The sequence below is a fragment of the Oncorhynchus kisutch genome, linkage group LG20 (genome assembly GCF_002021735.2).
Source record: "Oncorhynchus kisutch isolate 150728-3 linkage group LG20, Okis_V2, whole genome shotgun sequence".
Lineage (NCBI taxonomy): Eukaryota > Metazoa > Chordata > Actinopteri > Salmoniformes > Salmonidae > Oncorhynchus > Oncorhynchus kisutch.
Genome location: NC_034193.2, coordinates 29,481,827 through 29,608,869, shown reverse-complemented (window position 1 = coordinate 29,608,869; position 127,043 = coordinate 29,481,827). Strand labels below are relative to the sequence as shown.

The window sequence follows — 127,043 nt, the reverse complement described above, 5'->3', positions numbered from 1 at the left end:
AGACCATTGGTAGATGGGTAAAAAAACAACAGACATTGAATAATCCCTTTGAGCATGGTGCAGTTATTCATTACACTTTGGATGATGTATCAATACACCCAGTCACTACAAAGAGGCCCTTCCTAACTCAGTTGCCAGAGAGGAAGGAAACCACTCAGGGATATCACCATGAGGCCAATGGTAATTTTAAAACAGTTATAGGGTTTAATAGCTGTTATAGGAGATAACTGCGGATGGATCAACAACATTGTAGTTACTCCACAACACTAACATAAACACCATAGTACCCTCCAAGCTCATCATCAAGCTTGGGGCCCTGGGTCTGAACCCCGCCCTGTGCAACTGGATCCTGGACTTTCTGACGGGTTGCCTACAGGTGGTGAAGGTAGGCATCAACACCTCCACTACGCTGATCCTCAACACAGGGGCCCCCACAAGGGTGCATGCTCAGCTCCCTCCTGCACTCCCTGTTTACCCACGCACGCCTCCAACTCAATCATCAAGTTTGCAGAAGACACAACAGTGGTAGGCCTGATAACCAACAACGGCGAGACAACGTACAGTTGAGGGCCCTGGCATAGTTGTGCCAGGAAAATAACCTCTCCTTCAACGTGAACAAACCGAAGGAGCTGATTGTGGACTTCATGAGACAGCAGAGGGAGCACGCCCACATCTAAGTTCCTTGGAGTACACATCACTGACAATCTGAAATGGTCCATCCACACAGACAGTATGGTGAAGAAGGCGCAACAGCTCCTCTTCAAACTCAGGAGGCTGAAGAAATTTGGCCTGGCCCCTAAGACCTTCACAAACTTTTACAGGCCTGTCGGGCTGTATCACCGTCTGATACGGCAACTGCTGTTGAGAGTGAAAAACCCAGCATCATTGCAGTTCTGCCTAAAAAAATAAATGTACATTATCTAGCCAAAACGTTTGACCTGATGCATGTTTTGGCACGTAAGTTTGGCCTCGGTCCAGTGGTGTGTATTCATGGCTTCCAAATGAAGTTGCCAGGCTTCATGGATGCCAAAGGAAGTTGCTAGGCTACCCCAAAACATTTACCCAAAAAATTATATATATATATATATATATACATACAGTATATCACAAAAGTGAGTACACCCCTCACATTTTTGTAAATATTTGAGTATATCTTTTCATGTATGAGTGCTGTCAGCATTGCTGCAGAGTTTGAAGGGGTGGGGGGTCAGCCTGTCAGTGCTCAGACCATACGCCGTACACTGCATCAAATTGGTCTGCATGGCTGTCATCCCAGAAGGAACCCTCTTCTAAAGATGATGCACAAGAAAGCCCGCAAACAGTTTGCTGAAGACAAGCAGACTAAGGACATGGATTACTGGAACCATGTACTGTGGTCTGATGAGACCAAGATAAACCTATTTGGATCAGATGGTGTCAAGCGTGTGTGGTGGCAACCAGGTGAGGAGTACAAAGACAAGTGTGTCTTGCCTACAGTCAAGCATGGTGGTGGGAGTGTCATGGTCTGGGGCTGCATGAGTGCTGCCGGCACTGGGGAGCTACAGTTAATTGAGGGAACGTGAACGTCAACATGTACTGTGACATACTGAAGCAGAGCATGATCCCCCTCCCTTCGGAGACTGGGCCGCAGGGCAGTATTCCAACATGATAACGACCCCAAACACACCTCCAAGATGACCACTGCCTTGCTAAAGAAGCTGAGGGTAAAGGTGATGGACTGGCCAAGCATGTCTCCAGACCTAAACCCCATTGAGCATCTGTGGGGCATCCTCAAACGGAAGGTGGAGGAGTGCAAGGTCTCTAACATCCACCAGCTCCGTGATGCTGTGGAGGAGTGGAAGAGGACTCCAGTGGCAACCTGTGAAGCTCTGGTGAACTCCATGCCCAAGAGGGTTAAGGGAGTGCTGGAAAATGATGGTGGCCACACAAAATATTGACACTTTGGGCCCAATTTGGACATTTTCACTTAGGGGTCTACTCACTTTTGTTGTCAGCGGTTTAGACATCAATGGCTGTGTGTTGAGTTATTTTGAGGGGACAGCAAATGTACACTGTTATACAAGCGGTACACTCACTACTTTACATTGTAGCAAAGTGTCATTTCTTCAGTGTTGTCACATGAAAAGATATACTCAAATATTTACAAAAATGTGAGGGGTGTACTCACTTTTATGATATACTGTATATAACAAAAAATATTTTGTCTCTTTGTGTTTCATAATTTTCCTTCAAATCACAAGAGGCTGAATGTATGTAACAGGAGAAAGCATCCGAGCAAGCAAAACAGTGCCCCACTGTCTCTCTGTGTGTTGGCCATCTACCTGATGCTGTCTGGTCCAAACGAGTATGACATTGTTGGCACCAGTAGCATTGAAGGCAAGGGAAGCCAGCGAGCATTTGGCCTACCTTTACAAAATAAATCGTAAAAATGTGCCAGTTTTGAGCTAAACTGAGCAAGCTCAACTGTGAATGGTCCGGATGCACCAAAACAAGGTGTCAAGGGGAGCCAGAAAAACTGGAATTGTTGCATCTCATTATGTTGTTGTCCTCAAGTGGCTTGGCTTCCCCAGTGATTTTACCCACACACCGCTACTGCCTTGGGCTGATTTACATGAGTAAAGTCTGCAACCTGCTCATCATCATTAGGATAATGTAGGTCATTTATAGGTATGCAAATCAGTTAACACTCCATTTACTGATCAGATTGTCTCCATTGTTTCACTTTAGCAGTTAGCTTCTCACCTAATCACCCACAAATAGTCGGATTTGGGCACCTCCATTTTAAGGGCAAGCCAAGAGTCTGGTGTGGAATGGCATTTTTAATTCACACTGGAAGCAAACAGAGAGTAAGTTAAAATAATTAATGTATTCCTTTATAATTAAGTTATATCCCTGCATTAGTCAGTCAGCAGAGTTAAAGTGTCAGTACAAAGTCCAGAATGGACCTTGGTTTTATGAACATAATCTATAGTTTTTCCTGCACAGCGCTGGACAGTATTTGTACCATATAGTGTTTAGGGGGCCCACGCAAACTTTTTGTTCAAACTAATCTGTTTGGTTTGCTCGGGACTCTAGTGAGTAGGCTGGACCCTGGTTTTATGGACACACAATCAATTATGTTCGGAGTAAAATGTATGTCCAATAAGATTTTTTTTGACTGCATTTAAGTTGATTGGCCACTCTTTAAGGGCCGCAAGATGACGCTCCTCGGTGTGTAAACTATGTGGATTTGGAAAATAAAAGTGTTCCTGAGTAGAATGGACATCCCTATTACTGCAACACAATGTACAGGCAATAATGTACAGTCCAATAAATGATAGGAGTGCACAAACAGCATTGTTGACCAATTAAGCTTAAAATAAATACAAATATATTTATAGAAATACTTTTAATTATTATTTGTATAATATCTAATATAAAACATATTGCTAATTGTGCAAATGTATCATAATTTCCGCCCTACTTATTCATTTAACAAGTATACAGGACGGGACTCTTATTCTGAAGGATTACGCTGGGCTCAAACACAAACTCCAGTGCTAGTGCGCATTCGTAACCCGGAAGTGCTTAGTTATTCTTGCCTGTTTCACATCGTTGGTGGCCTGTACATTACATCATAAAGGGGCAATGGTTCCGGTATAGAATGGTTTCAACTGTTCGGTTTCGACTGCTCTTCCAGTTTTGCTTCGGTACTGCAGTTTAACCAGAGCTTTTATGTACCCAAAGACAGTACAGTATAAAGCTAGGCAAAATGCTTCTCCAATATAAATCCCGGCAATGTCATGTTGACGCCTAGATCAAACCAGTTTCAGGTTGGATATTCGCACTTTCAAACCTCAATAGCTTTTAAACCACTTGAGCCACAGACTCCAAATAAGTGTCATGATGTTGGAAATATTGCGCACAACATTGCACAGGTCTTTTTCACGATTTGGACAATAATACACGTTGCAAAGCTAATAAACATGTGGAAATGTAAGCAGTATTTTGTATTCCTAGTTGAATTAGTTAGTACAAAGTACAAACTTTTTTAAACATTTGAATTTCAATAGCTCTTTGGTCATGTGACCTAACTTCAAACAAGGTTCAGAATGTACACTCAGTGGGCACACCCTCAGTGGGCACACCCTTTAGTTTGTCAATTTTCATCTCACACGCTTTTACATACATTTTCAAACATTCTAATTTCAAAAGCTCCTTGGTTATGTGACCTGCTGACTTCAAACAAGATTCAGAATGTACATTCATTGGGCCTACATATTGCACACCCTTTAGTTTGTCCATTTTCATCTCACACAATTTTACATGAATTTCTCCAACTTTAGAATTTCAATAGCTCCTTGGTCATGTTACCTACGGACCTCAAACAAGGTTCAGAATGTACGTTCAGTGGGCCTACACATTGCACACCCTTTTTTGGTCCATTTCCATCTCACATGATTTTACATGAATATGCCTGCTCTGCCCCCTGAAGGACAGTGACCCCATTGACCTGGTGACCTCTGACTCCTGGCCTCTAGGCCTACAATCCCTGCCCACCTGCCTGCTCTCTCACTGGGCCTGAGAGTATATAGCTTACTCCCTGGAACTGCAGACCTCCAGTCCTTATTATAATCATAATACTGAATATAATGTGTGCAGTTTTAGTCAAGAATTAGAACAAGGACTTCCTGTTCCTTGTTAGAAACTAATGGAGCTATTGTCAGACCGGCTGGAATACTGTGTTCCTTACAGGACATTCTGTCCCTACCCAGGGAGGGGAGAGACCTTGGGCTTGTAGTAATTGTTTTAACAGGTGGCAGACAATGTGAGAAGGCTTATGAACTATATTTCCATTGTATCTGAGAGGAGGGACATTTATTACAAAATGTGAGGTATATAAACCAATGTACATGGTATTATGACCAGAGCTCTCGGGAATAAACGCTATTGATTAATTTTGAGACTGATCTTTGTCTATTTTATGCAAATAAGAACCTTACATATTCTTAGAAACAGACAGTGTTTTGCTTTGTTATAATTGAATTGGTTAACCTCACATAGGAATTCAATTCCTCTAACATAGAGACAGTGGGAATCTCGTTCATCCATTCATGCGTGTCACTAATTAGATGACGAGGCATTTGGCAACCTCAAGGGACTCTTACTTATGTCCCGCCATTTACCCCCGCTTCATAGAATTTCCTCACTTTGACATGAGGGAGTCACAGCCACCCGTGGTATCATCAGAGGCTTTTCTGTCTTACAAACTGGACATCAGTTGCCGCTATTCAGAACCTCGCTTGAGTCCAGTAGGTCACATGACCAAATAGCTATTGAAATTAGAATGATTACAAAATTCATGTAAACTCGTGTGAGATGAAAATGGACAAACTAAAGCGTGAGCAATATTGAAGGGTAGTCATTCGTTGCTCTAGAGGAGATCTGCATGGAGGAATGGGCCAAAATACCAGCAACAGTGTGTGAAAACCTTGTGAAGACTTACAGAAAACGTTTGACCTCTGTCATTGCCAACAATGGGTATGTAACAAAGTATTGAGATAAACTTTTGTTATTGACCAGAAAGTATTCACACCCCTTGACTTTTTCCACATTTTGTTATATTACAGCCTGAATTGAAAATGGATTAAATTGAGATTTTGTGTCACTGATCTAAACACAATACCCCATAATGTCAAAGTGGAATTATGATTTTTGACATTTTTGCAAATGAATTAAAAATGAAAAGCTGAAATGTCTTGAGTCAATAAGTATTCAACCTTTTGTTATGGCAAGCCTAAATATGTTCAGGAGTAAAAATGTGCTTAACAAGTCACATAATAAGTTGCCTGGACTCACTCTTTGTGCAATAATAGTGTTTAACATGATTTTTGAACGACTACACACATACAGATAATTGTAAGGTCCCCCAGTTGAGCAGAGAATATCAAGCACAGATTCAATCACAAAGACCATTGGTAGATGGGTAAAAAACAACAGACATTGAATAATCCCTTTGAGCATGGTGCAGTTATTCATTACACTTTGGATGATGTATCAATACACCCAGTCACTACAAAGAGGCCCTTCCTAACTCAGTTGCCAGAGAGCAAGGAAACCACTCAGGGATATCACCATGAGGCCAATGGTAATTTTAAAAACAGTTATAGGGTTTAATAGCTGTTATAGGAGATAACTGCGGATGGATCAACAACATTGTAGTTACTCCACAACACTAACATAAACACCATAGTACCCTCCAAGCTCATCATCAAGCTTGGGGCCCTGGGTCTAAACCCCGCCCTGTGCAACTGGATCCTGGACTTTCTGACGGGTTGCCTACAGGTGGTGAAGGTAGGCATCAACACCTCCACTACGCTGATCCTCAACACAGGGGCCCCCACAAGGGTGCATGCTCAGCTCCCTCCTGCACTCCCTGTTTACCCACGCATGCCTCCAACTCAATCATCAAGTTTGCAGAAGACACAATAGTGGTAGGCCTGATTACCAACAACGGCGAGACAGCGTACAGTTGAGGGCCCTGGCATAGTTGTGCCAGAAAAATAACCTCTCCTTCAACGTGAACAAACCGAAGGAGCTGATTGTGGACTTCATGAGACAGCAGAGGGAGCACGCCCACATCTAAGTTCCTTGGAGTACACATCACTGACAATCTGAAATGGTCCATCCACACAGACAGTATGGTGAAGAAGGCGCAACAGCTCCTCTTCAAACTCAGGAGGCTGAAGAAATTCGGCCTGGCCCCTAAGACCTTCACAAACTTTTACAGGCCTGTCGGGCTGTATCACCGTCTGATACGGCAACTGCTTTTGAGAGTGAAAAACCCAGCATCATTGCAGTTCTGCCTAAAAAAATAAATGTACTTTATCTTGCCAAAACGTTTGACATGATGCATGTTTTGGCACGTAAGTTTGGCCTCGGTCCAGTGGTGTGTATTCATGGCTGCCAAATGAAGTTGCCAGGCTTCATGGATGCCAAAGGAAGTTACTAGGCTACCCCAAAACATTTACCCAAAAAATTATATATATATATATATATATATACATACAGTATATCACAAAAGTGAGTACACCCCTCACATTTTTGTAAATATTTGAGTATATCTTTTCATGTATGAGTGCTGTCAGCATTGCTGCAGAGTTTGAAGGGGTGGGGGGTCAGCCTGTCAGTGCTCAGACCATACGCCGTACACTGCATCAAATTGGTCTGCATGGCTGTCATCCCAGAAGGAACCCTCTTCTAAAGATGATGCACAAGAAAGCCCGCAAACAGTTTGCTGAAGACAAGCAGACTAAGGACATGGATTACTGGAACCATGTACTGTGGTCTGATGAGACCAAGATAAACCTATTTGGATCAGATGGTGTCAAGCGTGTGTGGTGGCAACCAGGTGAGGAGTACAAAGACAAGTGTGTCTTGCCTACAGTCAAGCATGGTGGTGGGAGTGTCATGGTCTGGGGCTGCATGAGTGCTGCCGGCACTGGGAAGCTACAGTTAATTGAGGGAACGTGAACGTCAACATGTACTGTGACATACTGAAGCAGAGCATGATCCCCCTCCCTTCGGAGACTGGGCCGCAGGGCAGTATTCCAACATGATAACGACCCCAAACACACCTCCAAGACGACCACTGCCTTGCTAAAGAAGCTGAGGGTAAAGGTGATGGACTGGCCAAGCATGTCTCCAGACCTAAACCCCATTGAGCATCTGTGCGGCATCCTCAAACGGAAGGTGGAGGAGTGCAAGGTCTCGAACATCCACCAGCTCCGTGATGCTGTCATGTAGGAGTGGAAGAGGACTCCAGTGGCAACCTGTGAAGCTCTGGTGAACTCCATGCCCAAGAGGGTTAAGGCAGTGCTGGAAAATGATGGTGGCCACACAAAATATTGACACTTTGGGCCCCATTTGGACATTTTCACTTAGGGGTCTACTCACTTTTGTTGTGTCATTTCTTCAGTGTTGTCACATGAATAGATATACTCAAATATTTACAAAAATGTGAGGGGTGTACTCACTTTTGTGATATACTGTATATAACAAAAAATATTTTGTCTCTTTGTGTTTCATAATTTTCCTTCAATTCACAAGAGGCTGAATGTATGTAACAGGAGAAAGCATCCGAGCAAGCAAAACAGTGCCCCACTGTCTCTCTGTGTGTTGGCCATCTACCTGATGCTGTCTGGTCGAAATGAGTATGACATTGTTGGCGCCCGTAGCATTGAAGGCAAGGGAAGCCAGCGAGCATTTGGCCTACCTTTACAAAAAAAATCGTAAAAATGTGCCAGTTTTGAGCTAAACTGAGCGAGCTCAACTGTGAATGGTCCTGACGCACCAAAACAAGGTGTCAAGGGGAGCCAGAAAAACTGGAATTGTTGCATCTCATTATGTTGTTGTCCTCAAGTGGCTTGGCTTCCCCAGTGATTTTACCCACACACAGCTACTGCCTTGGGCTGATTTACATGTGTAAATTCTGCAGCCTGCTCATCATCATTAGGATAATGTAGGTCATTTATAGGTATGCAAATCAGTTAACACTCCATTTACTGATCAGATTGTCTCCATTGTTTCGCTTTAGCAGTTAGCTTCTCACCTAATCACCCACAAATAGTCGGATTTGGGCACCTCCATTTTAAGGGCAAGCCAAGAGTCTGGTGTGGAATGGCATTTTTAATTCACACTGGAAGCAAACAGAGAGTAAGTTAAAAATAATTCATGTATTCGTTTATAATTAAAATATATCCCTGCATTAGTCAGTCAGCAGAGTTAAAGTGTCAGTACAAAGTCCAGAATGGACCTTGGTTTTATGAACATAATCTATAGTTTTTCCTGCACAGCGCTGGACAGTATTTTGTACCATATAGTGTTTAGGGGGCCCACGCAAACTTTTTGTTCAAACTAATCTGTTTGGTTTGCTCGGGACTCTAGTGAGTAGGCTGGCACCTGGTTTTATGGACACACAATCAATTATGTTCGGTGTAAAATGTATGTCCAATAAGATTTTTTTTTACTGCATTTAAGCTGATTGGCCACTCTTTAAGGGCCGCAAGATGACGCTCCTCGGTGTGTAAACTATGTGGATTTGGAAAATAAAAGTGTTCCTGAGTAGAATAGACATCCCTATTACTGCAACACAATTTACAGGCAATAATGTACAGTCCAATATATGATAGGAGTGCACAAACAGCATTGTTGACCATTTAAGCTTAAAATAAATACAAATATATTTATAGAAATACAGACCTCCAGTCCTTATTATAATCATAATACTGAATATAATGTGTGCAGTTTTAGTCAAGAATTAGAACAAGGACTTCCTGTTCCTTGTTAGAAACTAATGGAGCTATTGTCAGACCGGCTGGAATACTGTGTTCCTTACAGGACATTCTGTCCCTACCCAGGGAGGGGAGAGACCTTGGGCTTGTAGTAATTGTTTTAACAGGTGGCAGACAATGTGAGAAGGCTTATGAACTATATTTCCATTGTATCTGAGAGGAGGGACATTTATGACAAAATGTGAGGTATATAAACCAATGTACATGGTATTATGACCAGAGCTCTCGGGAATAAACGCTATTGATTAATTTTGAGACTGATCTTTGTCTATTTTATGCAAATAAGAACCTTACAAATTCTTAGAAACAGACAGTGTTTTGCTTTGTTATAATTGAATTGGTTAACCTCACATAGGAATTCAATTCCTCTAACATAGAGACAGTGGGAATCTCGTTCATCCATTCATGCGCGTCACTAATTAGATGACGAGGCATTTGGCAACCTCAAGGGACTCTTACTTATGTCCCGCCATTTACCCCCGCTTCATAGAATTTCCTCACTTTGACATGAGGGAGTCACAGCCACCCGTGGTATCATCAGAGGCTTTTCTGTCTTACAAACTGGACATCAGTTGCCGCTATTCAGAACCTCGCTTGAGTCCAGTAGGTCACATGACCAAATAGCTATTGAAATTAGAATGATTACAAAATTCATGTAAACTCGTGTGAGATGAAAATGGACAAACTAAAGCGTGAGCAATATTGAAGGGTAGTCATTCGTTGCTCTAGAGGAGATCTGCATGGAGGAATGGGCCAAAATACCAGCAACAGTGTGTGAAAACCTTGTGAAGACTTACAGAAAACGTTTGACCTCTGTCATTGCCAACAATGGGTATGTAACAAAGTATTGAGATAAACTTTTGTTATTGACCAGAAAGTATTCACACCCCTTGACTTTTTCCACATTTTGTTATATTACAGCCTGAATTGAAAATGGATTAAATTGAGATTTTGTGTCACTGATCTAAACACAATACCCCATAATGTCAAAGTGGAATTATGATTTTTGACATTTTTGCAAATGAATTAAAAATGAAAAGCTGAAATGTCTTGAGTCAATAAGTATTCAACCTTTTGTTATGGCAAGCCTAAATATGTTCAGGAGTAAAAATGTGCTTAACAAGTTACATAATAAGTTGCCTGGACTCACTCTTTGTGCAATAATAGTGTTTAACATGATTTTTGAACGACTACACACATACAGATAATTGTAAGGTCCCCCAGTTGAGCAGAGAATATCAAGCACAGATTCAATCACAAAGACCATTGGTAGATGGGTAAAAAACAACAGACATTGAATAATCCCTTTGAGCATGGTGCAGTTATTCATTACACTTTGGATGATGTATCAATACACCCAGTCACTACAAAGAGGCCCTTCCTAACTCAGTTGCCAGAGAGGAAGGAAACCACTCAGGGATATCACCATGAGGCCAATGGTAATTTTAAAAACAGTTATAGGGTTTAATAGCTGTTATAGGAGATAACTGCGGATGGATCAACAACATTGTAGTTACTCCACAACACTAACATAAACACCATAGTACCCTCCAAGCTCATCATCAAGCTTGGGGCCCTGGATCTGAACCCCGCCCTGTGCAACTGGATCCTGGACTTTCTGACGGGTTGCCTACAGGTGGTGAAGGTAGGCATCAACACCTCCACTACGCTGATCCTCAACACAGGGGCCCCCACAAGGGTGCATGCTCAGCTACCTCCTGCACTCCCTGTTTACCCACGCACGCCTCCAACTCAATCATCAAGTTTGCAGAAGACACAACAGTGGTAGGCCTGATTACCAACAACGGCGAGACAGCGTACAGTTGAGGGCCCTGGCATAGTTGTGCCAGAAAAATAACCTCTCCTTCAACGTGAACAAACCGAAGGAGCTGATTGTGGACTTCATGAGACAGCAGAGGGAGCACGCCCACATCTAAGTTCCTTGGAGTACACATCACTGACAATCTGAAATGGTCCATCCACACAGACAGTATGGTGAAGAAGGCGCAACAGCTCCTCTTCAAACTCAGGAGGCTGAAGAAATTCGGCCTGGCCCCTAAGACCTTCACAAACTTTTACAGGCCTGTCGGGCTGTATCACCGTCTGATACGGCAACTGCTTTTGAGAGTGAAAAACCCAGCATCATTGCAGTTCTGCCTAAAAAAATAAATGTACTTTATCTTGCCAAAACGTTTGACATGATGCATGTTTTGGCACGTAAGTTTGGCCTCGGTCCAGTGGTGTGTATTCATGGCTGCCAAATGAAGTTGCCATGCTTCATGGATGCCAAAGGAAGTTACTAGGCTACCCCAAAACATTTACCCAAAAATATATATATATATATATATATACATACAGTATATCACAAAAGTGAGTACACCCCTCACATTTTTGTAAATATTTGAGTATATCTTTTCATGTATGAGTGCTGTCAGCATTGCTGCAGAGTTTGAAGGGGTGGGGGGTCAGCCTGTCAGTGCTCAGACCATACGCCGTACACTGCATCAAATTGGTCTGCATGGCTGTCATCCCAGAAGGAACCCTCTTCTAAAGATGATGCACAAGAAAGCCCGCAAACAGTTTGCTGAAGACAAGCAGACTAAGGACATGGATTACTGGAACCATGTACTGTGGTCTGATGAGACCAAGATAAACCTATTTGGATCAGATGGTGTCAAGCGTGTGTGGTGGCAACCAGGTGAGGAGTACAAAGACAAGTGTGTCTTGCCTACAGTCAAGCATGGTGGTGGGAGTGTCATGGTCTGGGGCTGCATGAGTGCTGCCGGCACTGGGGAGCTACAGTTAATTGAGGGAACGTGAACGTCAACATGTACTGTGACATACTGAAGCAGAGCATGATCCCCCTCCCTTCGGAGACTGGGCCGCAGGGCAGTATTCCAACATGATAACGACCCCAAACACACCTCCAAGACGACCACTGCCTTGCTAAAGAAGCTGAGGGTAAAGGTGATGGACTGGCCAAGCATGTCTCCAGACCTAAACCCCATTGAGCATCTGTGCGGCATCCTCAAACGGAAGGTGGAGGAGTGCAAGGTCTCGAACATCCACCAGCTCCGTGATGCTGTCATGTAGGAGTGGAAGAGGACTCCAGTGGCAACCTGTGAAGCTCTGGTGAACTCCATGCCCAAGAGGGTTAAGGCAGTGCTGGAAAATGATGGTGGCCACACAAAATATTGACACTTTGGGCCCCATTTGGACATTTTCACTTAGGGGTCTACTCACTTTTGTTGCCAGCGGTTTAGACATTAATGGCTGTGTGTTGAGTTATTTTGAGGGGACAGCAAATTTACACTGTTATACAAGCTGTACACTCACTACTTTACATTGTAGCAAAGTATAATTTCTTCAGTGTTGTCACATGAATAGATATACTCAAATATTTACAAAAATGTGAGGGGTGTACTCACTTTTGTGATATACTGTATATAACAAAAAATATTTTGTCTCTTTGTGTTTCATAATTTTCCTTCAATTCACAAGAGGCTGAATGTATGTAACAGGAGAAAGCATCCGAGCAAGCAAAACAGTGCCCCACTGTCTCTCTGTGTGTTGGCCATCTACCTGATGCTGTCTGGTCGAAATGAGTATGACATTGTTGGCGCCCGTAGCATTGAAGGCAAGGGAAGCCAGCGAGCATTTGGCCTACCTTTACAAAAAAAATCGTAAAAATGTGCCAGTTTTGAGCTAAACTGAGCGAGCTCAACTGTGAATGGTCCTGACGCACCAAAACAAGGTGTCAAGGGGAGCCAGAAAAACTGGAATTGTTGCATCTCATTATGTTGTTGTCCTCAAGTGGCTTGGCTTCCCCAGTGATTTTACCCACACACAGCTACTGCCTTGGGCTGATTTACATGTGTAAAGTCTGCAGCCTGCTCATCATCATTAGGATAATGTAGGTCATTTATAGGTATGCAAATCAGTTAACACTCCATTTACTGATCAGATTGTCTCCATTGTTTCGCTTTAGCAGTTAGCTTCTCACCTAATCACCCACAAATAGTCGGATTTGGGCACCTCCATTTTAAGGGCAAGCCAAGAGTCTGGTGTGGAATGGCATTTTTAATTCACACTGGAAGCAAACAGAGAGTAAGTTAAAAATAATTCATGTATTCGTTTATAATTAAAATATATCCCTGCATTAGTCAGTCAGCAGAGTTAAAGTGTCAGTACAAAGTCCAGAATGGACCTTGGTTTTATGAACATAATCTATAGTTTTTCCTGCACAGCGCTGGACAGTATTTTGTACCATATAGTGTTTAGGGGGCCCACGCAAACTTTTTGTTCAAACTAATCTGTTTGGTTTGCTCGGGACTCTAGTGAGTAGGCTGGACCCTGGTTTTATGGACACACAATCAATTATGTTCGGTGTAAAATGTATGTCCAATAAGATTTTTTTTTACTGCATTTAAGCTGATTGGCCACTCTTTAAGGGCCGCAAGATGACGCTCCTCGGTGTGTAAACTATGTGGATTTGGAAAATAAAAGTGTTCCTGAGTAGAATAGACATCCCTATTACTGCAACACAATGTACAGGCAATAATGTACAGTCCAATATATGATAGGAGTGCACAAACAGCATTGTTGACCATTTAAGCTTAAAATAAATACAAATATATTTATAGAAATACAGACCTCCAGTCCTTATTATAATCATAATACTGAATATAATGTGTGCAGTTTTAGTCAAGAATTAGAACAAGGACTTCCTGTTCCTTGTTAGAAACTAATGGAGCTATTGTCAGACCGGCTGGAATACTGTGTTCCTTACAGGACATTCTGTCCCTACCCAGGGAGGGGAGAGACCTTGGGCTTGTAGTAATTGTTTTAACAGGTGGCAGACAATGTGAGAAGGCTTATGAACTATATTTCCATTGTATCTGAGAGGAGGGACATTTATGACAAAATGTGAGGTATATAAACCAATGTACATGGTATTATGACCAGAGCTCTCGGGAATAAACGCTATTGATTAATTTTGAGACTGATCTTTGTCTATTTTATGCAAATAAGAACCTTACAAATTCTTAGAAACAGACAGTGTTTTGCTTTGTTATAATTGAATTGGTTAACCTCACATAGGAATTCAATTCCTCTAACATAGAGACAGTGGGAATCTCGTTCATCCATTCATGCGCGTCACTAATTAGATGACGAGGCATTTGGCAACCTCAAGGGACTCTTACTTATGTCCCGCCATTTACCCCCGCTTCATAGAATTTCCTCACTTTGACATGAGGGAGTCACAGCCACCCGTGGTATCATCAGAGGCTTTTCTGTCTTACAAACTGGACATCAGTTGCCGCTATTCAGAACCTCGCTTGAGTCCAGTAGGTCACATGACCAAATAGCTATTGAAATTAGAATGATTACAAAATTCATGTAAACTCGTGTGAGATGAAAATGGACAAACTAAAGCGTGAGCAATATTGAAGGGTAGTCATTCGTTGCTCTAGAGGAGATCTGCATGGAGGAATGGGCCAAAATACCAGCAACAGTGTGTGAAAACCTTGTGAAGACTTACAGAAAACGTTTGACCTCTGTCATTGCCAACAATGGGTATGTAACAAAGTATTGAGATAAACTTTTGTTATTGACCAGAAAGTATTCACACCCCTTGACTTTTTCCACATTTTGTTATATTACAGCCTGAATTGAAAATGGATTAAATTTAGATTTTGTGTCACTGATCTAAACACAATACCCCATAATGTCAAAGTGGAATTATGATTTTTGACATTTTTGTAAATGAATTAAAAATGAAAAGCTGAAATGTCTTGAGTCAATAAGTATTCAACCTTTTGTTATGGCAAGCCTAAATATGTTCAGGAGTAAAAATGTGCTTAACAAGTCACATAATAAGTTGCCTGGACTCACTCTTTGTGCAATAATAGTGTTTAACATGATTTTTGAACGACTACACACATACAGATAATTGTAAGGTCCCCCAGTTGAGCAGAGAATATCAAGCACAGATTCAATCACAAAGACCATTGGTAGATGGGTAAAAAACAACAGACATTGAATAATCCCTTTGAGCATGGTGCAGTTATTCATTACACTTTGGATGATGTATCAATACACCCAGTCACTACAAAGAGGCCCTTCCTAACTCAGTTGCCAGAGAGGAAGGAAACCACTCAGGGATATCACCATGAGGCCAATGGTAATTTTAAAAACAGTTATAGGGTTTAATAGCTGTTATAGGAGATAACTGCGGATGGATCAACAACATTGTAGTTACTCCACAACACTAACATAAACACCATAGTACCCTCCAAGCTCATCATCAAGCTTGGGGCCCTGGGTCTGAACCCCGCCCTGTGCAACTGGATCCTGGACTTTCTGACGGGTTGCCTACAGGTGGTGAAGGTAGGCATCAACACCTCCACTACGCTGATCCTCAACACAGGAGCCCCCACAAGGGTGCATGCTCAGCTACCTCCTGCACTCCCTGTTTACCCACGCACGCCTCCAACTCAATCATCAAGTTTGCAGAAGACACAACAGTGGTAGGCCTGATTACCAACAACGGCGAGACAGCGTACAGTTGAGGGCCCTGGCATAGTTGTGCCAGAAAAATAACCTCTCCTTCAACGTGAACAAACCGAAGGAGCTGATTGTGGACTTCATGAGACAGCAGAGGGAGCACGCCCACATCTAAGTTCCTTGGAGTACACATCACTGACAATCTGAAATGGTCCATCCACACAGACAGTATGGTGAAGAAGGCGCAACAGCTCCTCTTCAAACTCAGGAGGCTGAAGAAATTCGGCCTGGCCCCTAAGACCTTCACAAACTTTTACAGGCCTGTCGGGCTGTATCACCGTCTGATACGGCAACTGCTTTTGAGAGTGAAAAACCCAGCATCATTGCAGTTCTGCCTAAAAAAATAAATGTACTTTATCTTGCCAAAACGTTTGACATGATGCATGTTTTGGCACGTAAGTTTGGCCTCGGTCCAGTGGTGTGTATTCATGGCTGCCAAATGAAGTTGCCAGGCTTCATGGATGCCAAAGGAAGTTACTAGGCTACCCCAAAACATTTACCCAAAAAATTATATATATATATATATATATATATACATACAGTATATCACAAAAGTGAGTACACCCCTCACATTTTTGTAAATATTTGAGTATATCTTTTCATGTATGAGTGCTGTCAGCATTGCTGCAGAGTTTGAAGGGGTGGGGGGTCAGCCTGTCAGTGCTCAGACCATACGCCGTACACTGCATCAAATTGGTCTGCATGGCTGTCATCCCAGAAGGAACCCTCTTCTAAAGATGATGCACAAGAAAGCCCGCAAACAGTTTGCTGAAGACAAGCAGACTAAGGACATGGATTACTGGAACCATGTACTGTGGTCTGATGAGACCAAGATAAACCTATTTGGATCAGATGGTGTCAAGCGTGTGTGGTGGCAACCAGGTGAGGAGTACAAAGACAAGTGTGTCTTGCCTACAGTCAAGCATGGTAGTGGGAGTGTCATGGTCTGGGGCTGCATGAGTGCTGCCGGCACTGGGGAGCTACAGTTAATTGAGGGAACGTGAACGTCAACATGTACTGTGACATACTGAAGCAGAGCATGATCCCCCTCCCTTCGGAGACTGGGCCGCAGGGCAGTATTCCAACATGATAACGACCCCAAACACACCTCCAAGACGACCACTGCCTTGCTAAAGAAGCTGAGGGTAAAGGTGATGGACTGGCCAAGCATGTCTCCAGACCTAAACCCCATTGAGCATCTGTGCGGCATCCTCAAACGGAAGGTGGAGGAGTGCAAGGTCTCGAACATCCACCAGCTCCGTGATGCTGTCATGTAGGAGTGGAAGAGGACTCCAGTGGCAACCTGTGAAGCTCTGGTGAACTCCATGCCCAAGAGGGTTAAGGCAGTGCTGGAAAATGATGGTGGCCACACAAAATATTGACACTTTGGGCCCAATTTGGACATTTTCACTTAGGGGTCTACTCACTTTTGTTGCCAGCGGTTTAGACATTAATGGCTGTGTGTTGAGTTATTTTGAGGGGACAGCAAATTTACACTGTTATACAAGCTGTACACTCACTACTTTACATTGTAGCAAAGTATAATTTCTTCAGTGTTGTCACATGAATAGATATACTCAAATATTTACAAAAATGTGAGGGGTGTACTCACTTTTGTGATATACTGTATATAACAAAAAATATTTTGTCTCTTTGTGTTTCATAATTTTCCTTCAATTCACAAGAGGCTGAATGTATGTAACAGGAGAAAGCATCCGAGCAAGCAAAACAGTGCCCCACTGTCTCTCTGTGTGTTGGCCATCTACCTGATGCTGTCTGGTCGAAATGAGTATGACATTGTTGGCGCCCGTAGCATTGAAGGCAAGGGAAGCCAGCGAGCATTTGGCCTACCTTTACAAAAAAAATCGTAAAAATTTGCCAGTTTTGAGCTAAACTGAGCGAGCTCAACTGTGAATGGTCCTGACGCACCAAAACAAGGTGTCAAGGGGAGCCAGAAAAACTGGAATTGTTGCATCACATTATGTTGTTGTCCTCAAGTGGCTTGGCTTCCCCAGTGATTTTACCCACACACAGCTACTGCATTGGGCTGATTTACATGTGTAAAGTCTGCAGCCTGCTCATCATCATTAGGATAATGTAGGTCATTTATAGGTATGCAAATCAGTTAACACTCCATTTACTGATCAGATTGTCTCCATTGTTTCGCTTTAGCAGTTAGCTTCTCACCTAATCACCCACAAATAGTCGGATTTGGGCACCTCCATTTTAAGGGCAAGCCAAGAGTCTGGTGTGGAATGGCATTTTTAATTCACACTGGAAGCAAACAGAGAGTAAGTTAAAAATAATTCATGTATTCGTTTATAATTAAAATATATCCCTGCATTAGTCAGTCAGCAGAGTTAAAGTGTCAGTACAAAGTCCAGAATGGACCTTGGTTTTATGAACATAATCTATAGTTTTTCCTGCACAGCGCTGGACAGTATTTTGTACCATATAGTGTTTAGGGGGCCCACGCAAACTTTTTGTTCAAACTAATCTGTTTGGTTTGCTCGGGACTCTAGTGAGTAGGCTGGACCCTGGTTTTATGGACACACAATCAATTATGTTCGGTGTAAAATGTATGTCCAATAAGATTTTTTTTTACTGCATTTAAGCTGATTGGCCACTCTTTAAGGGCCGCAAGATGACGCTCCTCGGTGTGTAAACTATGTGGATTTGGAAAATAAAAGTGTTCCTGAGTAGAATAGACATCCCTATTACTGCAACACAATGTACAGGCAATAATGTACAGTCCAATATATGATAGGAGTGCACAAACAGCATTGTTGACCATTTAAGCTTAAAATAAATACAAATATATTTATAGAAATACAGACCTCCAGTCCTTATTATAATCATAATACTGAATATAATGTGTGCAGTTTCAGTCAAGAATTAGAACAAGGACTTCCTGTTCCTTGTTAGAAACTAATGGAGCTATTGTCAGACCGGCTGGAATACTGTGTTCCTTACAGGACATTCTGTCCCTACCCAGGGAGGGGAGAGACCTTGGGCTTGTAGTAATTGTTTTAACAGGTGGCAGACAATGTGAGAAGGCTTATGAACTATATTTCCATTGTATCTGAGAGGAGGGACATTTATGACAAAATGTGAGGTATATAAACCAATGTACATGGTATTATGACCAGAGCTCTCGGGAATAAACGCTATTGATTAATTTTGAGACTGATCTTTGTCTATTTTATGCAAATAAGAACCTTACAAATTCTTAGAAACAGACAGTGTTTTGCTTTGTTATAATTGAATTGGTTAACCTCACATAGGAATTCAATTCCTCTAACATAGAGACAGTGGGAATCTCGTTCATCCATTCATGCGCGTCACTAATTAGATGACGAGGCATTTGGCAACCTCAAGGGACTCTTACTTATGTCCCGCCATTTACCCCCGCTTCATAGAATTTCCTCACTTTGACATGAGGGAGTCACAGCCACCCGTGGTATCATCAGAGGCTTTTCTGTCTTACAAACTGGACATCAGTTGCCGCTATTCAGAACCTCGCTTGAGTCCAGTAGGTCACATGACCAAATAGCTATTGAAATTAGAATGATTACAAAATTCATGTAAACTCGTGTGAGATGAAAATGGACAAACTAAAGCGTGAGCAATATTGAAGGGTAGTCATTCGTTGCTCTAGAGGAGATCTGCATGGAGGAATGGGCCAAAATACCAGCAACAGTGTGTGAAAACCTTGTGAAGACTTACAGAAAACGTTTGACCTCTGTCATTGCCAACAATGGGTATGTAACAAAGTATTGAGATAAACTTTTGTTATTGACCAGAAAGTATTCACACCCCTTGACTTTTTCCACATTTTGTTATATTACAGCCTGAATTGAAAATGGATTAAATTGAGATTTTGTGTCACTGATCTAAACACAATACCCCATAATGTCAAAGTGGAATTATGATTTTTGACATTTTTGCAAATGAATTAAAAATGAAAAGCTGAAATGTCTTGAGTCAATAAGTATTCAACCTTTTGTTATGGCAAGCCTAAATATGTTCAGGAGTAAAAATGTGCTTAACAAGTCACATAATAAGTTGCCTGGACTCACTCTTTGTGCAATAATAGTGTTTAACATGATTTTTGAACGACTACACACATACAGATAATTGTAAGGTCCCCCAGTTGAGCAGAGAATATCAAGCACAGATTCAATCACAAAGACCATTGGTAGATGGGTAAAAAACAACAGACATTGAATAATCCCTTTGAGCATGGTGCAGTTATTCATTACACTTTGGATGATGTATCAATACACCCAGTCACTACAAAGAGGCCCTTCCTAACTCAGTTGCCAGAGAGGAAGGAAACCACTCAGGGATATCACCATGAGGCCAATGGTAATTTTAAAAACAGTTATAGGGTTTAATAGCTGTTATAGGAGATAACTGCGGATGGATCAACAACATTGTAGTTACTCCACAACACTAACATAAACACCATAGTACCCTCCAAGCTCATCATCAAGCTTGGGGCCCTGGGTCTGAACCCCGCCCTGTGCAACTGGATCCTGGACTTTCTGACGGGTTGCCTACAGGTGGTGAAGGTAGGCATCAACACCTCCACTACGCTGATCCTCAACACAGGAGCCCCCACAAGGGTGCATGCTCAGCTACCTCCTGCACTCCCTGTTTACCCACGCACGCCTCCAACTCAATCATCAAGTTTGCAGAAGACACAACAGTGGTAGGCCTGATTACCAACAACGGCGAGACAGCGTACAGTTGAGGGCCCTGGCATAGTTGTGCCAGAAAAATAACCTCTCCTTCAACGTGAACAAACCGAAGGAGCTGATTGTGGACTTCATGAGACAGCAGAGGGAGCACGCCCACATCTAAGTTCCTTGGAGTACACATCACTGACAATCTGAAATGGTCCATCCACACAGACAGTATGGTGAAGAAGGCGCAACAGCTCCTCTTCAAACTCAGGAGGCTGAAGAAATTCGGCCTGGCCCCTAAGACCTTCACAAACTTTTACAGGCCTGTCGGGCTGTATCACCGTCTGATACGGCAACTGCTTTTGAGAGTGAAAAACCCAGCATCATTGCAGTTCTGCCTAAAAAAATAAATGTACTTTATCTTGCCAAAACGTTTGACATGATGCATGTTTTGGCACGTAAGTTTGGCCTCGGTCCAGTGGTGTGTATTCATGGCTGCCAAATGAAGTTGCCAGGCTTCATGGATGCCAAAGGAAGTTACTAGGCTACCCCAAAACATTTACCCAAAAAATTATATATATATATATATATATATATATATATATATACATACAGTATATCACAAAGGTGAGTACACCCCTCACATTTTTGTAAATATTTGAGTATATCTTTTCATGTATGAGTGCTGTCAGCATTGCTGCAGAGTTTGAAGGGGTGGGGGGTCAGCCTGTCAGTGCTCAGACCATACGCCGTACACTGCATCAAATTGGTCTGCATGGCTGTCATCCCAGAAGGAACCCTCTTCTAAAGATGATGCACAAGAAAGCCCGCAAACAGTTTGCTGAAGACAAGCAGACTAAGGACATGGATTACTGGAACCATGTACTGTGGTCTGATGAGACCAAGATAAACCTATTTGGATCAGATGGTGTCAAGCGTGTGTGGTGGCAACCAGGTGAGGAGTACAAAGACAAGTGCCGGCTGCATGAGTGCTGCCGGCACTGGGGAGCTACAGTTAATTGAGGGAACGTGAACGTCAACATGTACTGTGACATACTGAAGCAGAGCATGATCCCCCTCCCTTCGGAGACTGGGCCGCAGGGCAGTATTCCAACATGATAACGACCCCAAACACACCTCCAAGACGACCACTGCCTTGCTAAAGAAGCTGAGGGTAAAGGTGATGGACTGGCCAAGCATGTCTCCAGACCTAAACCCCATTGAGCATCTGTGCGGCATCCTCAAACGGAAGGTGGAGGAGTGCAAGGTCTCGAACATCCACCAGCTCCGTGATGCTGTCATGTAGGAGTGGAAGAGGATTCCAGTGGCAACCTGTGAAGCTCTGGTGAACTCCATGCCCAAGAGGGTTAAGGCAGTGCTGGAAAATGATGGTGGCCACACAAAATATTGACACTTTGGGCCCAATTTGGACATTTTCACTTAGGGGTCTACTCACTTTTGTTGCCAGCGGTTTAGACATTAATGGCTGTGTGTTGAGTTATTTTGAGGGGACAGCAAATTTACACTGTTATACAAGCTGTACACTCACTACTTTACATTGTAGCAAAGTATAATTTCTTCAGTGTTGTCACATGAATAGATATACTCAAATATTTACAAAAATGTGAGGGGTGTACTCACTTTTGTGATATACTGTATATAACAAAAAATATTTTGTCTCTTTGTGTTTCATAATTTTCCTTCAATTCACAAGAGGCTGAATGTATGTAACAGGAGAAAGCATCCGAGCAAGCAAAACAGTGCCCCACTGTCTCTCTGTGTGTTGGCCATCTACCTGATGCTGTCTGGTCGAAATGAGTATGACATTGTTGGCGCCCGTAGCATTGAAGGCAAGGGAAGCCAGCGAGCATTTGGCCTACCTTTACAAAAAAATCGTAAAAATTTGCCAGTTTTGAGCTAAACTGAGCGAGCTCAACTGTGAATGGTCCTGACGCACCAAAACAAGGTGTCAAGGGGAGCCAGAAAAACTGGAATTGTTGCATCTCATTATGTTGTTGTCCTCAAGTGGCTTGGCTTCCCCAGTGATTTTACCCACACACAGCTACTGCCTTGGGCTGATTTACATGTGTAAAGTCTGCAGCCTGCTCATCATCATTAGGATAATGTAGGTCATTTATAGGTATGCAAATCAGTTAACACTCCATTTACTGATCAGATTGTCTCCATTGTTTCGCTTTAGCAGTTAGCTTCTCACCTAATCACCCACAAATAGTCGGATTTGGGCACCTCCATTTTAAGGGCAAGCCAAGAGTCTGGTGTGGAATGGCATTTTTAATTCACACTGGAAGCAAACAGAGAGTAAGTTAAAAATAATTCATGTATTCGTTTATAATTAAAATATATCCCTGCATTAGTCAGTCAGCAGAGTTAAAGTGTCAGTACAAAGTCCAGAATGGACCTTGGTTTTATGAACATAATCTATAGTTTTTCCTGCACAGCGCTGGACAGTATTTTGTACCATATAGTGTTTAGGGGGCCCACGCAAACTTTTTGTTCAAACTAATCTGTTTGGTTTGCTCGGGACTCTAGTGAGTAGGCTGGACCCTGGTTTTATGGACACACAATCAATTATGTTCGGTGTAAAATGTATGTCCAATAAGATTTTTTTTTACTGCATTTAAGCTGATTGGCCACTCTTTAAGGGCCGCAAGATGACGCTCCTCGGTGTGTAAACTATGTGGATTTGGAAAATAAAAGTGTTCCTGAGTAGAATAGACATCCCTATTACTGCAACACAATGTACAGGCAATAATGTACAGTCCAATATATGATAGGAGTGCACAAACAGCATTGTTGACCATTTAAGCTTAAAATAAATACAAATATATTTATAGAAATACAGACCTCCAGTCCTTATTATAATCATAATACTGAATATAATGTGTGCAGTTTTAGTCAAGAATTAGAACAAGGACTTCCTGTTCCTTGTTAGAAACTAATGGAGCTATTGTCAGACCGGCTGGAATACTGTGTTCCTTACAGGACATTCTGTCCCTACCCAGGGAGGGGAGAGACCTTGGGCTTGTAGTAATTGTTTTAACAGGTGGCAGACAATGTGAGAAGGCTTATGAACTATATTTCCATTGTATCTGAGAGGAGGGACATTTATGACAAAATGTGAGGTATATAAACCAATGTACATGGTATTATGACCAGAGCTCTCGGGAATAAACGCTATTGATTAATTTTGAGACTGATCTTTGTCTATTTTATGCAAATAAGAACCTTACAAATTCTTAGAAACAGACAGTGTTTTGCTTTGTTATAATTGAATTGGTTAACCTCACATAGGAATTCAATTCCTCTAACATAGAGACAGTGGGAATCTCGTTCATCCATTCATGCGCGTCACTAATTAGATGACGAGGCATTTGGCAACCTCAAGGGACTCTTACTTATGTCCCGCCATTTACCCCCGCTTCATAGAATTTCCTCACTTTGACATGAGGGAGTCACAGCCACCCGTGGTATCATCAGAGGCTTTTCTGTCTTACAAACTGGACATCAGTTGCCGCTATTCAGAACCTCGCTTGAGTCCAGTAGGTCACATGACCAAATAGCTATTGAAATTAGAATGATTACAAAATTCATGTAAACTCGTGTGAGATGAAAATGGACAAACTAAAGCGTGAGCAATATTGAAGGGTAGTCATTCGTTGCTCTAGAGGAGATCTGCATGGAGGAATGGGCCAAAATACCAGCAACAGTGTGTGAAAACCTTGTGAAGACTTACAGAAAACGTTTGACCTCTGTCATTGCCAACAATGGGTATGTAACAAAGTATTGAGATAAACTTTTGTTATTGACCAGAAAGTATTCACACCCCTTGACTTTTTCCACATTTTGTTATATTACAGCCTGAATTGAAAATGGATTAAATTGAGATTTTGTGTCACTGATCTAAACACAATACCCCATAATGTCAAAGTGGAATTATGATTTTTGACATTTTTGCAAATGAATTAAAAATGAAAAGCTGAAATGTCTTGAGTCAATAAGTATTCAACCTTTTGTTATGGCAAGCCTAAATATGTTCAGGAGTAAAAATGTGCTTAACAAGTCACATAATAAGTTGCCTGGACTCACTCTTTGTGCAATAATAGTGTTTAACATGATTTTTGAACGACTACACACATACAGATAATTGTAAGGTCCCCCAGTTGAGCAGAGAATATCAAGCACAGATTCAATCACAAAGACCATTGGTAGATGGGTAAAAAACAACAGACATTGAATAATCCCTTTGAGCATGGTGCAGTTATTCATTACACTTTGGATGATGTATCAATACACCCAGTCACTACAAAGAGGCCCTTCCTAACTCAGTTGCCAGAGAGGAAGGAAACCACTCAGGGATATCACCATGAGGCCAATGGTAATTTTAAAAACAGTTATAGGGTTTAATAGCTGTTATAGGAGATAACTGCGGATGGATCAACAACATTGTAGTTACTCCACAACACTAACATAAACACCATAGTACCCTCCAAGCTCATCATCAAGCTTGGGGCCCTGGGTCTAAACCCCGCCCTGTGCAACTGGATCCTGGACTTTCTGACGGGTTGCCTACAGGTGGTGAAGGTAGGCATCAACACCTCCACTACGCTGATCCTCAACACAGGGGCCCCCACAAGGGTGCATGCTCAGCTCCCTCCTGCACTCCCTGTTTACCCACGCACGCCTCCAACTCAATCATCAAGTTTGCAGAAGACACAATAGTGGTAGGCCTGATTACCAACAACGGCGAGACAGCGTACAGTTGAGGGCCCTGGCATAGTTGTGCCAGAAAAATAACCTCTCCTTCAACGTGAACAAACCGAAGGAGATGATTGTGGACTTCATGAGACAGCAGAGGGAGCACGCCCACATCTAAGTTCCTTGGAGTACACATCACTGACAATCTGAAATGGTCCATCCACACAGACAGTATGGTGAAGAAGGCGCAACAGCTCCTCTTCAAACTCAGGAGGCTGAAGAAATTCGGCCTGGCCCCTAAGACCTTCACAAACTTTTACAGGCCTGTCGGGCTGTATCACCGTCTGATACGGCAACTGCTTTTGAGAGTGAAAAACCCAGCATCATTGCAGTTCTGCCTAAAAAAATAAATGTACTTTATCTTGCCAAAACGTTTGACATGATGCATGTTTTGGCACGTAAGTTTGGCCTCGGTCCAGTGGTGTGTATTCATGGCTGCCAAATGAAGTTGCCAGGCTTCATGGATGCCAAAGGAAGTTACTAGGCTACCCCAAAACATTTACCAAAAAAATTATATATATATATATACATACAGTATATCACAAAGGTGAGTACACCCCTCACATATTTGTAAATATTTGAGTATATCTTTTCATGTATGAGTGCTGTCAGCATTGCTGCAGAGTTTGAAGGGGTGGGGGGTCAGCCTGTCAGTGCTCAGACCATACGCCATACACTGCATCAAATTGGTCTGCATGGCTGTCATCCCAGAAGGAACCCTCTTCTAAAGATGATGCACAAGAAAGCCCGCAAACAGTTTGCTGAAGACAAGCAGACTAAGGACATGGATTACTGGAACCATGTACTGTGGTCTGATGAGACCAAGATAAACCTATTTGGATCAGATGGTGTCACGCGTGTGTGGTGGCAATCAGGTGAGGAGTACAAAGACAAGTGTGTCTTGCCTACAGTCAAGCATGGTGGTGGGAGTGTCATGGTCTGGGGCTGAATGAGTGCTGCCGGCACTGGGGAGCTACAGTTAATTGAGGGAACGTGAACGTCAACATGTACTGTGACATACTGAAGCAGAGCATGATCCCCCTCCCTTCGGAGACTGGGCCGCAGGGCAGTATTCCAACATGATAACGACCCCAAACACACCTCCAAGACGACCACTGCCTTGCTAAAGAAGCTGAGGGTAAAGGTGATGGACTGGCCAAGCATGTCTCCAGACCTAAACCCCATTGAGCATCTGTGCGGCATCCTCAAAAGGAAGGTGGAGGAGTGCAAGGTCTCGAACATCCACCAGCTCCGTGATGCTGTCATGTAGGAGTGGAAGAGGACTCCAGTGGCAACCTGTGAAGCTCTGGTGAACTCCATGCCCAAGAGGGTTAAGGCAGTGCTGGAAAATGATGGTGGCCACACAAAATATTGACACTTTGGGCCCAATTTGGACATTTTCACTTAGGGGTCTACTCACTTTTGTTGCCAGCGGTTTAGACATTAATGGCTGTGTGTTGAGTTATTTTGAGGGGACAGCAAATTTACACTGTTATACAAGCTGTACACTCACTACTTTACATTGTAGCAAAGTATAATTTCTTCAGTGTTGTCACATGAATAGATATACTCAAATATTTACAAAAATGTGAGGGGTGTACTCACTTTTGTGATATACTGTATATAACAAAAAATATTTTGTCTCTTTGTGTTTCATAATTTTCCTTCAATTCACAAGAGGCTGAATGTATGTAACAGGAGAAAGCATCCGAGCAAGCAAAACAGTGCCCCACTGTCTCTCTGTGTGTTGGCCATCTACCTGATGCTGTCTGGTCGAAATGAGTATGACATTGTTGGCGCCCGTAGCATTGAAGGCAAGGGAAGCCAGCGAGCATTTGGCCTACCTTTACAAAAAAAATCGTAAAAATGTGCCAGTTTTGAGCTAAACTGAGCGAGCTCAACTGTGAATGGTCCTGACGCACCAAAACAAGGTGTCAAGGGGAGCCAGAAAAACTGGAATTGTTGCATCTCATTATGTTGTTGTCCTCAAGTGGCTTGGCTTCCCCAGTGATTTTACCCACACACAGCTACTGCCTTGGGCTGATTTACATGTGTAAAGTCTGCAGCCTGCTCATCATCATTAGGATAATGTAGGTCATTTATAGGTATGCAAATCAGTTAACACTCCATTTACTGATCAGATTGTCTCCATTGTTTCGCTTTAGCAGTTAGCTTCTCACCTAATCACCCACAAATAGTCGGATTTGGGCACCTCCATTTTAAGGGCAAGCCAAGAGTCTGGTGTGGAATGGCATTTTTAATTCACGTCTACAAAAGGATTGGAAAACAGCTGGAGCATTCTTTAACCCATACGGCATGACGCAGTACTCATAGTGGCCCGATGTGGTACTAAATGCGGTTTTCCACTCGTCTCCCTTCCGAATACGCACCAGACTATACGCGCTCCTGAGATCCAATTTTGTGAAGAATTGCGCTCCCTGAAATTATTCCACTGCCGTAGCAATGAGAGGTAGAGTTCAATAAAGTGCTTTTTCTTTAATGCACACACGGTGAACTACGGTCACCCCACTTACGAGTGCTCAAACCAAATGCCCCAGACACAGGGAAACGAAAACAGTCTAGCACTAAATACATGAACATGTACATCTAATGCAAACACCAGGGTTACAATAACCGCCTTCGGTCTGAGTCGTGACAGCGTCACTCAGTTATGTGAGTTCCAAACTGCCTCTGGAAGCAACGTCAGCACAAGGACTGTTCGCCTGGAGCTTCATGAAATGGGTTTCCATGGCCGAGTAGCCGCACACAAGCCTAGGATCACAATGCGCAATGCCAAGCGTCGACTGGAGTGGTGTAAAGCTCACCGCCATTGGACTCCGGAGCAGTGGAAATGCGTTCGCTGGAGTGATGAATCACGCTTCACCATCTGGCAGTCTGACTGACGAATCTGGATTTGGCGAATGCCAGGAGAACGCAACCTACCCGAATGCATAGTCCTACTGTAAAGTTTGGAGCAGGAGGAATAATGGTCTATGGCTTATTTTCATGGTTCGAGCTAGGCCCCTTTGTTCCAGTGAAAGGAAATCTTAAAGTTACTGCTTACAATTATATTCTATACAATTGTGTGCTTCTAACTTTGTGGGAAGGCCCTTTCCTGTTTCAGCATGACACTCAGCAATGTTCCAACATCTAGTGGAAAACCTTCCCAGAAGAGTGGAGGCAAAGGGGGACCAACTCCATATTAATGCCCATGATTTTGGAATGAGATGTTTGATGAGCAGGTGTCCACATACTTTTTCATTCATTACATGTTCATCAAAAACAACTTTATATCTAAGATGCCTTTGAATTGACAGCCTGCACATGCACAGTTTGCCTACTCAATGACGTGAATCAGCACATGAGTTTAGCTCATATAATTAGGAATTAGAATACTAGAAAGGGCATGAACCTTCTTATGATTTGATAAAGCGCAGCCATTTTGATCAGGGAGATGGTCCGTGGTTTGCCAGTGCTGTGATAAGATATTGTGTAAAATAATGATTTTGAAGAATTTATCTGCACTGTATGTTTGCTAGCTAACTAGCCAGACAGTTTTAGAGGAATGATTCCATAAATGTTTTAAAATGAACTGCCAATATGTCTACATTCCATTCAAACAATGCAGTCAATCCACAGCCATACACTGACTGAAATCAGTTGATGATAGGACTTAGACAAGTTGTAAATGCAACAATTTCTGATATTGTGTCATATATAGCACTCACAGCTTTTCAAGAAAACACAAAATTGAGATCTGATTACATTTATATTACATGAAATGTGTATAAAACCTGTATGGTATTTATAATTCTATGACAATAGTTGAGGTATTATACAATTTGTGATATATCAAATGCCTTACTTTTATTTTCCTGCATAAGTAAAATCAGGATTGCGCCTCTAGTGCCATTCATTCCAATTAGACTGGTTTGGATTTCTCCCTGACCCATCCATTTTCATCCCATTCTGGAAGTTTGAGATTTGTTTTACCTTTCCCCTCTAGTAATTGAATAGGATATCTATGGTTTAGCTAGCCAATTTCGCCATGACATCACCTATAAGCCTGATCAGGGATTTGTATTAGACAAGCAGTTCCTGCTTATCTTCATTCTGTACTGTTTTAGCTTTAGCCCTATGCTTTTGCCCTGACACTCAAACGTGCCCATAGGTTCACCCTAACATAAAACCCACAATATACATTTATGTTTCAACATAACTCATCCTATTATCTCATATACTGCGTTTATTGTGCAAACATTTATTACAAGGTAGCTTTTATAGATGTTGTAGTGCGTGATAATAATCATATGTCCCCTCAATTTGGCACCTCTTGTTTTTGCCTTTACAATTGCGTCATGGGTCATGACATCTCCATGAGCGGAGGGGGTTTAAAATGAGGTTGGTTGCTAAGCAACGATGTTAGTTGTCACCTCGATTCATTCTGGAGGAGAGGCGAGAGCTAGCGTTGAAAACATATGTTGGTGTTCAAATACAACATAACATAACATAACAGTCAACCAGAAAAAAGAAACAAGGATTACTCAAAAAAGGATAAGGTGGGATGATTCCGTTTTGGGTTTTGCCTTTTTTATTGATCCAAAGTATGTTGGTTTGATCATGACAGCCAGCCACAGGGCAAGTGTATTGCCAACTAGATAGCTAGCTAGATGAATCTAGTTAGCTAGCTAAAGGTATACCCAGCGATGTGAAGTAGGTGCACAAAGGAAACAGCATAGTGGGTCAATTACCGCAACAACTACGAGCGTTAAAACTTCTCTACCAAACGTCTCTGCTGTGTTGGTCCTGTTGCTACCACGGTGTAACAGCGTGAAGCAACACGTGCACATGCGCAGATACTGTATGTGACCGTTGCCGCATTAAAAACAACTGGGAACTCCGGAAATCTCTGCCTCGGGAAAAAACTAGCTCAGACTGGGAAAATTCGTTTAGTACAGTCATCCAACTTTGACCAATTTTTTTCCCGAGTTCCCAGTTGTCTTGAAAGCACCATTAGCGAGGTCATTGAACTATAAAATAACTGGAGACAGCGTCCAAGACGGCCAACCGTTATTTTCAATGTAATCTACTCACTTTCACCGTATCTGCCATTTTCGAGATCTGGGTTTACTGGGATAATTAATGGAAAAATATGTTTTTATTGTCACATTCACCGGAAAGATGCAGTGAAATGTGTTGTTTTACAGCGTCAGCCATGGTAATATGGCGTTACTGGAGCAAATTAGGGTTAAGTGTCTTACTCAAGGCCACATGACAGACTTTTCGGTTGTCTGCTCCGGGATTCTTTATACAGCTACGGAAGTTACACATAAATCGACATTTTGAGTCATTTCGGGGAGCATTTTAACCAGTGGCGTGCCTGGGGGCTGGGCCTTCATTCAGTGAGGTCCTACACAGTCCCACCCGAATTAATCCACCTCTTATTACCATCACTATGATGCCATGGCTAGACACTATACATTTAGACAGAAACGCAGTATAAAACCAGGCGTTGCGTCACCTTGAAATTGACCTTTTTATTCATAGAACTGCAGGGGAAGAGTACAATACCTGTTCATTGTACAGCTCCTGTTGCCCTGCGCGCTTGTTCGTTGAGCTGTAGATCCACTCGGGTGTCCCCAAAAGTTTTCAAAAGCACCATTGCTTGTAAGTGCCCAGCCGTGTCTCATTGCTGCCTTGGTTAGACAACTCAAGTTGCAAAGCCAGTGTGGCTCCAAACACCAAATCTATCACTTGCAAATAATAGGCATTCCCAGCAGTACAGTTTGCAGTGCTTCTCGGAGCCTGTGAGCCATTGATAGCGCTCGTAGTTGGAACTTTGAAAGTGGCGAACGAACCCCTTTCCCGCCTGTGACAGGCTTTGTAGTGTCGGGCGACCTCTCCTGACAATGTCTAACTTTTCTTGAAAAGTTTGTCTTGAGAATGGCGTTATAATTATATCCTCGACCAAATCGATATCTTCTCCTCCTTCCGCCATTGTGGGTTAAAAAAACAGCTTAGTAGTACGCAAATTAATTAGTTTATCAAATTCAGTTTCCTAGTACTGAGGTTTGCATATACCTGCCCATATAGGACCTGCCTCTCAATATTGGTAATCCAATCAAAAGACGTGCACGCACTACGCCTGCTAGCTGGCTCCTGTGTAACACTGGAGCCAGCCAGCAGGCGTACAATAGCCAACTCTAAAGCTGATTGGTTGACACTAAATTTTTATTTCCATTCACTTTAAGCTACAAGCGCCCGCACTGTTGATTCTGAAGGCCTGAGGGCAGATTTTAGACCCCTGGCAACACATGATGGCTGAATATGATTGGATAAAAGATCTAACATAAAGACCAGCTTCCAAATCTCAACCTGGGGCTGGAAGCAGTGCAACCAAGAGGAAGGCTATGAAATGAAGAGTATAACTCTTACTCTGGGGAATAATTTAATACATATTTGTGGGAAAATATATTTAAAAAAATATATATATTCTGATGATGTTTAGGCCAGCAGAGAAGGCCTTGCTGGCCCTGACGGCCCACCACTGATTTTAACTAACCCTAACATAACATAATGTTTATAACCTGGTACGTTAATTAATAAAATTCTGATCCGTACTGCAAATCATCTATTTTCTGTAATACATGTTTTTTATAGGTTAAATTGGGTTTATTTTATCTGTGTTTTCATAGTTTGCGGAGTTCCTTACACTTCGATCACACCGACAGTCTCATTGTATTTTGGTACAGCAAATTACATTACATTAATTTCCAATGAAACGCTCTGTTTTCCTTGCAACATTGCGTTGCAGAGCGTACGGTGTGGTGCATACCCCGGATTTATCAGACGTATGCGTCAGACTGTATGCGTAGATAGTTTGACAGAAATGGTATAAGAAGGTGAATGTTGATCTTTTGTTGCATACATATCCAGAGGATGCTGCATACTATTTTGCACAATAACACTGTCGGTGTGTTCGAAGCGTTACTCATGATGATTCATTTTCGTGTGCCACTTTTTAAGAGTGTACAGCAATCCACTGCCAGAAAGAAACTCGAGTAAAATAGGTCTTGATTTTTTTAACGGGTTGAGCTAGAGACAAGCGATTTTCTGCATTGTAAAGCTGCAACCACTGAGACAGAGCCATGCTCCGTTTGTTTCTATGACAGAGCCCCATTAGACTTGCCTCTGCTAGTAGTTCTCCCAACAAAATAAAATTATACAAATGACTTTGCTCGTGATGCACTCCTCTCAAATGATACAAATGAAATAACAGACTGAGCACACTTGACTTGAAACAACGATACAGATGTAACCATTTGCCATTCAATGTATCATCTGAGAGGCACTGGTGCTCCCAAGTCAAAATTCCACGTGCATTCCACAGGTAATGTTTATAAGTGAGTGTTCCAAAAAATGATCATGATTAGGAAAAGAGTTGAGAGTTTTTCAAGGCACACCAGTCCTCCCGTATCTCCAAAGGGGTCTAGGGGGTATGGCTTAAGGTTCAATTAGGGACTGGGATAAATACATACTCAAGCTAAGTCTATTATGTCATTGATTGTCCATTTAACATTTTCACACAATCACCACTGAACATTTGAGTCTGAAAACCATGATCTGAGAGCATTATGTGGACAATCAAAATATGTGAGAGTTCAACTTGTGAAAATCATCTCTATCGTAAAAGGTTCTAGAAAGTTCAGAACTGGTGTGTTGAGCAATATAAGTATATCAGATTCTTTAGTAGAGGGGCAGCACTCAAAATAGATTTTTCAATGTTACTTGATGTTTTTTTGTATTCATTGAGGCAACAAAAAGATTGTCAGTGTGTCTGATATTGTTTCTCCACAGTGTTCTTTTCCTGGGTGTGACCAAAGGTCAGGTCGTATTGTACAAACCTGCAGTTTTACAGAAACCACAATAATATACAATAATACAATAATGTGATGATCAGTGCATTACAGTGAGAAAACACAAACAACAAAATGATTGCCATTATAGTTAATCAAGTCATTCCCATTTAATTGCCAACTACATAAGATCAGTTATTTGACAAAAGTGATTTCACACACAACAGTGTGTGAAAGAAATGCACAAATCATTTGTAGTCTCCCAGCAGTAGTTGGGGTACCATGAGGATGAGGTGTTTCTGTGATTATGCAGCCAAAGAGTTGCGCACTTGCCAGACATCAAATCAAATCAAAGTTTATTTGTCACGTGCGCCGAATACAACAGACCTTGAAATGTGAAATGTGAAATGCTTACTTACAGGCTCTAACCAATAGTGCAAAAAAGGTATTAGGTGAACAATAGGGTAAGTAAAGAAATAAAACAACAGTAAAAAGACAGGCTATGTACAGTAGCGAGGCTATAAAAGTAGCGAGGCTAAATACAGACAACGGTTAGTCAGGCTGATTGAGGTACGATGTACATGTAGATATGGTTAAAGTGACTATGCATATATGATGAACAGAGAGTAGCAGTAGCGTAAAAGAGGGGATGGCAGGACACAATGCAGATAGCCCGGTTAGCCAATGTGCGGGAGCACTGGTTGGTCGGCCCAATTGAGGTAGTATGTACATTAATGTATAGGTAAAGTGACTATGCATATATGATAACAGACAGTAGCAGCAGCGTAAAAAGAGGGGTTGTGGGGGGGCACACAATGCAAATAGTCTGGGTAGCCATTTGATTACCTGTTCAGGAGTTGTCTTGTTTTGCACACTTTGTGCTAAATAAGAAAATGCAGTACTACAGGATATTTATTAACGTAGCTCTTTATTAGCTAGCTACAACTGGCATGTTGACGTATCTCCAACCATGATCAACTGACCATGACCTAACCATCTGGGTGGTCTTAACCAATCATAGCACAGTATGATACGGCAGTAAAATGCATCCAATTACAATTCAGTATGTTTACACATATTAATATTACATCCCCCTTCTTTTAAAACAAAAGAAAAATGTTTACATATTCTAAGCGTTTCTTTTGAATACATGCTCTGTAGTTTGGACTCAAGGTAAGTAACCATTTATATTGCATACTACACCAACTGAATCAACATAGACTCTGAAACAAGGATCCAACATACTGTTATTTTCAGAGTAAAAGCCTGAAACAATGCCTAAAGACTGGACACATGTAGAAGAAGCCATAGAGATCGTGAACTGGGTCCTAAGTCTTTGTATGGTGGAGACGCTTTCAATGGAAAAACAGCCTTTCAAAATAATAGTACTTCCTGGATGGATTTTCCTCAGGTTTTCTCCTGCCATATCAGTTATGTTATACTCACAGACATTATTTTAACAGTTTTGGAAACTTTAGAGTGTTTTCTATCCAAATCTACTAATTATATGCATATCCTAGGTTATGGGCCTGAGTAGCAGGCAGTTTAATTTGGACATGCTTTTCATCCAAAATTCCGAATGCTGCCCCCTACCCTAGTGAAGTTGATTGAAAGAAAACAGAAAAAAAACCTGCAGAAACTAGGCCCTCCACGGAATGAGTTTTACACCCCTGGTCTAAAGGCTTGATTCTGTTTACCTGGTTTGTTCAGATCAAATGGTCACACCGCACATCACCCACCTTGAATCTGAGCGGAGGAGTTAGCAATTTGAAACTATTTAACCATGAACTTAATTGTTTAAAACCTGGATGTTTTATGTCATTTATGTCATTCCTTGTTTGGGTCTGTTGTCACCTCCTTCTTTGCCCATAGATGGCTATTATCAGCTCATTGTCCTCTACGGTCCCGGGGTAATATCGCTCCTTTCCCCTTTTTTTCGTTTTTATTTTAAGGGAGTATGCGAGCACACTCATTCGGTTCACCTAGCCGAGTTCTGCTAGGCACCAGCCAAACCTATGTATGCGGGCGGTTTAAGTGTTTAATGCTGTTTGTTCACAGGTCCAGCTGCACTGGCAAGGCTGCGGGGCCAGACGGATTACCAGGACGTGTGCTCTGGGCATGTGCTGACCAACTGGCAGGTGTCTTCACTGACATTTTCAACATGTCCCTGATTGAGTCTGTAATACCAACATGTTTCAAGCAGACCACCATAATCCCTGTCCCCAAGAACACAAAGGCAACCTGCCTAAATTTCTACAGACCCGTAGCACTCACGTTCATAGCCATGAAGTTCTTTGAAAGGTTGTTAATGGCTCACATCAACACCATTATCCCAGAAACCTGCAATGCTGAAATGCTGAAAGGTCCCGCGAGAGAGGAGTCCGGCTCAACCCTGAGAAGAACACAGTCGGCGCTACAGAGGTCAGCTACTTCGGACATTTTCTCACAGCGAATGGAATCAAGCCAGACCCACAGAAGATCTCAGACATAAAAGAAATGGAGCCACCAAAGAACCGTGCAGAGCTGAAACAGTGCTTGGCATGGTCAACTACTTAGTCAAGTTTTCACCCAGCCTCTCCGATGCTAATGCACCCATGCGTCAACTGCTAAAGCAGTCCCGTAAGTTTCTCTGGGACAAGCAACACGACATTGCTTTCCAGAGTGTGAAAGACTTGATCACAAGAGAACCAGGACCAATCCTTGCCTACTACGACCCCAACAAAGAGCTTAGACTCCAAGTGGACATGTCAAAGTATGGACTAGATGCAGTGCTACTGCAAGAAGGAAAACCCATCGGCTACGCTTCCAAATCTTTCATAGACTGTGAAATCAACTAAGCTCAAATCGAAAAAGAGCTCTACGCCATTCTGTTCGGATGTAAACGTTTCCATCAGTATGTATATGGACGACAAGTCATTGTGGAATCCGACCACAAGCCCCTTGAGTCAATCATGAGGAAACCACTAGCCGCAGCCCCGCCAAGGCTACAGAGAATGATCCTTCAACTACAAAAATACGACTTCACAATCACTCACCGTCCAGGCAAAGACATCCCTGTCGCAGACACACTCTCCAGGAGGTTTCTTACCTACAAGGACAGCAGCCTCTGTGAAGGCATGGACATGCAAGTGCACACTGTGTACAGCAACTTACCAGTTAGTGACACAAAACTGAAGGGGATCCGAGTAGAAACAGAAAAGGACTCACAACTCACACAGCTGAGGAAAGTCATACAGGATGGATGGCCTGAGGAGAGGAGAAAATGCCCTCAGAGCGTCTCAGAATTCTGGAACCATCGTGATGAACTATCCCAGATCAACGGAATAATTTTCAAAGGAGAGAAAATAATTATTCCTACCAGTCTCAGACTGCTGGACACATGGGCATGGAAAAGTGCAAACAGAGAGCACAGGACATTTTGTTTTGGCCCGGATTGTACAAACAAATAGAGGACATTGTTGGTAAATGCGCCATCTGTCTTGAACGACGCCCCTCAAACACGAAAGAGCCAATGTTACCTCACTGTATCCCAGACCGACCCTGGCAGGTTGTGGCAACAGATCTGTTCACCTCGAACAACGAGGACTACATCGTAACAGTGGACTACTACAGCAGATACTTCGAACTCGACAACCTTAACAGCACCACATCTGCAGCTGTGATACACAAGCTGAAAGCAGCCTTTGCCAGGCATGGCATTGTAGAGACTTTAATATCTGACAATGGGCCCTGTTACAAATCAAATGAGTTTGAATACTTCACAAAAGCATGGGAGTTCACACGTCACCACAAGACCACATTACCCTCAAAGTAATGGCCTTGCTGAAAATTCTGTGCAGATTGCTAAATTACTCATGGACAAAGCAATATCAGACAAGCGAGACCCCTACCTCAGTCTCCTTGAATACCGCAACACTCCAGTTGACACTTCAAATCACCAGCCCAGCTGTTGATGAGCCGCAGACTTCACTCAATCCTTCCCAGCACCAACCAGCAGCTGCAACAACAACAAAAGCGATACTACTACGACAGGTCAGCTAGACCACTGCCACCACTGATCGACAGAGAGTCCGTTACAATCCAGGATCATGGCCTCTGGAAGCCAGCAGTCGTCATCCAGCCAGCTGACACTGAACGTTCATATCACATCCATACCGCAGAAGGAGCGGTGTACCGCCGCAATCGTCGTCACCTACTGAACACAAAAGAACAATACACTGATGAGATTAACTGTTCCCCTGAAAGAGAACGTGATGGACTAAACACACACACAGCACAACATACACCATACTTACCTGCAACACCACAAGAACTGTTGACTGACACAGAAGCATGCTCAGCATCATATTGCACAAGGTCAGGAAGAGAGGTCAAGCCCAGAGCTGCCATAGACATGTGAAATGTCAAAGGGTGTAGGCGGATCGCTGCCCTAAGAGTTCCAGACTGTAAACTTGTTATTGAAAGTTTACTTGAAATGCTTTGGTATTGTAGTTGTTTGAAATGTTAAGATGACATTTCTACAGTGAAAGCTGAGTAGCTTTTTTTCCATTGAAAGCCTATCCACCATACAAAGACTTAGGACCCAGTTCACGATCTCTATGGCTTCTTCTCCATGTGGCCAGTCTTTACGCATTGTTTCAGGCTTTTACTCTGAAAAATGAGTGAGATACAGCACTTTCAATGAGTGGACAGTGGAAATTTCCAGACATGATTTCAGCGCGTGATCGGGAGTGCGCCTTTCTTGTTTCTCTTTTTCTATTGACAAAGCTTTTGTCCGGTTGAAATATTATTGATTATTTATAACAAAAACAACCTGAGGATTGATTTTAAACATCATTTGACATGTTATGTTTCTACAAACTTTTATTGTACTTTAAAAAAACTTTTCGTCTGGATGTTGTGAGTGCGCATTGTGCCTTTGGATTACTGAACTAAACGCACCAACAAAACGGAGGTTTTTGGACATAAAGAGGGACATTATCGAACAAAACGAACATTTATTGTCTAACATGGAGACCTGGGAGTGCCATCTGATGAAGATCATCAAAGGTTAGTGATTAATTTAAATCGCTATTTCTGAATTTTGTGAGCCCTCTCCTTGGCTGGAAAATGGCTTTATGGTTTTCTTTGACTAGGCTCTGACGTAACATAATCGTTTGGTGTGCTTTCGCCGTAAGGCCTTTTTGAAATTGAACACTGTGGTTGGATTTACAAGAAGTTTATCTTTAAAATGGTGTATAATACTTGTATGTTTGAGGAATTTTAATTATGGGATTTCTGTTGTTTTGAATTTGGCGCCCTGCAATTTCACTTGCTGTTGTCGAGGTGGGACGCTACCATCCCACTGGTACCAGAGAGGTTTTAAGACCCAGCCAACCAGGTTTGGGGAGTACCTTACTAATTAATCAGTGACCTTAATTCATCAATCAAGTACAAGGGAGGAGCAAAAAGCCGCAGACACTGTGTCCTCCGTGGAACGAGTTTGACACCTGCTTTAGATTTTAATGTTAATTATCCGTTGTCAAACATGACTGGCGTTTTGGCCTATATTTATGTTCTCATTAAAGTTTGGCTACATTTTCTGGCGCCTCCCTCATGTCAGCATCATTTTGGATATGAGGCTGTAGCCAATATGTATATCACTTACACTTAAAAAAAAAAAATGTATGTACATGAAAAATAGATTTGGAATATTATCTGATCCAATTCTAATCGGAGTAATTGTTTGATATTATCTTTTGTGCTTTTTTAAACCTTTTACTATATTCTTCTTGTCCGACTATTTATTTTAGTTGAGCGGACAAGAGGACAAGCGTAAATGTCGAGTCCTGAACCTCAAACATGAGATGGTCAGAGATGTAGGGTTGTCTGGTTTGCACTGCCTGCGATGTAAAGGTATGCCACTGGTTGAAGGACCGACCACAAGCGCATTGGTGGTTCTTCAGCACAGGGTGGGAACAGTGGAAGAAAAAACACAAGTATTATTGGGCATTGGGGATATCATTACACAGATCAAGACACAGTCTGCCATGTAACAAAGTAACTGAGTCGAGGAAGATTGAGTGTAGTATTGAGAATAGCATGGAGTGTAATTGAGAAGCTCAAGTCGTTATTAGATAGAACATAGAACGTCATGGCCCCGCCCGCCTGTGGGGAAACCTCCTGTGGTTACCTAGGTTACCCCATTGGCTCACAGAAAAAGTCAACTTTTTCAAATGCAATTTTATTATTGTCTGCTTAATTTCGTAAATTACAAAACAACATTTAAGAAAATTACAACATGTCTAAAGATGACTTTTCAACATTGCCTGCTTCCGAGCATTCTCACTGGCTCGATTTGGTCTTATGTAGCAACATTTCAAATTGTGTTTTTTACATTGGATTATAGTAAAGAGCTAGAAAATGGTATATCATACACTGCAGTTTGAGGAACAATGGGAAAGTAATTCTGCTTTAAAAGTTGAAAAACTTGTAAAACCACTTTTGAGAAAATGGCCCTTGAAATTTTCGGTACACCTACTGGAGAGCTCATTCTTTGTCTAGACCCATTCAGCATTGTTCATATTCATTGTTAGCACCACCCATCTCTTTAAGGATTTACATGTGAGGCCATGTGCTAAACTGAGTGAGTACTTTATATTACTAAACCAGTTTTCAAGACTAAAGGCTGGTTTATACTACGTCTATCGACAGGTCTATACAGTTGTCACAGTGACATCATGAACATTCTATTGTCGCAGACATCAAACTTGCCGTTTTGTCGTTATGAAAAAGTATAAACACAAAAATGACAGGCTGCATGACATCAACAGCGTGATCCAAAATAGCATAACTGGTGTATTTTAACCGGAACATTAAGCTAGCCAAGACCAACACAACAAACAAACAGACTATACAGCTACAACTAGTGAGTGGAATTACAAACCGACTATACTAAACAAATTAAATGTCTTACATGTGCCTACTTGGACACCTGGTCCATACTAGGCCGAAACATAGAAATCCCCAAATCATAGAAAAACAAACATAGACTGCCCACCCCAACTCACGCCCTGACCATACTAAAATAATGACAAAACAAAGGAAATAAAGGTCAGAACGTGACAGTACCCCCCCCCCCCCCCCCAAAGGTGCGGACTCCGGCCGCAAAACCTTAACCTATAGGGGAGGGTCTGGGTGGGCGTCTGTCCGCGGTGGCGGCTCTGGAGCGGGACGCGGACCCCACGTCACCATTGTCTTAGTCCGCCTTATTGTCCACCTCCGTGGCTTTCTAACCATGGCAACCCTTCTCAATGACCCCACTGGACAGAGGGGCAGCTCGGGACAGAGGGGCGGAAGCTCGGGACAGAGGGGCGGAAGCTCGGGACAGAGGGGCGGCAGCTCGGGACAGAGGGGCGGAAGCTCTGGCGCCTCAGGGCTGAGGGGCTCTGGCGCCTCAGACTCCGGCAGCGCCGGACAGGCGGGAGACTCCGGGTTGAACCGGGCTGTGGGTAAGCACGGGAGAACTAGTGCTTACTACGCGCACCTCTCCCTTAGGCTCCACTCCCACATGTGCCCGGCACGAGGGTAGCGCAGGCATAGGACGCACTGCACCCTCCCAGCGCCCCGGAGACACAGCACGCAGAGCCGGCGCAGGATACCCTGGCCCGAAACGGCGTACCGGCGACCAGACACGCTGAGCAGGCACCATACGCCCTGGCTCGATGCCCGCACTCGCATGACACTCTCTGGGGGCTGCCCTATAGCGCACCGGGCTATGGGCACGTACTTGCGACACCGTGCGCTTTACCGCATAACACGGTGCCTGACCAGTAACGCGCTGCTTATAATAAGCACGAGGAGTGAGCTCAGGTCTGCTACCTGGCTTAGCCCCCCGTCTGTCCCCCCCCCCAAAAAAAATTGGGGGGCTGCCTCTCGTACCTGTCGCGCTGCCGTGCTGGCTTCGCCAACCTCATTCTCCTGTAACCTTCCTCGCACTGCTCCATCGAATCCCAGGCGGGCTCTGGCACTCTCACTGGGTCGACCGCCCACCTGTCTATCTCCTCCCAAGTTGTGTAGTCCTGTGATGCTGGCCGCTGTTGTTGCTGCTGCTGCTGCTGTCGTCGCTGTCTTTTACCACGCCGCTTGGTCCTTGGTTGGTGGGTGATTCTGTCACGGTCGTCCTCCTCTTCATCTGAAGAGGAGAGGCGAGATAGATCGGAGGACCAAAATGCGGCGTGGTATGTGTTCATCATTAATTTTAATAAAGAAAACACTTAACACTGAAACCCTATACAAAAACAATAAACGAAATAACAACCATGAAGCTAATGCGAACTGCGCTGAAACAAGCAATCAACATAGACAATCACCCACAAACAAACAGTGCAACCCAGGCTACCTAAGTATGATTCTCAATCAGAGACAACTAATGCCTCTGATTGAGAACCATACTAGGCCGAAACATAGAAATCCCCAAATCATAGAAAAACAAGCATAGACTGCCCACCCCAACTCACGCCCTGACCATACTAAAATAATGACAAAACAAAGGAAATAAAGGTCAGAACGTGACACCCACACCGAAAAGCCTGAAGCCCTGAAGCCTCATTGTCTTCTTCCAAACTATGTTTTCCTGCAATGAAATTGGGGGTTGAGGAGAGATATTAAAATATATGATTATTTTCTATTAGTTTACAATTCTAGACTTGGCGAACGGGAACAATATCAAATGAGGAAGATGGCATTTTCTCGCACTTGACTTGCAGGCCTGCTCCTGCTAATTGTAAAAAATGTAGGCTTATAAACTAGTCCACTAGTTTAGCTCTTTTCTCTGGAATGGCTCGCATAGTTTTCCATGGTCCTGAAAACATGTATTTTTGTGCTCAGTTTTATTAGCCTCAATCTTGTCTTTACTAATTTAGTTTCAACACCCCTCTCACACACAAAAACCCATTATAATTATGCACTAGCCTACGAAGAAATGCACGCTGTTCACAACAAGCTTTTTTGCTAACAGACATGAGTTAAATTAACTTAAGGTCTCTGCATGCATCCCAGCTGAAACAGTTTTGAACAGTATGTTTACATATTATGACAACGTTTTGTGAAAATTTTGTTCGTTTTGGTTTTCGGCAAGGGTTTTTTCGGGTTGTTTGTGCACACCATATTTTTTATAGAGGCAAGTTGGAGTAGGCAGCCGAACTCTACGCCAGTCAACAGTAGCGATTCTTCTTCGGTGATAGTTAACGGCAGTTGGCATCCAATATGTTGCATTACCGCCCCCAACTGAATTATAGTATAAATCCATTACACTTTATTATACAAAATGGGACAGGGGAACTCCCCCAAAAATATATAAAATAATGATATACAGTACCAGTCAAAAGTCTGGACACAGTGTGGACTCATTCAAGGCATTTTCTTTATTTGTACTATTTCTACATTGCAGAATCATAGCGAAGACATCAAAACTATGAAATAACACATACGTAATCATGTAGTAACCAAAAAAAGTGTTAAACAGATCAAAATATATTTTATATTTGAGATTCGTCAAAGTAACCACCCTTTGCATTGAAGACAGCTTTGCACACTCTTGGCATTCTCTCAACCAGCTTCATGAGGTAGTCACCTAGAATGCATTTCAATTAACAGGTGTGCTTTGTTAAAAGTACATTTGTGGAATTTCTTTCCTTCTTAAGCCAATCAGTTGTGTTGTGACAAGGAAGGGGGGGTATACAGAAGATTGCCCTATTTGGTAAAAGACCAAGTCCATATTATGACAAGAACAGCTCAAATAAGCAAAGAGAAACGACAGTCCATCATTACTTTAAGACATGAAGGTCAGTCAATCTGGAATATTTCAAGATCTTAGAAAGTTTCTTCAAATGCAGTCGCAAAAACCATCAAGCGTTATGATGACACTGGCTCTTATGAGGACCGCCACAGGAATGGACCCAGAGTTACCTCTGCTGCAGAGGATAAGTTCATTAGAGTTACCAGCCTTAGAAATTGCAGCCCAAATAAATGCTTCACCCTCATTAAAGTAACAGACACATCTCAACATCAACTGTTCTGAGGAGACAGCGTGAATCAGGCCTTCATGGTCGAATTGCTGCAAAGAAACCACTAGTAAAGAGTACCAATAAGGAGAAGAGACTTGTTTGGGGCAAAAAACACAAGCAATGGACATTAGACCGATGCACCTCTGTCCTTTGGTCTGATGAGTCCAAATTAGAGATTTTTGGTTCCAAACGCTGTGTCTTTGTGAGATGCAGACGCAGGAGGATCTCCGCATGTGTGGTTCCCATTGTGAAGCATGAAGGAGGAGGTGTGATGATGTGGAGGTACTTTTCTGGTGAACACTGTCAGTGATTTATTTACAATTCAAGGCACACGTAACCAGCATGGCTACCAAAGCATTCTGCAGCAATATGCCATCCCATCTGGTTTGCGCTTAGTGGGACTATCATTTGTTGTTCAACCATTTCAATTTGACAATGACCCAATGGAGCTCCATGCTGTGTAAAGGTTATTTGACCAAGAAGGAGAGTGATGGAGTGCTGCATCAGATGACCTGGCCTCAGTTGGACACAGAGTGAAGGAATGGCAGCCAACAAGTGCTCAGCTTTTGTGGGAACACCTTCAAGACTGTTGAAAAAGCATTCCAGGTAAAGTTGGTTGAGAGAATGCCAAGAGTGTGCAAAGCTGTCATCAAGGCAAAGGGTGGCTTCCTTCATGACCTGGCCTCTGTAGATTGGTATAGAATCTGCTTGATCCCCTCTGTCAAAGAAGCTTGGACCTTCTTTTTTGATATTTTCAGTGGTTTTGTTAACAAACCCAGCCCCCAAAAGAAAATGAGAATTAAAAACAGCCCCTGGTATGGCCTTGATCTGGCAGAGTTACTCCACCTCAAGAATTCCATTTGGCAAAATGCTCTAACCTCAAGAAGTTCTGGAAAACGGAGAACAAACTCCCCTCCTCACAGCTGCCCGTGTCCCTTAATGTTGATAATGTGGTTGTTACTGACAAGGAGCACATGGCTGAGCTCTTTAATCAACACTTTATTAAGTCAGCATTCATATTTGACTCAGCCATGCCTCCTTGCCTGTCCAACATTTCCTCATCTCCCACCCCTTCTAATGCGACTAGCCCCGATGCGCCTCCCTTTTTTCCCATTTTGCGCCTCCCTTTTTCCCGACGACAAAACAGTGGTAGACCTGATCACCGACAGCAATGAGACAGCCTATAGGAAGGAGGTCAGAGACATGGCAGTGTGGTGCCAGGGTAACAATTTATCCCTCAACATGATCAAGACAAAGGAGATGATCGTGGACCACAGGAAAAGGAGGGCCGAGTATGCCCCCATTCTCATCGACAAGGCTGTAGTGGAGCAGGTTGAGCGCTTCAAGTTCCTTGGTGTCCACATCACCAACAAACTATCATGGTCCAAACACACCAAGACAGTTGTGAAGAGGGCACAACAAAACCTATTCCCCCTCAGGAGACTGAAAAGATTTGGTATGGGTCCCCAGATCCTCAAAAAGTTATACAGCTGCACCATCGAGAGCCTCCTGGTTGCATCACCACCTGGTATGGCAACTGCTCGGCCTCCGACCACAAGACACTACAGATGGTAGTGCGTACAGCCAAGTACATCATTGTGGCCAAGCTTCCTGCCATCCAGGACCTCTATACTGGGCAGTGTCAGGAAGGAAGGCCCTAAAAATGGTCAAAAACTCCAGCCACCCTAGTCATAGACTCTCTGCTACCGCACGGCAAGTGGTATCGGAGGGCAGTCTAGGTACAAAAGGCTTCTTAACAGCTTCTACTTCCAAGCCATTGAACCCCCCCCCCCCCCTCCCATTTTTACTCTGCTGATACTTTCTGTTTATTATCTATACATAGTCACTTTATCTCTACCTACATGTACATATTACCTCAATTACCTCGACTAACCTGTGCCCCCACACATTGACTCTGTACCGGTACCCCCTGTATATAGAGTCGTTACTGTTATTGTATTGTTGCTCTTGAATTTTTATTTATTTATTTTTTATGATTTTTTACTTCAGTTTATTTTTTAAATACTTTCTTAATACTTATTCATCTTAAAACGGCATTGTTGGTTAAGGGCTTGTAAGTAAGTATTTCACTGTAAGGTCTACACCTGTTGTGTTCGGCGCATGTGACAACTATAATTTATTTTAATCTACTCACTTTCGCTCGCCGATTCATGGACTGTCTATATCCGGGTTGCATCCAGTTTCCACACCCAACTTCACACACACATTAGCACTCAGTGCCCACAGGGTGCAGCGTGAGCTGCAACAACATCATCACGGGGCGGCAGGGTAGCCTAGTGGTTAGAGCGTTGGACTAGTAACCTGAAGGTTGCAAGTTCAAACCCCCGAGCTCACAAGGTACAAATCTGTCATTCTGTACTTGAACAGGCAGTTAACCCACTGTTCCTAGGCTGTCATTGAAAATAAGAATTTGTTCTTAACTGACTTGCCTAGTCAAATAAAGGTAAAATATTTAAAAAATCACATCATCCAAAAACATGGCAGACATTAGATGAATATAAAATGTTCATATCTTTGACTGTGTGTGATGTTTGCACAAAGTGATAACCAAAGTGTCTTATTACGAAAAGCTTGAAATCTAACTTCTCTATGTTCAATACCGGGACCCTGGCCCCTTGCTCGCTCATCGCAATGGTGTGTTCGAGCAGTAAGGATAGCGAAGCTGACTGTAGATCTCATGTTCTCCTATCCAGATGTCTAACAATGCCACTGCAGCCTCCAGGAGAGGAGTCTTTCAAGCTCATGGTGATGGTGAAGAAGAGTCTAAACAACCCAGTCATAGCTATATGCTGAGTGACTTTGACTCAGACCCCAGCACAGACCCTGGATCTGAGACTGACCCTGACAGTGAAGAAGCAGAGAGTGAAGCAGAGTTAGACAGAGCACCAGACACACATAAAGAGAGTGCCACAACTGGTCTAGATCTCACTGAATTGAGAGATGTAGGTAAAGGCCCACAGACCAATGTCTATAAAGAAGAGGCATACATAAGTACTACACACACCCAGCCTAAAACCAAAGGAGAGCTCCACATTCACTCTGTGTTGTAAGTAGATTAAGCCTTGTGTGTCTGTGTGTGTGTGTGCAGAGATACCCATCCAAACAAATTATTAAAGTAAACTACAAAGTACTGTTGCTAAAAATGTGTTTGTATTTTAAAACACAGAAAATACAAAATTCGATTTTACTTTTGTACCTAATTCACTCCATTGTCCTTGCTCTGGAAGTGCTTTCTTTCAAGCTCCTCCACCAACACCTCTCGTGGCCTCACACGATAGTGCCATAAGACTTCTGATACCAATGCATTACATTTGGGATTGTAGGGCCCAATAAATTGTGAACAGCTCATTTTAGAGACGTTTTTCAGTATTTTGAAGATTTTCTGAAGTATCTTGTTACAAATTACATGGTGATTTTTTTCAGGTCTTTCATATACAGTGCATTCAGAATGTATTCAGACCCCTTGACTTAATCCACATTGTGTTAGGTTACAGCCTTATTCTAAAATGGATTAAATACAAAAAAATGAACGGAGCAAGGTACAGAGAGATCCTTCATGAAAATTTGCTCCAGAGCGCTCAGGACCTTCAACCTGGGCGAAGGTTCACCTTCCAACACTACAACAACCCTAAGCACACAGCCAAGACAATGCAGGAGTGGCTTTGGGACAAGTTTGAATGTCCTTGAGTGGCCCAGACAGAGCCCGTACTTGAACCCAATCGAACATCTCTGGAGAGACCTTAAAATAGCTGTGCAGCGACGCTCCTCATCCAACCTGACAGAGCTTGAGATGATCTGCAGAGAAGAATGGGAGAAACTCCCCAAATACAAGTGTGCCAAACTTTAGCGTCGTACCCAAGAAGACTCAAGGCTGTAATCGCTGCCAAAGGGACTTCAACAATGTAATGAGTAAAGGGTCTGAATACTTATGTAAATGTGATGTTTAAGTTTTTATTTTGAATGCATTTGCAAAAAATACTAAAAACCTGTTTTTGCTTTGTCATTATGGAGTATTGTGTGTAGATTGATGAGGGGAGAAAACTATTGAATCCATTTTAGAATAAGGCTGTAATGTGACAAAATGTGGAAAAAGTAAAGTGCTCTGAATACTTTCCGAATGCACTGTACAAATGACAAAATACTCTGTGTGTAAGTGTGTGTGTGTCTGCATCTAAAATTTCACAATATGCACTGACAGTTGACAAATATCCAGAGGTGTGAAGGCCTTCTCCACCTCCATCTCTCTGTCTATGTCTCAGGGAGTGTGGGAGTGAGGTGATGACGTGCCAGTTCAACAATGAAGGGACTCTGTTGGCTGTTGGTCTGAGTGACGGAGCCATCAAGGTATTGGACTTGAACACCTTTTCTGGATTTATGTTCATTAAGGCACACTGTAGCAAAACGTTTTGCACCAGACAATGAAAACAAATGTTTCTTATTGGACAAGTGCAGATAGTATCTCCCCACAATATAATTTTCCTTTTCCTTCCTAATGAACACAACCCCGTTGATATGTGGCCGACCAATTGACGTGTAGGAGAATGATAAATTATAGATCCGTCCTTATAGATCTGTCCTTGGGACGTCTGAATTCATTTAACTACATCTGTCTTTTTCAGCTCTACAGTATGGACAATGGGAATTTTTTACAGACACTAAGGGACAGCAGCAGCATTCTGTCCTCTCTACCAGTTACTGCACTACGATTCACTCTGAGCTCCCAGTCACGTTGTCTCCTGCTGGCTACCTGTGAGTAATACATCTTACTCCCATAGAAATAGAATGACTAGAATGGACATTCAAATTCAAGTCAATGGGTGGACCTGGCTATGAGTGACACATGTTAGCCCTCTCTGAGGGCCCCTCTCCTGAACAAACATAACTTGTCCTAAAGGGTCACACACTCATAGAAATAGAATGACTAAAATGGGAGAAGCCCCTCAGACCAAGGCAATTAAGTGTGCTCAATGGTACAATCAATATGTCTGCCATTGTAGACCTGTATTTTCTAATAAGTTGACTTGGCAGGAGAGAGAGACGATTTTAGGCCATGGTGTGGTTTAAGTAATAAACATCTTAGATGCAAGGGCATGGTACTAAATCATGTTTCTTCAATCTCAAGTTAGACATTCTCAATGATGTATACATGCATCATTACAAACGTTGATTGATATGAAGCTGATACAACTTTCAGTTAAACAATGAGAACGATGAGAGTTCTGCTACTTTGTCATGTTTCTGGTACAGTGATGTTCCGCATTTTGAGCCAGTAGAAGATTCAACTGTCACGAGTTTCTAGGGCCTCTGACAATTCTGCATCCTGTATGATTTGAGGCACATGGTGATGGAAAACACTTGTTTACTTCAGACTTTTTAAAGTTATGTGTAAGCAATTAAGCAGGTTACTCGTGTTATGATTGTATTCAAAGATATGTGAGGATATGACATCCGGAACGTCTTGGCATCCAGCTTTCCTCCTCCACAATGCAGCAGTGTTGGGGAAGCTACTCTGAAGATATAGTTTACCAAGCTACCAATTACTTCACACTAGAAGAAATTAAGCTACCCTAAAGCTACCCTTAAGAAAAATATAGTATACTTACTAAAGTTACTTAGAAAAAGTAGTTCACTACATCCAAACTACTTTGTGAAAAATTATCATATGTAAATCTGAAATGTCATAAACTACAAATTGCAAGAACAGATCCCTTTGGGGTCATACTCTATGTTTAGATTATGTGTAATTTAGCCTATTAAACACACAAAAAAATTCAAATTAGGAAGGTCTGATCCCAAAAAAGAAATTAAATGATTGTCAAGATTTTATTTTTTACAAAAAGAGTAATGTGTAGTTCCAGTACTTAGCTACACTGCTACATGGCAAAAAAAAGTCATTAACTACTGAAAACACTACTTAGATTTGAATTTACACTGAACAGAAATATGAACGCAACATGTGAAATCTTGGTCCCATTTTTCATGAGCTGAAATAAAAGATTCCAGAAATGTTCCATACGCACCAAATGTTTGGCACAAATTTGTTTAGAACCCTTGTTAGTGAGCATTTCTCCTTTGCCAAGATTATCCATCCACCTGACAGTGTGGCATATCGAGAAGCTGATTAAACAGCATGTTTAATAGCATGTCCATATAAATGCACCTGCACTGTGATAGTCTCAGAGGTCCGTTAAAAGCACAGAGAGCATCATGAAGAACAAGGAACACACCAGGCAGGTCCGAGATACTGTTGTGAAGAAGTTTAAAGCCGGATTTGGATACAAAAAGATTTCCCAAGCTTTAAACATCCCAAGGAGCACTGTGCAAGCGATAATATTGAAATGGAAGGAGTATCAGACCACTGCAAATCTACCAAGACCTGGCCGTCCCTCTAAACTTTCAGCTCATACAAAGAGAAGACTGATCAGAGATGCAGCCAAGAGGCCCATGATCACTCTGGATGAACTGCAGAGATCTACAGCTGAGGTGGGACACTCTGTCCATAGGACAACAATCAGTCGTATATTGCACAAATCTGGCCTTTATGGAAGAGTGGCAAGAAGAAAGCCATTTCTTAAAGATATCCATAAAAAGTGTCGTTTAAAGTTTGCTACAAGCCACCTGGGAGACACACCAAACATGTGGAAGAAGGTGCTCTGGTCAGATGAAACCAAAATTGAACTTTTTGGCAACAACGCAAAACTTTATGTTTGGCGTAAAAGCAACACGGCGTAAAAGCAACACAGCTCCTCGCCCTGAACACACCATCCCCACTGTCAAACATGGTGGTGGCAGCATCATGGTTTGGGCCTGCTTTTCTTCAGCAGGGACAGGGAAGATGGTTAAAATTGATGGGAAGATGGATGGAGCCAAATACAGGACCATTCTGGAAGAAAACCTGATGGAGTCTGCAAAAGACCTGAGACTGGGACGGAGATTTGTCTTCCAACAAGACAATGATCCAAAACATAAAGCAAAATCTACAATGGAATGGTTCAAAAATAAACATATCCAGGTGTTAGAATGGCCAAGTCAAAGTCCAGACCTGAATCCAATCGAGAATCTGTGGAAAGAACTGAAAACTGCTGTTCACAAATGCTCTCCATCCAACCTCAGAGCTCAAGCTGTTTTGCAAGGAGGAATGGGAAAAAATTTCAGTCTCTCGATGTGCAAAACTGATAGAGACATACCCCAAGCGACTTACAGCTGTAATCGCAGCAAAAGGTGGCGCTACAAATTATTAACTTAAGGGGGCTGAACAATTTTGCACGCCCAATTTTCCAGTTTTTGATTTGTTAAAAAAGTTTGAAATATCCAATAAATGTCGTTCCACTTCATGATTGTGTCCCACTTGTTGTTGATTCTTCACAAAAAAATAGAGTTTTATATCTTTATGTTTGAAGCCTGAAATGTGGCAAAAGGTCGCAAAGTTCAAGGGGGCCGAATACTTTCGCAAGGCACTGTATATATATCTTTTTTATAGTTCAACTACCACCAAGCTACTGCAAAATGTAGCTTACCTTTTAGTCATTTAGCAGATGGTCTTATCCAGAGTGTACATTTTCATATTTTTTGTACTGGTTCCCCGTGGGAATAGAACCCACAATCCTGGCAATAGCAAGCACCATACTATACCAACTGAGCCACATAGGATAAATTACTTATTTCATTACTAATTGAAACACTGCTACTAACCTTGAACGGAAATGTCTGTTCTAGTCATTCTAATTCTATGCACAATAACAAGTCTGTTTTTGTTCCACACACACTTAGTCAAAATGCTCAGATTTCAACTGATATCGTAACTCAAAATGCTTCTGACTGAACAAATGTGATTCTCAAGGACCGGAGTTGGCTGTCCCTATAGAATAGCCTCAAATCTTCGGGGCATGGACTCTACAAGGTGTCGAAAGCGTTCCACAGAGATGCTGGCTCATGTTGACTCCAGTGCTTCCCACAGTGGTGTCAAGTGGGGCGGCAGGGTAGCCTAGTGGTTAGAGCGTTGGACTACTAGCCGGAAGGTTGTAAGTTCAAACCCCCAAGCTGACAAGGTTCTGCCCCTGAACAGGCAGTTAACCCACTGTTCCTAGGCCGTCATTGAAAATAAGAATTTGTTCTTAACTGACTTGCCTAGTTGGGTGGGTGGTAGACCATTCTTGATTGACACGGGAAACTGTTGAACATGAAAAATCCAGCAGCGTTACAGTTCTTGACACAAACCAGTGCGCCTGGCACCTATAACCATACCCCATTCAAGAGCACAATTCAAAAGTGGATTTAAGTGACATCAATAAGGGATCATAGCTTTCATCTGGAATCACCTGGTCAGTTTATGTCATGGAAAAAGCAGGTGTTCTTAATGTTTTGTATACTCAGTGTACAATCACGCCTGACAAGGCCAGTGAAATACACACCTCGTTGGAAGTCGGATTCGGTTCGGATTCGGTTCGGATTCATTCCTTCAATTTAATACCGCTCTTCATCGAGCCCAGAAACGGGGGGGGCAAACAGGTGTTGCACCTCGTTTCCCTCCTTCAGGGAACAGTAGTTATAGTCATAATATTACGTTCCCTTTCAGTTGGTCAACTTCAGTACAACATACTATGGAGAAATATAATCACACCCCAAGCCGACCCCAACAGATACTAAATGAAACAGCCCATGGCAGACCACCCAGATCTGACCCTGCCAGATGTGACAGTCTGGGTATTACGCACAGTGACTTTCCCTGGTCCCAGCCATAATAAGCACGCTGTGGGCTACACGGGGAGAAGTGACATCCAAGCGATAAAACCTCACAAAAGTGTATGGTGATGCCCAACTTGCTGCAGCACAAATATCTTCTGTAGTTAACCCTTTAAACAATGCCTTAGATGCTGCCAGACCCCTGGGGCAGTGGGCACGTACACCGATAGGTAACCCTTGTCGCTTGCTGATAATATGCCAGGGAGATAATCCAGTGGGAGAGACGCTGCTTAGAGAGCGCCTTGCTGCGAGGTGGATTAGCAAAACAGACAAAAAGCTGCTCAGATAACCGGATATCCCGGGTCCTTTCAATGTACGTGCGTAAAGCTAGCACTGGACACTGGATATGGAACCTCTGTTGTTTTTCAGAAGGAGGCGAAAAGGAAAATAGTTCAAAAGCTAACGACCTGTAGGAAATAGCCATGACTTTTGGGGCGAAGGCTGCATTTGGACGTAACGTAACCTTGGAGTCGCCTGGGGCATACAGGAAGGGTGTACAGATAATGCGTGGAGGTCCCTAACACATTTAGCCAAATCCAAAGTCCCCATGCAACAGGAGTTGCCACCGGTCCCCACCTAAAAGGCAAATGATCTCTGTGAACCAAGGCTGCCTGCCCCCTGACAATAGCAGAGGGTCCCCACCAATGGGCCATAGCCCATAGGCCTGACAGGGACACCCGAAGCAGTTGTAATAGCTGGGGGCTCGTGAGCATTCTGAGTTTGACTCCGAGGTGCTTGCTGAGGGCACGTAGGTCTAGAATGGAATGCAAAGTCCCGTCCATTTTCGTAACCATGAAATACAGTCTGTACCGGCCATCCCAGATCTTCAACATAGGAACCACTCGGAACAACTTGCCTGCTTCTGGAGACGGGAGGATATTTCCTATCTCGGAAGCTGAGGCCTCGGGAACAGTCGACGTGATGATGCTGCAGAAGCGTGCACAACAATTTGTAGCCTGTACCCTGACGGCACTGTTTGCATGATCCAGGGCTACACTGCCCATGCGAGCCATTGGTCGGAGCAGACAGTGAGACTCCTGTGAAGTGCCATCTGAAGGGGGAGAGATTCTTCTTCCATTTCCACCACTCTTGACAACAGTGTGTCTGAATGTGGAGAATGGATACTTTTCATCGAACTCACATGCGAGAGACACAACATGTTTGACACCCGTAAACACTGTGGAACCTGGTTGAAAAAACTGTTTATGTGCCATGGTTTGCCTAAAGCCCAGCCCACTCCAGCGATCAGTGACAGTGCCACTTGGGGATACTGTTGTCACAACGAGCCTCACTTGGTTTAGGCGGGAAGATGCGTTCCGGTAACTGGCTGGACCACATGCATTAAATATAGACACATAGAAAAAACATTATCATGTTGGTTATCCCACCTACCGTCGTAGGTGCAGGTGACAAAGCGCCTAGTAACCTAGCTGGGAATGGGACAGACACAGGGCTCTACAGTGCAGCTTTTTTACTCGCAAATGAGCCTAGAAATTGATGTATGCAACTGAAACAGACAAGTATGAGCACATGTGCAAGTTGTGATTTGTAGCAAAAATAAAAGTATTTCTGACGTTTTGCCTCATAGCTGGTAGCTAAGAACTATGAATCCCATCAAATGAATCTTTCAGCACTGTCACTGTTGTTGCTGCTCAAGGTAATACCACCACTCATGCAGCAACGGTGCTGAGAGCACTGTGAGTGAAGGGCTGAAAGAGCCATTTTTAGCATAGAAGTTGGTAGAATTTACCCGAATGTCTACCCGAATGTGACTTTGTCCTCGTGTTTCTTGGCTATTTATAGCGTTTTGGTCACACGCTGGGTTGTTTGTCAATGTTAGTTTGAGCTCGCTCAACTACTAGCAAAGAGAAGAGATGTTGGAAAATCTTACGCTTACGGCGTACAAAATACTTATTTTCCACCATAATTTGCAAATAAATTCATTAAAAATCCTACAATGTGATTTTCTGGATTTTTTTTCTTCTCATTTTGTCTGTCATAGTTGAAGTGTACCTATGATGATAATTACAGGCCTCTCTCATCTTTTTAAGTGGGAGAACTTGCACAATTGGTGGCTGACCAAATACTTTTTTGCCCCACTGTACATTTGTTAACATAGAAGCACATGTGCTTCTTGTAAAAATGTCAGCGTAGAGTCCTGAGACATCTCTGAAAAACTGACCCCTTCTATTCTAACATACAGGGGTGAATCATAATTGATTATTAATTCCCAGGAATGAAAAGCATTGACCTGACAACAAACAGCTCATTTCAGGGATCATATGAACCACAGAGAATGTGTGTGGGATAATAGTGTGGCCGTGTCCAACCCTGCTCGTTCCCTCGACTCCGCTACCAACAACTAATCGCCCATAGAGCCCATAACCTGTATCACTGGACACTTAATATGGACTAGTGAGCTACGGGCAGGAATCAGCAATGAATACAAATAATGAACCACCTTTGGGGAAAGGACGCCCCCTTGTAGCCAGAGACCCTACTTATTACTCTCACCCTGGAGAGATTGATATACCCCTTAAACCCTGTGGAATGCAGGGTAACAGAGGGGGCAGCATTACATATGGACAAGCATTTAACATATAGTAACAGTCAAAAGTTTGGACACACCTACTCATTCAAGGGTTTTTCTTTATTTTTACTAGTTTCTACATTGTAGAATGATAGTGAAGACATCAAAACTATGAAATAACACATGTGGAATCACATATTTTAGATTATTCAAAGTAGCCACCCTTTGACTTGATGACAGCTTTGCACCCTCTTGGCATTCTCTCAACCAGCTTTACAAAAAGTCTTGAAGGAGTTCCCACATATGCTGAGCACTTGTTGGCTGCTTTTCCTTCACTCTGCGGTCCAACTCATCCCAAAAAATCTCAATTGGGTTGAGGACGGGTGATTGTGGAGGCCAGGTCATCTGATGCAGTACTCCATCACTCTCCTTCTTGGTCAAATACCCCTTACACAGCCTGGAGGTGTGTTTTGGATCATTGTCCTGTTGGAAAACAAATGATAGCCCCACTACTAAGCGCAAACCAGATGGGATGGCGTATCGCTGCAGAATGCTGTGATAGCCATGCTGGTTAATGGTTTAACCATGGTTTTTGCGACTGCACTTGAAGAAACGTTCAAAGTTCTTGACATTTTCCAGATTGACTGAGCTTCATGTCTGAAAGTAATGATGGACTGTCGTTTCTCTTTGATTATTTGAGTTCTTGCCATAATATGGACTTGGTCTTTTACCAAATAGGGCTATCTTCTGTATACCACCCCTACCTTCTCACAACACAACTGATTGGCTCAAACGCAAATATGAACTTTTAACAAATCACAACTGTTAATTGAAATGCAATCCATGAAGCTGGTTGAGAGAATGCCAAGAGTGTGCAAAGCTGTCATCAAGGAAAAGGGTGGCTACTTTGAAGAATTTCAAATATAGAATATATTTTGATTTGTTGAACACTTTTTTGGTTACTACATGATTCTATATGTGGTATTTCATAGTTGTGATGTCTTCACTATTATTCTACAATGTAGAAAACAGTAAAAAATAAAGAAAAACCCTTGAACGAGCAGATGTGTCCAAACTGGTACTGTACGTTGTGTGAGACTGCATAGCCTGAATGAAGCTTGGCCTATTTACGGGCACAGGGGGCTCTGGCAATGACTGACGTAGTACCCCATTTGGACCATAACCAAACGTGGGGGCACTCTTGTCACAGTATTTTTGGGGGGGAGGGGCGCACTACTCAGTCAGACCCGTGCCAATGCCCCTCGCTCTGGGGGTTACCCCAGCCAAGTGCTCGGAAGGTGCAAGTAAACCCCGCTTCCTGCACTCCCTCCAACTGCAAGAATTGAAAATAGGATTGGGGTGCCATAATGCTGGGGGGAAGCTAGTAAGATTCCCATTGCTGGAAGTGAAGCATGTTAGCTGACGTTAGCCAGGAGGCTTTTTAGTCAAAGCTAGGCTAGCTAGCCTCTTTGACCACAGCACGACCCGTTTAGAATAACCAAGCAACTTAACGCTACATATACTAAATAAGAGATGACCCAGAAACTCTACTGTGGAGAGGGAGGAATAATTAGTAATTGCTAGCTCGCCTCGGTGAGTAGCCAACCTGGCTAGCATACTACGCAGCTCTTGTTTAGCCAGCCCGGTTTCACCTACAGTTGAAGTCGGAAGTTTAAATACACTTAGGTTGGAGTCATTGAAACTCGTTTTTCAACCACTCCACAAATTTCTTGTTAACAAACTTTAGTTTTGGCAAGTTGGTTAAATTTAACCGTTCCTCATAGGCTGAGTCTCCTACATGTCTGTAGAAACATCATTCTTTACTGCTAGGCAAGACACTAGTGATACGGGCCATAAACATTTATATCTCCCTGAAGGTGACCGGACCTGACCTCAACCCCCCTCCATCACTAATCCATCGCTCTCTCCCCTTATCAATGCCTGCCACATGTAATCGCTTCCCTGCACTCAACACATTCCAAGCTTAATTGCACACACGATAAACCTTCCTCCTATAACCATTAACTTCTGGTGTAGACCCTCTAAATAACAGTACTCCATTTGTGACATGAATAAGTATATTTTCATATTCTCAGAACCCAACAGTATAAGGTCCACATTTGACAGTACATGTCAGAGCAAAATCTAAGCAATGAGGTCGAAGGAATTGTCTGTAGAGCTCCAAGGCAGGATTGTGTCAAAGCACATATGGGGAAGGGTACCAAACCATTTCTGTGGCATTGAAGGTCTCCAAGAACACAGTAGCCTCCATCATTCTTAAATGGAAGAAGTTTGGAACCACCAAGACTCTTCCTAGAGCTGGCCGCCTGGCCAAACTGAGAAATCGGGGGAGAAGGGCCTTGGTCAGGTAGGTGACCAAGAACCCGATGGTCACTCTGACAGAGCTCTAGAGGTCCTCTGTGGAGATGGGAAAAACTTCCAGAAGGACATCCATCTCTGCAGCACTCCACCAATCAGGCCTTTATGGTAGAGTGGCCAGACTGAATCCACTCCTCAGTAAAAGGCACATGACAGCCCACTTGGAGTTTGCCAAAAGACACCTAAAGACTCTCAGACCATGAGAAACAAGATTCTCTGGTCTGATGAAACCAAGATTGAACTCTTTGGCCCGAATGCCAAGCGTCACATCTGGAGGAAACCTGGAACCACCCCTACGGTGAATCATGATGGTGGCAGCATCATGCTGTGAGGATGTTTTTCAGCAGCAGGGACTGGGAGACTAATCAGGATTGAGGCAAAGATGAACGGAGCAAAGTACAGAGAGATCCTTGATAAAAACCTGCTGCAGAGTGCTCAGGACCTCAGACTGGGGGAAGGTTCACATTCCAACAGGACAACGACCCGAAGCACACAGCCAAGACAACACAGGAGTGGCTTCAAGACAAGTCTCTGAATGTCCTTGAGTGACCCAGCCAGAGCCCGGACTTGAACCCGATCAAACATTTCTGGAGAGACCTGATAATAGCTGTGTAGTAACGCTCCCCATCCAACCTGAAAGAGTTTGAGATGATCTGCAGACAGGAATGGGAGAAACTCCCCAAATACAGGTGTGCCAAGTTTGTAGCGTCATACCCAAGAAGACTCGAGGCTGTAATTTCCAACGGTGCTTCAACAAAGTACTGAGTAAAGGGTCTGAATATGTATGTAAATGTGATATTTCTATTTTTATTCTTTATACTTTTTGTAAAAATGTCAAAAAACTGTTTTTCCTTTGTCATTATGGGGTATTGTTTGTAGACTGATGAGGGGGGATAATCATACATTTTAGAATAAGGCTGTAACGTAACAAAATGTGGAAAAAGTCAAGGGGTCTGAATACTTTCCAAGTACACTGTAAATACTTTATTCTAGTCATGTCTCATCCTATATAACTACTGTTGTACGTATACTGTCTATACATGCTTATATATATGTTGATATGTTTATATACATTATATGTATATATTTGTATTCCAGTTTCTAACATCGTTCTGATATTTCTTAATAAAAACATTTAATAATATCTGGATTATGTGTGAGGTAATTCCAAGATTTCTCAAGAACGCCACACATCTTTCCAAGGAGTTTGTACGCAGTACGTGGCAATGCGCACACTAATGGTTTGATGGAGGGCTTCCTGCGAGTGTTCCAAGCTAAGACAAACTATACATAGATCATGAGTGTCTTTCAGAGAAATGTTATAGTCACATGACTGGGGACATGATCTCGACCCCGAACCCAGCTTGTAGCCATCGTCATCTTTGTCGTTTTCTTAGCCATATTACTCATTGCACCAACAAATTGAAGAAAAAGTAATAGTTTGTGATTAGAAGACTTTTGAAAACAAGTACAAAATTCAGCACACAACGTCCAAGGGCTGAGCACACTCTACCACTATAAAGCAATCTAGTTTTCCAATTGTTTTGTTTTACTAGTGTGAATCGTTCCTGTTCACACCGACATGAAGAAAGGAATAATTGAAGGAATAAATCCGAGCCTCATGCTTATCACCTGTGGAAGGTGGCCTTGTCAGGCATGATTGTGTATCCTTCAACCGAAGCCGTGAAAGTGCGACTCCTATGTTCAGTATGTTGTTCAGTATGTTGTACTGAAATTGACCGATTGAAAGAGAGCTATTGACATGCATCATATAGACACATATAGACATGCATCATTGGGATTCTCTAATATACAGAAAACTATAAAAGTATCTATTTCATGTGCAGTATGTTTTGTACTTTGGGTCTCCTGGATCCCAGACCACAGACAAACCCAGCCATTGATGGTTAGCTCTGCATGAAGTTACCCCCCCCCCCCCCCCCCCCCCAGACCGCCAGTGACACAATCTAGCTTTCAGCTTCAGTGCACACACATTATTCCCTAGCGTGGGGCTGCAGCTGGGGCTAAATTCCTTAACAGCAGCAAAATGTGAAAACTGCAAGGGTGTGAGTACTTTCACTAGGCACTGTGTGTGGTGAATCCCACTAACTAACACATAATCATGCATCGATGTCAATGAGAGAAATAAGGATTCTCCTCTGTATTGAAATGGGCAATTACCAACTCCTTCTCTCCTGTGTCGCTTCCTCGAGATGCCAGCGGCATTGTGAGGAGCTGGTACGTGTGGGGAGGAGAGTGTTTGTGGGGGGTGAGAGACGTGGGGGAGACTGGAGGTGGAGAGGGAGGAGGTGGACAGAGACAGACCCTCTCGCTCTCCGTCTCCGCCTCTGGAGAGAAAGCAGCCACAGGGGGGTCCGACTCAGCCATTCATCTGTATGACCTCTCCACTCACCAGAGACTGATGACCTGCAAGGCCAGGTGGGTAAAACATTAGTAATCCCTGAAAGCAAAATGTTCTACAATACATTTTTTTCCTGATGTGGAACATTATGACAATTGTATCATTATTTAAAATAAAACATTTGGTTAGCCCCCCGGACCAAATATACTCCTAGCGAAGTGGGTACTAATTCTGTTTTAGCACTTCTCATCTGTCTATTCCAGTGTGCTGTCAAATAAATACAAAATATGTGAGAAGGTCGGAACTCAAATCTTCCTTTACAAAATAAAAACATTTTGAGTCACTTTAGGTCGTTGTATTTATTTTCCACCATTTTATTTTCAGCTCCACAAGAACAGTTATGGATGGACATTGTTTTCGGGTTTTTGCAGTGACTTTTCACCCAGAGATGGAGAGAGAATTAATCTCTGGGGGTTGGGACAACACCATACAGGTAACAATTGCAGTTTACTGTATAGAATCCCAAAATCTTAAGAAGCTTGATTTGTGGTTTGTGAACACTAGTCTGGTCTAGTAATTAGAGACCACATTCATACATTTGTTCTAGGACAGGGGTGTCAAACTCGATTCCTGCAGGCCTGTGTATCTGTTGGCTTTTGTTATTTATGTTATTTAATGTAAATTCGTATTCAGTTAAGACCTAGAGCGGTGACAATGACATGAATTGATCATTGAAGTACAAGGTAGGAGTGCTAACCTGTAGACACATGGCCCTCCAGGAATTTTCGTTTGACACACCTGTTTAAGTAGATCAATTTAGAAACTGCCGTGGCAATCAAGGTGATTTTCCAGGGAAAGTCATTCAATTCAATTAATTACATTTATTTAAAATATCTGTCTAATAATATTTGTATTCTCACAGTTTTGGGATACCAGACAGCAGCACTCTGTCAGGTAAAACTGTAGTTGTTTTATTTGTCTTCAATCATTATGGTTTATGCGTCAGGATTATGGTGTATGCATCCAGATTAGCCATGGACAGGTTTTATAAGGCATTATCTTTGTCTACCCTGCTTTTAGGATGCTTTCGGGTCCTCACGTGTGTGGTGATACGCTTCAGATCGATCCAGCTGTCAACCACATCCTGTCTGGCTCCTGGAGGAGGGACAACGCACTGGAGGTGACAACACAGCAACAAACAAATAGGGTTGGGTAGTAACGGATTACATGTAACAGGGATGACGTAATCAGAAAACAAAGATTAAGTCACATCCCAGATAACTTTTGAAAAATGTGCAGACATATTACAGTAAAAAATTCTATGAAAAACACTCGATTCAACTTGTCAAGGGCTTGATGATTATTTGACAAGTAGAATTAGGTGTGCTTGTCTAGGGCCACAACAAAAATATGTACTGTTGGGGGTACTCAAGGACCAGAGTTGGGTGTACTAGACTGTAATAGTATTTAAATGAATTATTTAAAATAAAATGTGGGTTGGGAAAGCTTTCCCTGGAACTTGACAGTGCAGCTGACCTCTTAGCCGTGATGCCAGTAAATCAAGAAGATGCAGGAGAAAGTTGAGCCAGCACTTGCAACAAGATTGATGGTTCGCAGTAGCTACAGTGTATATGGTTACAATTTATGAAAACAAAAATAAGCTTTTTGGTCTTAATTTAAGGATAGGGTTAGGCATAAGGTTAGCAGTGTGTTTAGGGTTAGGATTAAGGTTAGGGTTAGGTTTCAAATCAGATTTTAAGAAGAGAAATAGGTTGGGTTTATGACTTTGCCACTTGTCCAGATAGTGACGACCAAGATTGCTGGAGGGTTATTTAGAGATTGAATTTACACTGAATATACCAAACATAAGGAACACCCCCCTTTTGCCCTCAGAAAAGCCTCAATTTGTCTGGGCATGGACTCTACAAGGCGTCGAAAGCGTTCCACAGGGATGCTGGCCCATGTTGACTCCAATGCTTCCCACAGTTATGTGAGGTTGGCTGGATGTCCTTAGGGTGGTGGACCATTCTTGATACACACAGGAAACTGTTGAGCATGAAAACCCCAGCAGCGTTGCAGTTCTTGACACAAACTGGTGCACCTGGCACCTACTACCACACAGTACCGTGTTCAAAGGCACCTACATTTTTTTGTCTTTCCCATTCACCCTCTGAATGCCACACATAAACAATCCATGTCTCAATTGTCTCAAGGCTTAGAAATCCTTGTTTGACCTGTCTCCTCCCCTTCATCTACACTGATTGAAGTGGATTTAACAAGTGACGTCAATAAGGGATCATACTTGTACCTTTCACCTGGATTCACCTGGTCAGTCTATGTCGTGGAAAGAGTAGGTGTTCTAATGTTTTGTATACGCAGTGTATCTGTTTGCAGCATAAACTGAGAAGGCAGTTGCAGGCTAACCAAGGATAGTCATCCAGAAGTAATCCGATTTTATTCAGTACATACTGAGAGGTTTAGGGTAACCTTTCTCATGGTTAAAGGTTAGAGATCTGTCTAGTTACAGTAAATCACATAATCCTGCAATCATTGTCTCTGACTTTGACAAACATGTTATTGTTTTCATCTTAATACAACATTGTTTCCCCTCAGCTCAGGTACTGTAGCTTTACACAAACTTTAACAATTGTTTTCCTATTTCAATCAATGTGATTACTATCTCCATATTGATACCAGGGCATGACCCTAAAACTATAGCTTATTACACAATGTATTGGGACATTTGGGTGCCAAAGTGGGTGCAGACACAAAGACAGCTGCAATGCATGCATATATGCATAGCATGCATACTTATCTCTCTCTTGCACTTTTTCTCTCTCTCTTTTAGATCTGGGATTATGTCTCAGGTCAGAAAGTGACTGAAGTGCCTCATGACTACCAAGGAGAGAGCAAAGTGAGTCCATCAATATAGCCACACAAAAAAATGATCTAAACCTCAACTACTATTCCAAAGGTTATATCTAGAACTTAATAAAGTTTTTCGGCTGTCCCCATTGGAGAGCCCTTTGAATAACCCTTTTGGGTTCCAGGTACAACCGTTTTCGATTCCATGTAGAACCCTTTCCGCAGAGGGTTCTACGTGTATCCAAAAGTGTTCTACCTGGAAAACACAAGGGTTCTTCAGTGGGTTATCCCATTCGGACACCCAAAGAACCCTTCTGGGATTATTTATTCTAAAACTTTTTGTGTCAAATTGTTGTTCACACAGATCTACACATGCCATTGGCTTGGCCAGGATCATATCGTGGCAGCTGGGAGCCAATCAAATATGCTGAGAGTCATTAACAGGTGGACTATGACGGTTAGTATATTGGTATTTTAGGTACAGTATAAAGTAGTAAAGTTTATAATTATGTAGGAATTATTGTGAAGTAAGATATCTTGCAGCTTTGTTCAAGTCTATTATTGCGCGGTGAGTCGTTTATACAGTAAGCAAAACTCTGAGAGAAGCGATAAAATATTTATTTATGCACTTTATAAACCAAAAATGGCACTCAACAGTTTACTTGCCATTTTACAATGGGCACCTCTTAGCTAGCAACTGTTTGCCTTCCTCCTACAGCACGTTGTTGTTATACCCTCTGATGGTATAGTAAAAAAAAAAGACTCCATCAATCAAAGGTTAAAGGGACAATCCACTCAAAACTATTAAAAAAATAATAATAATTCATTAGTCCACTGTTGATACAGTCCCAAAATGTTTTGCATGTCAGCAGTCATGTTTTCAAGATATTGGAATGATGCTTTTTGCATCATCATGATGATGTGGCCGGTGACACTTCTCAATGTAATCACATCAAGGTCCTTCACCGTTGTTCTTATCTGGTAATCAATGGCACTTCTTTGTCCTAATAATGCAAGGAAATAGATATATTTGTTCAAATCAACACTGAAGAAATGAATATAATTATGAATTCACAGAAATCTAATCTTCTTCAACCACCTCTTTCTATTTCTGTCTTTATTTGTCTCTCTTTTACTCTTCCTCCCCTTCTTCCTCCTCCTCACCCTCCCTCTTTCTCTTTCTCCCCCTTGCTCTCCCTCTCCCTTCCCACTCAGACTGAGTCCAGGTTGCTGGGCCTGTCCTCGGCCGTGTTCGGCTCGTCCGTGTGTCTGGCGGGGAAGTGGACAGGCCTGATCGCAGCCACTTCTGGGACCAGTGTGTATCTGCTGGAGCGAGATGGTCAGCAGCATTCCAAAAAGTAGGGCCTCCAAGGAGAAATTATGTTACATTCAACGGCGCCATTCGGTTGTCGGTCGCTGTGTGTTTAACGCACGCAGAACATTACGTTTTTGTTTACATGTCCTGAATGTAAAGATGTAAACTTGTTTTAGTAAAAAAAATAAAAAATCTAATTTTTTTTTTTTTTGGGTGCACACGGATTACTTAACTCAAATGTAACGCAGGACGTACCAAATGATTTAATGTTGTAATCATATATTTGCTAAAGCTCAACATTCATATCCTGCATGGAAGCAACAGTATTTTGTTTTAGTCTCCCTCTAACTGTTGTTAATTCTGCTTTTATTACTTGATGTTGAGATGTTGAGTTACAGAACGAACACTCTTTTTATATATAAGACATTGAACTATGTCATGTGCATGCGGATATATTTCAACAATGCAGTGTGAGTACGGACACATGAGAGCAGACTTTTGTGAAAAAATGTTGACTGCCAAAGTGCCTGAGGCTTGTTGCTCCAGTCATTGTCTCACAGGACTAGACAACTATAGGACTTAAGTCGAAACTAACTTTAGGGAGTGTTTGCAAACTAGCAGGCTTCAACGTTTCATATGAGGCCATCCAAGGGAACTGTAAAATGTGTGTGTGAGCAGGAGATTAGACGAACAACAATGGAATTTTAAAGCAGCCATAATATAAAAAGTGAATACTTATGTAATTAAACTAATCTATGTCAATCAAATGTTCTTGTGCTGTCTTTTGTTTATTTCTTAATTAGACTATAGCAACCTGTTTTTACTTGGGAAGTAAATAGCCGAAGGATATTTGGCTAGCTCCTCTGTTTGGAACAGATAGTTCTAGACACTCCCTCGAACTCCAGATTCACTGGTAAAAAAATAAAAAATAAAGTGGAATTCAGTTTGGCCTGGGGAGTTGCATAAGGGCACTTTAGTATAGGAAGTCGGAATGGCTTACACCGGGATAGAGCTCAGAGCAGGCAGACAGCACTCAGCCAGAGAGAGGTTAAAAACAGAGTAGGAGAAGGGAGAGAACATTTTGGGCCTAGACAAATATTCTAGGAGATAGGGATAGTAAGAAGAGAGTAAGATCATATAGTCAAATATTACAGAGAGAGAGAGAGAGGGAGAGAGAGAGAGAATAAGAACAAGGAGAGGTAGAGTAGACAGACTAGTTTGAGAGCAGACACCGGAATCTACAGCAGCTAAGGTAGAGACAGATCCCATATACTCTTCTGTGCTTTTCTCATCTTCAGCAGACAAGAGATACAGAGAAAGCTATTTAGGATAAACAAAAGAAAAGTGAGAGATCTTGCATAGAGAGAGAGAGAGAGAGATGTTAGAAAGCTAGAGTGATACAGAGAGAAGAACAAGTAAGTCAACTTTCTGTGCATACTGACAAAGAGGACCAACCACTCCAAGAAGATAAGCAGAATACCGGACTTAAACACTTTTACGTTCTTGGGTTCCCTGTGGTCTTCTCGTGGTCTGCTTGTGGTTCTGCTTCCTCGTGGAGGAATTTGAAGTCATGGCTGGGAAAGAAGAACTGTCGTACAGCGAGGCCATCGCGGCAGCAGGTGACGCATTCCACCGCTTTCCCCTGATCAAGATCCAAGGGGTCCCTCTCATGTGCCACATTGTCCACAACTGGGACTCTATCTGGGCCTTCCGCCCCGATCCCTCTGATCTCCTCATTGCCACCTACCCCAAAGCAGGTAACTGGAAAGAGGTTATTTATAATTGATTTTGTCATTCACAGATGATTAAAGGTAGCCTGGTTTAACCAGACTGAAAACTGCACTCACAGAATGATGCGGTCACAGGGTTCAGGCTGGTTTAACCAGGCTAGATCAAAGGGACAAGTATGAAATCAAAGTTTGTCAGATACTTTGAGACCTTAAAAGTAGTCGAACGCCAAGATGAGTCCACACACCACGGCATCGTTTGTCTAGAGCTAGCTTCACAGGAGGCTGGTGAGGGGAGGACATAATAATGGCTGGAATGGAGTGAATGGAATGGTGTCAAACGCATGTAGATCATGTGTTTGATACTGTTCCAATAATTCCATTCCAGCCATTAGTATGTGCCCGTCCTCCCAAATGAAGGTGCCTCCTGTGCTAGCTACATGCCTCAAACCAAAATGAATGAACCAGATAAGCACAGCGAATCCTGAAAACAATAAGGTGCTTATCCTTTTCATTGATTTTGGATTGTGGTTCATAGCTTGATCTTCTTAACCTGGGTCGTCGTGGAGTTACAGTATCTCAACAGAAGACTACCCACATGAAAAAATACTTTTCTATAGAATACTACAGTATTTACTATATGATTCTGTAGTATACTGTACAATACTATACTTCACACTGTAGTATCTCTTGATCTTGTGTAGTACTTACTACGTAAAATAGGTAAAAGAATAACACTGTACTACAGTAATGTTCGCAAAAACGTTACAGTCCGCTGAAGAACTACAGTTGTTTTATCATAGTAATACTACAGTATTTAATTTGCATATACCCTGCCTATTTCCCTCCCCCATATCTCAATTTGTGCCACCCATAAGTGAGAAACATACAGGTAACTGACTAAATAAAGGAAACACCAACAGAAAGTGTCTTCATAGGTCGTTGGGTCACCATGAGCCAGAACAGCTTCAATGCACCTTGGTATTGATTCTATACTGAACAAATATACAAAAATGCAACATGTAAAGTGTTGTCCCATTTTGAGCACACATTTGTTTACATCCCTGTTAGTGAGCATTTCTCCTTTGCCAAGATTATCCTTCCACCTGACAGGTGTGGCATATCAAAAAGCTGATTTTAACAGCATGATCATTACACAGGTGCACCTTGTGCTGGAGACAACAAATGGCCACTCTAAAATGTGCAGTTTTATTACACAACACAAGGCCACAGATATCTCATGTTGAGGGAGCGTGCAATTGGGATGCTGACTACAGGAATGTCCAACAGAGTTGTTGCCAGATAATTAAATGTTCATTTCTCTACAATAAACTGCCTCCAACGTTGTTTTAGAGATTTTGGCAGTACATCCAGGTTAGGGTTAGGGTCTAGGGCAGTAAAAGTAAAGATATGTAAAGATATGAAAATGACTCAAGTTAAAGTGAAAGTCACCCAGTAAAATACTACTTGAGTAAAAGTCTAAGTAAAAGGCAAAAATTGAGTAAAAGGCAAAAATATTGTAATCAGATCACAGGTACGTTTGAAAAATGAGATGATTACTTCAAGGATTACTTTTAAGTGCGAGAAATACATATTTGACACTTCTCTGTTTTCTCAATGACATTCAAAAAATATGCTATGTAAACTTTAACATTGATTTATCCTGCAATAGATGTTGTTCAATTGGTAACATACATTTTTGTGTTCTTCTAATGCCCCTTAATGGGAAAGTAATCTAAAAGTAGCCGAATGTAATCAGATTACGTTACTGAGTTTGGGTAATCCAAAAGTTCCATTACTGATTACAATTTTGGACAGGTAACTAGTAACTGTAACCGATTACATTTAGAAAGTAACGTATCCACCCCTGCAGATAGCCAGGGGCAAACTCCAACACTCCGACATAATTTACAAACGAAGCATTTGTGTGAGTCCGCCAGATCAGAGGAAATAGAGATGACCAGGGATGTTTTCTTGATAAGGTCGTGAATTGGGCCAGTTTCCTGTCCTGCTAAGAATTCAAAATGTAACAAGTACTTTTGGGTGTCAAGGAAAGAGTAAAAAGTACATTATTTTCTTTAGGAATGTAGTGAAGTAAAAGTAAAAGTAGTCAAAAATAAAATATAGTAAAGTAAAGTACAGATACCAAAAAAAAACGACTTAAGTAGTACTTTAAAGTATTTTTACTTAAGTACTTTACACCACTGGGGCAGGGATGTCCCAAGGATCCATGATAGCACTGACTATTTTTAGACATGTGATGGGATGTTGATTGCTTAATGACCTCAGGAACCACACCTCTCTGGAAGAACCTGCTTTCAATATACTTTACATCCCTAATTTACATACGTGTTTCCATTATTTTGGCAGTTACCTGTATATGCCAAGTATAGACCATATATTGTGTTACTTACAGGTTATAGAAAATAATAGAAGCTCTGAACTGTTCATTCAGACCCCAGTCCTACCTACAGGTTATGGAAAATGGGCTCTTTTAGTATTTGTCCAGGACATTTCCTGAAGGTTAAAGCCCCCACTTCTATGTCAAAGATAATAAAACAAAAACACTATAGTAAATACTATAGTAATGTCAACAAAAAAATACACAAGTATACTACAGTCTGCCAAAATGCTACATAAATACTACAGTATACCACAGTCCAAAAAAGCACTACAGTAATTCATATAGTATATACTACAGTTTTTTTACTACAGTATTTAAACTATAGTAAACTGTAAATACAACAGAATGTCCGCAAAATCACTACAGTGAATACTACAGTAATGTCCGCAAAAAAACTACAGTGAATACTATAGTATTTACACCATATAATCTTTTTTTCATGTGGGTATTTTGGAGTGGGAGAACACATTCATTGTACTGGCCACTGGTTTGGAATGTCCACTGCATACCCCTGGAGTAATGTAAATTCCAAATAAATAAAATTACTAGACATTACTGGACATTCTCATTCAAGTCAATCATCCGTGATAGGTGGACTGTTGGCGGTACCCATATGAGTGTTCCAGTCAACTTGCTGGGGTCTGAGGGGCTTCTAGTAATTATATTTCAATGGGCCCCTCTACCTTTCCTGTCTCTCAGGAACCACGTGGACCCAGGAGATCGTGGACCTGCTGCTTAACAACGGAGACGCAGAGGTCGCAAGGAGAGCACCCACCTCCTTCCGAATCCCATTCCTGGAGATCCACTCCCCCCCGCCCGTCCCCTCTGGTGCGTGTGTATGTGTGTGTGTGTGTGCTTTCTCATCCTACAAGCTGTTCAGAGCTCAATGTGTATCATTGTAGCAGACCTGGGTCAAATACCTATTTTCAAATACTTCTTGCAATACGTTTTCTGCTAGAGTCTGCCTGGAGTGCCAGATGGGCAGGGTTTGCAATTTTGGGAAGTTTCTATTAGGTTATTAAGCTAGTCAAGCTCAAATAGGCACAGATAAAGTATTTATAGGCAGAGATAAAGTATTTATTTTCAAGCTTCTGTTCTATTTCTTCTTCCTACTTAGCTTAAATGCATCTCGTAACGCTGGTCCGCAGTGCAGGGCCATATTATGTGTACCCCACGGCTCACAAACCCAATTCCTGGAGGAATGTTTGGGCGCTGGTCTTAATAACAACTCGTTTCCTCTACCTTGATCAGAGAAGGAGTTATTAACATACAAACATCTCCCCCCAGTGTGTGTGTGTGCGTGTGTGTGTGTTTGTGCTTGTGTGTGTTAAAAGCAAGTACAGAGAACAAGGCCAAAATCACCTGTGCTGTGATTGCTAACCTTTGAATCTTTATTGAGTGTGCAACAGTGTTTTATGATGCACGACGGCTGACGCAACAAATATAAAGTTTACTTTATTGTTCATGGTGGAGAGGAAATATGCCTTTTTCTTTTTATCCACACACACACACACACACACACACACACATAAACACACTGCACAAAATGTTGTATTAGGCCTTGTATGGATGGATGCTTTTGTAATATACTGTATCTGTCCTACTATGGCATCTAAGAGCATAGGCAGCAACATTGAGGCTATCTCCATTTTGAAGTAGTCAATTTCCTTCTTTTGTGTTAAAAAAAGAATAAAGCTTATAATGGGAATTTAATGCCACCTGCAGTGCTGGTGTCCTGAACCAAATATTGTGTCGTTCAAGTATTTTGGCCACTAAATGGCAGTGATACAGCTTAAACCCATTTACAAATCAGACAACCCAATTTGAAGAAGAAGCCAATGCGCTGATCATTGGCTGATCACTCCCAACTCATAGGAATCCCCACCCAGTTGAGGTGGTTTTTGGGAAAAGCACATTGGGGAGATTTCAATGTCTTTGGGTAAATCTTCTCATTTTAAATCAACTAATAAGGCAGCTTAATAAATTTTTGATTAGTAACATCAAGGACACATTATAGGTAAACTAAGGATTTTTTTAAATGGAAGCCCCAGATGCTTAAATATAAGGTCCTTCATTTCTAATGACATATGATTTATAATTTGGCTCACAATTGAATTTCCCTTCATTTAAATAGAGTAACACCATTGACACTTTTAGACACACCAAATTATCAAACAGAATACTCAAATTTGTGACATATTAAGATTATTATTAAACAAATATCTATATAAATACACACACAGTGCCAGTCAAACGTTTGGACACACCTAATCATTCAATGATTTTTCTTTGTTTGTACTATTTTCTACATTGTACCTTGTAGTGAAGACATCAAAACTATGAAATAACACATATAGAATCATGTAGTAACCAAAATACCTATATCTATTTTAGATGTCAGATTCTTCAAAGTAGCCACCCTTTGCTTTGATGACAGCTTTGCACACTCTTGGCATTCTCTCTCAACCAGCTTCACCTATAATGCTTTTCCAACAGTTTTAAAGGAGTTCCCACATATGCTGAGCATTTGTTGGCTGCTTTTCCTTCACTCTGCAGTCCAACTCATCCCAAACCATCTCAATTGGGTTGAGGTCTGGTGATTGTGGAGGCCAGGTCATCTGATGCAGCACTCCATCACTCTCTTTCTTGGTCAAGTATCCCTTACACAGCCTGGAGCTGTATTTTGTCATTGTCCTGTTGAAAAACAAATAATAGTCCCACTAAACGCAAACCAGATAAGATTGCATATTTCTACAGAATGCTGTGGTAGCCATGCTGGTTAAGTGTGCCTTAAATTGTAAATAAATCACCTACAGTGTCACCAACAAAACACCCACACACCATCACACCTCTTCCATCACACCTCTTCACATCTCTTCCATGCTTCACGGTCGGAACCACACATGCAGAGATCATCTGTTCACCTAATCTGCATCTCACAAAGACACAGTGGTTGGAACCAAAATCTCAAATTTGGACTCATCAACCTAAAAGACAGATTTCCACTGGTCTAATTTTCATTGTTCATGTTTCTTGGCCCAAGCAAGTCTCTTTTTCTTATTGGTGTCCTTTAGAAGTGGTTTCTTTGCAGCAATTTGACCATGAAGGCCTGATTCATGCAATGTCCTCTGAACAGTCTCCTTGATGTTTAGATGTGTATGTTCCTTGAACTCTGTGAAGCATTTATTTGGGATGCAATCTTAGGTGCATTTAACTCTAATGAACTTATCCTCTGCAGCATGGGTAACTCTGGGTCTTCCTTTCCTGTGGCGGTCCTCGTGAGAGCCAGTTTCATCATAGCGCTTGATGGTTTTTGCAACTACACTAGAAGAAACGTTCAAAGTTCTTGAATTTTTTCATACCTTCCCAAAGAGCCATGGACGTCCGGCCGAGAGGCAAGAAGGATGACCAAAACTTTGTTGAATCACAAGATAATGATAGCGCCACAGCAGGCAAGATTAGCATTAGCCCTCATAACTCGACAATTCTAGACTGTTGCTCTCAGCAGCCTCTTCCGAGTCTGCCGGCATGCTTGCTACGTTTAATCGCCAAGATGGCGTAGCAGTTCAGATGTCTTGTCTTTTCGTGTCCCGTGTATATACATTTTTTTTCCTTTGTATATATTTTGTATATACTTTTTATATTTTTAAATTCACATACTCTTCTGCAACCCGCCTCACCCAATTTGGTATGGATCTGCTATTTTCTATACTTTAGAATCGGAACCCCCAACAGAAGCTAGCCTGCTAACTAGCTACTAGCTAGTAGTCAGTTAGCCACTGCTAGCGGTCATCAGCTAACCTTAGCCCGGTCAACTCCTGTCAGTCTGCACAGCACGATTCAACCCAGAGCATACCAGACTGCTTTTTCTCCACCAAATCTCCACATCTCTGGATTCCTACCGCAAGCTCTGTACCTTTTCACCTGGATCATCGCAGCTAGCTAGCTGCTATCCGAGTGGCTGCTCATGGCTAACGTCTCTGTCCAGAAGCAAGCACCAGTTAGCCTGGAACTAGCCTCGCGCTAGGCCCATCTTAGCTGAAGAGGCCCATCTTAGCTGAAGAGGTCCATCAGCCACTCCTTGGGCTACAATACCTACTTTGCCAATTAGCCTGGACCCCTTTTACTGCCGACGCCGAGCCCGCCGATCCATCATGACTGGTCTCCCGATGTAATCCGCCAGAGGGGGTTTCAACAGGCTCCTCCATCGCGACGTCCCCTGAAGGCCCATCCGCTTGCTTATCGCGGGGACGATTCGATGCTATTGCAGTCCACCACAGGATGTTTTTGTGCTGGTCGAGGGCAGTCAGGTCTGGAGTGAGCCATGGGCTATATCTGTTCTTAGTTCTACATTTTTTGAAAGGGGCATGCTTATTTTAGATGGTGAGGAAATGACTTTTAAAAATGACCAGGCATCCTCGACTGATGGGATGAGGTAAATATCCTTCCAGGATTCCCGGGCCAGGTCGATTAGAAAGGCCTGCTCACAGTAGTGTTTTAGGGATCGTTTGACAGTGATGAGGGTTGGTCATTTGACCGCGGACCCATAACAGCAGAGGTGTATTTGGGGGGCAAGTTGGTCATAATAATATCTATGAGGGTGCCAAAGTTGACGGATTTAGGGTTGTACCTGGTGGGTTCCATGATAATTTGTGTGAGATTGAGGGCATCTAGTTTAGATTGTAGGACTGCTGGGGTGTTACGCATACCCCAGTTTAGGTCACCTAACAGAACGAACTCTGAAGATAGATGAGGGGCAATCAATTCGCATATGGTGTCCAGGGTACATCTGGGAGCTGAGGGGGGTCTATAACAGGCGGCAACAGTGAGAGACTTATTTCTGGAGAGATACATTTTTAAAATTAGAACTGTTTGGGCATAGACCTGGAAAGTATGACAGAACCTTTCAAGCTATCTTTGCAGTAGATTGCAACTCCTCCCCCTTTGGAAGTTCTATCTTGATGGAAAATGTTGTAGTCGGGGATGGAAATCTCAGAATATTTGGTGGCCTTCCTAAGCCAGGATTCAGACATGGCATGGACATCAGGGTTGACTAAGTGTGCTAAAGCAGTGAGTAAAACAAACTTAGGGAGGAGACTTCTGATGTTGACATGCATGAAACCAAAGCTTTTTCGGTTACAGAAGTCAACAAATGAGAGTGCCTGGAGACACGCAGGGCCTGAGTTAACCTCCACATCACCCGAGGAACAGAGGAGGAGTAGGATAAGGGTACGGCTTTAGGCTATCAAAACTGCTCGTCTAGTGCGTTGGCGACAGAGAATAAAAGGAGCAGATTTCTGGGTGTGGTAGAATAGATAGGGTACTGTAGTGTACAGACAGGGGTATGGTGGCATGCGGGTACAGTGGAGGTAAACCCAGGCATTTTGTGATGATAAGAGAGGTTGCATCTCTGGACATACTAGTTGTGCTGGGTAAGGTCACCAGATGTGTAGGAGGTGGGACAAAGGAGATATCTGAGGCATGTTGAGTGGGACTAGAGGCTCTGTTTTAGTAAACTAAAACAATGATAACTATCCTAAACAACAATATACAAGGCATATTGACATTTGAGAGAGACATAAAGCGAGGCATAAAGCAATCACAGGTGTTGATTGGGAGAGCTAGCTAAGACAACAACAGGTAAGACAACAACAGCTACTCAGCTAAGACAACAACAAGTAAAATAGCGATGAATGGGCAGAGAGGGTCAGTTAACTACTCATAGGGGCTGAGTTCGAGCCTGGGGCCGACAGATAAACAAAAAAAAACAGAATGGAGTACCGTGATTAATGAACAGTCCAGCAGGCATCAGCTATGTAGCCAATTGATCATAGGGTCCAGTGAACAGCAATAGATGAAACAGGGAAGCCGCTGAGTAGTCGTTACTACCTAGCAAGCGGGAGACACAGCGTTTAAAGTTAGCAGGCCGGAGCTAGTAGATCAAATCAAATCAAATCAAATTTTATTTGTCACATACACATGGTTAGCAGATGTTAATGCGAGTGTAGCGAAATGCTTGTGCTTCTAGTTCCGACAATGCAGTAATAACCAACAAGTAATCTAACTAACAATTCCAAAACTACTGTCTTATACACAGTGTAAGGGGATAAAGAATATGTACATAAGGATATATTAATGAGTGATGGTACAGAGCAGCATAGGCAAGATACAGTAGATGATATCGAGTACAGTATATACATATGAGATGAGTTGAATAATGTAGGGTAAGTAACATTATATAAGGTAGCATTGTTTAAAGTGGCTAGTGATATATTTACATAATTTCCAATCAATTCCCATTATTAAAGTGGCTGGAGTTGAGTCAGTGTCATTGTCAGTGTGTTGGCAGCAGCCACTCAATGTTAGTGGTAGCTGTTTAACAGTCTGATGGCCTTGAGATAGAAGCTGTTTTTCAGTCTCTCGGTCCCAGCTTTGATGCACCTGTACTGACCTCGCCTTCTGGATGATAGCGGGGTGAACAGGCAGTGGCTCGGGTGGTTGATGTCCTTGATGATCTTTATGGCCTTCCTGTAACATCGGGTGGTGTAGGTGTCCTGGAGGGCAGGTAGTTTGCCCCCGTGATGCGTTGTGCAGACCTCACTACCCTCTGGAGAGCCTTACGGTTGAGGGCGGAGCAGTTGCCGTACCAGGCGGTGATACAGCCCGCCAGGATGCTCTCGATTGTGCATCTGTAGAAGTTTGTGAGTGCTTTTGGTGACAAGCCGAATTTCTTCAGCCTCCTGAGGTTGAAGAGGCGCTGCTGCGCCTTCTTCACGATGCTGTCTGTGTGAGTGGACCAATTCAGTTTGTCTGTTATGTGTATGCCGAGGAACTTAAAACTTGCTACCCTCTCCACTACTGTTCCATCGATGTGGATAGGGGGGTGTTCCCTCTGCTGTTTCCTGAAGTCCACAATCATCTCCTTAGTTTTGTTGACGTTGAGTGTGAGGTTATTTTCCTGACACCACACTCCGAGGGCCCTCACCTCCTCCCTGTAGGCCGTCTCGTCGTTGTTGGTAATCAAGCCTACCACTGTTGTGTCGTCCGCAAACTTGATGATTGAGTTGGAGGCGTGCGTGGCCACGCAGTCGTGGGTGAACAGGGAGTACAGGAGAGGGCTCAGAACGCACCCTTGTGGGGCCCCAGTGTTGAGGATCAGCGGGGAGGAGATGTTGTTGCCTACCCTCACCACCTGGGGGCGGCCCGTCAGGAAGTCCAGTACCCAGTTGCACAGGGCGGGGTCGAGACCCAGGGTCTCGAGCTTGATGACGAGCTTGGAGGGTACTATGGTGTTGAATGCCGAGCTGTAGTCGATGAACAGCATTCTCACATAGGTATTCCTCTTGTCCAGATGGGTTAGGGCAGTGTGCAGTGTGGTTGAGATTGCATCGTCTGTGGACCTATTTGGGCGGTAAGCAAATTGGAGTGGGTCTAGGGTGTCAGGTAGGGTGGAGGTGATATGGTCCTTGACTAGTCTCTCAAAGCACTTCATGATGACGAATGTGAGTGCTACGGGGCGGTAGTCGTTTAGCTCAGTTACCTTAGCTTTCTTGGGAACAGGAACAATGGTGGCCCTCTTGAAGCATGTGGGAACAGCAGACTGGTATAGGGATTGATTGAATATGTCCGTAAACACACCGGCCAGCTGGTCTGCGCATGCTCTGAGGGTGCGGCTGGGGATGCCGTCTGGGCCTGCAGCCTTGCGAGGGTTAACACGTTTAAATGTCTTACTCACCTCGGCTGCAGTGAAGGAGAGGCCGCATGTTTTCGTTGCAGGCCGTGTCAGTGGCACTGTATTGTCCTCAAAGCGGGCAAAAAAGTTATTTAGTCTGCCTGGGAGCAAGACATCCTGGTCCGTGACTGGGCTGGATTTCTTCCTGTAGTCCGTGATTGACTGTAGACCCTGCCACATGCGTCTTGTGTCTGAGCCGTTGAATTGAGATTCTGCTCCGACGTCCGGCAAAGGCTGGTTGGGGGCACAGCGGATGGAGTTATGTCGGCAGACCAGTCGTGGTGGAATGGCGGGGCTTCGTGTCGACAAAGGGTCCAGGTCAGTAGGCAAAAGAGGTATTGTGGTTGTAGTCATTTTGTTTGCTACCCGGGTGTTATGGGATTTTTATGAATAATGACTAAATTATGTATACATGTAACTTAGAACTATAACTAAACAGAATACTACAATGTTACTGTATGAATGTATGAATCTTATTATAATCATAATACTGAATACTGGGGCGGTGTTGCAATCTACTGCAAAGATAGCCTGCAGAGTTCTGTCCTACTATCCAGGTCTGTACCCAAACAATTTGAACTTCTACTTTTAAAAATCCACCTCTCTAAAAACAAGTCTCTCACTGTTGTCGCCTGCTATAGACCACCCTCTGCCCCCAGCTGTGCTCTGGACACCATATGTGAACTGATTGCCCCCCATCTATCTTCAGAGTTCGTGCTGCTAGGCGACCTAAACTGGAACATGCTTAACACCCCAGCCATCCTACAATCTAAACTTGATGCCCTCAATCTCACACAAATTATCAATGAACCTACCAGGTACCTCCCCAAAACCTTAAACACGGGCACCCTCATAGATATCATCCTAACCAACTTCCCCTCTAAATACACCTCTGCTGTCTTCAACCAAGATCTCAGCGATCACTGCCTCATTGCCTGCATCCGTAATGGGTCAGCGGTCAAACGACCCCCACTCATCACTGTAAAACGCTCCCTGAAACACTTCTGCGAGCAGGCCTTTCTAATCGACCTGGCCGGGGTATCCTGGAAGGATATTGATCTCATCCCGTCAGTAGAGGATGCCTGGATATTTTTTTTAAATGCCTTCCTAACCATCCTAAATAAACATGCCCCATTCAAGAAATTTAGAACCAGGAACAGATATAGCCCTTGGTTCTCCCCAGACCTGACTGCCCTTAACCAACACAAAAACATCCTATGGCGTTCTGCATTAGCATCGAACAGCCCCCGTGATATGCAGCTGTTCAGGGAAGCTAGAAATCATTATACACAGGCAGTTAGAAAAGCCAAGGCTAGCTTTTTCAAGCAGAAATTTGCTTCCTGCAACACTAACTCAAAAAAGTTCTGGGACACTGTAAAGTCCATGGAGAATAAGAACACCTCCTCCCAGCTGCCCACTGCACTGAAGATAGGAAACACTGTCACCACTGATAAATCCACCATAATTGAGAATTTCAATAAGCATTTTTCTACGGCTGGCCATGCTTTCCACCTGGCTACTCCTACCCCGGACAACAGCACTGCACCCCCAACAGCAACTCGCCCAAGCCTTCCCCATTTCTCCTTCTCCCAAATCCATTCAGCTGATGTTCTGAAAGAGCTGCAAAATCTGGACCCCTACAAATCAGCCGGGCTAGACAATCTGGACCCTTTCTTTCTAAAATTATCTGCCGAAATTGTTGCCACCCCTATTACTAGCCTGTTCAACCTCTCTTTCGTGTCGTCTGAGATTCCCAAAGATTGGAAAGCAGCTGCGGTCATCCCCCTCTTCAAAGGGGGGGACACTCTTGACCCAAACTGCTACAGACCTATATCTATCCTACCATGCCTTTCTAAGGTCTTCGAAAGCCAAGTCAACAAACAGATTACCGACCATTTCGAATCTCACCATACCTTCTCTGCTATGCAATCTGGTTTCAGAGCTGGTCATGGGTGCACCTCAGCCACGCTCAAGGTCCTAAACGATATCTTAACCGCCATCGATAAGAAACATTACTGTGCAGCCGTATTCATTGATCTGGCCAAGGCTTTCGACTCTGTCAATCACCATATCCTCATCGGCAGACTCGACAGCCTTGGTTTCTCAAATGATTGCCTCGCCTGGTTCACCAACTACTTCTCTGATAGAGTTCAGTGTGTCAAATCGGAGGGTCTGCTGTCCGGACCTCTGGCAGTCTCTATGGGGGTGCCACAGGGTTCAATTCTTGGACCGACTCTCTTCTCTGTATACATCAATGAGGTCGCTCTTGCTGCTGGTGAGTCCCTGATCCACCTCTACGCAGACGACACCATTCTGTATACTTCCGGCCCTTCTCTGGACACTGTGTTAACAACCCTCCAGGCAAGCTTCAATGCCATACAACTCTCCTTCCGTGGCCTCCAATTGCTCTTGAATGCAAGTAAAACTAAATGCATGCTCTTCAACCGATCGCTGCCTGCACCTACCCGCCTGTCCAACATCACTACTCTGGACGGCTCTGACTTAGAATACGTGGACAACTACAAATACTTAGGTGTCTGGTTAGATTGTAAACTCTCCTTCCAGACCCATATCAAACATCTCCAATCCAAAGTTAAATCTAGAATTGGCTTCCTATTTCGCAACAAAGCATCCTTCACTCATGCTGCCAAACATACCCTTGTAAAACTGACCATCCTACCAATCCTCGACTTTGGCGATGTCATTTACAAAATAGCCTCCAATACCCTACTCAACAAATTGGATGCAGTCTATCACAGTGCAATCCGTTTTATCACCAAAGCCCCATATACTACCCACCATTGCGACCTGTACGCTCTCGTTGGCTGGCCCTCGCTTCATACTCGTCGCCAAACCCACTGGCTCCATGTCATCTACAAGACACTGCTAGGTAAAGTCCCCCCTTATCTCAGCTCGCTGGTCACCATAGCATCTCCCACCTGTAGCACACGCTCCAGCAGGTATATCTCTCTAGTCACCCCCAAAACCAATTCTTTCTTTGGCCGCCTCTCCTTCCAGTTCTCTGCTGCCAATGACTGGAACGAACTACAAAAATCTCTGAAACTGGAAACACTTATCTCCCTCACTAGCTTTAAGCACCAACTGTCAGAGCAGCTCACAGATTACTGCACCTGTACATAGCCCACCTATAATTTAGCCCAAACAACTACCTCTTTCCCAACTGTATTTAATTTTAATTTATTTATTTATTTTGCTCCTTTGCACCCCATTATTTTTTTTATTTCTACTTTGCACATTCTTCCATTGCAAAACTACCATTCCAGTATTTTACTTGCTATATTGTATTTACTTTGCCATCTTGGCCTTTTTTGCCTTTACCTCCCTTCTCACCTCATTTGCTCACATTGTATATAGACTTGTTTATACTGCATTATTGACTGTATGTTTGTTTTTACTCCATGTGTAACTCTGTGTCGTTTTATCTGTCGAACTGCTTTGCTTTATCTTGGCCAGGTCGCAATTGTAAATGAGAACTTGTTCTCAACTTGCCTACCTGGTTAAATAAAGGTAAAAATAAAAATAAAAATATAATGTGTGTAGTTTTAGTAAAAAATTAGAACAAGGACTTTCTGTTCCTTGTTAGAAACGAATGGAGCTATCGTCAGACCGGCTGGAATACTGTGTTCCTTACAGGACATTCTGTCCCTACCCAGGGAAGGGGGAGACCTTGGGCTTGTAGTAGATTGTTTAACAGGTGGCAGACAATGTGGGAAGGCTTGTGAACTATTTTGCCATTGTATCCGAGAGGAAGAGAGACATTTATGACTAAATGTGAGGTATATAAACCAATGTACATTGTATTAGGACCAGCGCTCTCGCGAATAAATGCTATTGTCTAATTTTGGTAGACTGGTCTCTGTCTATTTTATGCAAATAAGGATTTTACAAATTCTTAGAAACAGACAGAGTGATTTCAATTGAATTGGTTAATGAACACATATAGGAATTGTTATATTCCTTTAACACCGGGAGATGCACCTGGCTCGCGGCTAACTGGTGCTAGCTTCGGGGCAGAGGAGTTAGCCACTATAGCCACTCGGTAGCAGCTAGCTAACAGTGATGACCCGGTGCGAAGGTCCAGAGTTTACAGCAAGGATCCGGTGGAGTAGTGGAATTCTAGCAGTGTTGGGAAAGAGTCCGGGAAGAGTCCTGACGGCATCAGCTGTGTAGCCGAGTGATCACTGAGCGGGCCCGGGAGGTGGGCCTGGCTCACAGCTAGCTTCCGTGCTGGGCCACTCAGTGGCAGCTAGCTAGCTGTGATGATCAGGAGTAATGGTCCAGGGCTTACGGCAGGAATCTGGCATTGTAGTGGAGAAAACAGTCCGATACTGGCAGACTGGCAAGTTGAATAAAGCGTCTGGTGTCTGTGCCGAAGGTAAAGGCCGCTAGCAGTGGCTGACAATGACGAAATAGCTAGTAGCTAATTAGCTGGTTAGCTTCTGATGGCTAGCTGCTGATGGAGGTTCTGGCTAAAAGGTCTAAAAATAGCGTCTCTGTATCAAATTGGGAGAGGCAGGTTACCGGAAGGTATATTTAATTAGAAAATAAATGGAAATATATACAAAAAATGCGACGAAAAATACTAAATGTACAGGGGAGAACGACAAACCACGTCTGCACTGCTACTGTCACGTTCTGACCTTTATTTCCTTTTTATTTTTTTTATTTAGTATGGTCAGGGCGTGAGTTGGGTGGGCAGTCTATGTTTGATTTTCTATGATTTGGGATTTCTATGTTTCGGCCTAGTATGGTTCTCAATCAGAGGCAGGTGTCATTAGTTGTCTCTGATTGAGAATCATACTTAGGTAGCCTGGGTTGCACTGTTTGTTTGTGGGTGATTGTCTATGTTAGTGGCTTGTGTCAGCACAGGTCTCATTTGTAGCTTTGGTTTATTGTTTTTGTTACTCTTTTGTATAGTGTTGCAGTGTTCAGTGTTCTCTTTATTAAAATTCACTATGAACACATACCACGCCGCATTTTGGTCCTCTGATCCTTCTCACTTCTCCTCTTCAGATGAAGAGGAGGAAGACCGTGACAGCTACGCCATCTTGCAGTCTACCACAGTGCCATCCGTTTTGTCACCAAAGCCCTATATACTACCCGCCACTACGACCTGTATGCTCTCGTTGCCTGGCCCTCGCTTCATATTGCTCACCAAAACCACTGGCTCCAGGTCATCTATAAGTCTTTGCTAGGTGAAGTCCTGCCTTCTCAGCTCACTGGTCACCATAGCAGCACCCACCCGTAGCATGCACAGGTATATTTCACTGGTCACCCCCAAAGCCAATTCCTCCTTTGGCCGCCTTTCCTTCCAGTTCCTTTAAATTATTGCTGCTGCCAATGACTGGAACAAATTGCAAAAATCACTGAGGCTGGAGACTCATATCTCCCTCACTAACTATAAGCATCAGCTGTCAGAGCAGCTCACAGATCATTGCACCTGTACATAGCCCATCTGTAAATAGCCCATCCAACTACCTCATCCCCATATTGTTATTTTTAATTTTGCTCCTTTGCACTGCAGTATCTCTACTTGCACATTCATCTTCTGCACATCTATCACTCCAGTGTTTAATTGCTAAATTGTAATTACTTCGTCACTACGGCCTATTTATTGCCTTACCTCCCTAATCTTACCTCATTTGCACACACTGTATATAGATTTTTTTCTATTGTGTTATTGACTGATACTTCCGGCGCCGACAGAGATGGCCGCCTCGCTTCGCGTTCCTAGGAAACTATGCAGTTTTTTGTTTTTTTACGTGTTATTTCTTACACTAGTACCCCAGGTCATCTTAGGTTTCATTACATACAGCCGAGAAGAACTACTGAATATAAGATCAGCGTCAACTCACCATCAGTACGACCAAGAATATGTTTTTCGCGATGCGGATCCTGTGTTCTGCCTTACAACCAGTGTAACGGAGTGGATTACATGCAGCGACCCAAAAAAACGACTCAGAAAAAGAGGGAAACGAAGCGGTCTTCTGGTCAGACTCCGGAGACGGGCACATCGTGCACCACTCCCTAGCATTCTTCTTGCCAATGTCCAGTCTCTTGACAACAAGGTTGATGAAATCCGAGCAAGGGTAGCATTCCAGAGGGACATCAGAGACTGTAACGTTCTCTGCTTCACGGAAACATGGCTAACTGGAGAGACGCAATCCGAAGCGGTGCAGCCAGCAGGTTTCTCCACGCATCGCGCCGACAGAAACGAACATCTTTCTGGTAAGAAGAGGGGCGGGGCCGTATGCCTTATGGCCAACGTGACATGGTGTGATGAAAGAAACATACAGGAACTCAAATCCTTCTGTTCACCTGATTTAGAATTCCTCAAAATCAAATGTAGACCGCATTATCTACCAAGAGAATTCTCTTCGATTATAATCACAGCCGTATATATCCCCCCCAAGCAGACACATCGATGGCTCTGAACGAACTTTATTTAACTCTCTGCAAACTGGAAACGATTTATCCGGAGGCTGCATTCATTGTAGCTGGGGATTTTAACAAGGCTAATCTGAAAACAAGACTCCCTAAATTTTATCAGCATATCGATTGCGCAACCAGGGGTGGAAAGACCCTGGATCATTGTTACTCTAACTTCCGCGACGCATATAAGGCCCTGCCCCGCCCCCCTTTCGGAAAAGCTGACCACGACTCCATTTTGTTGATCCCTGCCTACAGACAGAAACTAAAACAAGAAGCTCCCACGCTGAGGTTTGTCCAACGCTGGTCCGACCAAGCTGACTCCACACTCCAAGACTGCTTCCATCACGTGGACTGGGAGATGTTTCGTATTGCGTCAGATAACAACATTGACGAATACGCTGATTCGGTGTGCGAGTTCATTAGAATGTGCGTTGAAGATGTCGTTCCCATAGCAACGATTAAAACATTCCCTAACCAGAAACCGTGGATTGATGGCAGCATTCGTGTGGAACTGAAGGCGCGAATCACTGCTTTTAATCAGGGGCAAAGTGTCTGGTGACATGACTGAATACAAACAGTGCAGCTATTCCCTCCGCAAGGCTATCAAACAAGCTAAGCGCCAGTACAGAGACAAAGTAGAATCTCAATTCAACGGCTCAGACACAAGAGGCATGTGGCAGGGTCTACAGTCAATCACGGACTACAGGAAGAAACCCAGCCCAGTCACGGACCAGGATGTCTTGCTCCCAGGCAGACTAAATAACTTTTTTGCCCGCTTTGAGGACAATACAGTGCCACTGACACGGCCTGCAACGAAAACATGCGGTCTCTCCTTCACTGCAGCCGAAGTGAGTAAGACATTTAGACGTGTTAACCCTCGCAAGGCTGCAGGCCCAGACGGCATCCCCAGCCGCGCCCTCAGAGCATGCGCAGACCAGCTGGCCGGTGTGTTTACGGACATATTCAATCAATCCCTATACCAGTCTGCTGTTCCCACATGCTTCAAGAGGGCCACCATTGTTCCTGTTCCCAAGAAAGCTAAGGTAACTGAGCTAAATGACTACCGCCCCGTAGCACTCACATTCGTCATCATGAAGTGCTTTGAGAGACTAGTCAAGGACCATATCACCTCCACCCTACCTGACACCCTAGACCCACTCCAATTTGCTTACCGCCCAAATAGGTCCACAGACGATGCAATCTCAACCACACTGCACACTGCCCTAACCCATCTGGACAAGAGGAATACCTATGTGAGAATGCTGTTCATCGACTACAGCTCGGCATTCAACACCATAGTACCCTCCAAGCTCGTCATCAAGCTCGAGACCCTGGGTCTCGACCCCGCCCTGTGCAACTGGGTACTGGACTTCCTGACGGGCCGCCCCCAGGTGGTGAGGGTAGGCAACAACATCTCCTCCCCGCTGATCCTCAACACTGGGGCCCCACAAGGGTGCGTTCTGAGCCCTCTCCTGTACTCCCTGTTCACCCACGACTGCGTGGCCATGCACGCCTCCAACTCAATCATCAAGTTTGCGGACGACACAACAGTGGTAGGCTTGATTACCAATAACGACGAGACGGCCTACAGGGAGGAGGTGAGGGCCCTCGGAGTGTGGTGTCAGGAAAACTAAGGAGATGATTGTGGACTTCAGGAAACAGCAGAGGGAACACCCCCCCATCCACATCGATGGAACAGTAGTGGAGAGGGTAGCAAGTTTTAAGTTCCTCGGCATACACATCATGACAAACTGAATTGGTCCACTCACACAGACAGCATCGTGAGGAAGGCGCAGCAGCGCCTCTTCAACCTCAGGAGGCTGAAGAAATTCGGCTTGTCACCAAAAGCACTCACAAACTTCTACAGATGCACAATCGAGAGCATCCTGGCGGGCTGTATCACCGCCTGGTATGGCAACTGCACCGCCCTCAACCGTAAGGCTCTCCAGAGGGTAGTGAGGTCTGCACAACGCATCACCGGGGGCAAACTACCTGCCCTCCAGGACACCTACACCACCCGATGTTACAGGAAGGCCATAAAGATCATCAAGGACATCAACCACCCGAGCCACTGCCTGTTCACCCCGCTGTCATCCAGAAGGCGAGGTCAGTACAGGTGCATCAAAGCTGGGACCGAGAGACTGAAAAACAGCTTCTACCTCAAGGCCATCAGACTGTTAAACAGCCACCACTAACATTGAGTGGCTACTGCCAACACACTGTCAATGACACTGACTCTACTCCAGCCACTTGAATCATGGGAATTGATGGGAAATGATGTAAATATATCACTAGCCACTTTAAACAATGCTACCTTATATAATGTTACTTACCCTACATTATTCATCTCATATGCATACGTAGATACTGTACTCTATATCATCGACTGCATCCTTATGTAATACATGTATCACTAGCCACTTTAACTACGCCACTTGGTTTACATACTCATCTCATATGTATATACTGTACTCGATATCATCTACTGTATCTTGCCTATGCTGCTCTGTACCATCACTCATTCATATATCCTTATGTACATATTCTTTATCCCCTTACACTGTGTATAAGACAGTAGTTTTTTTGGAATTGTTAGTTAGATTACTTGTTGGTTATTACTGCATTGTCGGAACTAGAAGCACAAGCATTTCGCTACACTCGCATGAACATCTGCTAACCATGTGTATGTGACAAATAAAATTTTATTTTATTTGATTTGATTTGACTGTACATTTTAAACTAACATTTTTATTTCCGTGTTGAATTTGACTACATTTACAGAAGAGTGTATCTTAGTTTTGTCAATATCCACTTGGCGAAGCAAATTAGTTAGGCTTAGGCCCATTGCTTTTTCCCCGTGTTTTTTTACCCCGTGGTGAGTTTTACTACATTTAAAGGATAGTGTATATTGGTTTTGTCAATATCCACTGGGCAAAGCAAAGGATTTGTCGCATTAGTCCCATTGCCGCCCCCCCCTCCCATTTATGTTTGTCCTCTCCTGAAAAGAGACTCAAGCAGCACTTATTGTGGACAGTAAATATTCAGCCATAAATGTCTATTCACAACGTTTGTTTTCAACTTAGAGAGCTGGTAGGTTTTAGTTTACGCCAAGGTTTAGCTAGTAAGAGCAAGATGGAAGGCTAGCAACAACTTATCTCTACGAGTGTTTTCATGTTTGATTTTTGGGATTGTAGTTTTAGTCCGACAATCGGGTGGGTGGAGTTTATGTTTTTTCTATGTTTAATGTTGTTTCCTTCCAAAAAAGACACATAGGTCACTTCAGTGTTCAAACTAAAGTTGAAACATTACCTGACAATTTTAATATAAGGGATTATCCATTTGGTTATATATTTGAAACCGAACCCATGCTTAATTCACTAAAATATGTCACATTCAACGTAAAAGATCTTAACAGCCCGGTTCAGAGGAAAATAGTCTATACAGACCTTAAGAAATTAAAGGCTGTAAGAAACACATCTTACAGCCAGTGAACACAAGAAAATTAAGAGGGAATGGGTAGGACACGTTTTCACATCCACTTTTAACTCCAAAGCAAGAAGAACTGCAATTTTGATAAGTAGACACATCCCCTTCTGTGTCAACAACACCATGTCTGATCTCTCAGGAAGGTTTGTTTTGGTACAGAGGCATATATATTCTGAGTCTTGGATCCTATTGAATATTTATGCTCCTAACTACAATGACCATATGTTTATTCAGAATGTCTTCCTTCAGGTTGCTCAAACACCACCAGGATGACTACTGGCAGGAGGAGATTAACATTGTTGTTTAGATACAGTTCTTGATAGGTCCTCTGATAAACCCTCCCTTCTTACCAAAGCCGCCAAGCTCACCATGTCATTCATGAAGGATCTCAATTTACTGTGGGTGCATTTGTTTTGATTTGATTTGATCTGGAGACCGATGCACCCACAGGATAGCGACTACTCTTTTTATTCACACCCACACAACACACACACACGCATAGATCATTTTTTGCTATCAACCCAGTGTGTTAGTTACCGATTATCTCCCCAGGTTGCTTAGTGACAATTCTCTTCTGGTATTATAAATCTCAATTCCCACCAAGGTAAATGGAGCATATAGATAGAGACTAAATTCTACACTCCTGAAGCAACCTGAATTTTGTGCATTCATCAAAGAGCAGATCAATATTTTTACTTTGACAAACAAACCCTCCACTCCTGACAGTTTCATTCTTTGAGACGCATTGAAAGCCTATCTGAGGGGACAGATAATTTCCTATACTGGGCAACACGAACTTTCAACGAACTTTCAACACAAACTTTCCTTTTAGATGGTCGCCTATGGGCTTCACATATTTGGGCATGATGGTGGATGGTAAACTGAACAACCTCTATAAACTCAATCTGGTCAGCTTGTTGCAAAAGGTGGAAGGTGACCTGTGTAAATGGATGGACTTGCCTCTCACTCTACTGGGTAGAATTAATGTAATTAACGTGAATGTCTTGCCCAGATTTCTATATTTGTTGCAATCTCTCCCCATCCATGTGCCCGCAGCATTCTTTTCCTCTCTCGACAAGTTGACCAGACATTTTATATGGCACGGCAAAACCCCTAGGGTTAGACTGGACAAACTGACCCTTGACTACGGTCAAGGGGGCTTAAACCTCCCCAATTTCAGAATGTTTTACTGGGCTGCGCAGTTTAGATTTCTGGCTCAGAGGTTTGACAATGGTCCTTCTCCCTCATGGTTGAATGAGGACTCTGGGGCAGAATTATTTTACAAATGGGACAGGAGATCTATAAAAACTACCACAGACAACCCTTTAATTATAAATTCTGTCCTGGCATGGTGCTATTGCATGAGCTGTTCAGACGAGAGGTTTTATTTCCCCTAAAGTCCCTCTATGGAACAATAGATTGATTCCTATGTTTTTCCAGAATAGTAACTTTAGACCATGGTCTGATAAGGGTATCACTCTCATTGTTATGAGGAGGGAATTCGTATGTCCTTCGAACAGCTGAAACAGAAATACCACTTGTCTAACAAGGACTTCTTAAGTTACCTACAACTACAACATTTTATTAGGGTGAATCTCAAGGACAATGGAACCTACCTAAGATGTCACCTATTGAACAACTCTGCCATGCAGATGAATCATTGTCCAAGACCATTTCCCGTGTTTACGATGCTCTTATGTCAGGACTACCACTGCCGGAGCAAAATAAACCCAATTTAGATGGGGAAAAGATCTGGGTATTGATCTTGATGAGGGACTATGGCGTGACCTATGCAGGGATGGTGTTACTTTCCCATTGAACTCCAGATACAGACTGATCCAGTTTAATTTCCTTCATCAGCTCTATATCACCCCATCTAGATTGCATGAGTTCAACCCTGATATCTCCTCCCGATGTTTTAGATGTGGCTCAGATGAAGGAACATTCGTCCACTCCACTTGACAGTGTTCAAAACTACACCATTTCTGGCAAGGGGTCTGCGATACCATATACTCAATTCATGGGGCTGCATTCCCTTTAGACCCGGAGGTCTGTCTACTGGGTAAATTGACTAATTCCAATCTTAGGCAAAGCCATACTATAAAGCTAACAGAAATATTGCTAGCGACTGCCAAGAAATGTATTGCCTACGGCTAATGTCTCATTCTTTTTTTTATTATCTTTTTTATTTGAATTTAAAAAACTTTTTTTTTATTGCATTTACATTTTTGTCTGTTGTTTTGTAAGGCAGAGTTCCTCTGTCCGGTGTCTGTGTTCTTTTGCCCATCTTAATCTTTTATTTTTATTGGCCAGTCTGAGATATGGCTTTTTCTTTGCAACTCTGCCTAGTAGGCCAGCATCCCATAGTCGCCTCTTTACTGTTGACATTGAGACGGGTGTTTTGCAGGTATTATTCAATGAAGCTGCCAGCTGAGGACTTGTGAGGCATCTGTTTCTCAAACTAGACACTCTAATGTACTTGTCTTCTTGCTCAGTTGTGCCCCGGGGCCTCCCACTCCTCTTTCTATTCTGGGGAGAGCCAGTTTGGCTGATCTGTGAAGGAGTAGTACACAGCGTTGTATGAGATCTTCAGAACTTTCATGGTCCTAACACACACAGTTGTGAAGAGAGCACAACAAAACCTTTTCCGTCTCAGGAGACTGAAAAGATTTGGCATGGGTCCCCAGATTCTCAAAAAGGTTCTATAGCTGCACCATCGATAGCATTCTGACAGGTTGCATTACTGTCTGGTATGGGAACTGCTCGGCATCTGACCGTAAGGCGCTACAGATTGTAGTGCGTATGGCCCAGTACATCACTGGGGCCAAGCTTCCTGTCATCCAGGACCTACAGTATATAATAGGCGGTGTCAGAGGAAAGCTCATAAAATTGTCAGAGACTCCAGTCACCCAAGTCATAGACTGTTTTCTCTGCTACCACATGGCAAGCGGTACCGGAGCGTCAAGTCTAGGACCAAAAGTCTCCTTAACAGCTTCTACCCCAAGCCATAAGACTGCTGAACATCTAATCAAATGGCCACCGGACTATTTACATTGACCCCCACCCCCCTCCATTTGTTTTATACACTGGTTCCTTCTATTAAAGCAAGTCGTCCATGTCCTGAGTCAGCAAAGCATCCCCAAACCATCACACGACCATCACGCTTGACCATTGGTATGAGGTTCTTACCATAGAATGAAGTGTTTGGTTTTCACCGGGCATGACGGGACCCATGTCATCCAAAAAGTTATACTCTTGACTAATCTGTCCATAGAACAGAGTTTTGATGATCATCTAGGTTCTTCCAGGTGCATTTTCGCAAACTTGAGTCAACTTTCTGGACAAGATTGGTCCCAATATGATTCAAGGTAACTGATTAGTAAGGAATACCCCTCACCTTGATGGACTGGGATATGTTCTGGGTTGCCTCTGAGAATAGCATTGACGTATACACAGACATGATGACTGAGTTAATCTGGAAGTGTATAGGGGATGTCGTTCCTACTGTGACTATTAAAACCTACCCAAACCAAAAAACGTGTTTAGATGACAGCATTCACGCAAAAACTGAAAACACGAACCATCGCATTTAACCATGGCAAGGTGACTGGGAATATGGTTGAAAACAAACACTGTAGTTATTCCCTCCGTAAGGCAATCAAACAAGAAAAACGTCAATACAGAGACAAAGTGGAGTCGCAATTCAACAGCTCAGACATGAGAAGTATGTGCCAGGGTCTACAGACAATCAAGGATTACAGAAGGGAAAACTCAGTCGTGTCGTGGACACCGACATCTTCCTACCAGACATTCTAAACACCTTCTTCGCCCACTTTGAGGATAACACAGTGTCACCGACGCGGCCCGCTCCCAAGGACTGTGGGCACTCGTTCTCCGTGGCCAATGTGAGTAAGACGTTTTAGCATGTTAACCCTCGCAAGGCTGCCAGCCCAGATGACATCCCTAGCCGCATCCTCAGAGCATGCAGAGACCAGCTGGCTGGAGTGTTTACAGACATATTCAATCTCTCCCTATCCCAGTCTGCTGTCCCCACTTGCTTCAAGATATCCACCATTGTTCCTGTACTCAAGAAAGCAAATGTAACTTAACTAAATGACTATCGCCTCGTTGCACTCACTTCTGTTATCATGAAATGCTTTGAGAAGCTAGTTAAGGATCATATAACCTCCACCTTACCAGACACACTAGACCCACCTCAATTTGCATATTGTCCCAATAGATCCACAGATGATGCAATCGCCATCGCACTGCACACTGCCCTATCCCATCTGGACAAGAGGAATACCTATGTAAGAATGCTGTTCATTGACTATAGCTCAGCCTTCAACACCATAGTACCCTCCAAGCTCATCCTCAAACTCAGGGCCCTGGGTCTGAACCCCACCCTGTGCAACTGAGTCCTAGACTTCCTGACTCCACTACGCTGATCCTCAACACAGGGGCCCCACAAGGGTGCGTGCTAAGCCCCCTCCTGTACTTCCTGATCACCCATGACTGCGTGGCCACGCACGCCTCCAACCCAATCATCAAGTTTGCAGACAACACAGCAGTAGTACGGCTGATTACCAACAATGACGAGGCAGCCTACCATAATTTGCAAATAAATTCATTTTAAATCCTACAATGTGATTTTCAGGATTTCTTTTCTAATTTTGTCTGTCATAGTTGAAGTGTACCTATGAAGACAATTACAGGCCTCTCTCATCTTTTTAAGTGGGAGAACTTGCACAATTGGTGGCTGACTAAATACTTTTATGCCCCACTGTACTCCTGTTCTGAAAGGCCCCAGAGTCTGCAACACCACCAAGAAAGTGGCACCATGAAGACAAAGGAGCTCTACAAACAGGTCAGGGACAAAGTTGTGGAGAAGTACAGATCATGGTTGAGTTATAAAAAAATATCAGACACTTTGAACATCCCACGGAGCACCATTAAACCACAACAAACCTGCCAAAAGAGGGCTGCCCACCAAAACTCATGGACCAGGTAAGGAGGGCATTAATCAGAGAGGCAACAAAGAGACCAAAGATAACTCTGAAGGAGCTGCAAAGCTCCACAATGGAGATTGGAGTATCTGTCCATAAGACCACTTTAAGCCATACACTCCACAGAGCTGGGCTTTATGGAAGAGTGGCCAGAAAAAAGCCATTGCTTAAAGACAGAAATAAGCAAACACGTTTGATGTTTTCCAAAAGGCATGTGGGAGACTCCCCAAACATATGGAAGAAGGCACTCTGGTCAGACGAGACTAAAATTGAGCTTTTTGGCCATCAAGGAAAACGCTATTCCTGGCACCAACCCAACACCTCTCATCACCCGGAGAACACCATACCCACAGTGAAGCATGGTGATAGCAGCATCATGCTGTGGAGATGTTTTTCATCGGCAGGGACTGGGAAACTGTTCAGAATGTAAGGCATGATGGATGCCACTAAATACAGGGAAATTCTTGAGGGGAAATCTGTTTCAGTCTTCCAGAGATTGGAGACTGGGACAGTGGTTCACCTTCCAGCAGGACAATGACCCTAGGCATACTGCTAATGCAACATTTGAATGCCCAGACCTCAATCCAATTGAGAATCTGTGGTATGACTTAAAGATTGCCGTATATAAGGGGAATCCATCCAACTTGAAGGAGCTGGAGCAGTTTTGCCTTGAACAATGGGCAAAAATCCCAGTGGTTAGATGTGCCAAGCTTATAGAGACATACCCCAAGAGACTTGCAGCTGTAATTACTGCAAAAGGTGGCTCTACAAAGTATTTACTTTTTTTTGGGGGGGGGGGTGAATAGTTATGCACACTCAAGTTTTCAGTTAATTTGTCTTATTTCTTGTTTGATTCACAATAAAACATATTTTGTATCTTCAAAGTGGTAGGCATGTTGTGTAAATCCAATGATACGAACCCCCCCCCCCCCCCCCCCCCAAAAAAAAATTTAAGGCAACAAAATAGGAAAACTGGCAAGGGGGGTGAATACTTTCGCAAACCACTGTAGCTAGCTGCAGTTGCTAGCTAAGTATGTGAAAATGAAAAATATGAAATCTTTCTCTCTCTATTTCTCTCTTGCTTCTCCTTCATTTAGGAAGTTAAATTAATTGGTTCAACACTGTTTTATTTCTCTTTGAGTCAACTACTATCCAATTTTTATGCACTGCAGTGCTAGCTAGCTTTAGTTTATTCTTTCAGTACTTTATTAATTATCTGATCCTTTGACTCAGTGAAAAACATGTCAGTTCATGCTGCAAGAGCACTGATAGGTTGGAGGACGTCCTCCTGAAGTTGTCATAATTACTGTGTAAGTCTACGGAAAGGGGTAAGAACCATGAGCCTCCTAGGTTTTGTATTGAAGTCAATGTACACGGAGCTAGCTGTCCTCCGTCTACACCATGGTGCTACCCTCTATAGAGTGCTGTTGAGGCTACTCTAGAACTTCTAGCAAAATAGAATTTTAATCAATTATCTGGTGATGTGATTATATTTAGTATAGTTTTATCTAATAGGGATAACTTTTAAAATGTTTGAAAATTTACATTTTCATGAAATTCACTGAGGAGGATGGTCCTCCCCTTCCTCTTTTGAGGAGCCTCCACTACTCCATGGAATGAATTTGACACCCCTGATCCATACAATTTGACTACAAGTAGTAGCCTTCGGTAAAAAAAAGGCAAGCCTGCAGCCCTGCCCCACGTGGAGTTGGTTGCTAATTTGCATATCCAAGGGTATTCACGTCTCATTGGCTGAGCTAGCAAATCAGCATTTTTCTGACAGGTAAACGCCCTAAACCACTCTATTCTTTCCTAACAGGGCAAGCTGGGACAAAGAGAAAATATGCTTATTAACATCCTTAATTATAATTTAAATTCACATTGTAATACATTTTATGTAATATTTCATAGAAATCTGGAACACTGGGCAGATACTTTAATAAACAACTATTTTTATTTTTATTTTCTTCTGATTTTCACTATCAAATTTACAATTGTTTATATAGAAACAACAAAAGTATATGTTCTGAGTCCATGTCAATGCTTAAATCACATCAGAATACCATTATTGGATTATTGGATTATTTGATTTCTGAGTGTAATTTCCCTTTAATTCAAGTGCACACCAAGCAAGAGAGGAATGTGTTTGGCTAGTGAAGTTTCAATTCTGCTACTGCACATGTGATGGCAGAGTTTTCAAAACAAATGCCCGTCCAATTGATACAAACAATCATGTTGTCATTCTGTCAGGAAGGCCTACTTTGTAGTTAACTTTTAATTGAGAAGGTTTTGGGGAAACCCTTTCTGTCTACCCAAAAGACGGTTATCATTAGCATCGCTAACTGGCTACACGAAGACGCGGGCACCACACAGACAGGCAGTGGTAATATTGCTGGAAATGAATTGACAGATGTATTGAATTTGGCTATTTAAATAGGGACTCCAAAACCAACTTCTCTGCTTGAAAACTGCCTATGTGGCATCAATATTAGTCCTAAACATAAATTGTAGTTGCAAAATTGACAAAAAAGTGTAAATAGGAGATCTTTGGTCCTAAAGTCAGTAAGCTTTCTTCCAAACCTGATATTTGTGAGATTTAAGGAATCAACAATGTCACAGTTTTCCTTGGGTTGGGTTTAGATTTCAATCCTGCCCACACAGTATTACGGCCAGGCACTGCTGGCCATAACCAAATCACAGCCACACTTGTGCTGTAGACAGTGCACACTTTCCAATCGTAGCAGAAGAATCAACCTACATCCCACCCATTTCTTTACAGACAGTAGAACTACCAATCGTCACCAATGTTACGTTGAAAGAATGAGACTTGTTATTTATAAACAACTTGTGTTTTTGTTCCAATTCAAACATCCACACATTGGTGAGCTAACGTTAGCATCACAAACACAACTGTCAGTCCTTTAACCTAAGTCAAAAATAGTACAGTGGCTTAGGATGTTAAGGATAACTCAACTACCTTGAGTATAGAGGGTCAAACAACAATAACTGCCAGGGTACGAACATAACAAACATACATACCAAAGAATCATAGCAAACAAACATAGTAAACATAACACACCTACATCAAACCACATCCCCAAATTCAAGGCGAGGGATGCAAAAGCCAGTGCAATGTAAGAATGACCCATACTTTAACCCTTCAAGAACTCCCTAATATTTTACTTATCATATTGTGTCTCCTAGGCTTGAGCCTCCTTAAAGACATGGACCCCCCAAGGGTCATCAAGACCCATCTGCCTTTCAAGTTGGTGCCCGAAGGGTTCTGGAAAAACAAATGCAAGGTAAGGTGGAGTACGACCCCTAATTCCCTTTTCATACTACTAAGCTGAGCCGAACTGTACTGTGCTGTGCTAGTTATGCATCCACCGTAGTTGTTGGAACCATGCTGAAAAGGACGATGTGAAGGGACAATATCAGAGCTAGCACATTACAGTTCTGGTCGGCATTATAGTGTGAAAGGTACTAGATTCAGATTTTTTTTCTGAGTTTGGAGATGCTTTAAAAGTAAGTAAATATGTTCAGTTAACGTCATCTGAAAAATTATCCATAGAACAGTAAATGACAAACAAAACGATTCACCTTCCCCCGGCCATCTTCTCCCTAGGCTATCTATGTTGCAAGGAATGCTAAGGACAACCTGGTCAGCTACTACCACTTTGACCGCATGAATCTAACCCAGCCTGAGCCTGGACCGTGGGACGGCTACATCCACAAGTTCATGAATGGAGAACGTAAGTAATATAATGAAACTAACATTTTCCTAAATTACTAATACCAATGTGGTCCTTTATGCCTCGGTTGGTAGAACATGGCGCTTTCAATGCCAGGATCGCTTTGGATAAATGAGCACACAGCCATGCGATCTCCATAGACAAGCATTGGCAGTAGAGTAGCCCGTCCTGAAAAGGTCAATGACATTCCATGTGGCACCGTCATAGGATGTCGCCTTTCCAACAATTGAGTTGGGCAAATTTCTGCCCTGCTAGAGCTGCCACATTCAACCATAAGTGCTGTTATTGTGAAGTGGAAACGTCTAGGAGCAACAATGGCTCAGCTGCGAAGGTGTAGGCCACACAAGCTCATAGAAAGGGTGCTGTAGAGTGTACAAATAATCTATTCTCGGTTTTAACACTCACTACCGAGTTCCAAACTGCCCCTGGAAGCAATGTCAGCACAAGAACTGTTCGTCAGGAACTTAATGAAATGGGTTTCCATGGCCGAGCAGCCGCAAACTGGCCTAAGATTACCATGCGCAATGTCAAGCGTCATCTGGAGTGGTGTAAAGCTTGCCGCCATTGGCAGCGGAAATGCGTTCTCTTGAGGGATGAATCACGCTTCACCATCTGGCAGACCGACGGACATATCTGGGTTTGGCGGATGTCATGAGAACGCTACCTGCCCCAATATATCGTGACAATTGTAAAGTTTGGTGGAGGAGGAATAATGGTCTGGGGCTGTTTTTCATTGTTCGAGCTAGGCCCCTTAGTTCCAGTGAAGGGAAGTCTTAACGCTACAGCATACAATGACATCCTAGACCATTCTGTGATTCAAACTTTGTGGCAACAATTTGGGGGAGGCCTTTCCTGTTTCAGCATGACAATGCCCCCGTGCACAAAGTAGAGGCCCATACAGAAATGGTTTGTCGAGATCGGTGTGGAAGAACTTGACTGGTCTGCAGAGAGCCCTGACCTCAACCCCATCGAACACCTTTGGGATTAATTGAAATGCTGACTGCGAGCCAGGATTAATCGCCCAACATCAGTTCCCAAACCCACTAATGCTCTTGTGGCTGAATGGGAGCAAGTTCCTACAGCAATGTTCCAACATCCAATAGAAAGCCTTCCTAGAAGTGTGGAGGCTGTTATAGCAGCAAAGGAGGGACCAACTCCATATTAATGCCCATGATTTTAGAATGAGATGTTCGATGAGCACGTGTTCACATGTTTTTGGCCAAATAGCATATGTACAGTTGAAGTCGGAAGTTTACATACACTTAGGTTGGAGTCATTAAAACTAATTTTTCAACCACTCCACAAATTTCTTGTTAACAAACTATAGTTTTGGCAAGTTAGTTAGGACATCTACTTTGTGCATGAAACAAGTAATTTTTCCAACAATTGTTTACAGACAGATTATTTCACTTATAATTCACTGTATCACAATTCCTGTGGGTCAGAAGTTTACATACACTAAGTTGACTGTGCCTTCTAGTTTTTCCCGGTTTTGACCTTTCTGCCTGCCCTGACCCAGAGCCTGCCAACCGTTTGTATCTTGCCACACCACACTGGATTTACTGACCTCTGCCTGCCCCTGTCGTTTTGCCTGTCCCTGTGTTAGTAATAAACTTTTGTTACTTTGATACTCTGCATCTGAGTCTTACCTGAAACGTCATGGCCAGTACAACCCAGCAGACTCAGACCAGCTCCGCAACGTCATCTTCTCCCAAGGAGCCACCATTGGAAGGCACAATGAGTTGCTTCGTGGTATCATGGAAGGGTTACAGACCTTGGCCAGGGGCCATGACCAGGCGTTGAACACATTCCTGGAGCAATTCTGCGGGTTGCCTGTTAGACAGCCTACCACAACGGTAAACTCCCAGCCCCTCTGTAACCCAGCTGTTAGCAGCGCCGCCACCCCGGTCACCCCGGTTTCCCGGGAACCCAGCTTACCTCCTCCGGAACGCTTCGATGGAGAGTCGGGCACCTGTTTGGCGTTTCTCGCTCAGTGTTTCCTCATCATCGAGCTGCAGCCCCCCTCGTTCCCATTGGACTGCTCTAAGATAGCGTACCTCATCACGCTGATGTCCAGGAGGGATCTCGCCTGGGCTACGGAGGTATGGAAACAACAGTCGGCCGTATGCTTCAATCTGGAGGAGTTTGTGGCGGAGGTAAAGAACGTATTGTCCGGGAGAGAGGCTGCCCAGAAGTTACTCCTGCTTCGTCAAGACTCCCGCAGTGTGGCAGACTATGCGGTTGATTTCCGCACGTTGGCAATTGAGAGAGCCTGGAACACGGAAGCACTATTTGACATGTTCCTGCATGGAGAATCGGAGGAAGTAAATGATGAGCTTGCAGCTCGGGAACTACCAATGGATCTCGACTCACTCATCACCTTGACAATTCGATGGGCGACTACGGGAACGAAGGAATGAGAGGAGAGTCGATTCCACCTCGTCTCTGAGCTATCCTGAAAGTCCCTGACAGCTCCGTTGTTGAGAGAACCCGAGGCTACCCAAGTTCCTCCGGGAGCCATCGAAGATGCCGATTCACCTCTTCCCGAGCCTATGCAACTAGGCCAGAGCTAGGCTGTCTCCAGCTGAACGGCTAACAGGCTTCACACTAAGAGTTGCCTGAATTGCGTGACTACCTGTCATTTCGTCTCCACCTGCCCACTAAAAGACCAGGCTCACCAGTAGGAGTGAGTACTCTGGTGGGCCATACGGAGAACTTTTCTTCTCCCTTTACTCGCACCCCTGTTCATGCCATTTTTCTGTGGGGGAACCAGTCAATCTTTTCTGGTACTCATCGACTCTGGGGCTGATGACTCTCTGGGGCTTTATGGACGCTATCCTAGCTTCCGAGCTGAACATCCCCACTCAGCTCCTCTCCATTCCCATGAACGTTAGAGCGCTGAACGTGTGTTCTATATGCCGGGTCACCCACAATACCTACCACTCCATCAACCTATGTGTGTCAGGGAAACACAGCAAGATGATTCAATTTCTGCTCATTAACCTTTCTGGCGCAGGCATTCCGCTAGCGACCCACCTCGACAACATCGGCAGAGCGCGAAATTCACATTTCTGGCGCATTCATGAAAATACAAGTGTCATACGTCACAATAAAGCTTAACTTCTTGTTAATCCAGCCTCTGTGTCAGATTTCAAAAAGGCTTTACGGTGAAAGCACACCATGCAATTATCTGAGGACAGCGCCCCGCGTACAAAAGCATGAAAAACTTTTTTCAACCAGGCAGGTTGAATTTTCAACCAGTCAGAAATAGCGATATAATAAAAGCCTTAACTTTGAAGATCTTCTTCTGTTGGCACTCCAAACGGTCCCAGCTACATCACAAATGGTCCTTTTGTTCGATAAAGTCCTTCTTTATAACCCCAAAAACTCAGTTTAGCTGGCCTTCTTCATTCAATAATCCACCGGTTTCCCTCCTTCAAAATGCATACAAAATGAATCCCAAACGTTACCAATAAACTTATTGCTACTTATAAAGTCAAACAATGTTTATAATCAAACCTCAGCTATCCTAACACGTAAATAAATCATAAAATTTAAGACGGAGAATCATTATTGTCTTTACCGGTGATAAACAACAAAGAATGCGCTCTCATCCACGTGAATGAAAACACTACAGCCATGTAGTGACATCTAGTGGAAGCCCTAGAACTGCAATCTGGGAGGAATTGGCCTTATAATAAAAGTGATAGCCATTGAAAATAGGTAGGCTGAATTTTTGGGGGGGGATGGTTTGTCCTCGGGGTTTCGCCTGCCATCAGTTCTGTTATACTCAGAGACATCATTTGAACAGTTTTAGAAACTAGAGTGTTTTCTATCCAAATCTACCAATTATATGCATATCCTAGCTTCTGGGCCTGAGTAACAGGCAGTTTACTTTGGGCACGCTTTTCATCCGGACGTCAAAATACTGCCCCCTACCCAAGAAAGGTTAACTTCCTGACTGATGTTTTGAGATATTGCTTCAATATATCCACATACTTTCCCTCCCCATGATGCCATCTATTTTGTGAATTGCACCAGTCCCTCCTGCAGCAAAGCACTCCCACAACATGATGCTGCCACCCCCGGTTGGGATGGTGTTCTTCGGCTTGCAAGCCTCCCCCTTTTTCCTCCAAACATAATGCTGGTCATTATGACCAAACAGTTATATTTTTGTTTGATCAGACCAGAGGACATTTCTCCAAAAAGTACGATCTTTTGTCCCCATGTGCAGTTGCAAACTGTAGTCTGTCTTTTTTATGGTGGTTTGGAGCAGTGGCTTCTTCCTTGTTGAGCGGCCTTTCAGGTTATGTCGATATAGGACTCGTTTTACTGTGGATATAGATACTTTTGTACCTGTTTCCTCCAGCATCTTCACATGGTCCTTTGCTGTTGTTCTGGGATTGATTTGCACTTTTCACACCAAAGTACGTTCATCTCTAGGAGACAGAACGCATCTCTTTCCTGAGCGGTACGACGACTGTGTGGTCCCATGGTGTTTATACTTGCGTACTATTGTTTGTATAGATGAACGTGGTACCTTCAGGCGTTTGGAAATTGCTCCCAAGGATGAACCAGACTTCTGGAGGTCTACAATTTTTTTCTGAGGTCTTGGCTGATTTCTTTGATTTTCTCATGATGTCAAGCAAAGAGGCACTGAGTTTGAAGGTAGGCCTTGAAATACATTCACAGGTACACCTCCAATTGACTCACAAATGATGTCAGTTAGACTATCAGAAGCTTCTAAAGCCATGACATCATTTTCTGGAATTTTTCAAGCTGTTTAAAGGCACAGTCAATTTAGCGTATGTAAACTTCTGACCCACTGGATTTGTGATACAGTGAATTATAAGTGAAATAATCTGTCTGTAAACAATTGTTGGAAAAATGACTTGTGTCATGCACAAAGTAGATGTCCTAACCGTGGTTGAAAAACGAGTTTTAATGACTCCAACCTAAGTGTATGTAAACTTCAGACTTAAACTGTATATATTCTTATTCCATTCCTTTACTTAGATTTGTATGTATTAGGTAATTGTTGTGGAATTGTTCGATTACATGTTAGATATTGCTGCACTGTCGGAACTACAAGCACAAGCATTTCACTACACTCCCAATAACATCTGCTAACCACGTGCATGTGACCAATACATGGGTTCTGATAGTAATTCAACTCATTCAGATTCAATAGTTGCAATATCCACTATTTTATCATTACTGTGAAGCTTGTTAGTCAGTAGATGACTGGGTCGATTACCATGGAAGTAATTGTCTAACTTGATGGATGGCAAATTTTGCTCACTATCTTATCAAAAGATTTAGTTATGTCTTGACTTTTAATCGTGTAGTCCCTACCTGGTCTTAAAAAAGTGTTTGTTGAGAACGCTCAACGTTAATAACGTTGACACTTCTGATATCTTCTTCCATTTTTATTTATTCAGCCCAGATGCAAATGAAGTTGCATTGTTTTCAATAAAACCTTTAATGGTGTCCTATAAAATCTGAGGATCATTGACTGAATTTTTCTTCATAAATATGAATAATTTAAATTCAGTTTCAAATTGTTCACAGAAAGTTGCATTTTGTAATAAGGAAACATTAAAGCGCCATCTTGTGGCTCTTTAAGGAGATTCTGAAATTTGTATCTAGCAGTAAGTAATAAGCCTGATGATTAGATAGGCTCATATTGTGTCGAACTTACATTTTCTTGAGTAAAGAAAATAGAGGAGTAGATAATAGCAGGAAATCGATTCGGGACAATATATTGTGCCTGTTTGAATAGAAAGTGTACCCTAAAGCATTTTGCTTTAGAGTTATGAGTTCGCCAGGCATGTGGAGGTTGTAATCAGAGAGTATATGTTGGACAGCCTTAGTTGCCTGTGGATTGTAGTTGGTTTTATTAGATTTGTCCTGCATGTTCAGATTGGCATTCATGTCTGTCCTAATAACCAGTTGGAATTCAGTTAATTCTAACAATATGGTGTTCAGAGAATAAAAAACTGAGGATCATATGAACTTGGAGCAAACACATGAATAAAGGCAATTTTTATTTCCATTATGGATACATTTAAGGAAAGTGATTCTGCCTTCTTGGTTTTTGCCTTTATCAAGGATGGTGATTTTGAGTTTCTTATGTATCATTATTGCACCCTTAGTTTTGTTTGGGGCTGATGGAAAAACAGCCAGTTTGTAGAAATGGTTCTCTATTCTATTTGCATCCTTTTGGAGCAGGTGTGTTTCTTGGGGCATTGTTATATGGTTTCTTGCTAAAATATCAAGACAGCTGGAACGTTTGATAGGAATATTAAGGCCTTTCAAATTCCTTAGAAAATAGTTCTTCTAAAATGTCAATACTATATTTAATGTTGATAAGCCCATGGAAATACAAAATAAAAAGCAGGACCTACAGGGAAACCCACCAATTGGTCGCTCACCACTGTCATGACTCTCCTGGGTGAGGATCCAAGGCCTCAGATCAGCATGCCAAATGGCTGACAGATAGCCAGACCCCCCTCTCTCCCACAGGAGAGATGACACCGTCACACCCTGTCGTAAATTAAGTGAAAGAGAACTCTCCCTTTGCTCCTCAGTATTGGGAAAGGAATGTCTTTGTTACAGAGACATTTTGCCCAAAGAGTGAACTTTGGAATAATATTTATAAGATAGGAATGTTAAGAATGGTCTGTGGGGATCTAAAAAATAATCCTGTCATATTGTTTATTATTTTGTGATGTTATTCAAAACTGTATGAACCAAATACTGTAACTTAGGAAGGAAACACATTCTAGCTTTCAGTTTTCCATCCAATATGATGTTAATAGAATATTAAGAACAATGAAACTATGTTTGTTAAGATAGGAATGTGATTTTGGTTTTCTAATGAAATAATAGTTTTTCATGACCGTTGCACATTAACTAAGTCACACCCCTAATGAGGTCAGAAGAGCATGTCAGTGGGATGGAACCACCTTTCCAACCAGAGTGCATAAAAGGACTGTCTAAAAATTTGTAACGAATCCCGCTTCCTGAGTCTGTGTTTGCCTGTGTTTCTGTCCTGGAGTGTGTTTCCGGTGTCCTGGAACGCACCCTGTCTGGTTGCCGGGCGAATTAGCTTGTTGGGAGATCGATGTTCATCCGCACCTGTATCCCATCAGTAATCTGCACACCTGTCCTGATCATCACCTCTCCCCTTCAAAAGCTCTGACCTGACATCCATTCCCTGCCGGATCGTTAGCCATGAACAGTATGTTGTGCCATAGTATCAGCCTCAAGTTGGCTAGATTTTGTTTTGTTGTTTTTTACGTATTGCTTGCCTTAAACTTAGCTCCGTTTGTTCTGTCTTCAGTTACTCACCCAGATCATTTACCCCATTCCAGCCTGGTCGTCGGAGGATTCCGCTACCCCATTGGATCCACCTATTTACTCCCATCAACTCACCACCGCTGCCCGCTACGCCACCTGGATATATCTACCCATTCACATTCACTTGTAAATAAATACTCACCTTCTTCCTACTCTCCTTGTCCTGGTCTGCTTCTGGGTTCGATTTTGAAAGAACGTGACAAAATTAACATATTCAGACCAGCAGATGGACAGTGTGAGCTAAACATTATGAATGGTTGAAACTCTAAGACTCAACACGAGATTAGAAGATAACCTCACCTATCAGACCAGAAAAAAGTGGAGCGTTGGCCACGTTGAAATGGTTAGAAACTCTGAAACTCTCAACACGAGTAAAAAAGATAAAGACTAGACCAGAACATTTGACAGTCTCCAGCTGTGCATGTAAAGGGATCTAAAACTTGACTATCTACCCGAGAAAGGAAGGAGAAGATCCTATCTCAGACAATAATTGGTGTATCTGAAGAAACATCCACTACAACCCGGAACAACTAAGGACATTGAGATCTCTGGTAGCCAGACCCATCGAGCCACTTCCCATAGAAGGATCGATTGGTTTCAGAGAGACAAAGGACAAAGACATCTACACATAAAACATTACATTCCTTACCCCAAACGAGCGGTGGTTTATGAGCAAAGTCTTATTACTTTGAGGGTAGTTTCCAAATGTACGATAAGTTTGACTCTCTTTGTCTCTCCCTCTCTTTATCTACCCCTCCCTCCATATGTGAAACAAGCTGTCATATCTTGTCAGTCCACTAAGGACGTTTGTGTCACGTAAGTGTGTATGTGTATTCTGTGTTATTATTTAGTTAGTTAGTTTATTCTGTGTTATTATTTAGTTAGTTAGTAAATAAATGATTAAATCAATTTGTGTAGTACTGAATAATCAGAAAGGCTGTGGGGTTCTTGCAGATTCAAGAAGTCTGCAATGTTAAGAATGAGACTGATATGAGGTAATGATTAATAAGTGATTGTTATTGATGTAAGAGATATCTATATATCTTCTAGAGTTAATTCAGGAGATAGTAACTCGTTAAACAACTTCTCCCGTGGTGGCCCCAAATTCCTAATGAGTTAATTGTTACATGATTAATAGAATTGGGTGACAATTAAACATAGTTAGTAGATTCGATAAATAACAGTCATCACGTTAATGAAAGTCACGTCACCACCCACAAGACCCTCTCTATAAATCATCCCCCCAAGCAGATTTAAGTCTGTATGTTGTCCATTGTTCATTAATTGGCATGGTGTCATCTCTATGTAAATGTCCTGGACCATAGGCAATATAATTCTAACAAGTTCAATGCTCAGCAATAATATTTATATTATTCCTTTTCCCCAAATGTGTGGGGTATCCTCTTCACTGTCTTATGCTGAGGGCAGCATCATAGCCATAGGCTAGGCTGCATGATTGTGCATGGATATAGCGTACCTGAATAATAAGCCAGTCATGGGGTTCCATCTGTTGGCTAATCCCCTTGTGTGATGGCTGTGGAAACGTGTGTTGTGTTCTGGAAGGTCAAGATTAGTTTTGCCTGGCGGATGAAGCCACATCTCAGGTTTAGCTTGCGTAGCTGGGAGCTCACCTCGTTGTAGGTTTCCCTCGGTGTTAGCAGTTCGGCACTCAGTCCTGGATAGATGCTGACCCTCATCCCTGCATAGGTCAGACCCCTGGATTCTGCTGCAAGGCAAACAATTTGCCGCTTAACTTTAAAGCTTTGGTCCATACAATCATACACCGAGATCCGTTCCGTAGAGGACCCGTGCGGTGCACAATGTTAATCAACGGCATGGGACCCAGCTTCTTCTGCACGAACTGTTCATAGAAAATAATATGCCCTTTCCGAGAAAGAATTCTAGCCTGTGTTTGTCATGGAGACAGAAGACTTTTATGATAGTGCTAATGTAAATGCTGATAGAATGAGAGTTGGTTGGTTTTGAGTGTATGTGGTTCAACTGTGTATTGTACTCTCCCTCAGTGGCATGGGGGTCCTGGTACGACCATGTGAAGGGTTACTGGGAGGAACGAGAGAAGAGGAATATACTCTACATTTTCTATGAAGACATGAAAGAGGTAGGGGAGAGCGGCACCAATTGTCCACACACACGGATGCATGTGCACACATAGAGAAGCACACAACACTAAAACTTGCACATATACAGTTTATGACCAGCACTGTAATTTATAAATGTATAGCTTTTCTCTCTCGTAAAGGTGGTGGATTTATGTGTGAAGCCAGGGTCAGAATTATCTTATCTGTAAACACATCTCTGCCACACCTCCATTTCTATGATCTCTACCCCAAAAGCAGACCACATGCGTTTCCCCATGCTTAAATTCAAGGTCAGAATGTGCCCGATAGGCGTACAGAGGCCCATTATCAGCAAGAATCACTCCTGTGTTCCAATGGCACGTTGGGTTAGCTAATCCAAGTTTATAATTTTAAAAGGCTAATTGATCATTAGAAAACCCTTTAGCAATTATGTTAGCACAGCTGAAAACTGTTGTTCTGATTAAAGAAGCGATTAAATTGGCCTTCTTTAGACTAGTTGAGCATCTGCGGCATCAGCATTTGTGGGTACGATTACAGGCTCAAAATGGCCAGAAACAAAGACCTTTCTTCTGAAACTCGTCAGTATAATTCTTGTTCTGACAAATGAAGGCAATTCCATGCGAGAAATTGCCAAGAAACTGAAAATCTCGTACAATGACGTGTACTACTCCCTTCACAGATCAGTACAAACTGGCTCTAACCAGAATAGAAAGACGTGTGGGAGGCCCCGTTGCACAACTGAGCAAGAGGACAAGTACATTAGTGTTTAGTTTGAGAAAGACGCCTCACATGTCCTCAACTGGCAGCTTCATTAAATAGTACCCGCAAAACACCAGTCTCAACATCAACAGTGAAGAGGTGACTCCGGGATGCTGGCCTTCTAGGCAAAGTTGCAAAGAAAAAGCTATATCTCAGACTGGCCAATAAAAATAAAAGATTAAGATGGGCAAAAGAACACTGACTTTGGACATAGGAACTCTGCCTAGAAGGAGAGCATCCCGCAGTTGCCTCTTCACTGTTGATGTTGAGACTGGTGTTTTGCAAGTACTACCCCCCCCACACATATTTCAGCTAAATTCTCATTATTTGTCTTCCTCACAGAATCCTCAACGAGAAGTGGAGCGCATCATGCGCTACCTTGATCTGTCGCTCGCAGATGATGTCATCAGCCGCATTGTGGAGCTGACCTCCTTTAAGACCATGAAGGAGAACCCGATGGCCAACTACTCCTTTATCACAAAACCAGTCTTTGACCAGTCCATCTCCCCCTTCATGAGAAAAGGTCTGCCTCCCTCTATCTACTATTAATACATATGTGACTTATCTGAGTCCGTGGCAGATTGCACACTGCTGTGGCTCTCCCTAGCTGTCTTTATGTATATGATCAACCTGAACTCAGGGGTAGACGTAACATAATAAACGAAAATTCTGGGACATTCAAATTAGTATTATATATTGTGTTTGGTATGGTATGAATTAATTTGTGGTTGTCCGTCATCAATTTTGTATGATATGTTACGAATTGCAATTTGTACAATATATCCTCCGACCAACCAACCAATCACTCACCCTCCCTTTGGGCTGTTAGAGTTTTGCGTTATACGCCTATCCATCCACCCTCCTTTCATTTTTGCCTTAAGTAACCTTCTGACTTATATAACCATACCAAATGTAACATATCATACTAATTTGAGTGTCCCAGATTTTTTTGTTTACTATGTCACGTCTAGTCTAGGGTTTCCCAAACTTGGTCCTGGCCCCCCAGTTCAGCCATCCATATAGGAAGAATGAATGGCAAAAGAATAAGGTTTTGGAATAAACGCAGAATAAGGTCTGAGGTTAACACAGGCTTGAGCGATCTTACACGTTTTGTTCTATGAGATCATAGTCAGTTAACATGACCTTTATAAATTATAATGAAGCCTTTATGTGTTTTGTTTTTTCTTTAATTACATACATTTTTTCAAAATTCTCAAAAAGTGACATTAGCTGATTAATATTATCTCATAGAACAGACAGTGTTTATCCAAAACGCCATTAATTTTCTCCATAGGCTTTGTCCAACTAACCATGGCGGAGTTAGTGGCTCCAAAAAGACGCCATGACTATTTCTCTCTATAGTTACTCTGAGCATGTTATGTATTAACTGCCTTGGACAGTTGTTTATTGGAGTAAATACACTCAATCAATACATTGACTATTTCAGTAGGATGGGGAAAAATAGTTTTGTTACAGTCTAATGCTATGTAAATGCTCGAGTTGAAGAGTACTATTTTTATTTTTTTTATTTTATTTAACCTTTATTTAACCAGGTAGGCTAGTTGAGAAGAAGTTCTCATTTGCAACTGCGACCTGGCCAAGATAAAGTGTAGCAATTCGACACATACAACAACACAGAGTTACACATGGAATAAACAAAACATACAGTCAATAATACAGTAGAACCAAAGAAAACAAAAAGTCTATATACAGTGAGTGCAAATGAGGTAAGTTAAGGAAATAAATAGGCCATGGTGGCAAAGTAATTACAATATAGCAATTAAACACTGGAATGGTAGATCGGCAGAAGATGAATGTGCAGGTAGAGATACTGGGGTGCAAAGGAGCAAAATAAATAAATACCAGTATGGGGATGAGGTAGGTAGATAGATGGGCTGTTTACAGATGGGCTATGTACAGGTGCAGTGATCTGTAAGCTGCTCTGACAGCTGGTGCTTAAAGCTAGTGAGGGAGATGTGAGTCTCCAGCTTCAGAGATTTTTGCAATTCCTTCCAGTCATGGGCAGCAGAGAACTGGAAGGAAAGACGACCAAAGGAGGAATTGGCTTTGGGGGTGACCAGTGAAATATACCTGTGCATGCTACGAGTGGGTGCTGCTATGGTGACCAGTGAGCTGAGATAATGCGGGGCTTTACCTAGCAGAGACTTGTAGATAACCTATAGCCAGTGGGTTTGGCGACGAGTATGAAGCGAGGGCCAACCAACGAGAGCGTACAGGTCGCAATGGTGGGTAGTGTATGGGTCTTTGGGGACAAAACAGATGGCACTGTGATAGACTACATCCGGTTTGTTGAGTAGAGTGTTGGAGGCTATTTTATAGATGACATCACCGAAGTCGAGGATCGGTGGGATGGTCAGTTTTACGAAGGTGTGTTTGGCAGCATGAGTGAAGGATGCTTTGTTGTGATATAGGAAGCCGATTCTAGATTTAATTTTGGATTGGAGATGCTTAATGTGAGTCTGGAAGGAGAGTTTACAGTCTAACTAGACGCCCAGGTATTTGTAGTTGTCCACGTATTCTAAGTCAGAGCCTTCCAGAGTAGTGATGCTGGACGGGCGAGCAGGTGCGGACAGTGATCGATTGAATAGCATGCATTTAGTTTTACTTTAAGAGCAGTTGTAGGCCACGGAAGGAGAGTTGTATGGCATTGAAGCTCGTCTGGAGGTTAGTTAACACAGTGTCCAAGGAGGGGCCAGAAGTATACAGAATGGTGTTGTCTGCATAAAGGTGGATCAGAGAATCACCAGCAGCAAGAGCAACATCATTGATGTATACAGAAAAGAGAGTCGGCCCGAGAATTGAACCCTGTGGCACACCCATAGAGACTGTCAGAGGTTCGGACAACAGGCCCACACTGAACTCTATCAGAGAAGTAGTTGGTAAACCAGGAGAGGCAATCATTTGAGAAACCAAGGCTGTCGAGTCTGCCAATAAGAATGTTGTGATTGACAGAGTCGAAAGCCTTGGCCAGGTCGATGAATACGGCTGCACAGTAATGTCTCAATGGCGGTTATGATGTCGTTTAGAACCTTGAGCGTGGCTGAGGTGCACCCATGACCAACTCTGAAACCAGATTGCATAGCGGAGAATGTATGGTAGGTTTCGAAATGGTCAGTAATCTGTTTGTTAACTTGGCTTTCAAAGACCTTAAAAAGACAGGGTAGGATAGATATACAGTGGGGCAAAAAAGTATTTAGTCAGCCACCCATTGTGCAAGTTCTCCCACTTAAAAATATGAGAGAGGCCTGTAATTTTCATCACAGGTACACTTCAACTATGACAGACAAAATGAGGAAAAAAAATCCAGAAAATCACATTGTAGGATTTTTTATGAATTTATTTGCAAATTATGGTGGAAAATAAGTATTTGGTCAATAACAAACAAGCACGATTTCTGGCTCTCACAGACCTGTAACTTCTTCTTTAAGAGGCTCCTCTGTCCTCCACTCGTTACCTGTATTAATGGCTCCTATTTGAACTTGTTATCAGTATAAAAGACACCTGTCCACAACCTCAAACAGTCACACTCCAAACTCCACTATGGCCAAGACCAAAGAGCTGTCAAAGGACACCAGAAACAAAATTGTAGACCTGCACCAGGCTGGGAAGACTGAATCTGCAATAGGTAAGCAACTGTGGGAGCAATTATTAGGAAATGGAAGACATACAAGACCACTGATAATCTCCCTCGATCTGGGGCTCCACGCAAGATCTCACCCCGTGGGGTCAAAATGATCACAAGAACGGTGAGCAAAAATCCCAGAACCATACGGGGGGACCTAGTGAATGACCTGCAGAGCTGGGACCAAAGTAACAAAGCCTACCATCAGTAACACACTACGCTGCCAGGGACTCAAATCCTGCAGTGTCAGACGTGTCCCCCTGCTTAAGCCGGTACATGTCCAGGCCCGTCTGAAGTTTGCTAGAGAGCATTATGATGATCCAGAAGAAGATTTTGAGAACGTCATATGGTGAGATGAAATCAAAATATTACTTTTTGGTAAAAACTCAACTCATTGTGTTTGGAGGACAAAGAATGCTGAGTTGCATCCAAAGAACACCATACCTACTGTGAAGCATGGAGGTGGAAACATCATGCTTTGGGGCTGTTTTTCTGCAAAGGGACCATGACGACTGATCCGTGTAAAGGAAAGAATGAATGGGGCCATGTATCGTGAGATTTTGAGTGAAAACCTCCTTCCATCAGCAAGGGCGTTGAAGCTGAAACGTGGCAGGGTCTTTCAGCATTTTCAATGATCCCAAACACACCACCCGGGCAACGAAGGAGTGGCTTCGTAAGAAGCATTTCAAGGTCCTGGAGTGGCGTAGCCAGTCTCCAGATCTCAACCCCATAGAAAATCTTTGGAGGGAGTTGAAAGTCCGTGTTGCCCAGCAACAGCCCCAAAACATCACTGCTCTAGAGGAGATCTGCATGGAGGAATGGGCCAAAATACCAGCAACAGTGTGTGAAAACCTTGTGGAGACTTACAGAAAAGGTTTGACCTCTGTCATTGCCAATAAAGGATATATAACAAAGTATTGAGATAAACTTTTGTTATTGACCAAATACTTATTTTCCACCATAATTTGCAAATAAATTCATAAAAAATCCTACAATGTGATTTTCTGGATTTCTTTTCCCTAATTTTGTCTGTCATAGTTGAAGTGTACCTATGATGAAAATTACAGGCCTCTCTCATCTTTTTAAGTGGGAGAACTTGCACAATTGGTGGCTGACTAAATACGTTTTTGCCCCACTGTAGGTCTGTAGCAGTTTGGGTCTAGAGTGTCACCCCCTTTGAAGAGGGGGATGACCGCGGCAGCTTTCCAATCTTTGGGAATCTCAGACGATACGAAAGAGAGGTTGAACAGGCTAGTAATATGGGGTTGTAACAATTTCGGCAGATCATTTTAGAAAGAGAGGGTCCAGATTGTCTAGCCCGGCTGATTTGTAGGCGTCCAGATTTTGCAGCTCTTTCAGAACATCAGCTATCTGGATTTGGGTAAAGGAGAAATGGTGGGGGCTTTGGCGGGTTGCTGTGGAGGGAGCCGGGCAGTTGACCGGGGTAGGGGTAGCCATGTGGAAAGCATGGCCAGCCGTAGAGAAATGCTTATTGAAATTCTCAATTATAGTGGATTTATCGGTGGTGACAGCGTTTCCTAGCCTCAGAGCAGTTGGCAGCTGGGAGGAGCTGCTCTTATTCTCCGTGGACTTTACAGTGTCCCAAAACTTTTTTGAGTTAGTACTACAGGATGCAAATTTCAGTTTGAAAAAGCTTGCCTTAGCTTTTCTAACTGCCTGTGTATATTTGTTCCTAACTTCCCTGAAAAGTTGCATGTCACGGGGGCTATTCGATGCTAATGCAGAACTCCACAGGATGTTTTTGTGCTGGTCAAGGGCAGACAGGTCTGGAGTGAACCAAGGACTATATCTATTCCTAGTTTCACATTTTTGGAGAGGGGCATGCTTACTTAAGATGGTGAGGAAGGCACTTTTAAAGAATAGCCAGGCATCATCTACTGACGGGATGAGGTCAATGTCATTCCAGGATACCCCGGCCAGGTCGATTAGAAAGTCCTGCTTGCAGAAGTGTTTCAGGGAGCATTTGACAGTGATGAGGGGTGATCGTTTGGTCGCAGACTCATTACGGATGCAGGCAATAAGGCAGTGATCGCTGAGATCTTGATTGAAAACAGCAGAGGTGTATTTGGAGGGCGAATTAGTTAGGATGACATCTATGAGGGTGCCCGTGTTTACTGATTTGGGGTTGTACCTGGTAGGTTCATTGATCATTTGTGTGAGATTGAGGGCATCAAGCTTAGTTTGTAGGATGGCCGGGGTGTTAAGCATGTCCCAGTTTAGGTCACCTAGTAGCACGAGCTCAGAAGATAGATGGGGGGCAATCAATTCACATATGGTATCAAGGGCATGGCTGGGGGCAGAGGGAGGTCTATAGCAAGCGGCAACAGTGAGAGATTTGTTTCTGGAAAGGTGAATTTTTAGAAGTAATTTTTAGAAGTATATGTACTATTCACTGGTATTTGTCCTTCAACTGTCTTCCTACACTGCACAAAAGAGTGATCTGTTATTGGCTCCTTATCTTTGGTGCACCAAAGGCCCAACCAGGCTGAATTCCAGTCTGTTTAGGCTCTAAAGTTCTTATCACTCCCCTATCTTAGACACATAGGCTGTGAGAACTGGTTAGAACCTGCTTTTGTTTGTATAATGCTTTAAGGGAGTAAAGTACCCCTTATCTCCCCTTATCTCCCTTATCTCTCATGTAAACTATTCTTTGTGTAGGTAAAGTATATATATTACTGTGTCATTTGTAAAAAAGAAAATTTTTGTACAGTTTCATCTGGAGGGTAAGCTTCCCTGCAATTGCTTGAATAAACTCTTATTGCTGATAAATCAATTCTGCCTTATTCTTGGAACAAGATTTTCCCAACACGTATATTGACTATTTCAGTATATTTCGGTACATGAACTATTTCATTGTATTGACTATTTCAGGATATTTAGTATTTCAGTATCTGAGTGTGTTGGAATGACTCAATCTCAATCTCTTCTTGTTTTCTTTCAGGTGTAGTAGGTGATTGGACCAATCATTTCTCCCCTGCCCAGACACAACTGTTTGATGAAGACTACAAAAGAAAAATGAAGGATGCTGACATCCCTTTCCGGACTGACATCTAGCGGGATTTTCCTCTCTGTATTTCCAACACAATGCAACTGGGCAGACTTTTACTATATGAGGTCGGAATCACTAACAGTTGAACGTTTTCCAATGTCGTGGGATTTGTGAGAAGCCAAAGGAAAGTATCAAACACCCATTATTGCTTAGATATAGACCATTTATTTGAATGTTTGTTCGCTTATGCAGATGTACTGTTGAGAGTGAATCATTGATTTTATGTCTTGAAAATCAGCCCTTTGTTAAAAAAATAGTCAATAAAATGTGCTTCACAATGCATCATTTGTAGTGATCCCTTTGTTCATTCATGGTAAAGATATAATACCTTAAGTGTTGTGAGGGAACATGTCCTTTGTTTGATGTTATGGACAACCTTCAGGACAGTACTTCTCTCCTACATTGGACTGATGTAGAGCACATGGGGGCAAAGACCCGGATAAAGTAATGAGTAGTAGTGAAATGTAACACAAGTTGGATTGTGGTGGAGAAACTGAACAACAAAAAAACAACATCAGTCAAGGGTATCCAAGTTTAACAAAAAATCTCTTTTTAATACATTATTTCTATGAATAAAATCTTAAATATTTGAATATTGTTTTGGTGGAGTAAAACCCCAATCCAATTGAATCTCTTTCCATATACAGAGGTTGTTTTATGTGCATTTTTAAAATTGTTTTTTTTTTTTTCTCGTTGACTTTCCTGTTCTGTCCCCTCTGTTCTATTGGTTGGCTCACAAGAGCTCCTCATTCATTGGTTGTGAACGTCATCGTTTTCAATCTTCTCCTCCTCGTCCTCCCTTTCTCCACCTCTCTAATTCCTCTTCTTCTAGATTTCTATTTTTCTAGAGGGAAAGAAAAAAAGCAGTAAATCAGAGGGAAAGAGCTAACTGCAATGTTAGTTTTAAATGAAAGCTGGTGAAATTAGCAGCAGAGATATGTAATATGTAATGAAACTATAATTACCATGTTATTTCAACCATAGTAGTATTATAGCTATAATACTACAATAGCTAATTACTAGCCTTTCTTGTCATTCTTTTTTCTATAAAGATTTCTATGCAATAGTATTAGTATAGGATCTGAACGTTCACTATGTAAATATTACAATATGGTTATTTACTGCAGAGGTAAAGTATACTGAGCAACAATACATCACACTTTTATCGAATAATCGCTCATATTACAAATGTTTATGGCAACAACAGTTACTGCGTCAAACATCTACCCACTCAGACTCAGTCAATGCCGAAGCATCTAGACAACTCAAAACAGCAGCAACAACAGGACATGATCCATGATATCCTGGTTTGTGCTGTATAACTAACTTCTATGTCACAACCTCACAAGTTGGCTACACAGCACAAACAGATCTGGGACAAATCCCCAAAGCCTACTGATACATCACTGATACGAATGATACGTATAACAGTGGAAAACAACATCCATAAACCAGACCAGCAGAATACAGAGCAGTACAGATACAATACAGAAGTAGCATGTCCACACACATTTGAGCATATAGGCTAGAGATCCCCGGGAAGGCTGAAAACGACAAGAACGCAACTTGGGCAGGTTGTAAAACACAGGTTCGCTTTGCACATGTACACCCACTCTCCTGACATAAACACAATGACATACACACAAAGAGAGAACCGCTAGCGATGCAGTTGGTGGGATACCTTGCTGTGGTTACAGGCTAATGGTGGGTGATAGGCAGGATTAGTCTGTAAAAAGATGATTCAACGTGTTATTGAGGAATGAAAGGATGGAGTTATATGATTAAATAAAAGAGAATGAGAGAGAGGTGAGAGCGAGTATGAAGATAGGAAGAAGGAAGACAGGGAGTTAGAAAAAGGAGATTAAAGAAAAAGAATGAATACAGGGAGTTAGAGAAAGAGAGAGCAGAGTATAGAGATAAAGAAGAAATAAAGGCAGTGAGAGCCGATGATAAAATGATTGAAACAATTGAGAGAGACATTTAGAAGAGGTTAAACAAGCATTAACATTATGATACAAATGGTCTTAACCAGATGGCAGGATTATTCATTTCATAACAAATAAAAGATAACCAGGGTGAATGAAAGAAGGAATTCATTTAAGATTTTTATCGAAGCTGTTATTCAAATGGAGAACTAGGAATGTTATACAGTAGAACTGCTAGGGTATAACTGTTATACAAAGTACTTTAGAAGCAGAATTGCTTGCAAATACAAGGATAGAATACCATTCATTTGGTTACAATGGTAAAGGTGTGTTTGCGTGTGTGTTAGAGGCACACTTACTCTCCAGGTAGTTACGGGCGACAAACTTCAACACCTCGTCAATCAGGATGACAGGGAAAGAGAGTTTCAGGACAATCAACCATTGCTCCACGTTCAAGTGAGTCAACTTGAAGACCATCTGGGCGGGAGAAGGGAAGAGAAGAACACAGGGTTATTAGGGAAGAACAACTGACAAACTACTGGCAGAAAATACTCAGTAGTGTCTTCTGAGCAATATAAATGTCACATTTATTAAGCATAAAAGCATATGATGGGACCATTTCCACAGTGACAGAGGACTGTGATGAGACCATTTCCACAGTGACAGAGGACTGTGATAAGACCATTTCAACAGTGACAGTACTTACGGGCAGGGGGTCGACGTAGATGATCATGAAGTGGAGGGACATGGAGAGAGCCATGGCTCCAACCAGCCACAAGTTGCTCCATGGGGGCATGCGCACCAGAGACTGGTTCTCAGACAAGCTGTAAGGGAGGGGGGTTAAAGGAGACAATTTAACATCACATGATTAGTGTGTGTGTGTGTGTGTGTATGTGTGTGTGTGTGTGTGTACGCGAGTGCATGCCTCTGCGTGTGCTTGTGTGTCTGTGCTCTTGCATCTGTATATGCGTGTACGTGTGTGTGTGTGTGTGTGTGTGTGCAACAGTGCATGCCTGTGTGTGTGCTTGTGTGTCTGTGCTCTTGCATCTGTATGTGTATGAGTGTGTGTCTGTGCATGTGCCTGTGCGTGTGCATTCTGCGTCTGACCTGTTGAGGGCGTTGGACATCTCAATGGTGACCAACACGGACAGAGCCATCGTCATAGGGGGAGAGGCCTCGAACACCTTGCATGTAATGCCGACGAAGTCTTCGTTGTCGTCGTGGCACTGCATGAAGTGGGACAGCTGGTGGAAGGTGACTCCGGGGCCGGTGGAATCATACATGAACCACCAGACGGCAGCTGCGACAGTGGCGGCACCGACATATCCTGGTGCGGAGCAAAGAGACTTACCGTCAGACACAGACTCAGGTGGTGAACACCTTGGTGGTGTTCAACCAGCTCTTACAGGACCCCACTAATGCAAAGCAGACAGGGGATATGTCCTAAATGGCACCCTATTCCCTTCATAGTGCACTACTTTTGACCAGGGCCCATGTTCCCTATATAGTACAAACCTTATTGGCCCAGGACAAAAATTGTGCGCTATGAAGGGAATAGGTTGCCATTTGGGACATAAACAGATAGTTCCCCTGTCCTATTCTTCCACACTTACCTCCAATGACCATATATCTGAAGAACAGCCAGCCGGAGATCAGGGGCTCCTTGGCGGAACGGGGGCGGCGGCCCATGATGTCCAGGTCGGGGGGGTTGAAGCCCAGGGCGGTGGCAGGGAGACCGTCAGTCACCAGGTTGACCCACAGCAGCTGGACGGGGATAAGAGCCTCGGGCAGACCCAGGGCAGCAGTCAGGAAGATACTGAATGAGTGAAGGGAAGAAAAGGTGGATTGATTGATTTAGGTTTTACAAGTGGTTACAAGTTAAAAAAGTACAAATCCCAGAGAATAATAGATGAAAGCAGACTACAGTTGAAGGGATAGGGAGGACAAGGAGGAGAGAAGTTAGGTCCCTAAGCTAATGCCTAGACTTTAGCTTGATGGGCTAACACAATCTCTGATAGCCCGGGTTCAAAAGTTGGTCCCATACGAACACTCACCAGACGACCTAATACCTAGGTTTTAGCTCGATGGGCTAACACAGTATCAGAGAGCCCATGGTTCGAACCTAGTCCGTCCCGTATGGACAGAACACTCACCAGACGACCTCACCAACATTGGAGGAGATGAGGTAGCGGATGAACTGCTTCATGTTGTTGTAGATGGCGCGGCCCTCCTCGACGGCGGACACGATGGAAGAGAAGTTGTCGTCAGCCAGGACCATCTCAGAGGCAGACTTGGCAACGGCAGTGCCAGAGCCCATGGCGATGCCGATCTCGGCCTTCTTTAGGGCGGGGGCATCGTTCACACCATCACCGGTCTGGTTTAAGGGGAGGGAGAGAGAGAGGGTCAGTTGAAGTGGTGCATGTACAAGTCAGTCATTCAAAGATCACTGGAGGAGTACTGGATCACTTCCAGTGCACTAACAGTTACGTTACAGGAATTTGGGGTAAACTTTGGATTCACTTGAACTACTATCAAACGTTTGAAGACTTGTGTATTTTATAGTATATTGCATGTGTATCTACACATATGTCTTGGCCTCACCATGGCGGTAATCTCATCTTGGCCCTGCAGGAACCCAACGATCTTGGACTTGTGGGAGGGCTCCACACGGGCGTAGCAGCTAGCGTTTCTGACAGCATCGCTTTGCATTTCAAATGAGGGCAGGTCGTCGAACTCACGGCCAGTGAAGGCCTTTCCAGTCACATCCTCGTCCTCTGTGAAGATGCCAATACGACGGCAGATGGCCACTGCGGTTCCCTTGTTGTCACCTGAGGGAGTCGAAGGGTGACATTAGCCAATCAGATGAAGGATAAAGAGAAAGATGTACTGTACAGTAATAATGACCAGGGGTGGAATCGAAGGGGAACTGCGTTTTCAACGTGAAACTCATTTTGACATTTTAGTTGGTGAATTTACAGTTGTTGTTCTTTACAGTAATTTTACAGGAAAAAAATGTTTCTCTCCAATTCAACCCCAGGTAATATGTGACTGGGAATTAGCAACAAACAAAACATGCTAATATAACGTGGAATACGTGGAATACAGTCTATGTAAACAGAGATATTAACACAATAGACACGTGATAGCACAGACACAACAAAAACCATTGTGGATGCAACACCACTTTCAACACAGACAAGTATAATATTTACTTAAGAACGGAGGCGACACAAACTAGATCAAAGTCACAGGAGATTATAATATTTACTTAGAAACAGACAACACAATCTAGATCAAACTCATAGATAAAGGAAACATATACACAGTCACTTTGTAAAGGAGGATGGTCTGTATTGGGAATGGGTGCTAGAGAGGAGGTAGTGGTACACTAACCAGTGATCATGATGACACGGATTCCAGCAGCTTTGCACAACAGAATGGCGGGTGTAACCTCTTTACGTGGGGGATCCAGCATACCAACGCAGCCAACAAAGGTCAGGTCAGTCTGGGGACGAGAGGAGTGAGGGAGAAAGGTGAAGATGAGTCAAAACCAACTTGGATATATCTGGCTAGACATCCATCCAAAAAAAGGTGTCCATCCACTTATCTGTCCATGTATCCATCCATCCATCCATCTATCTACAGAGAGAAATATTTTTTTCTCACCTCGTAATCAATGAACTTGGTGGCATCCTCAAGCTTCATCTCCTCGACTTTCAGGGGGGTGTCACGGGTGGCAAGTGCCAGGCAACGCAGGGTATCGCGGCCGCAACCCCATTCCTTGATCACAGCCAAAATCTTTTCCTTGACGGCACTAGTCAGGGGAATGCGGGTGGTGCCAACGCGAACATAGGCACATCTGTCAATCACACCCTCGGGGGCACCCTATTTGAGTGAGGAGGAAATGGAGAGAGGTTGGGTTTTCACAAAGGGACCAAATCAAACTCCTTCCATTCCTGCTTTGAAAATGCAGTTGTCACTAGAACTGTTGAGAGACTCTAATTTAGTGGCTAATAAACTACTTGCAACGGAACAATAAGGCGTAAGCCCATGTTCAACGCACTGGAGGAAGAGGACTAGAAGAAGAGAGCTCGAAAGTGGAGAGAGAGAGAGAGGAGCTGACCTTCACAAACATCTTAGCTCCACCATCGCCCTTGGAGGGGGTGCAGTACACAGACATGGACTTCCTGTCGCGGGAGAACTCCAGGGTGAATTCCTTCTTCATCAGCTGCTTGATCACAGCACAACAGGCATTGGCTCTATCAGGCTTGGAGAGGCCTGTAACTTTGGAGTTGAACACGTTCATCTTTTCAACCAGGCAGCACATGGCAGTCTCGGTGGCCTCGCCCACTTTCTCATAGATCTTCTTGGACTGGAGGGAAGGGAGATAAATAGAGATAAAGTGTCACAGAACAGAAGTTTAGAAGAGGCCCGAGGGTGGAATCTACAGCAACGGGACACCTTCGTAATCATAAAACATGCTACTTGATGTTTGTTAGCCACGACGGCAGGGAGTACATTTCAGTTGCCAAGCGGAAAAGGTTGTGGTTTGAATACCCGAGCTGACAAGGTGAAAAATCTGCCAATGTGCCCTTGAGAAAGGCACTTAACCCTAATTATCTCCAGGGGCGCCGCACTTCTACGGCTGACCCTGTAAAACAACACATTTCACTGCACCTATCCGCTGTATGTGACGACTAAACAACAAAGTTCAAAGCTTTGTCACAATGACTTTGTCAGAGCATAAATATGTGTTAGCCATGTCGTTTTATCTGTGTTTAGGGGACTACAGAAGAAAATGAGCGACATAGCGAGAACTTGATGGGAAAACTGAACTATTGACGGATGGAATGAATGAATGGTGCGCTGTCCCTGCCTACTAAGGTGATAAATAAATAACAAATAAATCAATTCATTACATCGTTGTAGTCCAGAGAGGAGTCATTGCACAGGGCGCTGATGGTTGCCAGCTCAACAAGGCCATCGTAGGATCCGCAGGGGGTCTTAGCACCTCCCTGGGAGCTAAGAGATGGAAGAGATAGAGAGGTGGAAGAAAAAGGGAGAGAGAGATTGACAGAGGGAAAGAAGGAAGATATAGGGAGAATAGAGAAAGAGGGAATAAAGAGAAGATGCGTTCACATAGTGGTCATATGAGGCTCGGTAGCTTGAATGGTACCTATGTCGTAAAGTTACCGCTGGTTGCCACAGAAACAGGACTACTTACACCTCTCCCTCGGGGGTGTACTTGGAGCCGGAGATGTCGAACATGTCCAGGTTGACATGGTCGCCGTCGACATTCTTGATGATGAACATCTAGAGATGAAGGAACAAAGGGAAGTTGTGAAATTACTGTTCAGTTTGTGTATGTGCGCGAGTCTGTCAAGTGTCTGAATGTGCCCAAATTGGTCACATAGGGAACAATATGCTGCCCAATGTCCCAGTGAAATGTGTGTCTTTGTACAAATGTGTCTGTATGTTTCTACTAAGACAACCTTGGCAAGCCACATTAAATCGGTTCGGAGTCCGGATTTGGCCCGTGGGCTGCCAGTTGCAAGACCCGTTATAGGGTACGATGTTCTGTGCAGCACCCACCTTGGTCACACACATCTGGTTGGTGGTCAGGGTTCCGGTCTTGTCAGAGCAGATGACGGAGGTGCAACCCAGGGTCTCCACAGAGGGCAGAGAGCGGACAATGGCGTTCTTCTTGGCCATACGGCGGGTACCGAGAGCCAGGCAGGTAGTGATGACAGCGGGCAAACCTGGTAGAGAGATGAAAGTCGAAACCGTGAGTAAATCAAATAGTAGTGATATAGTGAGAATAACATAGTGTGCATTTAGTCACAATGGAATATCACATACAACGAGCATTGTGTGAACCGCACATACCTGAACAACCACACATATGTGCACACACAAGTACACACACAGACACACATACAGGCCCACAAATACACGGACACGCACATACACACCACAACCCATCTCTCCCCCAAAGACACACATTCATGCCCCCTTCCCCTCCCCATGACATCTCTCTTTCCCCTATCCATCCCTCCCTCCCTCCATCCCTCTCTCCCTCACCCTCAGGTATGGCGGCCACAGCCAGGGCAATGGCGATCTTGAAGTAGTAGACGGCACCACGGATCCAGGAACCTCCATGGACGGGATCGTTGAAGTGGCCAATGTTGATCGCCCACACGGCAACACAGATCAGGGAGATGACCTTGGACAGCTGCTCGCCGAACTCATCCAGCTTGGCCTGCAGGGGGGTCTTCTCTTGCTCGGTGGCGACCATCTGGTCGCGGATCTTGCCAATCTCGGTGGAGACGCCGGTAGCCACAACCACGCCAATGGCTCTGCCGGCAGCGACGTTGGTGCCCTGTGGTTGGTAGAGGTGGAAGTGGTGGAGGATAGACAGTGAGAAAATAACGTAGAATACATGTTGTATACAATGTTTTTAAAATGTTTTTTTATGGTTATACACTATTTCACACTGTACACCCTGTTACAAACTGTTATACACTACTGTAGACCTTCTGTTCATCTAGGTACCAAGAGGTTTAAGAAAAGTTTACTAGTCATGAATAGAGAACGCTAGAGGGTGTGTTTACGAAAGAGCGAGAAAGACCGAGGGCCAGAGTGAGGGATAGAGGTGTAGAAAAAGGATGGAGGCAGGTAGGGACAGGTGAATACAGAGAAGAAGGATGTAGTGACACAGTGGTGGAGGGGAGAACAGAATAGAGAGATAGAGGTATGGAGGGAAGGAGGGGTGGAGGGATACTTGCAGAGAAAAGCATGTTCTTCTTGTCCTGGTTGACGGCTCTGGGGTCGGGGACGGATTCAGTATGCTTAATCACACTGACGGACTCACCTGAGGGCAACCCACAGACAATGGTCAACGAGAGGACACATAACAAGAAAACAGTATGCAAGAAAATGCCTTACAGGTCTAAAAAGCACCCTTTCTCACATTTCTTATAGGACTATAATGTAAATAGGTCTTTAGACCTGATTGTGTTCTTTATCCGTAATGATTTTTAATCATGTAACTGTGTATTGTTGTTTTAGTTTCTGCATAGTTAAAACAACATGTTATGTATTATATGGTAGGGAGTTGTGGTGTGTAAGGATCCTCACCAGTAAGAATGGACTGGTCAATGCGGAGAGTGGTGGAACGGATGGCAACAATCCTGATGTCAGCGGGGACTTTGTCACCGACTGGGGAGGGGGGGGGGGGGGGGAGATAAGTATGCATGCTTAACCTCAACTGACACATTATACACCAACCAATCAAAATAAGCCGTAGGAATGCCATAGAAATGACTGGCTTGAAGGGCAACAGGTGTCCTATGATAAATGAACACCAGTGGGTAATGGGAGAGATGGGAGAGAGAGAGGGCAAGAAGGGGAGAAGAGGTGTGGCAGGTGGTAGGGGGGTATTTATACCCAAGATTTTGTTTTCCTTCCCTCAGCATGATTTCACAGCCGTTTGCCCCCTCCCTCCTTCCCTCCCTCTCGCTGCCTTATATGGGTAAGAGGCCTCCCCATCTCCCCTCCATCCTGCTCTTGAAAATCCTTTCAAATATACACTCTGTGGGTCCATTACTTTCTTTCTCAACAGTTTACACAATAAAGCCACTTAACACCTAAAGTGGTAAAAAAGGAAGGAAAACATTTGATTGGTTAAGCGATAATAAAATGCATGTATTTGTTAGGGGGACACATACAATTAAAACATTGACACATTGAGTCATCAACAGTCAGATGAATTGTCCCATCATGCTTTAGCTTGAGCTAATTTGCAGCATGAGTCTATAGTCTAGAATTTACAGAATAAAAATATAGGTAATTAAGAGAAAGATGGGTCTCTCACCGGACACCTCCACAATATCACCAGGAACCATCACATTGGCCTTGATCTTCTGCACGCTCCTTCTGTCAGTACGGAAGACTTTGCCCATCTCAGGCTCGTATTCCTTCAGAGCTTCGATGGCGTCCTCAGCATTGCGCTCCTGTGGCAGACAACCAGACACGCGTGCAACTACAGTCAATACAAACACCCACTTTCAACTCTAACACAGCTACAGTCGATGCAAACACCAACTGTAGTCAACACTGACGTAACCACAGACAATACAAACACCTAGTCATAACATAATACAGGTATAACTATACACCTAGTCACAACATGTAGCCCTAACTCATAACACAACTACAGACAATACAACTGTTAGAAATGTTAAGGAAATAGACCATGGTAAAACTAACAGAGCCACAGTCAATTTATTTTACCTTTATTTAACTAGGAAAGTCAGTTAAGAACAAATTCTTATTTTCAATGACGGCCTAGGAACAGTGGCCTGTTCAGGGGCAGAACGACAGATTTGTACCTTGTCAGCTCGGGGATTTGAACTTGCAACCTTCTTGTTACGAGTCCAACGCTCTAACCACTAGGCTACCCTGCAGGTGGCTGTCTGTTTTTGTTATTACTCAAAACATGCCCGGCTGTCATTCTCACTGGTGTCCAAAAGTAATTCTGTTTCAATTGAGCAAACTGATCTTTCTCAGTAACCCTAACCCACGTGCACTATGTCACCAACCCACAGGTCATCAAATCTGCTGGGTATGTATCATTGCTCAACGTGTACGTGTGTATGTCAACACGACTGACCTGCCACACTCCAACAACAGCGTTAGCGATAAGGATGAGGAGGATGACGAAGGGCTCAACAAAGGCAGTGACGGTCTCCTCACCTTCCTCAAACCAAGCCAGCACCTGAGCACAAACAGGTGGACAACAGAGGAAAATGGTTAGCATTTGGTGTCAGCATTTGCATCACAGCATACAGTCACGCTGTCTGCAGGAGAAACCGTGTTTGATCACAGTCAAATCAATGTTAAATCAATGCAATTATTATCTGATACAGTGGTTTTGTGCAAAAACATCAAAATAAATTCCTAGTAACATTTGTGGCATGGCAATAAAGTTGTCTGATTCTGAATCTGCCGCAAAGCAAGAAATGTCTATGGGCTATTTGATAGTCTGTGGTTGTCTGTAGGTTTCTGTTGATTTATATATGGTTTACACATGTTTATAATGATGTTATGGATTTTAGGACATGACAATTCTCTAGAGGGAAGCCCTTGGCTTAAAAGCCCTTGGGAAGCTGTGAGGATGTTTCAGATGATTGTGAATAAGCAGTGTTCAGAGGGCACTGCAGGGCACTATCAGGCATTTAGAAAATGATTTCATGTGTGTGTTCCATCACTGTTCTATTTTAGTCTGTTTACTGTCTGATACTCTTACACAGACTCAATGCTAGTGTACATGGGCACAACAACAGGTGGCAAAATCGTTACAGGTTTAGAAATAAACCTACTTAACTTGCATTTTGTTAATTCATTTATAAATGCTGGGGGCGAAAATGTTTGAATTGTGTAAATCGTATGTTTTATGCATTTGAAATTTTGCATTTGTGCATTTGCAATTTTGGAATAGTAAACTTAAGTCAAAATATTTAAAAAATAGTAGCACACTCCATATATGCTCTCAACACTTTAATGGGTAAACACCGAATCAGCTGGCTGTGTTAAAATGTTTTCTTAAATTGTGTTGATGATGTTCAGCTGTTGTCTAAAGTGAAGCAACTGCTCCAGTTTGCAGTTTAATGCTCCAGTTTGCTGTATTTCACAATAACGACACAATCCCTGTACACTTGATCTCCATGTCCCATAACTCCATGCTCCTACAGTATCCACTTCAACCTTCTCTACCTCTTTCTGTGGAAGCCCATCGTTCCTTCCATCAGACCTGACCTTTTCCCGAAGGATACAGTTTCTCTTCCCTGGCTTGAGTCTTTCTTAAAATAAATCATTACCCCCTCGACCCCCCCTTACTCCTAGCACCCCCTGTCTCTCACCCACTCCTCAATATTTGCCTTCTAAGGCCATCCTGACAGCTGCCCAAAGGGGTGGAAAGCGTGTGGTAGGAATTAATATACCTCCAACCACCCCTCTCAAGATCAAATAGGGGGTGCTTATATTTGTCCTGTTCAATGTACCCCCACCCCAAGATCTCCTGTTCAAAAATATATTTTAAGAGGGAAGGGGACTTGGAGTGCCAAGAGAAGGTACAAGTTGTTTGATAGGGTGACAAGACAGCAATGCCAAAGCAGTGATATGCAGGATCATCCTTCAGGCCAGTGGCTTGGGTTACAGGTGTAGGCCTACAACTTTAAGTGCCACTGTCACAGCTGTTTGATATCAATTACGGGGTCTTAACAAAAAATGTGTAGATTAGGTATGAGGGTGTATGATGGGTGGTCCCCCCCTAAAAAAATATGAAATAAGTATTTTCTTCTCACTCTGGGGTGGGAAGGGAATTAAACATGATGTTAACATCTTGAAATAATTTCACAGGTGTTCTTGGCTACAATTAATATTATCGTGAGCAAAATAACCCGGATGAAATAATACAAGCATAGCCTTTGTTTACTCACAAAAGAGATGCAGGCAGCCAGCAGCAGGATTCTGACCAACAGATCCTCAAACTGCTCCACAATCAGCTCCCAGGTGGTCTTACCTGAGAGAGAGAGAGAGAGAGAGAGAGAGAGAGAGAGAGAGAGAGAGAGAGAGAGAGAAATAGAAAAAAAAGTATTATTAAATAATGTTCTGGGAATTTGTGTGTATTTGTTATTTTTGTCTAGTGTCTGGAGGCAAGATAAGCATTATGCCGAATGCTGTGTAAGAGAGATAATGTATGTAAAGTTTTGCTTGATTTCCAACCCCAAATAAGTGATTATCATATAAAAAAGGGAAATGACCCATGTATTGAATGATTTGGAGTCATACACCTATAAATGTGGTTGCTCAGTTACCAGGACTATACAAGAGTGTGAGGATTATACAATAATGTGCAAGAAATTCCACAATCAAGCGATTGCTTGCATGTTTAAATGAACTCCTGATAAAGGTTGATCTTATTTTGGATTGAAGCCAGTAGTCATTTTTAAAATGATGTGAATCACGTGTAAAAAAGTATTCATAATATTGATCAACTTTGGTACATTTCCACAATGTGCTTCTTATTTGTGAATTTGGATGAGTGACAGTTGATGTGGAAAAAAACACTTACCCTCCTCAGCTGGCAGTGCTGGGGTTGTCCAATCACGATGCAGGGAAGGGAAGGTGGGCAGAGCCCAAAAAACAATATTAGAACAAAATAAATTGCATGATATTGTATGATATGTCAGACTTAGCTTACTTCATCACCACTTGGACTGGGCAGATATATAATATAGTTAAACAATGATACATTATTTATTGGATCTGTTGTACACTAAGACATTTTAAAGCACAGTTTGGTGAATGTCTATATACTTACTTTCAACCATTTTGGGTGAACTAAAAACAAAAATCTCACCTGGATAAACTGTACTTTAAAGTGTCTTAGTGTACAACAGATTCAATAAATAATGTATCAGTGTTTTAACTATTGCTTTCTATCAACAAGCCTTAAAATCTGGAAGAACACACTAATTCAACATAACATTTGGATTATTAAACCAGAAATGCATTAAAATGTAGCCCATGGAATTGTGGACAATTATCTGATAATAGCAATTACCATGTTGCTGATTGTAGTCTTTCCTGTAAGTGTATCGATACACTTGCTTATTCATCAAATACCTTTTTGCTACAAAAGCATGATCATTAACAAACTGTGGCCAGAAATGCAATTGTTACCAGTTTATGCAATGTTAAATTAACACAAAATGTTGTGGGCATTTCAGCAAGCTAATCGAAGCAGACTTCCATCTAACTTTGCTTGGTCTATCTAGTTCACGCTGCATGCAATTGGTCAATGATCAGCAACTCAGTGATCATATTTCATATCATTCATCCCTGTTAGCCATCTAAGGACCTCCCCCTCTGCACTAGGACAAAAATTATGCTTTTAGAGTGCAGTGTATAAAGTCAGAAAATCTCCTGTCTCAGCCACTCCCTGTCACCAAGGGAATACCCCAAGGCTCAATCCTAGGCCCCACACTCTTCTCAATTTACATCAAAAACATAGCTCAGGCAGTAGGAAGCTCTCTTCCATTTATATGCAGATGATACAGTCTTATACTCAGCTGGCCCCTCAGATTTTGTTTTAAATGCTCTACAACAAAGCTTTCTTAGTGTCAAACAAGCTTTCTCTACCCTTAGTTAAATCTAGACTTGGTTTCCTCTATTGTAATCGCTCCTCTTTCAGCCCAGCTGCCAAACTAACCCTGTTTCAGATGACCATCCTACCCATGCTAGATTACGGAGACATAATTTATAGATCGGCATATAAGGGTGCTCTCGAGCGGCTAGATGTTCTTTACCATTCGGCCATCAGATTTGCCACCAATGCTCCTTATAGGACACATCACTGCAATCTATACTACTCAGTAAACTGGTCATCTCTGTATACCCGTCGCAAGACCCACTGCTTGATGCTTACTTATAAAACCCTTTTAGGCCTCACTCCCCCTATCTGAGATATCTACTGCAGCCCTCATCCTCCACATACAACACCCGTTCTGCCAGTCACATTCTGTTAAAGGTCCCCAAAGCACACACATCCACGGGTTGCTCCTCTTTTCAGTTCTCTGCAGCAAGTGACTGGAACGAGCTGCAACACACACTCAAACTGGACAGTTTTATCTCAATCTCTTCATTCAAAGACTCAAGTATGGACACTCTTACTGACAGTTGTGGCTGATTTGTGTGATGTATTGTTGTCTCTACCTTCTGGCCCTTTGTGCTGCCCAATAATGTTTGTACCATGTTTTGTGCTGCTATCATGTTGTGTTGCTACCATGTTGTGTTGTCATGTGTTGATGCCTTGCTATGTTGTTGTCTTAGGTCTCTCGTTATGTAGTGTTGTGTTGCCTCTCTTGTTGTGATGTGTGTTTTGTCCTATATTTATGTTGTATTTAAATAATTTGTTTAATCCCAGGCCCACATCCCCACAGGAGGCCTTTTGCCTTTTGGTAGGCCATCATTGTAAATAAGGAATTTGTTCTTAACTGACTTGCCTAGTTAAATAAAGGTGAAATAAAAATGTAATAAAATGCTCGCCCTGTATATTACCCATGAAGACTCTTGAGCCATCACCCGTCTCTCTGCCTCCCACTCCTCTTCCTTTCCTCTTTAAATAGCCCTTCAAAGCCCCCAAAAGTCTCTGCTTCTCCGTCTCTGCATGTCCATGTCTACCACCTGTGGCAACTTAACCTAACCCTTTTCTAAAAAAATAATCCAACACAGAACCTCACTGCCCGCTGCAAGTGTCCCTAAAGAAGAAAAAAAAACTTCAAAGTGAGGAAAACTTGTGATGTCCTTAACAGATATGATCCTTCCTTCACATATTAAACATCACATCTACTGGTTGTAAATGCCTAACCCAGTGGTCTCTATGCTACAGGGCACACCTCCCGTACTTAGTCTATTCTACCGTCAGTTTCCATTTCTTTTCTATGTCCCCCTTTCTTCATGCACCCCTCCATCCCTCCGTGGGTCTCACCATTGGGGCCATACTTGGCCAGGTTCTTCTTGACTTGGTCTGGGGTGAGACCGGTGTCCATGTTCACCCCGAAGAAGGCCAGGCATTCTGCCGGCGTCTTCGTGTGCGCGTTCTCCATCCTTGCTACTGGTAGTGTCTAGGCGTGCTCTTTTGATTTTCGTTGTGTTGCTCCTTTTTCTTTTGTGTGTGGTGCTAGGACTTGTATTGGTCCCTTGATTTTGTTCGACCCCTCCACAAGCAGGAGTGCTGGACTGACAGAAAGGCGAATAAGCAAACACTGCTGCAGGGTTTTATATCAGCACGGCCACACTATTGGTGGGGACCCCAATTGTACACGCCTCTAAATTCCAGCATGAGAGATATGGGATGGTGAGGGTGGGGCTCGAGGTGGAGTAATAGGGAGGTAAGCTGGTAGACTTGGACAGGAATTGTGGACTTGGCCTGGGGGAGGAGGGGGGAAGGGGGTGTGTGGGGGGATACGGAGTTGAAGGGGGGGGAGTGTACCATGGAATAAGAACTGTTTTTGGAACATGCATGGTCAGTGGAATAAGGATAGGGGAGAAGGTGAGAGAGTGAGACAGAAGATCTTGCAGG

At 43.0% G+C, this 127,043-nt stretch overlaps 3 protein-coding genes across 6 annotated transcripts; 2 read left to right on the top strand and 1 right to left on the bottom strand.

Annotated features, from left to right (window-relative positions):
- Window positions 1-23,534: 23,534 nt before the first annotated feature.
- LOC109865989 (WD repeat-containing protein 38) lies at window positions 23,535-64,246 on the top strand. 2 transcript variants are annotated; one of them, XM_020454513.2, is made up of 11 exons: window positions 29,816-29,922; window positions 45,980-46,332; window positions 47,546-47,630; window positions 47,906-48,035; window positions 59,151-59,376; window positions 59,684-59,792; window positions 60,222-60,253; window positions 60,380-60,479; window positions 62,148-62,213; window positions 62,529-62,621; window positions 63,380-64,246. In XM_020454513.2, the coding sequence occupies exons 2-11, from the start codon at window positions 45,980-45,982 to the stop codon at window positions 63,524-63,526; spliced, it is 1,341 nt and encodes a 446-aa protein (XP_020310102.1). In that variant the 5' UTR covers window positions 29,816-29,922; the 3' UTR covers window positions 63,527-64,246. The 2 variants fall into 2 exon arrangements, with proteins under 2 accessions (XP_031655626.1, XP_020310102.1); XM_031799766.1 differs by lacking the exons at window positions 29,816-29,922; window positions 45,980-46,332 and adding an exon at window positions 23,535-24,376 and having other exon boundaries at window positions 63,380-63,585.
- A 199-nt stretch (window positions 64,247-64,445) lies between these two features.
- Window positions 64,446-111,722, top strand: sult1st6 (sulfotransferase family 1, cytosolic sulfotransferase 6). The gene is made up of 7 exons (XM_020453910.2): window positions 64,446-65,236; window positions 68,310-68,438; window positions 93,492-93,589; window positions 93,913-94,039; window positions 103,426-103,520; window positions 104,602-104,782; window positions 110,865-111,722. Exons 1-7 carry the CDS (start codon window positions 65,050-65,052, stop codon window positions 110,975-110,977), a joined length of 930 nt encoding a protein of 309 aa, XP_020309499.1. The 5' UTR covers window positions 64,446-65,049; the 3' UTR covers window positions 110,978-111,722.
- atp2a1l (ATPase sarcoplasmic/endoplasmic reticulum Ca2+ transporting 1, like) lies at window positions 111,500-126,775 on the bottom strand. 3 transcript variants are annotated; one of them, XM_031799647.1, is made up of 21 exons: window positions 126,450-126,775; window positions 124,032-124,049; window positions 123,397-123,479; window positions 121,569-121,673; window positions 120,771-120,909; window positions 120,035-120,115; window positions 119,683-119,768; window positions 118,979-119,276; window positions 118,490-118,656; window positions 118,122-118,210; window positions 117,817-117,919; window positions 117,021-117,269; window positions 116,564-116,782; window positions 116,291-116,402; window positions 115,499-115,725; window positions 115,051-115,271; window positions 114,511-114,713; window positions 114,005-114,224; window positions 113,604-113,721; window positions 113,257-113,374; window positions 111,500-111,816 (listed from the first exon to the last, which is right to left on the bottom strand). In XM_031799647.1, the coding sequence occupies exons 1-21, from the start codon at window positions 126,565-126,567 to the stop codon at window positions 111,809-111,811; spliced, it is 2,982 nt and encodes a 993-aa protein (XP_031655507.1). In that variant the 5' UTR covers window positions 126,568-126,775; the 3' UTR covers window positions 111,500-111,808. The 3 variants fall into 3 exon arrangements, 2 of the variants coding, with proteins under 2 accessions (XP_031655507.1, XP_020309497.1); XM_020453908.2 differs by lacking the exon at window positions 111,500-111,816 and adding an exon at window positions 112,654-112,698 and having other exon boundaries at window positions 126,450-126,766; XR_004204504.1 differs by having other exon boundaries at window positions 113,604-114,224; window positions 126,450-126,717.
- Window positions 126,776-127,043: the final 268 nt, after the last annotated feature.

Excerpts from the sequence above, each read along its gene's own strand:
- atp2a1l (XM_031799647.1), bottom strand. The coding sequence starts at position 126,567 with ATGGAGAACGCGCACACGAAGACGCCGGCAGAATGCCTGGCCTTCTTC. Across the intron at positions 121,674-123,396 it reads TGGCTGCCTGCATCTCTTTT|GTGCTGGCTTGGTTTGAGGA; the intron begins GTGAGTAAACAA and ends GTTTGTGCTCAG. Across the intron at positions 116,783-117,020 it reads GAGCTAAGATGTTTGTGAAG|GGTGCCCCCGAGGGTGTGAT; the intron begins GTCAGCTCCTCT and ends TCACTCAAATAG.
- sult1st6 (XM_020453910.2), top strand. The coding sequence starts at position 65,050 with ATGGCTGGGAAAGAAGAACTGTCGTACAGCGAGGCCATCGCGGCAGCA. Across the intron at positions 94,040-103,425 it reads CAAGTTCATGAATGGAGAAC|TGGCATGGGGGTCCTGGTAC; the intron begins GTAAGTAATATA and ends ACTCTCCCTCAG. Across the intron at positions 104,783-110,864 it reads CTCCCCCTTCATGAGAAAAG|GTGTAGTAGGTGATTGGACC; the intron begins GTCTGCCTCCCT and ends GTTTTCTTTCAG.
- LOC109865989 (XM_020454513.2), top strand. The coding sequence starts at position 45,980 with ATGTCTAACAATGCCACTGCAGCCTCCAGGAGAGGAGTCTTTCAAGCT. Across the intron at positions 48,036-59,150 it reads TTGTCTCCTGCTGGCTACCT|ATGCCAGCGGCATTGTGAGG; the intron begins GTGAGTAATACA and ends CGCTTCCTCGAG. Across the intron at positions 59,377-59,683 it reads CTGATGACCTGCAAGGCCAG|CTCCACAAGAACAGTTATGG; the intron begins GTGGGTAAAACA and ends TTTTATTTTCAG.